Source organism: Prionailurus bengalensis, chromosome A1, assembly GCF_016509475.1.
Source record: "Prionailurus bengalensis isolate Pbe53 chromosome A1, Fcat_Pben_1.1_paternal_pri, whole genome shotgun sequence".
Lineage (NCBI taxonomy): Eukaryota > Metazoa > Chordata > Mammalia > Carnivora > Felidae > Prionailurus > Prionailurus bengalensis.
The window spans coordinates 89565613-89709791 of NC_057343.1; the positions used below are offsets into that span (position 1 = coordinate 89565613).

The 144179-nt window shown below is 40.7% G+C and overlaps 4 protein-coding genes across 7 annotated transcripts; 1 reads left to right on the forward strand and 3 right to left on the reverse strand.

The window, feature by feature from the left end:
• Nucleotides 1-135: 135 nt before the first annotated feature.
• Nucleotides 136-14649, reverse strand: ZFP62 (ZFP62 zinc finger protein). Of its 4 annotated transcripts, XM_043584860.1 has the most exons (4): nucleotides 12514-12528; nucleotides 10902-10931; nucleotides 4923-5209; nucleotides 136-4000 (listed from the first exon to the last, which is right to left on the reverse strand). In XM_043584860.1, coding segments are annotated over exons 3-4 (2784 nt in total). In that variant the 5' UTR covers nucleotides 4924-5209; nucleotides 10902-10931; nucleotides 12514-12528; the 3' UTR covers nucleotides 136-1217. The 4 variants fall into 4 exon arrangements, with proteins under 4 accessions (XP_043440795.1, XP_043440804.1, XP_043440778.1 ...); XM_043584869.1 differs by lacking the exon at nucleotides 4923-5209 and having other exon boundaries at nucleotides 12514-12590; XM_043584843.1 differs by lacking the exons at nucleotides 4923-5209; nucleotides 10902-10931 and having other exon boundaries at nucleotides 12514-14649.
• A 17737-nt stretch (nucleotides 14650-32386) lies between these two features.
• LOC122479339 (vomeronasal type-1 receptor 90-like) lies at nucleotides 32387-65922 on the reverse strand. Its single transcript, XM_043573263.1, is given in 8 exon segments — nucleotides 32387-32802; nucleotides 64530-64565; nucleotides 64568-64683; nucleotides 64685-64975; nucleotides 65227-65320; nucleotides 65554-65650; nucleotides 65652-65723; nucleotides 65725-65922. Coding segments are annotated over 8 exon segments (1320 nt in total).
• A 9154-nt stretch (nucleotides 65923-75076) lies between these two features.
• BTNL9 (butyrophilin like 9) lies at nucleotides 75077-110426 on the forward strand. The gene is made up of 11 exons (XM_043584884.1): nucleotides 75077-75241; nucleotides 79032-79165; nucleotides 80738-81085; nucleotides 83876-84157; nucleotides 88734-88862; nucleotides 89039-89071; nucleotides 89372-89392; nucleotides 104594-104614; nucleotides 104878-104904; nucleotides 107308-107334; nucleotides 108196-110426. The coding sequence occupies exons 2-11, from the start codon at nucleotides 79054-79056 to the stop codon at nucleotides 108816-108818; spliced, it is 1623 nt and encodes a 540-aa protein (XP_043440819.1). The 5' UTR covers nucleotides 75077-75241; nucleotides 79032-79053; the 3' UTR covers nucleotides 108819-110426.
• A 16338-nt stretch (nucleotides 110427-126764) lies between these two features.
• On the reverse strand, nucleotides 126765-127478 carry LOC122479354 (olfactory receptor 2M4-like). The gene has a single exon (XM_043573269.1). It carries the CDS (start codon nucleotides 127476-127478, stop codon nucleotides 126765-126767), a length of 714 nt encoding a protein of 237 aa, XP_043429204.1.
• Nucleotides 127479-144179: the final 16701 nt, after the last annotated feature.

The window sequence follows — 144179 nt, forward strand, 5'->3', positions numbered from 1 at the left end:
AACCTGAGCTACTAGACCCGTGGTATAAGTCTCCTGCTGCCCTCCCTGCATTGGATCTGGTCTGACTTACCCCACAAAGATATGACAAATGGCTTTCTCTGCCATACTGCTCCATCTGAAGTCAGTCACAGTCTGTTTACTTTTGAGGAATTTCTTTATTGGAGTTCCATCTTACCTCACCACAACCATCTGGCTCTTCATGGCCAAGAAAGAGTGAGCCCTGAACATAGTATTCATAACATTTTACAACAGACAACACACATGTAGTGCATGAAATCTTTACAATAACACATTCCAAAACAATCAAACATTTAACAGGATTATTAAGCATGAATTTCCTCTGATCCCTCTATTATCAACAGCTACTCAGCTTTTTAGCTCTTGCAATACAATGACCTTCTCAGCATTCCTACATAGGAATCCCTGAGTCAATGATTTTTGTGCAGGTGCAAATTCATGAAGACCTGTTCCATTAGTTATGTAATGTGCTGAATTTCTCTCTATGGTAGAACCTTTCATTTGTAGCACAATGTGTGAGGTTTTCACTCCTCACACTTCATCATTCATTGAGGGGGCTCATTTGAAATTTTTAAAAAGTTTTGTCCATTCAACTGATGTATCACATTACAACAGTATAATCCAATCAGCTTGCATTTTTAATGACTCTATTTCCTGTTAGATTGATGTCTACATTTTCCACTCTTCCTACAACAAAACCCAATTTTGTTTCAAAATGTCATCACCCCTCACAAATTATTCAGTTATATCAAGCTTATACTTCGCGATCACTCTTCTTAAATATATATTCCCTGAAGCCTATCTCTCCCTGAATTTGCCTGTTGGAGGCCATTCTTGTATTTTTTCCACTGACCAATGTATAATTGGGATTCAAAGCTATAGCTGAATTTCCCCCATTTCTATTCATACAATTTAACCAAATATGAACTTTCTGATGGTGACTATATGACTTCTAAGTGAAGTCCTTTCCTTATCCATGTGCTTTACGTCCAGAAATGTCTGCTTACTTTGAAGGTTTTTCAAATACTCTGTCACTTTGATAGGTTTTATCCCCAGTATCAACTATTTTGTGTTCCATAAAGGCTCAACTACCTTGACATTGCAGGCTTCCTTGCTGGCTATGACTGAAGATCATACTGAAGAGTACTCAGTTTCATTTATACTATGTAAATTATAAGCCATGAACAAATACCTCATATTCATATGATATTCATACATTCATAAGGTTTTTCTTCCATTTGAGTTGAGACTTGGTAAGCTCTGCCTCCTACAGATATGCTCATCTTGGTCCCTTCCAGAGCATTCCCTCCCTCATGAGTTCTCTTCTGTGATGTGTCACTGTGACTTCCCACATTTATCACATTTAAAGATTCCTCTCCAGTATGGGTTCTTTTATGCTTGGTGAGATTTGATCTGATATTAAAAGCCTTCCCACACTCATTACATCGGTATGGCTTCTTTCCAGTGTGGATCCTTTTGTGTTGGTCAAGAACTGATCTGTAATTGAAGGATTTCCCACACTCACAATTATAGGGCTGCTGCCCACGGTGGACACTTTTATGGTTAATAAGACTTGAGTGTGAGATGTATGCCTTCCCACACTCATCACATTCATAGGGTTTCTCGCCCGTATGAATCCTTTTATGCACTGTCAGGCCTGAGCTGTTCCTGAATGCCTTTCCACACCTATCGCATATATAAGGTTTTTCCCCTGTGTGAATCCTCTTGTGTTGAGAAAGGAGTGAACTGTAATTGAAAGACTTCCCACAGTCAACACATTTGAAGGGTTTCTCCCCAAGATGGACTCTTTTATGGCTTAATAGAGTTCTGCTTGAGAAAAAAGCTTTTCCACATTCATCACATGTGTAGGGAGTCTTGCCAGGGTGGGTACTTTTATGGTTAATAAGGCTTGAGTGTGAGATGTAGGCTTTTCCACACACATCACATTCATAGGGCTTCTCCCCCGTGTGGATTCTTTTATGCACTTTAAGGCTTGAGTTGTTTCTGAAGACCTTCTCACACCTGTCACATTCATAAGGTTTCTCTCTAGTGTGGACCCTTTTGTGTTGAGAAAGGAGTGAAGTGTAATTAAAAGATTTCTCACATACATCACATTTGTAGGGCTTCTCCCCAAGATGGATTTTTTTGTGGTTTATAAGGGTTCGGTATGTGATGAAAGCTTTTTCACACTCATCACACTTATAGGGCTTTTCCCCAGGGTGTACACTTTTATGATTTATAAGGCTTGAGAGTGAGATGTAGGCTTTCCCACATTCTTCACATTTGTAAGGTCTCTCCCCAGTGTGGATCCGTTTATGTACTTTAAGGCCTGAATTATTTCTGAAGGCTTTTCCACACTCATCACATCCAAAAGGTTTTTCCCTTGTATGAATCCTTTTATGTTGTTCAAGGGCAGAGCTGTAATTGAAAGACTTCTCACAGTAACTACATTTATAGGGCTTCTCCCCAAGATGGATTCCTTTGTGGTTTTTAAGGCTAGAGCGTGAGATATAGGCTTTCCCACAAACATCACACTTATATGGTTTTTCCCCAGTATGGAGCCTCCTATGGACTTTGAGGCCTGAATTGTTCCTAAATGTTTTCCCACACAAGTCACAAACATAAGGTCTCTCTCCAGTGTGAATGGTTTTATGCTGAAGGAGAAGTGAGTTATAGCTGAAGGATTTTCCACAATCCTTACATTCATGAGCTTTCTTCCCAGGGTGAATGCTTTTATGAACTGCGAGGCCTGAGCTATAGCTGAACGCTTTGCCACAGACCTCACACTTGTAAGGTTTCTCTCCCGTGTGGATCCTTTTGTGCACTATAAGGCCTGAGCTGTTCCTGAAGGCCTTCCCGCATTCATCACATTCATAAGGTTTCTCTCCAGTGTGGATGACTTTATGCTGAATGAGGAGAGAGCTATAATTAAATGATTTCTCACACTCATCACATTTATAAGGTTTATCTCCAAAGTGGATGCTTTTATGGTTTAGAAGTGTTCTGCAAGTAATGAAGGCCTTCCCACACTCATCGCATTCATAAGGTTTCTCGCCTGTGTGTATCCTTTTGTGGACCCTAAGGCCGGAGCTATTACTGAAAGTTTTCCCACAGATGTCACATTCGTAGGGCTTCTCCCCTGTGTGGATCCTTTTGTGGACTCTGAGACCAGAGCTGTTCCTGAAAGCCTTCCCACACTCACCACATTCATAGGGCTTCTCCCCTGTGTGGATCCTCTTATGCTGGTCCAACACAGAGCTGTAATTGAAGGATTTCCCACACTCATCACATTTACAGTTCTTCTCCCCAGAGTGGGTGCTTTTATGGTTTATAAGGCTGGAGTATGACATGTAGGCTTTCCCACATTCCTCACACTTGTACGGTTTCTCCCCAGTATGGATCCGTTTGTGGACTCGAAGGCTTGAGCTACTCCGGAAAGCCCCTCCACAGTCATCACACTCATAGCGTTTTTCCCCAGTATGCATAATTTTATGTTGAACAAGGCGTGAATTGTATTTGAACGATTTCCCACACTCCTCACATCTGTGTGATTTCTTAGCAGCACTGGTTTTCTGCTGTAGACCAGGATGAGAGTTTCCATTAAGGTTCTCCACACATTTGTCTTGTTCACTGCTTATCTGTTCTATAGGGACAGTCTGGTGTGTAATATGTTTTGAGCTTGGATACAAGCTTTTCTCAGATGCCTCATCTTCCTGTTCCATCTTTATATTTGCTGTGTTCTTGGCTTTGCCAATCTTTTCCCTGGTGCCACTTTTGTCTTCCATCCTCCTTTTTCCCTCCGGATTTTCCAATCGACTTTCTACCTTGCTATTCCAATCACAAGTTTCACCAACCTTAGATTCCTGTATATGATCCTTGTGAAAACCTTCCACTTTTGGCCACACAGATTCTGCATTTCCATCATTTCCATACTTTTCAGTTGATTCCTCATTCTCAGTGCCCCTCGTCTTCAAATGTGACACTAAATCAAGAAAACGAAAATGATACCTGTTCACTTTGTTTAGAAGACACTGGAAAAATTACATCCAAATTCACTCATTCACTTAACAAATATTTACTGACTGCATGCTGTGTGATAGGTACCATTTTTAACTGCAGGGAACAAAAAGGGACATGCCAAGATTTCTACCCCTGTGGAGCTGATGTTAAAATGTTAGAGCCTTGGATTTTCAATGGAACAAAGAGTTTTTCTATTCGTGCATGACAGTTTAGTAGGAGGGCAAATGAAATGGGTTGAAATGATGCACAGGACCACAGACGATCATCACCTAGTCATGAAAAAACAGAGGGTAGAACAAATCTCTGAATAAGAGGAAACAGAAAGATTAATAAGACAAAAGGTAAGAAGACATAATCAGCAGAACTAAACAGATAAAGCTAAAAAAAAGAGAAGAAATTAGCACCTAGGTGGAGGTACTGGGGAGACGGTAATGAAAACATGAAGACAGTCATGAGAGACATAAGAAAGCAAACTACAGCTTTGTGGAGTTGGTTTGGCCTGTTGGACTTTCCCTCCAAGGAAAACCTGACCCTGGAAAGTGGGTAGTCAGGGAGGAATTCTACATGGAAGAGCATGCTCCATCCAGCCTGCCAGGCAAAGATGCATCATTTTTACTTTATGAACAGACTAACAGCAGTCAGAGCATATCAAAGATTAGAAGCTAAAATGCAAACCACCAAGCAAAGGAAATACTACTACCTGGATTCAAATACTTAACCGCATGATCTCAAGAAAGTGATTTACCCTCTTTGTGCCAGTTTCCTCATCTGTAAAATGAGGGCAATGGGGCTGACATGAATATTAAGTGAGATAACATATATAAAGTGTTGTGAACAATGCCAACTACTTGGTGAGTGCTATATGCATAATTATTACTACTTACTGAGGTCGGGTTATTTGATTGGAGTTGGAACCTGGGTATAAAGCACAGGACTCAGGAAAGGTAAATTCCTTCCTAGAACAGATTTTAGAGCTCAAGCAGGGCTTCTTTGTTCCTCTTGAAAGTACTCTACTTGTCTCTACTACTTTGGGCAGAGTAGTTCATGTTGCTGAAATGTGAGGACAGGCAGTGGAATCCCATAATCATCAGCTGCAGCACATCTTTTATCAGGGACCATGCTCCATCATTCCCTTTGGCCTTGGCCCATCCACCTCTATTCATCTTCAGCCCTCAGGAAAGAAAGATGTTCAAGTTCCTATAGCCATAAAGCCAAATCCTCTAAAATAAATATAAAAGGGGCACCTGGCTGGTAGAGCATGCAATTCTTGGTCTTGGGGTCATGAGTTCAAGCCCCACATTGGGCTCGGAGCCTACTTAAAGTTAAAAAAATAAATAAACACACAAAACTTGATAGAGAAAAACAAAAAAGGAAGGGCTATAAGGGGGGGACTAGCCATATTAGGTATTAAACTATACCAAAAAGCCTCTATAAATAAAGCAGCATGGTACTGGTGTATGGCCAAATGGAATAGAATAGAAAGTCCAAAAACAGTCCTAATTACACACAGAAATCAAGCATATGATAAAGATGTCAGATCAAATTATTGAGGCAAAGATGGTATTTAGAATAGTGTTGGAACAACTATAAAACCATTGGAAAAAGATAAAATCAGATTCATTCTTTACACCATACTCAAGAATAAACTCCAAGTGCAGCAGATCTCTAATTATAAAAATGTGATGCCATACAAATACTAGAAGGAAACATGAGTGAATGTTTCTATAATCTGATTACAGAAAAAGTTTTCAAACTATGACTCATATGCAATAAGAGAAGATTGATAAATTTGTATAAATACAAATTACATGTCAAAAATGCTATAAGCAAAATTAAGAAATGGCAAAAATGAAAGAAAATATTTACCATGTGCATCATATAGAGGGGCTAATATCTCTCATACAAAAAATTTTCAAAAGTTGAAAAATATAGACTAAAATTCCTACAGAAAAATGTTCAAGAGAAAAATTTGCAAGAATGAACAATTCACAAAAAGAAATATTAAAATGTCCTGCAAACATGTTTTCAATGTCACTCATAAGAGAAATGCAAATGAGAACTACACTAAGATATCATTTCTCATCTGTTGTATTAAAAGCTTGACAATACACTCTGTTGGTGAGGCTGCTGCGGAAACAGGCACTCTCATATGTTAATGGGAATGCAAATTGGCATAAGCCCTGTTGAGGGGCATTTGCCAATATCTAACACAACTGTGTGCATTTACACTTCAATCCAGAAATCCCATTTAGGAATTTATACTGAAGATCCACTTCCAACAATACAAAAAAGCATATGTGCACAAAGCTATTCATGGTAGCATTATTTGTAACTTCAGAATTTGGAAAACTACCTAAACGTCCAAGCATAGAAGATCTATTAAATAAACTATGGCACATAATTGCAATGGAGTACTAAAAAAAATTAGGAACATCTCTATAAATTGATTGAGAGGGAGCTATTTTCAGGATGTAAAGAGGAAAAAAGCATACATGCTACATTTTATATATAAGGAAGAAAAATAAGAAAATGAGCATATATCTGCTTATCTTCATAGTCATGAGAAGCCAGAAATCAGTAAAGCCCCATTACCTGTAAATGGAGGAGTGAGGAGGACAGTGCAAAATGATAGGGAAGACAGACACTCTAAGAACAGCTTTTTGCACAGTTTTTACTTATGGAAGCATGATAATACGCTGCATATTCAAAGAACAAAATTAAATCAGTGAGAATTACAAAAAGGAAAAGCAGCTAAACCAGAAAGCAAACGGAAACAAATGAACTCATTTGTGTTTGACATGAATACTATAACCACAGGAAGGGAACAAAAACAAACTGTAACCTGAGGAAGGGAACAAAAAGAAACAAACAACTAACCCATGTAACTTAGGCACACAATTATTACATAATATGTGACTATCTACTTTCCAGTCTTGGGAAGGAGGGGGTGGTGGGGAAGCACTGAAAACAACTGAACATTTTTTTTTTTTTTTTAATATATGAAATTTATTGTCAACTGAACACTTTTTAAGCAGGTTTGTTTTCTGCAAAGATATGGGCAAAGTAATTTTTTTAAATTATTATAATTTTTTAATGTTTATTTTTGAGAGAGAGCACAAGCACGGGAGGGGCAGAGAGAAAGGGGGACAGAGGATCCAAAGCATGCTCTGTGCTGACAGCAGAGAGCCCAATGCAGGGCTCGAACTCACAAACATGATCTGCACTGAAGTCAGAAGCTTAATTGACTGAGCCACCCAAGGTGCCCTGTTGGCAAAGTAATTTTGAAACAATTTTAGATGTGGTGGGGGATTGAGTAAATATGTTGATTTAGTTGCAAGCCAAGGCTCTCCTGGAGGAAGAGGAGACCTAAAAATATGGAATAGGGGAAGACAAGAAAGAACCTGTAGGGATGAATCAGAGATCAGTGTGAATTCATGATTTCTAAACATATATATGTGTGTGTGCACATGTCTGTGTATTCACAGGTATGCACACATATTCCCTAGCTCTCTGCTGAAAAGCCAAGAAGCAAAAAATATCTTAGTGGTAATAAGCACATCCAGCACCCTGTTCTTAAGTCTCTGCGACCATTACCTACTAAAAGGAACTATAGCTCCTCAGAGAAATGGCAGATTCTAGGCTAGGGCAGGATACACACAAGGTGAGCTGGGGCATCTTGTTATGCCAACAAGTAAGGAGATGCTTAAAAATGACAGGACATGTCATAAGACCACAAGCCAGCCTGGCCACACATTTTAGGCTCCATAATAATTATGTACAGTAATGAACTTCACACCATTGAAAATGGGATTTCATGAGTCCATACATAAACAGGGGAGAAAGAGAAGCTGCTTACTTACAGGAGAATGCCAGGGCCAGTTAGTATACGTGGAGAAAACAGTAGAGTTGAAAATAAATTAGTATTCTGCAACTATCAGAGCAAAGACTGGATCAGGGCAGAATTATCACTGATTCTAAATCTAGGGGAAATTTTGAGAAGGTGCAGTACATATGCACAATCTTAAAATATTCACCCCAGACTGAAAGGGAAAAATAGTAATTATACAGTAGAGAAATTAGACAATGTCTTGGCCAACTGTGGTAAATTAATATCACCAATGGGGGCAGATTGACATTATGTGCTTCCTGAAGTGACATCCTGAGGACACATCACCTACAAGAATGCAGCACCGAGCAGTTTGCCAACCTTTGTTAGATAATACCAAGGAATCAGAATTTAGGATGGTATGATAATGGCACTGTGGCTGTTAGAAGTGTCATTTTTGTTTGTAGACTGAAAGTATGTTAGAATGTAATGGCCTTATGTCTGAAGTTTCCTTTAAAAAACTTTAATAAAGGAAAAATACAAAGGGAAAGGTGAAACAAATGTAGCAGAATTAAAATAATTATTGAAGCTGATCTATGGGTGTATGAAATTCATTGTACTATTTTACTTTCCTGTATGTTTAAATTTTTTCATAATAAAAAATTAAAAGAAAAAAGATCACTCATACTAGTTTCAGTGGGCAAATGAATTAGAGAGAACCGAGTCCTGAAGTCTGGGAGGAGGTTACTAAAGCCAATCAAGAAGACTCATGTGCCCTATCAAAATATAGCATTTTACACAGAGCTAGAACAAACAAACCCAAAATTTGTATGGAACTACAAAAGACCCTGAATAGCCAAAATAACTTTGAAAAAGAAAAGCAAAGCTGGAGGCAGCACAATTCTGGACTTCAAGGAATATTAAAAAGCTCCAGGGAACAGAACAGTTATGGTGCTGGCACAAAAACAGACACACAGATCAGTAGAACAGAATATAAAACCCAGAAATGAACGCACAATTATACGGTCAATTAATCTTTGCCAAAGCAGGAAAGAATATCCAAAGGGGGAAAAGACAATCTTTTCGAAAAATGGTGTTAGAAAACTGGACAGCAACGTGTGAAAGTAGACCACTTTCTTACACCATACACAAAAATAAATTCAAATGGATTTGAAAGGCCTAAATGTGAGACAGGAAACCATAAAAATCCTAAGGAAGAACACAAGTAGTAACTTCTTTGACATTGGCCATAGCAACTTATTTTCAGATATGTCTCCTGAGGCAAGAAAAACAAAAGCAAAAATAAACTATTGGGAATTCATCAAGATAAAAAGCTTCTGCACAGCAAAGGAAACAATCAACAAAACTAAATGGCAACCTACAGAATGGAAGAAAGTATTTGCAAATTACCTATGTATGGATAAAGAGTTAGTATCCAAAACATATACAGAAACTTAACATCCAAAACATGAATAATCAAATTAAAAAATGTGCAGAAGACAGGCATAGACATTTTCCCAAAGACACACAGATGACCAACAGACACATGAAAGGATGCTCAATATCACTCATCATCTAGAATGGCTAAAATTAACAACTCAGGAAACAACAGGTGTTGGGGAGGATGCAGAGTAAGGGGATCACTTTTGTACTGTTGGTGGGAATGCAAACTAGTGCAGCCACTATGGAAAATAGTACTGAGGTTCCTCAAAAAGTTACAAATAGAACTGCCCTATGATCCAGCAATTGCAGTACTAGGTATTTACCCAAAGAATACAAAAATACTAATTCAAAGGGATACATACACCCCCATGTTTACAGCAGCATTATCTACAATAGCCAAATTATGGAAACAGCCCAAGTGTCTGTCCACTGATGAATGGATAAAGAAAATGTGGTATACATATAAAATGGAATACTACTCAGCCATAAAAAAGAATGAAATCTTGCCATTTGCAATGACATGGATGGAGCTAGAGAGTATTACACTAAGTGAAATAAGTCAGTCAGAGAAAGATAAATATCATATGATTTCATTCCTATGTGGAATTTAAGAAACAAAATAAATGGGCAAAGGAGCAGAGAGAGAGAAAGAGAGAGAGGGGGAGATGAAAGAAAAGAAAAGTTCAAGAAACAGACTCTTAATTAAAGAAAACAAACTGGTGGTTACCAGAAGGGAGAGGGATGAGGGATGGGGGCAATGGAGGGATGACGGGGCTTAAAGAGTGCACCTGTCATGATGAGCACAGGGTGATGTATGGAGTGCTGAATCACTAAATTGTATACCTGAAACTAATATTACACTGTACGTTAACTAAATGGAATTTAAATTCCTCTCTAACTCCTCTCTAGTTGTCAGCAGGAAGCATGACCCAACAGTCTGGTAACATCAGTCAAAAGTGCTAGCTTTAGAATGCCATCTGCTCCTTCCAAATTACACATCCTACCACCTCTGAACTCCTTGGTACTTGTCATTCATGTTCTATCAATGCCCAAAAAAGCCTCTGCACATAATAAGAACCTGCCCTTAATTCTTGCTGTCCCTGCACAAAAGAGTCAGACGCCCCTTCTTAAAGATACTGGACAACTCACAAAAGAATCGTGGCTTACTCTGGCCAAAAAGTCCTGCCTATTAACAGGCTGTAATGAGCAATGCATCAGCAGCTACTCTAGATTTCCAGATTACCAAACATTCCACAAGTCTATTTGCCATCAAGTGTCACATCAGGATTCTGTACCTTAAGTTCTTTTTATATATTTGGCTTGGAAATGACCAAAAAAACAAGACATGTGAGCACAGAATTCTTACCAATTCAGAAGAAAGAATACCTAGGAAATTGGAGAATGAGACAGATGAAAGATGGAATCAAGGAATACAGATGAATAGAGAGAATATGTGTGCTTTAGTTATTATTGCATTTAGTTTATGAATATCAGCATTGTAAATGGTTAACACGAGTTGGTTCTATTACTTAAAAGTAGAAATAATGATGAAAGGTGATTTTTCCTTAAAGTAAAAAATAGAACATTCTCATACCTGGTAGTGGTGAAGAGATTTCTAGTCATCCTGAGGAAAAAGGTAAGCAGAGGAGATTCTGAAAGGGAGACTGAGAGATTTTCTGAAGCTAAATGGGCAGAGACTGGCTGGAAGGGAGTCATTAACAGAATTAGATTATTAGGCTAGCATAAAGCTAATAAGCATCATAAACACAAGATCAGGAGAGAAAACCTACTTGGTCTTATTTGTTCTTTAAGCACTCTACACGAACTGTTATAATAATGATTTGGCATGTTTAACAATTTACCAGTAACTGGCTGAGTTAATGTAAAACAAAAATTATTTTGACTGATTTCTTCTTTAAAAACCCTTGCTAAAGTATGTCCTAGTAGAACCTCATTGAGCGCATCATTGAAGTAACAAAAAATTGAAAACCCAAATGGCTCCAAACAGATCTAAAAAAATATGGAATATTAAAAACACTCAAACAATAGTCAATCTGTTACCACAGTGCTGTTTTGTTGTTGTTTTCAAAGCTCTTTGTATTCTGATGATGCCTAAAATACAGTAGAAGGAAAAAAGCAAGGGAACAGAACTTTGGAGCAGACCCTATCACCTCTGTGAAAAAAGGGGAACTAACTACATTCACATTTGCCCAGTATTTGCATAAACAAACTGGATGGTTACACTCTAACAAATGTAACTGTCTAGGAGTTTGGGCATGAGAAGATGACTGAGAGGGAGCAAACCTTGTCACTGATAAATGCTTATATTAAACATCTAAACCATAGGAGTATTAAATATATTACTAAACATATTTAGAAAATTATTAACAAAACAAAACCCTCGGGCTTTCAAATAGAAAACAACCTAGTGGCCACCAGGTCTAAACGTTTTTAGAGCAGCACACCCAGCCCTGGCACTTCCCGTTCATCTTTCACAACCCGGTCGTCCCTGAGTCTAGAAGCCTCTTCCATATTCCCGCTACCTAGTCAACTCCTCAACTTTCAGAGTCCACGGCAAGCCGCCTCCTCTGGTCGTACCCCAGTCGGTACACGGGTGAGCTTCCCCAGAGCAAGTATCTGGAAGCTCCTCCCCGGGGCTGGATCTGCACCTGTGGCTGAAACCTCTCAACTTCCCAACCAAGGGAAGAAGGGGGGGAGGGGAGTACTGAAGCAGCTCACCCCTAGGGGTCCCTCTAACGCTCGTAATCACTCTCACGTCCTAGGGCCAAACTTAACTGCAAGGGGGAGTCACACCAGGGGAATTATTTTAACGGGCTCATGTCCAGGACTCCCCTCCGGCCCGAGAAAGCAGCGAATAGTACAGAAAGACAAGAGCCAGGCCCCAGTCTTTCTCCGGACGCTGGGCAACCCCAACCCGGCCCTGGCCGCTCGGACGGCCGGAGTTGGGGCCCAGAGAGAGACCAGCCTGTTCCAGGGGCACGCCCCACACCCCTCGGCTGGCCTGAGGTCTTCCCTCCGCTCCACTCCCCCCGGAACGTGCCTCCTGAGGTGTGTATAGGAAGGGGGAACGCTTCCCTCCATATCCCGCCCAAGACCCAAGGGGTAGCCAAGACTTGGCCACTAAGGGAAGGGCGTGGCAGGCGAGGGCCCGGGGCGGAAGCGCGGGCAGCCGCGAACTCACGTACTAGCTGTGTGGCGGCTCCGCGGGAGCCCGGCCGCCGGCGGGACAAAAGCGCGGACGGCCCGGCCGGAAGGGCCCGCGGTGGCTCTAGGGCACTTCCGAGTCCTCTCTGGGAGGCTGGAGGACGGACTCGATGATATTTCTCCGTTCGGGCACGTGACCCGTGGTGCGTTCGGAGGGCGTGGGCGCGGGGCGAAGCTAGTTTCTGTACTGCTTTGTAGCCCGTTTGGGGCTGCAGCCGGAAGACAGGAGGAGACGCTTCCAGGTTTTGAGGACTTCATATTCCAGGGTGGGGATGACAGTAAGGCAAATGAGGGGCTAGGTAGAATAAACACCTAACGACTCTACCTGAACACGGAACACTTTACAGAGTGAGGCGCGGGGCCGCCCCCGGGAGGAGGCGGAGCTGAGCGTCGAGTCGGTGGGCTCCGTCCGCCCACTCCGAGAGGTAGGCCGGGGGCGGACGCGGCGGCCCGGAAGAGCGTCCTGCGAAGCGCCTGGGCTGTGGGAACGCTGGGCGCGGCGGAAGCGCCCCAGGACCGGGCTGGAACCCCGGCCTGGAAGGACTTTTGAAAGAGATATATATTTTTTTTAAAGTAACATCTGCATATTTTTCATCTTAGGTTTACGTAATTGCAAAGAAAAATTTTTGGCACACTGTGCTGACATTTAAAAAAACAAAACCTCTTATTTTAGACGAATACAATGGACTCTGAACCCACAATTTAATATCATTCGCTTTTAACGGAAAATTTACATCATTTCAGATTTTTCCTTGAACCTATATTTTATGTCCCTCATGAGATTTTTATTCTCACCTGAAATATTTTCAGTCTCACTGTTAGCCTAATGTAAAAAAGTTAAATGCTTTAAATTGTATTGTTTTCTCTAGCATTCATCTTCATAACGGAATCAGAAGTTTACGTATTTTTCTCACTCAAGTGCTAATTGTTTTCTGGATTATTAGCAAAATTATATGTATTGCTAAATTTCAATGATCAGTTCTTAGACTAAAGATAAAATGTTTTGGAAGCAAACTTTTAATATAAGATCAATCTTTGAAAACAGTTCAAGTTATGCAAAGTACTTGGGTGAATTTCACTTATCGCTGTAGTGAGCCGGTATTCAGCATCAATTCTGTGTCCAGTTTTTATTCTTTATAGATGTAGGTGCAAGGTAAATGGAAGGAATAGAAGGTGCTTCCTTGTAGCAATGGGTTCTTGATCTGCTTTGGCTCCATGCAAGAAGGCACAACTCAGAGTGAGTCTGGGCCAGTGCGAGGTGTGTTCTGTTAAAGAAGGGAGACCATAGGAAGGAGCAGGGCCCCAGGCCCTTCTGAACGCAGCACAGGTTTAGGGAAAAGCACTTGCTGGAGTTAAGAATTGAGAGTTGATTCCCCTACATCTACCCCAATCGGTATAGCCTGGCCAACATACAGAGCATTTGAAATGTGACTAGTGCCGTTGAAGATCTGAATTTTTAATCACATTTAACTTCAATAGCCGCACGTAGCTAATGTCCTCTGTATTGGACAGCATTGCTGTAGAAGTTGCTGCAGGCAGTGCCGCCAGAGGAATTCACATAACCAGATTAAAGGTTGCTGGTGTTAGTTAGCCTGCCACCCATGGCAGGGAAGACTGGATTTTTCTCTTTAGGCAGCAAGGTGCCTAATGTTTATGTCCAGGTTGGGAGGTTTTTCTCAATGAAAGGTAGTGGGGGGTGGAGGTGGGGGTGGGGGGGACCATTGGGAAGCCACATAAATCATCTTAATTAAGGTGATTTTTACTTTAATGGTTTTTCCTCCATGAGTTTTGTCACACTTTAGACACCTTTTGTTTGGCCTTGTGTCTACACACACACACTACCCTTTTCCAGTACCTGTGTTTTATGGATATCTACAAATCAGAGCAGAGTGTGTAGATCTGCACTGATCAATATGGAAGCCATCATTTATATATGACTATTAAGCACATGAAATGTGGCTAATCTAAATTAAGATGTGCTGTAAATATAAAATCCACATCTGATATCTAAGATTTAGTAGAAAAAGAGAATGTAAAATGATATTTTTAATGTTAATTAGATGCTGAAATAATATTTTTGTTTTATTTGGGTTAAGTAAAATAAATATATAATTAAAATGAATTCCACCTGTTTCTTTTTATTTTAAATGTGTATACCAAAAAATTGGAAGTCACAAGACTCACATTACGTTCTATTTGACAACGCGGCTCTAAGAACCCAATAGGTACAGCTATGACCTCCTGAGGTTGCTCTTGGTTTCCAGCTCATCTGTCTCCTTTGAAGTAGTTCAAGTACAGATTAATGTTAAGCTATGCCCACAGGGGCTTACTTCCAACTCCATTTTTAGTCATTGAATTGGGTCACAAATTATTAAAACATTTTAACATATGTACTGAGCTCACTATAATTTGGAAAAGAAAGAAAAATTAGGAAAACTGACTACTTTTAATCTTGCTACCTAGTGACAACCACTATTAATGTCTAACTTCCTTTTCTATTGCCAATTTGCAGATCTTTTTCAGATGGTTGTAATAGCACTATAGATGCAATTTTTATATAGTGTTTTTACAAATATTATACCATACAGTTTTCCATGTAACAACTCTTTGTGATATTCCACTGAACTATGATCTCCTTAACTCTTCTGTTGTTAACCAATCTTTCTGTTGGAAAGAGGTTCTTTCCAACTGAGTCTCTTTAAAAAATATGATTCAGTGCTCTAAAAATAGTGTGCAAAAGCTTTTTGAGAGGGAAACAACAAGAGGCTCTTAACTACAGAGAACAAACTGAGAGTTGATGGGGGAGGTGGATGGGGGGTGGGGTACATGGGTGATTGGTATTAAGGAGGACAGTTGTAATGAACACTGGGTGTTGTATGTAAGTCTTGGAATAGTTGGCAAGAAGAATAAAGAATCAGACAAGGATGTAACCCACCACTATCATTATTTCCTACTGCAGCTGGAAAATGAAAAAAAGCAAAAGATGAACTAAACTTATGGAAAGATTCTTGGATGCACTATTTGCATGAGTGGAAAGATTCGGTATCAGAATGATGTCAGTTCTCTCTAGATCAATATTTAACTATGATCCCAATAAACAACAGTAACAAAATCTTCTTAAGCAACACACAATTGATTTTAAAGTTCATGTGGAAAAATGAAGATTGATTGTTTCTAGCTAGGAAATGCCTAGGAAAAAAAATACAAGTGACCACGAGGAGGGGGGCGGTGGGGTACTATTACAGCATATTAACAAACTGGTGTAATTCTAGGACACAAAGCCTAAAAATAAACCTAAATAAGTGTTTAGTATCTGATAAAGATAGCATTTCAAATCAGTGGGAAAAAGGTGGTATAAGGACAACTATGAAGCATTAAGGAAAAATAAGGTTGGATTTAAAACACAAGTCTTTATACCAGAGTAAGCGCCAGACGTATCCAAGATGTAAAATGTGCTCTCACTAACAATCCATAAAAGTAATAGAAAAAATACTGCTGCTTCCCCACCTCCATAAAAGTATTAGGAAAAACAAAACAAGACCACACTACACACCCATACACAGGAGATTTCTTTGATCATATTGGAGTGGAGAAGGTTTTGTTTTGTATTCTTTTCTACCATAACACAAAATCCAGAAATCATAAAAATAAAGAGTAATTCATATACATAGAAATAAAATATTTTTGTATGGCAAAACCACCATAAGTAAAAAAAAAAAAAAAAAGAATGACTAATGGAAAAAATATTTGTTTTTTATATCAAAAAGGGTAAATTGGAGGAGCTTGGAAAGATGGTGGACTAGGAGGACCCTGAGCTCACCCCATCCCATGCTTATAACCAGATATCATCCACATCCAAGTCAATAAACCAGAGAGCAATCTGAAGACTGGAAGAACAAACTCCACAACCAAATATGGAGAAGAAACTGCAGCTGAAAGGTTAGGAAATTCAGAAAGGTAGAGGGAGGCTGCCCTTAGTGAGGGAGCTATGTGCATGGAAAAGGCAGAGAAATGGACCCTCACAGCAGGAGCTCACATAGGGCACACTAGAGTGTATTATGCTAAGTAAAATAAGTCAGCAGAGAAAGATAAATACCATATGATTTTACTCATATGTGGAATTTAAGAAACAACAGATGAACATAGGAGAAAGGGGGGAAGAGAAGAGAGGGAAACAAACAAGAGGCTCTTAACGACAGAGAACTGAGAGTTGATGGGGGAGGTGTGTGGGGGATGGGCTACACGGGTGATTGGTATTAAGGAGGGCACTTGTGATTAGCACTGGGTGTTGTATGTAAAGTCATGAATCACTGAATTCTACTCTTGAAACCAATACTGCACTGTATGTTAACTAAAATTTAAATAAAAAGTAAAAACAAAAAACAAACAAAAAAACACAGAGGGGCAGAATTGCTTGAGTTTGTAAAAACAGTGGGACTTGGGGCCTGGAACTTTAAGTCAGCTCTCTCAACACTGGGCAGGCTGGGAGGGTGAGTGATAGCTGGGTTGCCACCCTTAAAGAGACAGCAGCCTGTGTGGAGAGGCAACATGAAAACAACAGTTATTGCAACACCAGGGGCAAATGGGAGACAGATATGTTCACACTGCTTTCAGAGTGTGTTAGGAGATTTCTCCAAAAACAGGGGAGCTGGCAGGTGACATTTTTCTTCCCCAGCCCCAACATAAACACAGTCACCTGTGGGAGACAGGGCTGCACAAACACTTGCTACCTAACTTTCCAGCAGTGTGCCAAGCCCACAAGTTCTCCTAAAGACTAGCCCACTCCAAGCCTGCTAGCCTCGGCTCTGGGCTTGGGGTAAATTTTATTAAAGCCATGCCAGCATCCCACCCAGTCACCTGGTGCACAGATGCCACAGCACATCCTGCCCAGCCTCCATGCTACGCCCAGCTGAGCCTCTCCAGCCACTGTCCCACACCATACCTGGCCATTGATATGCGCCATACCCAGCCTTGTGCACATGGCTGCCCTGGCACTTAGCCTCCAGCCACTGCAGCACTTCCAGGGATCTGTCATAGGACTAGTGGCCCAATTCAAATTTTGCTTACATTTCTGCCCCACTCCCAAATTCCACAGCAGACACACCCCCTCAGAGCTGGCCTGCCTGGGTCCTACTAACACTATAGAGACTAAGCATAGCCCACAACAGGAAGACTGTCAGCAAAGAACAACTGCACTGAAGGAAAAGTGACTGAGACCCAGTAGGGCAATAAGCATTACACATAGGATATTCACTTGAAGTGCCAGGTTCTGGTGAATAGAAGACACTATACTACAGGGCAGGCACTCCAGGACCTCTTCGTAAAGTCACTACTTTCAAGAGCAGAAAACATACCTGACTTTCTTAATCTACATAAACAGACACACAAATGAGGAGAAAGAGCAATTTATCCTAAATTAAAGAACAGGACAAGGGCATGGCCAGAGATCTAAGTGAGAGAGATACAAGTAACATGCCTGATAGAGAATTTAAAGCAATGATCATAAGAAAACTCACTGGACTTGAGGAAAAAGTGGAAGACGTGAGTGGGACCCTTTAATACAGAGATAGGAATAACATAGCAGAGATAAAGGGCATAATAAATGAAAACATGCTTGATGGAATGAACAGCAGGCTAAGAAGCAGAGAAACTAATGACTGAGAAGACAGAATAGTGGAAAGTTATGAAGCTGAATGAAAGAAAAAGGAATTGTGCAAAAACAAGAATAGACCTAGGGAACTCAGTGACTGCATCAAACCTAATAATATTCATATTATAGGAGTCCCAGATGAAGAAGAGAAAGGGGGGCAGGAAATTTATTTGAACAAATGATGGCTGAAAACTTCCTTAATCCAGGGAAGGAAATAGATCCAGATATCCAGATCCAGAAGGCACAGAGAACTCCCATCAGAATGAACAAAACCAGACCCACACCAAAATATTTGTAATTAAATTTGCAAAATATGGTGATAAAGAAAAAAATTTAAAAGCCACAGGACAAAAAAAATCAGCAACTACCAACAGAAAACCCATAAACCTACAGGAGATTTTTCAACAGAAACTTGGCAAGCTAGAAGGGAGTGGCATGATATATTAAAAGTGCTATACACAAGGGTTACCTGGGTGGCCCAGTTGGTTAAGCGTCTGATTTCAGCTCAGGTTATGATCTTGCAGTTCGTGGGTTTCAGCCCCTTGTCAAGCTCTGTGCTGACTTCTCAGAGCCTGGAGCCTACTTCAGATTACGTGTGTCTCTCTCTCTCTGCCCCTCCCCCACTCAAGTTCTGTCTCTCTTTATCTCTCAAAAATAAATAAACATTAAAAAAACATTTTAAGGGGCGCCTGGGTGGCGCAGTCGGTTGGGCGTCCGACTTCAGCCAGGTCACGATCTCGCGGTCCGTGAGTTCGAGCCCCGCGTCGGGCTCTGGGCTGATGGCTCAGAGCCTGGAGCCTGTTTCCGATTCTGTGTCTCCCTCTCTCTCTGCCCCTCCCCCGTTCATGCTCTGTCTCTCTCTGTCCCAAAAAATAAATAAACGTTGAAAAAAAAAATTAAAAAAAAAAACATTTTAAAAATGCAAACCCTAAAAACACAGATATACCATTTTTGTCTTATAATAGCAAGTATCAAAAACTTTGATAACAGATTGTGAGCATAAGAACAGGGGGGAAAGCCCTCACTTTGCCCTGCTGTTGGGAGTGCAGACCCTCTCAACCTCCAAAGAGGTACTTGGCAGTGTGGTACTTTGCTGCATCAGTTCTACTCTAGAAATTACACACCCATGAAATGCTGTATGAAAATGTCATTCACTGCAGCATTTTTAAAAGTAAAAGATTGAAAAACAAAAACCTGAAGGCCAAAGTAAGGAAGTTATAAAATAAATTATTGTAGGGGGTGTCTGGATGGCTCAGTTAAGTGTCTGAGTCTTTTTTTTTTTTTAATGTTTATTCATTTTTTGAGAGTGTGAAGCCCATAACCATAAGTACAGAGCTCTTTACACACTTGCCTCCTCAGAATTAGGTTTTAGGAGGTTTGTTTTTTCCTAAATTTGCAGGCAAAACAAAAAATCATATTTGGTGGTTGAATTTGCTTATCCTTTCAGTGATATCCAGAGACCACCTCCCCTCCTTAGATCTAGTGTCATCTTAAAATCTTTTGTGGAATTTTTGCTTACCATAGGAACATATTCTGTATCAAAGAAATTCACCTTTTGAACTTGCCATAAATAATGCTAATGTTTTTAATGTCAGTGAGTTCCTTTCACATATGGAAGATTTAAATGGATGCATAAAATGTGTGTGTGCAGGTACACTACTGAGCTGCCTGAGAGATAGGAATGAACCTGGAGATACCTGAATTATCAAAGGTTCTTAGGGATTACTCACAGTCCCTGAAAAAGATCTAGAAGTAATAGTAGCCCAACTACCATTCTCATTTTTGGGTCCTGTGCAAAAGGGGGTGTGTCTTTGTTCCAGAAGTCCTGACTGAAACTACAATGATAATATTATCTATAATGATAATTAACAATAGTGAGCACTTTTATGGTGCTTATTTTGTGGCAGGTTCTGTTCTAAGTAGTCTGCATATATTGATATTGTAAAGGGCAAACATAGCTAGCCTCCTGTAGCCCAAGAGTAAACTATGACCTATGTAAGCTTAGAGGGACCCCAGAGTATGAGATGCTGAACCAGTGTTTGTTTTGGGCTCTCATAGAAGTGCTGCTCCTGTTCCCTAAATATTAGTTCTGCTTAAAACCACATTTGCTGAGTTACCAAGAGATAAAACTCACTCTTAACTGCTTGTTTGAGCTTCTGTAAACCTGCTTGGCGTAAACACCTTCCCCATTCTCGGGCCCTGCATTCTGTTCAAACTAGATAAAAGACTAATATTGTAAGCAACATGATTCAGCTTTCAACTAGCTAGAGTCAACAAGTTATATTTTACAATTCTTCAGGATTGTGTGATTGGTGCCCGCCCTTTCAAATTGCCACCCTTTGCAACCCGAGTGGTTGATACAGCCTATATAAGACATTCCCAAAGCTTGTTCGGGGCCAGACTTTCAGGACCTGTTGTATTTTCCTGTCTGGCCCGGCCGTAATAAATTTGTTTTGATCCTGTTTTTGCTGTCCAGAGTTCATAAGTGATCACAACCTACAACAATATACTGCTTCTTAACAACTATATATATGGCAGGCACTGTATATATAACACTGTTCTACAGGTAAGGAAACAGAGAAGGTAAGCGATTGCCCAAGGACACACAACTGGGCAGTCTTGAAGCTGGGATCTTTAACATCTTTGAAATGCTCTGTCCTGAGAATGTCTTTGGCACTTTCTGGTCCAAGCCCAACTTCCTGGTCTCCTCTTGGAGATGCCATTCTTCTCCCATTGTCACTCACAGACTGGAGGGCACCAAGACCAAGTAAGAGGTCACTGAGATGCCACCCAGGCCTATGCCAACTTGGTAGGAGGAAGGAAATGTTTTTTAAAAAGAGACAGAATTCAACTCCATGTTGTGCACATGGACTAACTTAGTTATATGAGACCTTGGGGAAGTTGAAAACCAGAGGAACTGTGCTTCGTTTTTCTAATTTGGAGGGTGAGCTCTTGGAAAATGACATCCTGCTCTAAGGTGCTTCTCTTCCAATCAGTATTGGGCTCTGGGTTTCTTATGGAACTAGGTAGCTATGTAAATCTGCACTGGTACTTAACTTCTCAGCTTTCTCATGAGGAAAATAGGTAGTAAGAGTACCTACTTTATAGGGTTATTGTGAAAATTAAATTATTATATGTAAAGCACTTAGAACATACCCTAAGGCCTGCCATACACTAAACACTATATCAGTATTAACTAGCATTGTTACTGTGGTCATACTCCTGCAGACTTTGGGACCTGAAGGGAGTGGATCATCTCCCTTCATTCACTGGGGAAGAGGCAGGACCCGAGGACTTTGGAAGTGAGGCTTTATGCTGGGTCATAGGTTGACTTCTTCCTCTCCCTGGATCTGGCTCTTTTGTAGCCCAGAGAAGCACTCGGGGAGCAGGCCAGGAGCTAGCTGGAGGTACCCGGTAGGGGCCCAGGGTCTGTAGCCAGTGGTAGGTTGTTCTCTCAATACTGAAGTCTTGTGAAATGTGATAGCTTGGTCTTGGCTGGGCCACAGAAAATTGTGGGAAAGGCTCAGGTCCATTTTTGTACCTGTATGTTGGGCATCACAGTCCCTAAAACTCTGGTGATAATCTGTCTATACAAAGCACTGTAACTAAGCTGAAGGGGACAGAAGTGTAGAAATGCACTGCTGGACTGCTCCTGCGAAATATATGGAATACCTCAATGACCCAGAGACAGGAACTAGAAAGAGGCAATGATTTAGTCAGGATGGGCTAGACTAGGTGGCAGTAACACATAAACCCTCCATCTCAGTGACTGAACACAAGAATGTTTATTTGTTGCTCATGTAAAGTTCTATGCAGACCAGACTGTCCTCCATCTTCCAGCCATAACATCTAGAATATGTGGACTTCACTATTGTCAGTATAGGGGAATAGAAAACTTGAAGAAACTATGGGATATTTTTAAGGGGCAGGCCTAGAAGTGCCTTATATCACTGAGGCCCATGTCTCTTTGGCCAGAACCAAGTCACAAAGCTCCATTCTAACTGCAAAGGTGGCTGGGAAGTGGAGGAGCTTGTGGGTATTTGGTGAACACTAGTAATCTTGCCACAGGTAATCCCAAAAAGTGGGAAAGAGAGAGGCCCTATGGCCACACTGTACTCTTGCACCACAAGCTGTCATCACCAAATGGGGTGGCCAGTGAGGCCTCATCTATTACATGGACTGGTGACATTTATATTCAGGTAGCTCAGGAATCTTTCATTAAACTTTAGAGAGTCCTTTCCCCTCCAAGACCCACTTATGTTGTCTTTTAATTTATTTTCTTTATATTTTACTGTTTAATCTTTGTATTAGTTATCTGTTGCTGTTTAACATACTACTTCTCAAAACTTAGTGGCTTAAAACAACAAACATTTATTATCTCACAGTTTCTTTGGGTCAGAATTTGGAAACATCTTTTTTTGAGAGAGAGATAGAGAGAGAGAGGAGTGAGCAAGCACATGCATGCTTGGGGGAAGGGCAGAGGGAGAGAGAGAAAATCCCAAGAGGGCTCCATGTTCAGGGCAGAGCCTGTGATGCAGGGCTGTATCCCACCACACTGGGATCATGACCTGAACTGAAATCAAAAGTTGGATCCTCAACTGACTGAACCACCCAGGCTCCCCAGAATTTGAAAACATCTTAACTGAGTGGCTCTGACTTTAGGTGTCTCATGAGACTGTGGTCAAGATGTTGGCTAGGGCTGCATCAGTTTGAAGGTATGCCTGGGGTTGAAGGATGTTTCCAAGATGGCTCCCCACATGGCTGTTTGCAAGTGACCTCAGTTCCTCACCACGGGTCTCTCTCCACAGCCCTGTTTGAGTGTCCCCCTGGCATGGCAGAAAGTGATCAGAGAGAGAGCCAGGAAGAAGCCATGGTGCTTTTTATGCCCTAGTCTCCGAAGCTGCCCTATGCTATTTGTTAGAAGCAAATTACTAAGTCCAGCCCACACACAAGGAGAGGGGAATTAAGCTCCATATCTTGAAAGGATGAATATAAAATAAGTTATGAACATATTTCAAAACCACAACAGTTTTCCTAGAATTCATTTTAGAACATGAATTTCCCTCCCCTTCAAAGAGTTGATTGCCGGGACGGCGGCAAGATGGCGGCTTAGGAGGACGCTGGGCTCACCGCACGTCCTGTTGATCACTTAGATTCCATCTACACCTGCCTAAATAACCCAGAAAACCGCCAGAGGATTAGCAGAACAGAGTCGCCGGAGCCAAACGCAGACGAGAGGCCCACGGAAGAGGGTAGGAAGGGCGGCGAGGCGGTACGCGCTCCACGGACTGGCGGGAGGGAGCCGGGGCGGAGGGGCGGCTCGCCGGCCAAGCAGAGCCCCCAAGTCGGGCTTGCAAAAGCGGAGGGGCCGGGCGGACTGTGTTCCGACAGCAAGCGCGACTTAGCGTCTGGGAGGTCAGAAATTAACAGCTCTGCTCGGAAAGCGGGAAGGCTGGAGGACAAAGGGAAGGAGAGCTGCTGAGCCCCCTGACAACAGAGCTCAGTTTGGTGGGGAACAAAGGCGCTCGCCAGCGCCATTTCCCCCGCCCATCCCCCAGCCGAAATCCCAAAGGGAACCGGTTCCTGCCAGGGAACTTGCTCGCTCCGCACAAACACCCAACTCTGCGCTTCTGCGGAGCCAAACCTCCGGCAGCGGATCTGACTCCCTCCCGCTGCCACAGGGCCCCTCCTGAAGTGGATCACCTAAGGAGAAGCGATCTAAGCCTGCCCCTCCTGCCCCCGAGCACCTTGCCTACCCACCCCAGCTAATACGCCAGATCCCCAGCATCACAAGCCTGGCAGGGTGCAAGTAGCCCAGACGAGCCACACCACCCCACAGTGAATCCCGCCCCTAGGAGAGGGGAAGAGAAGGCACACACCAGTCTGACTGTGGCCCCAGCGGTGGGCTGGGGGCAGACATCAGGTCTGACTGCGGCCCCGCCCACCAACTCCAGGTATACACCACAGCACAGGGGAAGTGCCCTGCAGGTCCTCACCACGCCAGGGACTATCCAAAATGACCAAGCGGAAGAACTCCCCTCAGAAGAATCTCCAGGAAATAACAACAGCTAATGAGCTGATCAAAAAGGATTTAAATAATATAACAGAAAGTGAATTTAGAATAATAGTCATAAAATTAATCGCTGGGCTTGAAAACAGTATACAGGACAGCAGAGAATCTCTTGCTACAGAGATCAAGGGACTAAGGAACAGTCACGAGGAGCTGAAAAACGCTTTAAACGAAATGCATAACAAAATGGAAACCACCACAGCTCGGCTTGAAGAGGCAGAGGAGAGAATAGGTGAACTAGAAGATAAAGTTATGGAAAAAGAGGAAGCTGAGAAAAAGAGAGATAAAAAAATCCAGGAGTATGAGGGGAAAATTAGAGAATTAAGTGATACACTAAAAAGAAATAATATACGCATAATTGGTATCCCAGAGGAGGAAGAGAGAGGGAAAGGTGCTGAAGGGGTACTTGAAGAAATCATAGCTGAGAACTTCCCTGAACTGGGGAAGGAAAAAGGCATTGAAATCCAAGAGGCACAGAGAACTCCCTTCAGACGTAACTTGAATCGATCTTCTGCACGACATATCATAGTGAAACTGGCAAAATACAAGGATAAAGAGAAAATTCTGAAAGCAGCAAGGGGTAAACGTGCCCTCACATATAAAGGGAGACCTATAAGACTCGTGACTGATCTCTCTTTTGAAACTTGGCAGGCCAGAAAGAATTGGCAAGAGATTTTCAGGGTGCTAGACAGAAAAAATATGCAGCCAAGAATCCTTTATCCAGCAAGTCTGTCATTTAGAATAGAAGGAGAGATAAAGGTCTTCCCAAACAAACAAAAACTGAAGGAATTTGTCACCACTAAACCAGCCCTACAAGAGATCCTAAGGGGGACCCTGTGAGACAAAGTCCCAGAGACATCACTATAAGCATAAAACATACAGACATCACAATGACTCTAAACCCGTATCTTTCTATAATAACACTGAATGTAAATGGATTAAATGCGCCAACCAAAAGACATAGGGTATCAGAATGGATAAAAAAACAAGACCCATCTATTTGCTGTCTACAAGAGACTCATTTTAGACCTGAGGACACCTTTAGATTGAGAGTGAGGGGATGGAGAACTATTTATCATGCGACTGGAAGCCAAAAGAAAGCTGGAGTAGCCATACTTATATCAGACAAACTAGACTTTAAATTAAAGGCTGTAACAAGAGATGAAGAAGGACATTATATAATAGTTACAGGGTCTATCCATCAGGAAGAGCTAACAATTATCAATGTCTATGCACCGAATACCGGAGCCCCCAAATATATAAAACAATTACTCATAAACATAAGCAACCTTATTGATAAGAATGTGGTAATTGCAGGGGACTTTAATACACCACTTACAGAAATGGATAGATCATCTAGACACACGGTCAATAAAGAAACAAGGGCCCTGAATGAGACATTGGATGAGATGGACTTGACAGATATATTTAGAACTCTGCATCCCAAAGCAACAGAATATACTTTCTTCTCGAGTGCACATGGAACATTCTCCAAGATAGATCATATACTGGGTCACAAAACAGCCCTTCATAAGTTTACAAGAATTGAAATTATACCATGCTTACTTTCAGACCACAATGCCATGAAGCTTGAAATCAACCACAGGAAAAAGTCTGGAAAACCTCCAAAAGCATGGAGGTTAAAGAACACCCTACTAACGAATGAGTGGGTCAACCAGGCAATTAGAGAAGAAATTAAAAAATATATGGAAACAAACGAAAATGAAAATACAACAATCCAAACGCTTTGGGACGCAGCAAAGGCAGTCCTGAGAGGAAAATACATTGCAATCCAGGCCTATCTCAAGAAACAAGAAAAATCCCAAATACAAAATCTAACAGCACACCTAAAGGAACTAGAAGCAGAACAGCAAAGGCAGCCTAAGCCCAGCAGAAGAAGAGAAATAATAAAGATCAGAGCAGAAATAAATAATATAGAATCTAAAAAAACTGTAGAGCAGATCAACGAAACCAAGAGTTGGTTTTTTGAAAAAATAAACAAAATTGACAAACCTCTAGCCAGGCTTCTCAAAAAGAAAAGGGAGATGACCCAAATAGATAAAATCATGAATGAAAATGGAATTATTACAACCAATCCCTCAGAGATACAAACAATTATCAGGGAATACTATGAAAATTATATGCCAACAAATTGGACAACCTGGAAGAAATGGACGAATTCCTGAACACCCACACGCTTCCAAAACTCAATCAGGAGGAAATAGAAAGCTTGAACAGACCCATAACCAGCGAAGAAATTGAATCGGTTATCAAAAATCTCCCAACAAATAAGAGTCCAGGACCAGATGGCTTCCCAGGGGAGTTCTACCAGACGTTTAAAGCAGAGATAATACCTATCCTTCTCAAGCTATTCCAAGAAATAGAAAGGGAAGGAAAACTTCCAGACTCATTCTATGAAGCCAGTATTACTTTGATTCCTAAACCAGACAGAGACCCAGTAAAAAAAGAGAACTACAGGCCAATATCCCTGATGAATATGGATGCAAAAATTCTCAATAAGATACTAGCAAATCGAATTCAACGGCATATAAAAAGAATTATTCACCATGATCAAGTGGGATTCATTCCTGGGATGCAGGGCTGGTTCAACATTCGCAAATCAATCAACGTGATACATCACATTAACAAAAAAAGAGAGAAGAACCATATGATCCTGTCAATCGATGCAGAAAAGGCCTTCGACAAAATCCAGCACCCTTTCTTAATAAAAACCCTTGAGAAAGTCGGGATAGAAGGAACATACTTAAAGATCATAAAAGCCATTTATGAAAAGCCCACAGCTAACATCATCCTCAACGGGGAAAAACTGAAAGCTTTTTCCCTGAGATCAGGAACACGACAAGGATGCCCACTCTCACCGCTGCTGTTTAACATAGTGCTGGAAGTTCTAGCATCAGCAATCAGACAACAAAAGGAAATCAAAGGCATCAAAATTGGCAAAGATGAAGTCAAGCTTTCGCTTTTTGCAGATGACATGATATTATACATGGAAAATCCGATAGACTCCACCAAAAGTCTGCTAGAACTGATACAGGAATTCAGCAAAGTTGCAGGATACAAAATCAATGTACAGAAATCAGTTGCATTCTTATACACTAACAATGAAGCAACAGAAAGACAAATAAAGAAACTGATCCCATTCACAATTGCACCAAGAAGCATAAAATACCTAGGAATAAATCTAACCAAAGATGTAAAGGATCTGTATGCTGAAAACTATAGAAAGCTTATGAAGGAAATTGAAGAAGATTTAAAGAAATGGAAAGACATTCCCTGCTCATGGATTGGAAAAATAAATATTGTCAAAATGTCAATACTACCCAAAGCTATCTACACATTCAATGCAATCCCAATCAAAATTGCACCAGCATTCTTCTCGAAACTAGAACAAGCAATCCTAAAATTCATATGGAACCACAAAAGGCCCCGAATAGCCAAAGGAATTTTGAAGAAGAAGACCAAAGCAGGAGGCATCACAATCCCAGACTTTAGCCTCTACTACAAAGCTGTCATCATCAAGACAGCATGGTATTGGCACCAAAACAGACACATAGACCAATGGAATAGAATAGAAACCCCAGAACTAGACCCACAAACGTATGGCCAACTCATCTTTGACAAAGCAGGAAAGAACATCCAATGGAAAAAAGACAGCCTCTTTAACAAATGGTGCTGGGAGAACTGGACAGCAACATGCAGAAGGTTGAAACTAGACCACTTTCTCACACCATTCACAAAAATAAACTCAAAATGGATAAAGGACCTAAATGTGAGACAGGAAACCATCAAAACCTTAGAGGAGAAAGCAGGAAAAGACCTCTCTGACCTCAGCCGTAGCAATCTCTTACTCGACACATCCCCAAAGGCAAGGGAATTAAAAGCAAAAGTGAATTACTGGGACCTTATGAAGATAAAAAGCTTCTGCACAGCAAAGGAAACAACCAACAAAACTAAAAGGCAACCAACGGAATGGGAAAAGATATTCGCAAATGACATATCGGACAAAGGGCTAGTATCCAAAATCTATAAAGAGCTCACCAAACTCCACACCCGAAAAACAAATAACCCAGTGAAGAAATGGGCAGAAAACATGAATAGACACTTCTCTAAAGAAGACATCCGGATGGCCAACAGGCACATGAAAAGATGTTCAGCGTCGCTCCTTATCAGGGAAATACAAATCAAAACCACACTCAGGTATCACCTCACGCCAGTCAGAGTGGCCAAAATGAACAAATCAGGAGACTATAGATGCTGGAGAGGATGTGGAGAAACGGGAACCCTCTTGCACTGTTGGTGGGAATGCAAATTGGTGCAGCCGCTCTGGAAAGCAGTGTGGAGGTTCCTCAGAAAATTAAAAATAGACCTACCCTATGACCCAGCAATAGCACTGCTAGGAATTTATCCAAGGGATACAGGAGCACTGATGCATAGGGCCACTTGTACCCCAATGTTCATAGCAGCACTCTCAACAATAGCCAAATTATGGAAAGAGCCTAAATGTCCATCAACTGATGAATGGATAAAGAAATTGTGGTTTATATACACAATGGAATATTACATGGCAATGAGAAAAAATGAAATATGGCCTTTTGTAGCAACGTGGATGGAACTGGAGAGTGTGATGCTAAGTGAAATAAGCCATACAGAGAAAGACAGATACCATATGGTCTCACTCTTATGTGGATCCTGAGAAACTTAACAGGAACCCATGGGGGAGGGGAAGAAAAAAAAAAAAAAGAGGTTAGAATGGGAGAGAGCCAAAGCATAAGAGACTGTTAAAAACTGAGAACAAACTGAGGGTTGATGGGGGGTGGGAGGGAGGAGAGGGTGGGTGATGGGTATTGAGGAGGGCACCTTTTGGGATGAGCACTGGGTGTTGTATGGAAACCAATTTGTCAATAAATTTCAGAAAAGAAAAAAAAAAAAAACAAAGAGTTGATTGCCCCATTACTACTTACTCATTGTTTATATCCCCTACTGATTTGCAATACTTTATTTTACCATATAAATTATGATTTAGAAAAGGTTCTATTATGGGCATTGTCCTGTCTACCATTCTCATGTCAAAGTAGCATTAATTATTGCAGCAGTCCTACAACTAACCCAGACCATGAATTCTTAGTATTCTAAGATTTAGACATATAAGTGATTGCTTTAGACACAGTATTCAGTGCAAAAGCAAAGTGGTAGCATGGGAAAAGGCGGGAGGTGGATAGGAAAGCATCCCAAAGAGAGAAAGTTAATGCCATCTATCCTTGTGGGAGTAGCAACTAGAGCAGGGCAGGCAGTAATCATGCCCAGGATGACATAAACCAGGTGTGTGTGTATATGTGTGTGTGTTGTGCATGTGCCTGTGTTTTGAAGGAAGAGTTCCACATACAGGACTTAGTGATAGATCAGACTGTGGGGAGGCAGCAGGAAAAATTGCAGTTGGATCCCGTCTTGGTTAAACTTCAGGTCCTGGGACTTCATTCTTCAGGCGTGAGGAATCATAAAACATGTGAATCATGAAAACAGCAACGTCTCATCTGCGTCCCACAGAAATGGCCCTTGGTCCAGTCTAAGACAGGGCACTGCATTGAACACTAGGTCAGAAGATGGGCTGGTAGAGGGCAGGGGGTGGCACAAGCATCATCTGTGAGCACATCCAGGACATTGGCCAGAACCAGTGTAGGAGGGTAAGGTGAGTCCTCTGATTGCAACAGGGAGGGGACCTGCTCTTGAAATGAGTGTTTTCCCCCCAGGATCTGGGCATATCTACATAGCCACCAAGACTGATGTCAGTGCCAGGACCACCATCCCCCACCTTGAGAAGTTTCGATTCAACCATGCAAAGAGTCCATGGCAATGCATCCTCCCCCCAACCCCAAGAGACACAGAAATGGGAGAAGAAAGTCTGTCATCTGGGAATGAAAGTATTAAAGTTCAGGCATAATAAAGAGAATCAAGTTTTAAAAGATAAGCCAATAAATTGTGTACACAAATGTGATTGAGTTTGTAACCATCCCAAACCCCAAAGATGCAAAGGGTGCAGTCTGAGAGAGGCAGGGCTAGATGGGGATTTTGTGAACTATGCCTGATACTGTTGTATCCCTTAGGCATTCCATCTCCCTTCTTGGCTAAAAGAGCCCCCAGATTATTAGCTCAGATCAATTATGATTCATATAAGATAGCCAAGCACAAGGATTCTTATTCTGCTTTTCTTGATATTTAATTTCCCAACCAACCCCCACCACCTCCCCACCTTCTTGCAGCCAAAGGTCAAGGTGAGCATTGTGGGCCATGGAGGTGGTTGGGGGGGAAGTCTGCTGTGGATTCAGGAAAGATTTTTCTTAAAAAAAAAAAAAAAAAAAAAAAAAAAAGGAAACCAGCACAGGAGCTGGTTGATATTGCCTGTTCCCTCTTCTTCCTGCTTCAAGGTCCATATGATGACTAGAGCTCCTCCTGTCTTGCTGTTACCATGAAGCAGCACATAGGAGGATCTAAAGGCAACTGGCTGGTGATGGCAGAGCAAAAAATTGGGGCGTGATGGTTAGTTTTGTGGCAACTTGACTAGGCCATGGGGTGCACAGATATTTGGTCAAACATTACTCACATGTCTGTGAGGGTGTTTCTGGATGAGAGTCACATTTCAATTGGTAGCCCGAGTAAAGCAGATTACCCTTCCTGATTTGGCTGGCACTCATCTAATTAATTGAGGGCCTGAACAGAACAAAAAGGCTGACCCTCCTGCAAATAAGAGAGAATTCTTCCTGCCTGGTGGCCTTCAAACTAGAACATTAGCCTTTTCCTTTATCTTTGGATTGGAACTGAAACAGTGGCTTTTTCTGGGTCTCAAGGGTGCTAACTTGTGCTGCAGATCTTGAGACCTCCTGGCCTCCATAACTGCATGAGCCAATTTCTTATCTGTCTCTCTCTCCTCTTGTTTCTGTTCCTCTGGAGAACTCTACTACGTGGGGTAAGCCTGATTCTCCACTGATGCAAAGATAAAATGTACATAGAAATATTAAAGCTACAGAAATATAAAGTGTTGGGAGAACAGACCCAGGTTTTCCATGGTAACACTACTCAGACTTTGCAGATAGTAGGGGGGTCTCTAGCATTCTAAAAGGGATGGATTTGTGAGCTTAAAAGGACTTTATGATTCACTTTGAATTGGTAACTATGCATCACAGGTGCCAAGGAGAAAAACCTTTCCTCTGTTGTCTATTTAGTGACTAGTAGCCATGTGAAGTTAACTCACAAAAGACAAATTAACAGGAAAAGACGGCATATAATTTTATTCAAATTTCACAGAGGAGTACAGGGAAAAGTTCAATTGCAATGTTAGATTCGGGAGCTTATGTAACTTTCTTACAGGAAAGATGTTTTCGCTTTCAAGGGATATAACTAGGAAATATAAGGAGGAACCGATGAAGATAAGGGCCAGGCTTGCTTATGCACTTATCTGAGGTTCCTACTCCACCTCTGGTAAGAGGCACTCTTCCTGGGGCGCCTGGGTGGCTCGGTCGGTTAAGCGTCCGACTTCGGCTCAGGTCATGATCTCGCGGTCTGTGAGTTCGAGCCCCGCGTCGGGCTCTGTGCTGACAGCTCAGAGCCTGGAGCCTGTTTCAGATTCTGTGTCTCCCTCTCTCTGACCCTCCCCCATTCATGCTCTGTCTCTCTCTGTCTCAAAAATAAATAAACGTTAAAAAAATTTTTTTTTTTAAAAAGAGGCACTCTTCCTGATACAGAGGCACACCTTCATTGGAGGAAATTTATGCCCTGCTCTTAGGTGCAATGTGGGCACAGAACTCTTTCTCCACCTGGTGATTCTCAAGTGACTTCAGTTCAAAACAATCCTTATGGCAAAGTGCCATATTTAAGGGTGGCACATTCTGGTTCCCCTCAGAGGCTGAAATGGCCACATGAAGAATGCGAAATTCAATAATTTTCTTTTTACCTCCTTCTCCCATTTAAACAACCTTCAACTTTCCAAAGGGTAAAATAAAGCAAAATTCCACCCTGCCACCATGGAAAGTTTTCTTCTCCGAAAAGGACGCCGCGGAGCTCACACTGTAGGTTCAACTTCTCGGATCCCAACCAGGGAGCCGCAGAGAGGACAGGGCAGTCAGTCTTCCGGCCAAACTCCCGCCACTTCCCCTCTACTCCACCTTAGGGTTAGGCGGGCCAGCCACCTCGCGTTCTGCGCGTGGGTCCGCAACCTGCAGAACTTGTAGGCGCCCGGGCAGGCATGTGCCCGTCCTTTTCCCCCTGCAGCCACGTAGCCCTTGCCTGCGCCTCGGACGACCCGTGGTCCCTCGGTCTGGCTTTGCGCCCCCGGAACCAAGGCAGAGGGGATGCTAAGGAGCAGCGCTCGCAAGGCCCTCCAGCGCAGTTCCGATTCCGCTCTAGGAGGCCGGGCGGACCGCATCTCACTGGTTCTGGCGGCCCTGCTGCCCTTTGACAGAGAAATTAGGTTCTTGGTTGGAGCTCTTAGTTTAGGATGTCTTAGAGTTAAACCTAAAACGTAGGGCGGCTGTAATACTGTTAGGAATGGTAATGTATTAAATAGAAATGGAGAAATAAAAGGTTTGTAGTTAAGAATGACTATACAAATGCCTTTCTGCACACAAACTGGAGAAATGACTGATTTGGGAGAGAGTGAGCCTCACACGCCTGGCCCAATAAGAGGAATTAGGGTCAACCTGAAGCAACTCTTTTTGGGGGAACTGATTTGAGCTTCGGTGACAATTATAAGTGCAATGGACTGAAATACTGAATCTACCAATTGATAAGGGCACTAAAAAATACGCAAAACTTCATTTGGTGCTAGGGACCCATGTCATTGTTTTGAAAACTGGCAAATAAAGGCAGAGAAAATCAACATATGTTCTGTATATGAGTATACTCAAATACTTAACGAGAAGTTTCCTTTATAATACTTAACTGATAATCAGTGGGGTAAGGATGGGGTTAGGTTTGCCATTGAACACAAAGGATCTGCTGCTTAGGGTGCATCAGCCAATAGACCAGCCCAAGTTTGGGGCAGAAACTTTTTCATTACTTGCAGTAAGTAAGGAGACAGGGAGATAGTTCTCAAAACACTGAAGCTTTTATCCAATGTGCGAGAGTGCAGGGGCAGAGTGTTTGATACATTAGGAAATTAATAACTATTTTGTTGCTTAGCCACTTTGGTTCAACTGTGCATGCTAGCATGTCAACATGCTAGTGCATATATTGTATGTTCAAAAAATGGCAGAAAATCCTACCCATAGGAGGAGACCTTAGTATTATAATGAGTTAAAGGGGCCTTCTATGCAGCTTCTCAGCTCCAATCTGGCTGAAACTATTCTCCAAAAATGTATGGGTTGGAAAACCTGGACAACCTTGGTAGCAGCTATTTGTTCTGCAAAACAGAGATATTCTTTACCTGTTTCTGTATCTTCCCCCTCCTCCCCTCTGCAGATAGCTTACAGCCCTCTGATCTGAGTAACCCCCCATTGTATCCTAGCTAACAGGATGTCATTGCCCTGCTAATAAATGGATGGATGTAGACAAAGTAAAAACAAACAAACAAAAAGAAACCAACAAAAAAACGACTAACCAAACAGAGAAACCCTGAATCTTGTCAAGCCACTAGTCCCAGTTACCAATTTTCAAGAAATATAGAAACAGAGAAGCATGTTAAAAGAGATTCAGCCAGTCTGTGCTGTCAGCACGGAACCCTCTTTGGATCCTCTGTCTCCCTCTTTTCTACACCTCCCCTGCTCACACTCACTCTCTCTCAAAAATAAATAATAAAACGTTAAAAAACAGAGATTCAGCCAGTAACATACAGACTAGGAGACTACCAGAAAAATGTCATTTTCTTTCACAAAAAATTGCAAGGAAAAAATAAAAGGAGAGAGAATGAACAGATTAAAAGATACTCCAGAGATACATCAACTAATTATAATATTTGGAATTTATTTGCCTGCTGATTAAACACATAGACCAAATATATCTATATGTTGTCTGTGTAAGACAGTTGGGAGAAATGAGAATAATAACTGGATTTGTATTTATTTATTTATTTATTTATTTATTTTTCAATATATGAAATTTATTGTCAAATAGGTTTCCATACAACACCCAGTGCTCATCCCAAAACTTGCTCTCCTCAATACCCATCACCCACTCTCCCCTCCCTCCCACCCCCCATCAACCCTCAGTTTATTCTCAGTTTTTAAGAGTGTCTTCTGCTTTGGCTCTCTCCCACTCTAACCTCTTTTTTTTTTCCTTCCCCTCCCCTATGGGTTTCTGTTAAGTTTCTCAGGATCCACATAACAGTGAAAACATATGGTATCTGTTTTTCTCTGTATGGCTTATTTCACTTAGCATCACACTCTCCAGTTCCATCCACGTTGCTACAAAGGGCCATATTTCATTCTTTCTCATTGTCACGTAGTACTCCATTGTGTATATAAACCACAATTTCTTTATCCATTCATCAGTTGATGGACATTTAGGCTCTTTCCATAATTTGGCTATTGTTGAGAGTGCTGCTATAAACATTGGGGTACAAGTGCCCCTGTGCATCAGTACTCCTGTATCCCTTGGGTAAATTCCTAGCAGTGCTACTGCTGGCTCATAGGGTAGGTCTATTTTTAATTTTCTGAGGAACCTCCACACTGTTTTTTCTGATTGGTGCAGGGTGGCTGCACCAATTTGCATTCCCACCAACAGTGCAAGAGGGTTCCCATTTCTCCACATCCTCGCCAGCATCTATACTCTCCTGATTTGTTCATTTTGGCCACTCTGGCGTGAGGTGGTATCTGAGTGTGGTTTTGATTTGTATTTCCCTGATGAGGAGCGACATTGAGCATCTTTTTATGTGCCTGTTGGCCATCCGGATGTCTTCTTTAGAGAAGTGTCTATTCATGTTTTCTGCCCATTTCTTCACTGGGTTATTTGTTTTTTGGGTGTGGAGTTTGGTGAGCTCTTTATAGATTTTGGATACTAGCCCTTTGTCCGATATGTCATTTGCGAATATCTTTCCCCATTCCGTTGGTTGCCTTTTAGTTTTGTCGGTTGTTTCCTTTGCTGTGCAGAAGCTTTTTATCTTCATAAGGTCCCAGTAATTCACTTTTGCTTTTAATTCCCTTGCCTTTGGGGATGTGTCGAGTAAGAAATTGCTATGGCTGAGGTCAGAGGGGTCTTTTCCTGCTTTCTCCTCTGGGTTTTGATGGTTTCCTGTCTCACATTCAGGTCCTTTATCCATTTTGAGTTTTATTTGTGAATGGTGTGAGAAAGTGGTCTAGTTTCAACCTTCTGCATGTTGCTGTCCAGTTCTCCCAGCACCATTTGTTAAAGAGGTTGTCTTTTTTCCATTGGATGTTCTTTCCTGCTTTGTCAAAGATGAGTTGGCCATACTTTTGTGAGTCTAGTTCTGGGGTTTCTATTCTATTCCATTGGTTGATGTGTCTGTTTTTGAGCCAATACCATGCTGTCTTGATGATTACAGCTTTGTAGTAGAGGCTAAAGTCTGGGATTGTGATGCCTCCTGCTTTGGTCTTCTTCTTCAAAATTACTTTGGTTATTCGGGGCCTTTTGTAGTTCCATATGAATTTTAGGATTGCTTGTTCTAGTTTCGAGAAGAATGCTGGTGCAATTTTGATTGGGATTGCATTGAATGTGTAGATAGCTTTGGGTAGTATTGACATTTTGACAATATTTATTCTTCCAATCCATGAGCAGGGAATGTTTTTCCATTTCTTTATATCTTCTTCAATTACCTTCATAAGCTTTCTATAGTTTTCAGCATACACATCTTTTACATCTTTGGTTAGATTTATTCCTAGGTATTTTATACTTCTTGGTGCAATTGTGAATGGGATCAGTTTCTTTATTTGTCCTTCTGGTGCTTCATTGTTAGTGTATAAGAATGCAGTTGATTTCTGTACATTGATTTTGTATCCTGCAACTTTGCTGAATTCATGTATCAGTTCTAGCAGACTTTTGGTGGAGTCTATTGGATTTTCCATGTATAGTATCATGTCACCTGCAAAAAGTGAAAGCTTGACTTCATCTTTGCCAATTTTGATGCCTTTGATTTCCCTTTGTGGTCTTATTGCTGATGCTAGAACTTCCAACACTATGTTAAACAACAGCGGTGAGAGTGGGCATCCCTGTCATCTTCCTGATCTAGGGGGAAAAGCCCTCAGTTTTTCTCCATTGAGGATGATGTTAGCTGTGGGCTTTTCATAAATGGCTTTTATGATGTTTAAGTATGTTCCTTCTGTCCCGACTTTCTCAAGGGTTTTTATTAAGAAAGGGTGCAGGATTTTGTCAAAGGCCTTTTCTGCATCGATTGACAGGACCATATGGTTCTTATCTTTTCTTTTATTAATGTGATGTATCATGTTGATTGATTTGTGACTGTTGAACCAGCCCTGCATCCCAGGAATGAATCCCACTTGATCATGGTGAATAATTCTTTTTATATGCTGTTGAGTTCGATTTGCTAGTATCTTATTGAGAATTTTTGCATCCATATTCATCAGGGATATTGGCCTGTAGTTCTCTTTTTTTACTGGGTCTCTGTCTGGTTTAGGAATCAAAGTAATACTGGCTTCATAGAATGAGTCTGGAAGTTTTCCTTCCCTTTCTGTTTCTTGGAATAGCTTGAGAAGGATAGGTATTATCTCTGCTTTAAACGTCTGGTAGAACTCCCCTGGGAAGCCATTTGGTCCTGGACTCCTATTTTTTGGGAGATTTTTGATGACTGATTCAATTTCTTCACTGGTTATGGGTCTGTTTAAGCTTTCTATTTCCTCCTGATTGAGTTTTGGAAGAGTGTGGGTGGTCAGGAATTTGTCCATTTCTTCCAGGTTGTCCAATTTGTTGGCATATAATTTTCCATAGTATTCCCTGATAATTGTATCTCTGAGGGATTGTTTGTAATAATTCCATTTTCATTCATGATTTTATCTATTTGGGTCATCTCCCTTTTCTTTTTGGGAAGCCTGGCTAGAGGTTTGTCAATTTTGTTTATTTTTTCAAAAAACCAGCTCTTGGTTTCATTGATCTGCTCTACAGATTTTTAGATTCTATATTGTTTATTTCTGCTCTGATCTTTATTATTTCTCTTCTTCTGCTGGGTTTAGGCTGCCTTTGCTGTTCTGCTTCTAGTTCCTTTAGGTGTGCTGTTAGATTTTGTATTTGGGATTTTTCTTGTTTCTGGAGATAGGCCTGGATTGCAATGTATTTTCCTCTCAGGACTGCCTTAGCTGCATCCCAAAGTGTTTGGATTGTTGTATTTTCATTTTCATTTGTTTCCATATATTTTTTAATTTCTTCTCTAATTGCCTGGTTGACCCACTCATTCTTTAGTAGGGTGTCCTTTAACCTCCATGCTTTTGGAGGTTTGCCAGACTTTTTCCTGTGGTTGATTTCAAGCTTCATAGCATTGTGGTCTGAAAGTATGTATGGTATGATTTCAATTCTTGTATACTTATGAAGGGCTGTTTTGTGACCCAGTATATGATCTATCTTGGAGAATGTTCCATGTGCACTCGAGAAGAAAGTATACTCTATTGCTTTGGGATGCAGAGTTCTAAATATATCTGTCAAGTCCATCTGATCCAATGTGTCATTCAGGGCCCTTGTTTCTTTATTGACCGTGTGTCTAGAAGATCTATCCATTGTTGTAAGTGGAGTGTTAAAGTCCCCTGCAATTACCACATTCTTATCAATAAGGTTTCTTATGTTTGTGATTAATTGTTTTATATATTTGGGGGCTTCCGTATTCGGGGCATAGACATTTATAATTGTTAGCTCTTCCTGATGTATAGACCCTGTAATTATTATATAATGCCATTCTTCATCTCTTGTTACAGCTTTTAATTTAAAGTCTAGTTTGTTTGATATAAGTATGGCTAGCTACCCCAGCTTTTTTGTGACTTCCAGTAGCATGATAGATAGTTCTCCATCCCCTCACTCTCAATCTGAAGGTGTCCTCAGGTCTAAAATGAGTCTCTTGTAGGCAGCAAATGAGGGGTCTTGTTTTTTTGTATCCATTCTAATACCCTATGTCTTTTGGTTGGCGCATTTAGTCCATTTACATTCAGTGTTATTATAGAAAGATATGGGTTTAGAGTCATTGTGATGTCTGTATGTTTTATGCTTGTAGCGATGTCTCTGGTACTTTGTCTCACAGGATCCCCCTTCGGATCTCTTGTAAGGCTGGTTTAGTGGTGACAAATTCCTTCAGTTTTTGTTTGTTTGGGAAGACCTTTATCTCTCCTTCTATTCTAAATGACAGACTTGCTGGATAAAGGATTCTCGGCTGCATATTTTTTCTGTTCATCACATTGAAGATATCCTGCCAATCCGTTCTGGCCTGCCAAGTTTCAGAAGAGAGATCAGTCACGAGTCTTATAGGTCTCCCTTTATATGTGAGGGCACGTTTGTCCCTCGCTGCTTTCAGAATTTTCTCTTTATCCTTGTATTTTGCCAGTTTCACTATGATATGTCGTGCAGAAGATCGATTCAAGTTACGTCTGAAGGGACTTCTCTGTGCCTCTTGGATTTCAATGCCTTTTTCCTTCCCCAGTTCAGGGAAGTTCTCAGCTATGATTTCTTCAAGTACCCCTTCACCACCTTTCCTCTCTCTTCCTCCTCTGGGATACCAATTATGTGTATATTATTTCTTTTTAGTGCATCACTTAGTTCTCTAATTTTCCCCTCATACTCCTAGATTTTTTTATCTCTCTTTTTCTCAGCTTCCTCTTTTTCCATAACTTTATCTTCTAGTTCACCTATTCTCTCCTCCGCCTCTTCAATCTGAGCCGTGGTGGTTTCCATTTTGTTATGCATCTCGTTTAAAGCGTTTTTCAGCTCCTCCTGACTATTCCTTAGTCCCTTGATCTCTGTAGCAAGCGATTCTCTGCTGTCCTCTATACTGTTTTCAAGCCCAGCGATTCATTTTATGACTATTATTCTAAATTCACTCTCTGTTATATTATTTAAATCCTTTTTGATCAGTTTGTTAGCTGTTGTTATTTCCTGGAGATTTTTTTGAGGGGAATTCTTCCATTTGGTCATTTTGGATAGTCCCTGGAGTGGTGGGGACTTGCAGGGCACTTCCCCTGTGCTGTGGTGTATAACTGGAGTTGGTGGGCGGGGCCGCAGTCAGACCTGATGTCTGCCTCCTGCCCACCACTGGGGCCACAGTCAGACTGGTGTGTACCTTCTCTTCCCCTCTCCTAGGGGCAGGATTCACTGTGGGGTGGCGTGGCCTGTCTGGGCTACTTGCACACTGCCAGGCTTGTGGTGCTGGGGATCTGGCATAAGCTGGGGTGGATAGGCAAGGTGCACAGGGGCAGGAGGGGCAGGCTTAGCTTGCTTCTCCTTCGATGATCCACTTCAGGTGGGGCCCTGTGGCAGCGGGAGGGAGTCAGACCCGCTGCCAGAGGGGTGGCTCCACAGAAGCACAGCGTTGGGTGTTTGCGCAGAGCAAGTAAGTTCCCTGGCAGGAACTGGCTCCCTTTGGGATTTTGGCTGGGGGATGGGCGAGAGAGATGGCGCTGGCACGAGCCTTTGTTCCCTGCCAAACTGAGCTCTGTTTTCCCGGGGCTCAGCTACTCTCCCTTCCGTTGTCCCTCAGCCCTCCTGTTCTCTGAGCAGAGCTGTTAGCTTATAACCTTCCAGATGTCAAGTCCCTCTTGCTGTAGGAACACACTCCGTCTGGCCCCTCTGCTTTTGCAAGCCAGAGTCGGGGGCTCTGCTTGGCCAGCGGGCTGCCCCTCAGACCCGGCTCCCTCCTGCCAGCCCGTGGAGCGCGTACCGCCTCTCCGCCCTTCTTATCTCTTGCGTGGGCCTCTCGTCTGTACTTGGCTCTGGAGACTCAGTTCTGCTAGTCTTCTGGAGGCTCTCTGGGTTATTCAGGCAAGTGTAGGTGGAATCTAAGTGACCAGCAGGACACGGTGAGCCCAGCGTCTTCCTACGCTGCCATCTTCCCTAGCCACCTGGACTTTTTTTTAAATATATGAAATTTGTTGTCAAATTGGTTTCCATACAACACCCAGTGCTCATCCCAACAAGTGCCCTCCCCAATACCCATCACCCACTCTCCCCTCCCTCCCACCCCCCATCAGCCCTCAGTTTGTTCTCAGTTTTTAAGAGTCTCTTATGCTTTGGCTCTCTCCCACTCTAACCTCTTTTTTTCTTTCTTTCTTCCTTCCCCTCCCCCACAGGTTCCTAATAACTGGATATTTGATGATACAAAGTAGGTATTATAGGGACAACTTGGTGGCTAAATAGGTTAAGCGACTGACTCTTGGTTTTTAGCTCAGGTCATGATCTCACATTTCATGGGTTGGAGACCTGCATCTGGTTCTCTCTCTTCTCTCTCTCTACCCCTCCCCCACTTGCTTTCTCTCTCAAAAAAAAAATAAGTAAGCTTAAAAAAAGTGGGTATTATTAATTTTTCAAGAGATGATAACAGTTATGATTACTATCACATTATATCTCTAAAAGATGATACTCTAAAAGAGTATTATGATAGGAAAAGATAGGCAGAAAGGGAGAGGCTAAGACTTGAAGGTCCCTGGTGGGGAAAAAAACATACTTTAAAACATTTCTTCTGGGAACATCTGACCTCGAGCAGACTCCCTCAGGCGTTAAGGTCCTCTTAACAATGTAACAGACACCACCTACTCCTCTTCAGGTTCCCCTCAAAAATTTGACAATCAAAATATTTAACTGAAATAAGTAAACCATAAAACTTATGTTACATGAGGGACAGTATGACTAGTGTGACTCCTCACACAATGGAATGGAGCCAATCAGGAATGGACAACCCAGCACCTAGAGCTATCCAGTCAATAAGGTTAGACTTGAGAAGGAATAAGGAGGAATGGATTGGGGGGGGAGGGGCAGCGAGAACCTTAAAAACAAGGACCCTTGCCTATAGTTTCCGACATTCACTTTCAAATGTCCCCTCTCTGTAAAGAGAGCTTTCATACTATTCTTTCTTTCTGATCCCATCTTATACTCTAATAAACTTTTGCCTGCTGCTCATTTTATTCTGTGTCCATCTCTTCATTGTTGAGAGTGGAGAGACAATGAACCCTGGGTTTTGAGGTAAAGAATCCTGCAACATTATCATCTTTTAGAGATATGCACTAAAATATTTATAAGTAAAATAATGTCTGAAATTTGCTTCAAATTACATGGAGGGTTGAGGGAAAATAGATGGGAATTTAGATGACAGGAGATGCCCAGGAGTTGGTAATTTTTTGAAGCTAGTGATGGATAAATACACTGGGGTTCATTATACTTTACTTTGCATATGTTCTAACATTTCCAAATTGAAAGTTAAACAGAAGCTGAGGGAAGGTGTGGTTAGGGAAGGAACACACACTTGGACTGTGTCACATAAGCTGAGGGAGGCTGCATAGTTCAGGTCATTCCAATCTGGCAATGATGAAGGAGAAGGCCTTTCTTAAGTGCAGGAGCTTCAGAGGTTGTGTTAAATGAGAAAGGCCTCAATCACATTTTGGAAAGAGGAGAAAGAAATGAAATGAAAGTATTTGGTGGGTTCACAGATGGACCCTGCAGCTTCATCCTCCAGGGTAGGCCTCTGGGCCTCGGCTTTCACAGCCCTTTTCAAGTTCACAGCAAGGGGTACTCTTGCTGATGCAAAATGAACAAACCTTTTAGAATTTCTACAGAAAAAAGAGAGAAAGAAAGAAAGAGAGTGATGCCAGCTGCCGAAGATACATAATCTTTTTTTATGAATATAATTTATTGTCAAATTGGCTTACATACAACACCCAGTGCTCATCCCAACAAGTGCCCTCTGCAATGCCCATCACCCATTTTTCCTCTCCCCCCTCCCATCCACCCTTAGTTTGTTCTTTGTATTTAAGAGTCTCTTGTGGTTTGCCTCCCTCCTTCTCTGTAACTATTTTTTCCCCTTCCCTTCTCCCATGGTCTTCTATTCAGTTTCTCAAGATCCACAAATGAGTGAAAACATATGATAACTGTCCTTCTCTGACTGACTTATTTCACTCAATATAATCTCTTCCAGTTTCATCCACTGCAAATGGCATGATTCTTTCTTCCAGTTGCTGCAAATGACATGATTTCATTATTTCTCATTGCCAAGTAGTATTCCATTAAATGTATAAACCACATCTACTTTATCCATTCATCAGTTGATGGACATTTAGGCTCTTTCCATAATTTGGCTATTGTTGAAAGCACTGCTATAAACATTGGGGTACCTATGCCCCCATGCATCAGCACTCTTGTAGAGGATCCACAATCTTAACAAAGAAGAAAGTGCTCCAGAGAAGTAATGTTTAATACAGGGTTATGTATGTTTTTGTTACATCAAGAATTACAAATCATCATGATGAAGGACATTTTAGAAAAGTACAAACTTTATTTTATGCTTTTAGTATATGCAAGTTGTACGCTTCTGAGGTATGGAACCGAATTTACAAAGATTTTTACTCTTATCTTTAGTTTGAAATGTTTCTTTTAGGTTATTGGCTAATGAAGCAGATGGACAATGTGTGCTCAGGGAAGAAATAGAGCCCATGCTTTGAAGTTTGGTGAATCATTCTGATCTTGTTAAAAGTATAGCTTCCCTGGGAGCCCAGGAGCAGGGCCCACAAACATTAAAATTTGAAAATTTCCTTTATCACTCTCAGGGATTCAGCTGGCAGATGGTGCCACATCTATGCAAGAGGGAAAACACCAAGAGGTGGTGAATGGCTTGAGGTGCCACAGGGGTTCTCAGAGCAGAGTCCCATGTCTCTGGTGCAGAGAGCTTAGAATAACTGATGCAGGCAGGACTGGTCTGAGGACACAGAGTGGATCACACAGGACTAGCAAAGAGGGTCCTTGTTTTCGCTTAGGATGTAAATCAAACTTAAGCCAGGAAGAAGTGAAAGCAGAGTTTACTGAACAGCATAAGTGATAGAGTATAGCTGGCGGAGTGTCTGGAAGACTCAGAAAGGAAAGGAGAATAAGTCTCTCTGTCACTTGGGGTTTATATTGGAAAGGAGTCCAGGGTACGTGTTCCTTCAGGAATCTAGAGTAGGTTCCAATCAAGGGCAAAGAGACAGGTGAACAACAGGTGTTACTTTATAAATCAGCGAAGGTAGGGGGTGCTGATGGCGTTGTCAGCTGAGGTTTGCTGAAAGCTAATGTCCCGGAACATATTTGGGATCCAGTTCTTAGATGTTATCAGGTGCTTGGGGGCTAGGATGAAACTCAAAGAATGTTAGTTTTCTTGCTTTCCCCTTGGAGTAGGAACATAGCTTCTTTGGTTTATTCAGATTCAAGGTAAAATATAGAACACGAGTAAATAGAACCTCACATAGAAACAGCAAAGAGACAGCCTTTCTAAAAATGGAGTTCCTTCAGTTTTCCAACCTCCCAACAACCACATTCTTCAATCTACACTGGTCTTCCTATTCCCAGAAGGGACATACAACCACAGGAGCATGGCCTTTACAGGTTTTGTACCCCCTCTCAGATTCACAGTGTCATTAGACTAGTCATGGCTCTGAGAATCCTGCAGTAATTATAATTTTATTTAACTCTTTTCCAATTTTTCCCCCATGGAAACCTCTTTTGCATGGGGCACTTATTAATATCTCTTTACCTTGGTGGGTTTCTTATCTAAAACCACCTCCTCAATCCCACTGTGCCACAACCCAGACTAGGACTCTGCTTTAGTTTCTCTTTAGCACATATCAACACCTGACATCACATCAGATGTTTGTCTATTGCTTCCTCCAAGGCTTCAGTAAACAGCACTACTGTTGAACCAGTTGCTCAGGCTACAAACATGAACTCCTCTCTTTCTCTCTTACCCCAAATGCAATCCATCAAAACATCCTGTAAAAAGTGTAAGAATACATTTTCAGCCAAGGTCAAGACTCCTATTCCATTTCTGTGAAGTGCAGTGATATTAGTTTCTGAAACAGTTTGTTGCTGTATCCCGAGGCATTCTCAAGACCCTCAACATGATAGTGGAATAAAAAGGTGGAGACATGGTGTTTACATGCGTATGTATTTTTTAAAATTTGTATTAAAAATATTTTTATTTTGAGACAATTGTGGATTCATATGTAGTTGTAAAACATAATGCAGCAATATCTCATATACACTTTATCTGTTTAACCCAATGGTAACATCTTGCAAAACTTGGACTGTGTCACATCAGCTGAGGGAGGCTGCATAGTTCAGGTCATTCCAATCTGGTAATGATGAAGGAGAAGGCCTTTCTTAAGTGCAGGAGCTTCAGAGGGTGTGTTAAATGAGAAAGGCCTCAATCACATTTTGGAGTGATTGTACTCAATCCAAGTACAATATCACAACTGGGTTATTAACACTGATATAGGGAAAGCACAGAATAGTTCTATCATCACAAGGATTCCTCCTGTTGCCCTTTTTAAGCTACACACACCTCCCCACTGACCCTCACACCCCTCGCAACTGGCAACCACTAAAATGTTCTCCATTACTGTAATATTGATATTTCAAGAATGCCAAAACAAATCTTATATAGAAGATAAGGTCTGTACCTGTTTTGAGAGATTTATTTCACAGTATTTCTCTCTTGTTGAGCAGTTGTAAGTGGTGTTGTATTTTAAATTTCATTGCCTACATGTTCATTGAAACATAGCCTAAGAAAGCTTGAGAGGGGTGCCTGGGTGGCTCAGTTGGTTAAGCCGCCGACTTCAGCTCAGGTCATGATCTCGTGGTCCCTGAGTTCGAGCCCCGCGATGGGCTCTGTGCTGACAGCTCAGAGCCTGGAGCCTGTTTCGGATTCTGTGTCTCCCTCTCTCTGAACCTCCCCCGTTCATGCTCTGTCTCTCTCTGTCTCAAAAATAAATAAACGTTACAAAAAAAAAAAGAAAACTTGAGAAAGAAGAACAAAACGAGAGGTTATCACAATCCCAGATTTCAAGATATACTACAAAGCTATAGGAATCAAAACATTATGGCACTGGTATAAAATAGACTCATAGATCAATAAAACAGAATTGAGATCCTAAAAGTAAACCCATGTCTATATGGCCAATTGTTCTACAATAAAGGAGACAAGAATGTACAAACAGGGAAAAGACAGTCTTTTCAATAAATAGTGTTGGGAAAACCGGACAGCAGCATACAAAAAGGATATAACCAGGCCACATTTTTTCTTTCTTTCTTTCTTTTTTTAAACTGGGTCACTTTCTTACATGATACACAAAAATAAACTCAAAAATGGATTAAATACCTAAATATGAGAACTGAAACGACAAAACTCCTTAAAAAACATAGGCAGTAATTTCTTGGACATCAACCTTAGCAATACTTTTCTAGATATGTCTTTTCAGGCAAGGGAAACAAAGCAAAAACAGACTATTGGGACCACACCAAAATAAAAAGCTTTTTCACAGTGAAGGAAACCATCAGCAAAACAAAAAAGTAGCCTAGTTAGTGGGAGAATATATTTGCAAATCATATATCTGATAGGGGGTAATACCCAAAATACATAAAGAACTTGTACAACTTCACACCAAAAAAAAAAAATCAAATAACCTGATTAAAAAATGGGGAGAGGGGCGCCTGGGTGGCGCAGTCGGTTAAACGTCCGACTTCAGCCAGGTCACGATCTCGCGGTCCGGGAGTTCGAGCCCCGCGTCGGGCTCTGGGCTGATGGCTCAGAGCCTGGAGCCTGTTTCCGATTCTGTGTCTCCCTCTCTCTCTGCCCCTCCCCCGTTCAAGCTCTGTCTCTCTCTGTCCCCAAAATAAATAAACGTTGAAAAAAAATTTAAAAAATGGGGAGAGACCTGAATAGACATTTTTTCAAAGAAGAAGTACACATTAAAAGATGCTCAGCATCACTCATCCTCAGGGAAATGCAAATCATAATCACAAAAAAATATTACCTTACACCAGTCGGAATGGCTAGTATCAAAAAGAGAAGAAATAACAAGGGTTGGTGAGGATGTGGAGAAAGGGGATCACTCATGCATTATTAGTGGGAATGTAAATTTGTGCAGCCACTGTGGAAAACAGTATGGAAGTCCCCCCAAAATTAAAAATAGAGCTACATATGATCTAGTAAGTCTACTACTGGGTATTTGCCCAAAGAAAATGAAAACACTAATTCAGAAAGATATATGCACCCCTATGTTCATCACAGCATTATTTACAATAGCTAAGATATGGAAGCAACCTAAATGTCCATACATAGATGAATGGATAAAGAAGATGTCACACACACACACACACACACACACACGAATACTACTCAGCCATAAAAAAGAATTCAATCTCACCATTTGTGACAACATGGATAGATCTAGAAGTTATTATGCTAAATGCAGTATACAGTAATCTCCAGTCACTATGTTGTGCACCTGACTGATTTTTTTGGATTGATTTTTAAAAATTATTTATTTATTTGTTTGTTTATTTTATTTTTTAAATATAATTTATTGTCAAATTGCTTTCTATACAACACCCAATGCTCATCCCAACAAGTGCCCTCCTTCCTGCCCATCACCTACTTTCTCCTCTCCCCCACCCCCATGTACCCTTAGTTTGTTCCCAGTGTTTAAGAGTCTCTTATGTGAATGCAAGCTGGTGCAGCCACTCTGGAAAACAGTATGGAGGCTCCTCAAAAAGCTAAAGATAGAAATACCCTACAACCTAGCAATTGCACTACTAGGTATTTATCCAAGGGATACAGGTGTGCTGTTTCGAAGGGACACATGCACCCCAATGTTAATAGCAGCACTATCAACAATAGCCAAAGTATGGAAAGAGCCCAAATGTCCATCAATGGATGAATAGATGAAGAAGATGTGGTATACACACACACACACACACACACACACACACACACACACACAATGGAGTATTACTCGGCAATCAAAAAGAATGAAATCTTGCCATTTGCAACTATGTGGATGGAACTGGAGGGTATTATGCTGAGTGAAATTAGTCAGAGAAAGACAAATATCATATGACTTCACTCATATGAGGACTTTAAGAGACAAAACAGATGAACAAAAGGGAAAGGAAACAAAATATAAAAACAGGGAGAGGGACAAAACAGAAGAGACTCATAAATATGGAGGACAAACTGAGGGTTACTGGAGGGGTTGTGGGAGGGGGAATGGGCTAAATTGGTAAGGGGCATTAAGGAATCTACTCCTGAAATCATTGTTGCATTATATGCTAATTTGGATATAAATTAAAAAAATTTTTTAAAGTAGAACTATGTTATTATTCAGCAATTGCACTAGTAGGTATTTACCCAATGGATACAAAAATACTGATTCAAAAGGGCACATGCACCCTGATGTTTATAGCAGCATTATCAACAAGAGCCAATTTATGGAAAGAGCACAAATTTCCATTGACTTATAAATAAAAAAGTTACACACACACACACAATGGAAAATTAGTCAGCATAAAAATCAAATTAAATCTTTCGATTTGCAATGACATGGATGGAGCTTAGCTAATGCTAGGCAGAGTAAGTCAGTCAGAGAAAGACAAATACCATATGATTTCACTCATGTGTGGAATTTAAGAAATAAAGCAAATGAACATGGTGGGGGTGCAGAAAGAGAAAGGTAAATCATAAAACAGTCTCTTACCTATAGAGAACAAACTGAAGTTTGCATGAAGGAAGGTGGGTGGGGGGACGGGTTAAATAGGTGATGGGATTAAGGAGTGCACTTGGCTATAATGAGCACCAGGTAATATATAGAATTGTTGAAACACTATATTGTACACCTGAAATTAATGGTACATTGTATGTTAACTATATTGGAATTAAAATTTAAAAAGAGGTCCTCAAAAAAAAAAAAGAGTCTCTTATGGTTTGCCTCCCTCCCTCTCTGTAACTTAATGTTGTGCACCTGAAACTAATAAGATTATATGTCAATTATATTTCAATAATAAAAAATATTTTGTAAACTACTTTTAAGTGGATATATTGTAAAACAATTATTGTTGAAATAAAGTTTTCCAGAATGACTTTTTTTGATTAAAATATAATTTAAATTTTTAGAATCTTATACGTCTAACAAATATATTAGTTAATATGATTAGTAAACTCAACTAGAATAAAAATGTATGTATATATTACATTTAATGCTAATACATACATACAGAAGACATGGCTGTTTCTTTATGAAACTTATAGTATCAACATAATGTTATTTATCAAATCAAATTTACTCAAATCAAGTGAATTTGAAAGACATTTCTATATTTCTTGGAGTTTCAGGAACATGTAATTTACATAAGTACTTATTTTTATCCAAGCCAATCAGAATATAGTTTCTTTAAGGGATTTTATAAATTAATTTGGTAATACCATCTGGAGGTAGGAAAATGTCACATATACATAACATACAAATGAACATACATAAACAAACAGGCAGGCACAAATAGAAATTTTATAGCTTTCATTCTAAAATTTTAGCCATCAGTAAGGTGTAAACACAGAATACAAAACTCAATAGTGTGTATAAGCATTGGTACTCACTTCTGTCCTTTATATTTTTATCAGAAATATGTTTCTGCTAACTAGTCAGTCAGAGAAAGACAAATATCATATGACTTCACTCATATTTGGAATTTAAGATATAAAACAGATGAACAGAAGAGAAGGGATGCAAAAATAATCAAAAAAACAGGCAGGGAGACAAAACATAAAAGACTCTTAAATATAAAGAACAGTGTTGCTGGAGGGGTTGTGGGTGAGCTAAATGGGCAAGGAACATTAAGAAGGACAATCGTTGGCTGGGGCGCCTGGGTGGCACAGTCGGTTAAGCGTCCGACTTCAGCCAGGTCACGATCTCGCTGTCCGGGAGTTCGAGCCCCGCGTCAGGCTCTGGGCTGATGGCTCAGAGCCTGGAGCCTGTTTCCGATTCTGTGTCTCCCTCTCTCTCTGTCCCTCCCCCGTTCATGCTCTGTCTCTCTCTGTCCCAAAAATAAAAAAATAAAAAAAGAAGGACAATTGTTGGGATGAGCATTGGGTGTTATATGTAGGGGATGAATCACTGGAGTCTTACTCCCCAAATCATTATTGCACTATATGCTAATTTGGATGTAAATTAAAAAGTAAATAAAGAAAGAAAGAACTGTGTTTCTGCTAGATGGAAGAAGTTACATTTACCAGATCAATATGGGAGCTTGTTATGGAACCAGGCTGGAACACTGGTGGAAAAACCAAGCGGCACTCTGAGATCTTGGTGGATTGGAGATTTATTTAACACCCGAGGCTCAGAGGAGACTGTTTCTCCAAAGATCTGAGCCCCAAATGTGAGCGGGAAGGGTAATTTATAGTTATCAGCCCCCATATTTGTGTGTGTGGGGGGGTGGTTTTTGCGCACACAGCAAAGGAAGATGAACCTGGAGGAGGGGTCTCTAAGCTAGAGACCAGAGTTTGTTTTAGTCCAATTGGCCATCTTTGGTGTACTTTATCCACTTCTCCAACAAGATAAACTTTTCACCATATTTGTGGGAGGAGACTTTTAAGATTGTCTTTGCCCTGGTATGTAATGTCACAGAGGCTGTAGATTACATCTGGACTGAGGGGTTGACGAGACACTGGACATTTGGGTTTCTCCACAGCCCATATGAGTGGGTAAAATAGCCAGTCTACCTCCAATTAGTTTTTTTTTCCCTTTTCAACTTCAAGTGGTTGCTTTTGGAGCCCCTGCGTCCCTTACAGGGAACCCTTACAGGGGAGCACAGAGTTTGAGTGACTACAAAGAGTTGAGAGGCTAGAATGGGAAAGGAAGATCTTACAGGGGTGAGCAGAAGGATGCAAGAGGTAGGGGTATGAAGGGTGACATATCAAAAGATCTCAGGGAGCCACAGGGAAGGTTGGAGGTAGTAAAAGGATGGAGGTGTGAAGGAGATGGGAGAGGATACATCTTAGATGAGATGGTTTAGGGAGATGTTAAGTTTCTCAAAGAAGCCATTGAAATACCAAATTATCCCTAGTAAAACCACCCCAACAGGAAAGGAAGTAAACAGAATGAATGCCATACTGATAAAGCATTACAGTCAGTGAGGGTTTGGGAAAGAGGGATTTCAGTTGACTGAAAAGCTGCTATGTTCTTAATGGTATCTTGCAAGCAAAGAAACTTGCCTTTAACACAGACTTTATGTCTTATGAACAGGGAAGTCTGAGGCTCCGTTTGTCTACAATTCTAATTTAGCTTGTAGAATATACTTAGAATCTTAAGAGTAAAAAATCTGCCCTTACTGATGTCAACAAACATGTATTTCAGAGCACTGGATCAGGAGTTAGACTCACCAATAGATTCCCAATCAGTAAATCAAGAGTGAAGACAAAGTCTTCAAAGTTGTGCAGCTGGGGTCACTAAGTCACTCACATGTAAAATCTGACTTTACCTTCCAGATCTGGTTGGAGCTAAGAAGCTCTTTTGTATTTTATTTGTATTGAAAAAACTTATTCTAATGAGAGTAATGCAGGGTCATGTTTAAAGAGTGAAATTGGACAAAAGGCATTGTAATAAAAAGCAACTGTCCTCTAACCTCTTTATCTCCTTCATCTCTTCACTACCCTTCCCAGTCTTTTTGCCCAAGAGAACTTTGTGGCTTTTGGTTTTGGTTGTTCTGTAGTTACTTCCTTATGTCTGTTGAACGAGAAAAAAAGGAAGGGCTGAAATAAAACAAAAACATTTATTTGAGGTCTCAAAATTACAATCTGAGTAGCATAGATTTGGGGGAGCAACAGAAATTGTGTCCCTCTAGTGAAAAAAGCCAAGGGTATCAAAAGATGAAGTGTTTGTATGGGTTTTTACCAAAGAATTTTGGTTGGTGTTGGAAGCAGAAAACTAATTTTGACTGAATATAATTGGCTGTCACTAAACAAAATCTCTTACTGTAGCAAGTTGCAGGTGTTTGGACAGAGTTCAAAGTTTCTGGTTTCATCTGATGAGAATGTGCATAAAGCCCAGATCCTTAATGGCCTCCCTGGCTCTCTTTTAAAACCCCTTGATATAAGTGACTCCATTTCATTTTACCTCTCACATGTGTAAACGATGTGTTTATATCACCACACCCTGTCCATTGACTGCTCTGAAGGATTAGGATCATTTCATTTATCCCACCCTGTACCTTCCCACTCCTCTTCCCACTTGACTCTGTTATGATCCTATTTCCTCCCATGGTCACATCTACATTTTTAAACAATCACCTTTCAGTTAAGAAAGTGAAAGGAATACTTCAGAAATGAAGAGAATCAGAGAAATATATTTCTAAAAGAAACTTATTGAAATAAAATGTGTGAGGGATTTTCAAACAAAATAAACCCAAGAAAATACAGATGTTAGGGCGCCTAGGTGGCTCAGTCGGTTAAGAACCCAACTCTTGGTTTCAGCTCAGGTCATGATCTCAAGGTTTTGTAAGTTTGGGCCCCATGTTGGGCTCTGCACTGGCAGTGATGAAGGATTCTCTCTCCCTCCTCTCTCTGCCCAACCCCACCTCCACAACTTGTTCTGTCTCTGTCTCAAAACAAATAAATAGGAAAATCCGATAGACTCCACCAGAAGTCTGCTAGAACTGATACATGAATTCAGCAAAGTTGCAGGATACAAAATCAATGTACAGAAATCAACTGCATTCTTATACACTAATAATGAAGCAAAAGAAAGACAAATAAAGAAACTGATCCCATTCACAATTGCACCAAGAAGTATAAAATACCTAGGAATAAATCTAACCAAAGATGTAAAAGATCTATATGCTGAAAACTATGGAAAGCTTATGAAGGAAATTGAAGAGGATATGAAGAAATGGAAAAACATTCCGTGCTCATGGATTGGAAGAATAAATATTGTCAAAATGTCAATACTACCCAAAGCTATCTACATATTCAATGCAATTCCAATCAAAATTGCACCAGCATTCTTCTCGAAACTAGAACAAGCAATCCTAAAATTCATATGGAACCACAAAAGGCCCCGAATAGCCAAAAGAATTTTGAAGAAGAAGACTAAAGCAGGAGGCATCACAATCCCAGACTTTAGCCTCTACTACAAAGCTGTAATCATCAAGACAGCATGGTATTGGCTCAAAAACAGACACATCGACCAATGGAATAGAATAGAAACCCCAGAACTAGACCCACAAATGTATGGCCAACTCATCTTTGACAAAGCAGGAAAGAATATCCAACGGAAAAAAGACAGTCTCTTTAACAAATGGTGCTGGGAGAACTGGACAACAACATGCAGAAGGTTCAAACTAGACCACTTTCTCACACCATTCACAAAAATAAACTCAAAATGGATAGAGAACCTGAATGTGAGACAGGAAACCATCAAAACCCTAGAGGATAAAGCAGGAAAAAACCTCTCTGACCTCAGCCGTAGCAATTTCTTACTCGACACATCCCCAAAGGCAAGGGAATTAAAAGCAAAAATGAACTACTGGGACCTTATGAAGATAAAAAGCTTCTGCACAGCAAAGGAAACAACCAACAAAACTAAAAGGCAACCAATGGAATGGGAAAAGATGTTTGCAAATGACATATCAGACAAAGGGTTAGTATCCAAAATCTATAAAGTGCTCACCAAACTCCACACCTGAAAAAAAAAATAACCCAGTGAAGAAATGGGCAGAAAACATGAATAGACACTTCTCTAAAGAAGACATCCGGATGGCCAACAGGCACATGAAAAGATGCTCAATGTTGCTCCTCATCAGGGAAATACAAATCAAAACCACACTCAGATATCACCTCACGCCAGTCAGAGTGGCCAAAATGAATAAATCAGGAGACTATAGATGCTGGAGAGGATGTGGAGAAACGGGAACCCTCTTGCACTGTTGGTGGGAATGCAAATTGGTGCAGCTGCTCTGGAAAGCAGTGTGGAGGTTCCTCAGAAAATTAAAAATAGACCTACCCTATGAGCCAGCAGTAGCACTGCTAGGAATTTACCCAAGGGATACAGGAGTACTGATGCATAGGGGCACTTGTACCCCAATGTATATAGTAGCACTCTCAACAATAGCCAAATTATGGAAAGAGCCTAAATGTCCATCAACTGATGAATGGATCAAGAAATTGTGGTTTATATACACAATGGAGTACTACATGGCAATGAGAAAGAATGAAATATGGCCCTTTGTAGCAATGTGGATGGAACTGGAGAGTGTGATGCTAAGTGAAATAAGCCATACAGAGAAAGACAGATACCATATGTTTTCACTGTTATGTGGATCCTGAGAAACTTAACAGAAACCCATGGGGGAGGGGAAGGAAAAAAAAAGAGGTTAGTGTGGAAGACAGCCAAAGCATAAGAGACTCTTAAAAACTGAGAACAAACTGAGGGTTGATGGGGGGTGGGAGGGAGTAGAGGGTGGGTGATGGGTATTGAAGAGGGCACCTTTTGGGATGAGCACTGGGTGTTGTATGGAAACCAATTTGACAATAAATTTCATATATTGGGAAAAAAAACAAATAAATAAACTTAAAAAAAAAGATAGATGAGACATGTAACACAAGAAGCAGAGATGAACAAAATTTACCAAATGGTGATTATTACTATAACTGCTGCTAATGCACCTGTAATTTTTAGTGTAATTTCTAGAAAAAAGTTTCTACAATGGAAGGAAAATTATAAAATCATCTGAAATAAAACTTTTGGATGATTTCAACCAAACCTGGGAGTTTGGAGGAGAAAAAGCAGAAAGGAGGGGAAGCTAAATAAAGGCAAGCTCAATATTTTTTTCTCATTCAGAAGTGACCAGCACTTCTAGACATTGAGAAAAAATATGTATAGATGTACAAATTGTTAAGGGTAATTATAGATAAAAATAGGTTATAGAGCTTTCACACCACTAGAGGGGGCACGAAGGAAGAAAAACTCCATGACCCATCTAGTCAGGAAAGAAAATAGACAAGAAGAAAGTGTGTTTCATAGGGATGTAAGACAGAGGAGAATAAGTCAAAAATCGGTAACCACAGTAAATGTGACAAATTAAGTTCTATTAAAATATGACGACTTTATCTTGTGGCAGAAAAAAATCTTATGTTCTTATAATAGATCATAATAATGATGGAAATAGCAGACACCAATTATATGCCAGACACTGTTCAAAATACACTACAGTGTATGTTAACTAACTTGAATTTAAACAAACAAACAAACAAGGGGTGCCTGGGTGGCTCAGTCGGTTAAGCATCTGATTTCGGCTCAGGTCATGATCTTATGGTCAATGAGTTTGAGCCCCACATCAGGCTCTGTGCTGACAGCTCAGAACTGGAGACTGCTTCAGATTCTTTGCCTCCCTCTCTCTCTCTCCCTGCCCCTTCCCTGATCATGCTCTGTCTATCTTTCTCTTTCAAAAATAAATAAACATTAAACAAATAGTATATTGTAACTTATTTAGAGTAATATCTAAAACAAGACCACAGAGAAAGTTTATAAACAAAGGGGTGGACAATCAAAAAGTATTCTTCCGAATAATTCTTCTATTAAAGAGGAAAACAAAACTACAATTACAGACTACTGATAATAAACAGCAATTAATAAACTATATGTGGGATATGGTCTACAGGATACATAGAGAATAATGACTAGACTTACATTTCATTTTTAGAAAGCAGGAGAAATACAAAATAAATGAGGTCACAGGCATATTAATCAAAATGTCAGAACAAGGATAATAAAATGTCTTCCCCCAAAAGTATGAAAGAAAAAAAATCTTAAAGATAAAAACAGCTATCAAAGAAATAGGAAATAATTTCAATAAAACAATAGATTTTTCTTTAAAAAGGCCAATAAAATAAAATTTTTAAAATGTTTATTTATTTTTGTGAGACAGAGAGAGACAGAGCCAAGTAAGGGAAGGACAGACAGAGAGGGAGACACAGAATCTGAAGCAGGCTCCAGGTTCTGAGCTGTCAGTACAGAGCCTGATGTGGGGCTCGAACCCACAAACAGTGAGATCATGACCTGAGCCAAACTCAGATGCTTACGTGACTGAGCCTCCCAGGTGCCCCCAATAAAATAAACTTTTTAGCAATACTTTGAAAGAGAGAAGGAAGGAAGAAAGGGGGTGGCACATTAATATCAGAGACAAAAGGAACAGTTATAGAGTTTTAAAAATCATGAGATTATCATTTTTGTTGCTTTTAAGCCTGCCCCCCTGATCTGATTATTAAGTGGTTGGTGGAACCCAAGGTAAAGTGAGTGGGGGCACGAAAGTAGATGGCACTGACAGAGGTGGTGCTGAGAGTTGGGACCCATGGCTGCAGAAATGTTTATGGACCATGCACAGCTTTTGGAGCTCAAACTCTGAGGTTTTAGAAGTGCTCAACTTTCTCTGGAGCAAGGCCATGGAGTATGCTCCTGGGGAGGAGGGAACTGGTCTTGGAGTGCATAGCATGGTGTAGACACCTCTGGGGTGCTCTGAGAGACAACAGTCCCCTTCCAGAAGTACTTTTGGAAGAGTTTATTGCCTCCCCAAAGATAAAATACGCTTCAGGTACCAGACAAAGGCCTTTCATCAGCAGGATGGAGAGGCTCTATTCTGGAGGATCACAGTTCAATAAATGCTGAAGTCAACGACAAGGAAAATTTGGACAACACTCAAATACATGGAGGTAAAAGAACATCTTACTAAAGAATGAATTGGTTAACCAGGAAATTAAAGAAGAATTTTAAAAATACATGCAAACCAATGAAAATAAAAACACAACAGTCCAAACCCTTTAGGATGCAGCATAGGCAGTCCTGAGAGAAAAGTATATTGCAATTCAAGCCTGTCTCAAGAAGCAAGAAAGGTCCCAAATACACAGTATAACCTTACACCTAAAGGATCTAGAAAAGGAACAGCAAATAAAGCCTAAAGCCAGCATAAGAAGGCAAATAATAAAGATTAGAGAAGAAAAAAATGATATAGAAATAAAAACAAACAGTACAACAGATCAATAAAACCAAGAGCTGGTTCCTCAAAAGAATAAACAAAACTGAAAAACCCCTAGCCAGACTTATCAAAAAGAAAAGAGAAAGGACCCAAATAGATAAAATCACAAATGAAAGAGGAGAGATCACAGCCAACACTACAGAAATCAAACAATTATAAGAGAATACTATGAAAAATTATATGCCAATAAACTGGGAAATCTGGCAAAAATGCACAAATTCCTAGAAATTCACACTCTACTAAAGCTGAGACAGGAAGAAACAGAAAATTTGAAAAAACCCATAACCAGCAAAAAAATTGAATCAGTTGTCAAAGATCTCCCGACAAACCAGATTCCTGGGCCTGATGGCTTCCCAGGGGAATTCTACCAGATATTTAAAGAACAGTTAATGTCTATTCTTCTCAAAATGTTCCAAAAAATAGAAATGGAAGGAAAACTTCCAAACTCACTCTACAAAGCCAGCATTACCTTGGTTCCAAAACCAAAGACCCAGCTAAATAGGAGAATTACAGGCCAGTATCCCTGATGAACATGGATGCAAAAATTCTCAAGAAGATACTAGCAAATCGAATTCAACAGTACATTATAAGAATTACTCATCATGATCAAGTGGTATTCATTCCTGGGCTGCAGGGCTGGTTCAATATTTGCAAACCAATCAAAGTGATACACCACGTTAATAAAAGAAAAGATAAGAACCATAAGTGGTCCTTTCAATAGATGCAGAAAGAGCATTTGACAAAATACAGCATTCATTCTTGATAAAAACTCTCAACAAAGTAGGGATCGATGGAACATACCTCAGCATCATAAAGGCCATATACGAAAGACCCATAGCTAATGTCATCCTCCATGGGGAAAAACTGAGAGCCTTTCCACTATGGTCAGGAACATGACAAGTGTGTCCATTCTCACCATTCATATTTAACATAGTACTGGAAGTCTAGCCTCAGCAGTCAGATAACATAAAGAAATAAAAGTCATCCAAATCAACGAGGAAGAAGTCAACCCTGACTATTTGCTAATGGCATGATATTCTGTGTATAAAACCCAAAAGATTCCACCAAAACATTGCTAGAACTAATACATGAATTCAGCAATGCCGCAGGATATAAAATCAACATGCAGAAATGTGCTGCATTTCTATACACCAATAATGAAGCAGAAGAAAAAGAAATCATGGAATTGATCCCATCTACAATTGCACCAAACACAATAAGATACCTAGAAATAAACCTAACTAAAACAGTAAAAGATCTGTATGCTGAAAACTATAACTTAATGAAAGAAATTGAAGAGGATGCAAAGAAATAAAAAAGTATTCCATGTTCATGTATTGGAAAAACAAACACAAATAGACATGTGATAGATAGATGATAGATAGATGATAGATAAATAGATGATAGAGAGATAAACAGATAGACAGGTAAATGTTAAATAAATCTGTTAAATACCCAAAACAGCCTATAGCTTTAATGCAATCTCTATCAAAATACCATCAGAATTTCTCACAGAGCTAGAACAAACAATCCTAAATTTTTTTTGGAACCATAAAGACCCCGAATAGCCAAAGCAATCCTGAAAAAGAAAAAATGAAACTGGAGGCATCACAATTCCGAATTTCAAGCTATATTACAAAGGTGTAGTTATCAAGACAGTATGGTAATGGCCCAAAAACAGACACATAGATCAATGGAACAGAATAGAGGATCCAGAAATTGACCTAGAACTATATGGTAAACTCATCTGTAACAAAGCAGGAAGGAATATCCACTGGAAAAATGCCAGTCTCTTCAAAAAATGGTAATGGGAAAACTGGACAGTTACACACAGAAGAATGAAACTGGGCCAATTTATTACACCATGCACAAAACTAAATTCAAAATGGATGAAAGCCATCAAAATCCTAGAGGAGAACACAGGAAGCAACCTCTTTGACCTCAGTGATAGCAGGTTCTTACTAGACATCTCGCTGAAGGCAAGGGAAACAAAAGCAAACACGAACTATTGGTACTTCATCAAAATAAAAAGCTGCGGCACAGCAAATGATACAGTCAACAAAACTAAAAGACAACCTACAGAATAGGAGAAGATAATTGCAAGTGACATATCTGATAAAGGGTTAGTATCCAATATGTATAAAAAACTGATTAAACTCAACACCCAAAACACAAATAATTCAGTTAAGATATAGGCAGAAGTCAAGAATAGACATTTTTCCAAAGAAGACATCTAGATGGCTAACAGACACATGAAAAGATGCTTGACATCATTCATCATCAGGGAAATACAAATCAATACAATGATGAGATACTGACTAACACCTGTCAGAATGGCTAAAACTAACAGCACAAGAAATAACAGGTGTTGGTGAGGATGCAGAAAAAGGGGAGCCCTCTAAAACTGGTGTAGCCACTCTGGGGAACAGTATGGTGGTTCCTCAAAAAATTCAAAATAGAACTATCCTACGACCTAGCAATTGCACTATTAGGTATTTACCCTAAGGATACAAAAATACAGATTCAAAGGGGTACATGCACCCTGATGTTTGTAACAGCATTATCAACAAAGCCAAACAGTGGAGAGAGCCTAAATGTCCATCGACTGATGAATGATAAAGAAGATGTGGCATACATATAAAATGGAATATTATTCGGCCACCAAAAGAAGGAAATCTTGCCATTTGCAATGATGTGGATAGGGCTAGAATGTATTATGCTAAGTGAAATAAGCCACTCACAGACAAATACTATCTGATTTCACTCATGTGGCATTTAAGAAGCAAAACAGGTGAATATATGGGAAGGAGAAAAATAAGAGTGATACAGACCACAAGAGACTCTTAGTGATAGAGAAAAAAATGAGGGTTGATGGAGAGAAGTGGGTGGGAGATGGGCTAGATGGGTGATGGGTATTGAGGAGGGCACTTGTGATGAGCACTGAGTGTTGTATGTAAGTGATGAATCACTAAATTCTACTCTTGAAACCAATATTGCAGTGTATGTTAACTAACTACAATTTAAATAAAAATATATAATTTTGAGATTTTTTATTCTTAGTGTATAATAATTCTACTAATTTTGTATGTTGCTCTTCTATACTCCAATTTGTACAACTAACTTGTTAGTTTTAGTGGGTTTTTCCTGATTAACCTTGCAAATAGTATGTAAAAGATAATGTCATCTGCATAGGTTTCCAATCTGGAAGCCATTTGTTTCTTCATGTTACATGGTATTCTATTCAGTATAATTTTGGATAGAAGTGGTGTAATTGGACATTCTTCTCTTGGTCATAAACTGTAGCATAAAATACATGCACTTGTTATTTTTAATGGTTTTATAGTATCCCATCTGCAAATAGTGACAGTTTGACTTCTTCCTTTCTACTATGGGTGCCTTTCGCTGTGGCCAGGACTTCAGTACTATGTTGAATAAAAGTAGTGAGAGTGGACATCCTTGTCTTCTCCCTTACCTTAGGGGAAAGTTCTCAGTTTTTCCCCATTGAGGATGATTTTCACTGTGGGTAATTTGTATATGGCTTTTATTATGTTGAGGTATGTCCTCTCCAAACCTATTTTGTTTAGAGTATTTATTATAAACTTATTTTGAATTTCGTCAAATGATTTTCCTGCATCTATTTATTTATTTATTTTATTTTTTATATGAAATTTATTGACAAATTGGTTTCCATACAACACCCAGTGCTCATCTCAAAAGGTGCCCTCCTCAATACCCATCACCCACCCTCTCCTCCCTCCCACTCCCCATCAACCCCCAGTTTGTTCTCAGTTTTCAACAGTCTCTTATGCTTTGGCTCTCTCGCACCCTAACCTCTTTTTTTTTTTCCTTCCCCTCCCCCATGGGTTCCTGTTTAAGTTTCTCAGGATCCACATAAGAGTGAAACCATATGGTATCTGTCTTTCTCTGTATGGCTTATTTCACTTAGCATCACACTCTCCAGTTCCATCCACGTTGCTACAAAAGGCCATATTTCATTTTTTCTCATTGCCACGTAATATTCCATTGTGTATATAAACCACAATTTCTTTATCCATTCATCAGTTGATGGACATTTAGGCTCTTTCCATAATTTGGCTATTGTTGAGAGTGCTGCTATGAACATTGGGGTACAAGTGGCCCTATGCATCAGTACTCCTGTATCCCTTGGGTAAATTCCTAGCAGTGCTACTGCTGGCTCATAGGGTAGGTCTATTTTTAATTTTCTGAGGAACCTCCACACTGCTTTCCAGAGCAGCTGCACCAATTTGCATTCCCACCAACAGTGCAAGAGGGTTCCCATTTCTCCACATCCTCTACAGCATCTATAGTCTCCTGATTTGTTCATTTTGGCCACTCTGACTGGCGTGAGGTGATACCTGAGTGTGGTTTCCAACATTCGCAAATCAATCAACGTGATACATCACATTAACAAAAAAAAAGATAAGAACCATATGATCCTGTCAATCGATGCAGAAAAGGCCTTTGACAAAATCCAGCACCCTTTCTTAATAAAAACCCTTGAGAAAGTCGGGATAGAAGGAACATACTTAAAGATCATAAAAGCCATTTATGAAAAGCCCACAGCTAACATCATCCTCAATGGGGAAAAACTGAGAGCTTTTTCCCTGAGATCAGGAACACGACAGGGATGCCCACTCTCACCGCTGTTGTTTAACATAGTGCTGGAAGTTCTAGCATCAGCAATCAGACAACAAAAGGAAATCAAAGGCATCAAAATTGGCAAAGATGAAGTCAAGCTTTCGCTTTTTGCAGATGACATGATATTATACATGGAAAATCCGATAGACTCCACCAAAAGTCTGCTAGAACTGATACATGAATTCAGCAAAGTTGCAGGATACAAAATCAATGTACAGAAATCAGTTGCATTCTTATACACTAACAATGAAGCAACAGAAAGACAAATAAAGAAACTGATCCCATTCACAATTGCACCAAGAAGCATAAAATACCTAGGAATAAATCTAACCAAAGATGTAAAGGATCTGTATGCTGAAAACTATAGAAAGCTTATGAAGGAAATTGAAGAAGATTTAAAGAAATGGAAAGACATTCCCTGCTCATGGATTGGAAAAATAAATATTGTCAAAATGTCAATACTACCCAAAGCTATCTACACATTCAATGCAATCCCAATCAAAATTGCACCAGCATTCTTCTCGAAACTAGAACAAGCAATCCTAAAATTCATATGGAACCACAAAAGGCCCCGAATAGCCAAAGGAATTTTGAAGAAGAAGACCAAAGCAGGAGGCATCACAATCCCAGACTTTAGCCTCTACTACAAAGCTGTCATCATCAAGACAGAATGGTATTGGCACAAAAACAGACACATAGGCCAATGGAATAGAATAGAAACCCCAGAACTAGACCCACAAACGTATGGCCAACTCATCTTTGACAAAGCAGGAAAGAACATCCAATGGAAAAAAGACAACCTCTTTAACAAATGGTGCTGGGAGAACTGGACAACAACATGCAGAAGGTTGAAACTAGACCACTTTCTCACACCATTCACAAAAATAAACTCAAAATGGATAAAGGACCTAAATGTGAGACAGGAAACCATCAAAACCTTAGAGGAGAAAGCAGGAAAAGACCTCTCTGACCTCAGCCGTAGCAATCTCTTACTCGACACATCCCCAAAGGCAAGGGAATTAAAAGCAAAAGTGAATTACTGGGACCTTATGAAGATAAAAAGCTTCTGCACAGCAAAGGAAACAACCAACAAAACTAAAAGGCAACCAATGGAATGGGAAAAGATATTTACAAATGACATATCGGACAAAGGGCTAGTATCTAAAATCTATAAAGAGCTCACCAAACTCCACTCGTGAAAAACAAATAACCCAGTGAAGAAATGGGCAGAAAACATGAATAGACATTTCTCTAAAGAAGACATCCGGATGGCCAACAGGCACATGAAAAGATGTTCAGCGTCGCTCCTTATCAGGGAAATACAAATCAAAACCACACTCAGGTATCTCTTGCATCTATTTAAATGAGCATATGATTTTATCATTTGTTTTTTTTAGTGTGCTCTACCAAATTGATTGATTTGTGACTGTGTGTCATCCTTGCATCTGTGGAATAAATCCCACTTGATTGTGGTGGGCAATCCTTTTAACAGAAACAGCCCAAATGTCCATCAGTAGAAGAATGGATAAGGGAAATGTAATATAGATCTTCATTTCACATGATATACAATGGAATACTACTCAGTCATAATAAAGGATGAAATTTTGCCATTTGTGACAACATGGATGGACCCAGAGGGTATTATGCTAAATGAAATAAGTCACTATATAATTTCACTTATATGTGGAATCTAAAAAGCAAAAGAAATGAATAACCAAACAAAAAGTACAATTACACATATAACTACAGAGAAAAAGTGATGGTTGCCAAGACAGAGATAGTTGGGGCGTGGCAAAATGGGTGAAGGGGAAGTGGGAGAAATAAGCTCCTGGTCACACAATGTCATGAGAATAAAAGTTACAGCAGAAGGAATACAGTCAATTGTATTTTAATAGTGTTGCATGGTCACAGATGGTAACTATACTTGTAGTGAGCACAGCATAATGACATATAGAGTTGTTGAGTCACTATGTTACGCACCTGAAACTAATGTAACATTGTTTATTTACTATATTTAAATAAGCTTTAAAAATAAAAAAATAAAACACCTGTTTATTCATGATTAAATATTACATTAGCTGTACATGATTCTTAGATGTGCTTTGGTAGATATAAACAGTTCCCTTATACAGCTAGTTATCTGAGGGTTTTTAAATGATCAGCTTCGGGTGTTGTATGTAAGTGATGAATCACTAAATTCTATACCTGAAACTAATATTACACTGTATGTTAACTAACTGGAATTTAAATAAAAACTTGGGGAAAAATAAAATAAAATAAAAATAAAATGATCAGGTCTTTGTTTTGTCAAATGTTTTTTATATTTATTGAAATAATTATTTTCAGTCCTATAATTTACCAATATTATGCATTACATTAATTGAGTTTTGGATTTTAAACCAAATTTACATTTTAAAGATAATCCTACTTGTTCATAATGTGTAATTATTTTTATACACTGGTGGATTCAGTTTACACATTATTTTTGGAAAGTGGATGTGCCTATGTTCATGAAATACATGGTCTGTAGGTTACTTGTGATGGTGTTGCTCGTTCTATTATCTGGATAATAACTGGCCTCATAAAATAAACTGGTAAATGAATTGGGAAATTTCCCAGTTCTTCCCCACTTTTGAAGTGTTTATAAAGGGCTGGTAAATATTCCTTATTAAATGTTTGATAACTTTATCAGTGAGCCCATAGGGTCTGGGTTTTTCTTTGTGAAATATTTCCCTAATCTCTTTACTTGCTACAGGTCTATTCATGTGTTCTATCCCCTCCCGAGTTTACTTAGATTATTTGTACCTATGTAGGAATTTAATTCTAATTGGTAGTATTCTTTGTTTCTAAGTTTCCGTGCAAATTGAGATGGAAAAACAAAGAGTAATAATGTAGGAGAATGAGACTTTGGGGGCAATTTATGAGTACCACTGTCACAGATTATAAAATTGTAGGAAGAAGAATATACCTACCACTCCTTTTTCTTTTAAGTTTTTTTTTTTTTTTTTGAGAGAGAGGACGTAGGAGGGGCAGAGAGAGCAGGAGAGAGAGAGAGAGAGAGAGAGAGAGAGAGAGAGAGAGAGAGAGAATCCTAAGCAGGCTTTTCACTATTACCACAGATCCCGATGTGGTGTTCAAACTCATGAACGGTGAGATCATGACCTGATCCGAAACCAAGAGTCAGACGCCTAACCAACTGAGCTACCCAGGCGCCCCATATACCTATCACTTCTGTGATTACTACTCATATTTATTGTTTGGGACAAAGAAAGTACAGAATAAAAACAAATAGGGAAATATCCCATTTCATTTTGGATTTTATCAAGACTGTGGACTAACTCTACCTTCTTTTTTGCATCAATAGTTAGGGCACAAAAATGAGTTTAAATATAATTATATAAAAATGGCATAGTAAATAAAGAATGGCATTGTGAAATTAATAATATTGTGATATTGTGATATGAAAATTTAAAAAGCTAGAGTGTTTAACAATTACACACGAGTTAGGCAATATCTAAACATATACACATAGACAAAATACCAAAGAATTTAGTGTATAAAATAAAAATTTATTAAAGAGAAAATAAGTTTTTGGATAATTATTTCATGAATAAGTTGTTTAAAATTGATTGTAATTTTGCCACATTTTTGCAACATATTTTTATTCTTTTGTGAGAACTAATTAGTACCAAAGGACTGACAGTGGCATAGACATTGCCCCAAATCTTCTGGCAATCTAGGATGATGGTGACACACACCCATAACAGGATTACAGATGATGAAGTCCACCCAATACACAATCACAAAGAAACTCACCAACAACAGGATGGTCTGGTTGGCTCTTTCCTTTGGGGAGACTCTTGAGGAGAGGCTGGTGCTGTGAAGGTCCTGGCACCACTTCTGATGCCTGAACAAGTGAGTCACCATGTATGTACTTGAGAGAAGCATGACTTTTATGAAGTAGACATCCCTATATAATGTCAAAGTGAAAAACAGTGCCTTGATGCTGGAGGTTATAGGGAAAAGTGAACAGTATTTACTGACTTTCAGTAGACTGGTCTGGGTCACATTAGAACATGCAACAGTAGGGGCACCTGGGTGGCTCATCTGGTTAAGGGTCTGACTTTGGCTCAGGTCATGATCTTGCAGTTCATGGGTTCAAGTCCCGCATTGGGCTCTGTGCTGACAGTTCAGAGCCTGGAGCCTGTTTCGGATTCTGTGTCTCCCTCTCTGTCCCTTCCCGACTCGTGCTCAGTCGTCTTCTCTCTCTCTCTCTCTCTCTCTCTCTCTCAAAAATAAAAAAAAATATTTAAAAATTTTAAAGAAGATGCAACTGTAAAAAAGATGGGATTAATACTGAGAGACGAACCGAGAAACCACAAGATGATGAAGGAATGGAAGATGTTATTTGTGCATTTATGTTTAAATTTTTTTTTTCAACGTTTATTTATTTTTGGGACAAAGAGAGACAGAGCATGAACAGGGGAGGGGCAGAGAGAGAGAGGGAGACACAGAATCAGAAACAGGCTCCAGGCTCTGAGCCATCAGCCCAGAGCCCGACGCGGGGCTCGAACTCACAGACCGCGAGATCGTGACCTGGCTGAAGTCGGACGCTCAACCGACTGCGCCACCCAGGCGCCCCTGTGCATTTATGTTTAAATCTACCCAACCAGGAGGTGATAGGGCTGATTGTAATGGCCTGGATTATGCTCAGGAAGTAGGTGATGCAGATGGAGAGAACTCTCATCAAATCTGCTCGTGTAGAATAAAGCCTTACATTTGAAATCATTCAGAAAGTTTGGTAATTCAAACAGCTCTAGACAACAAAAACAGTATAGTGAAGAGTTTCATTATGTGGACAAAGGCCAAGTGACAGATGATCAGGTCAGTGGGCTTAGGTCTGTGATCCAGAAGGAATGTGAAGATGTGGAAGAGGAGGAAGGTGTTGGCTAAGATTCCAATGCCAACTTGTAAAAATTGACATAATTTAATAGTAACATGCATGGAAAGTGCAATCATCATAGTGGAAAAGAAGAAATGAATTTTGTACATCTAGAAAAAAAGACCTCACACCATCCATGTTATTTATGCTATAGTCAAAATCATCACCATTTTTTTTATTTCACCTAGTTAATCAGTAAACCTATGTTGTATAAAGTCTTAGAAATACAGTCTCAACATTATTTCTACATCAAATTGAGTATCTATATCTATCTACAATCTATCATCTATCATCATCTATCATCATCATCATCATCATCAAGAAATCTCACACAACATACTCTCAATCATGCCAGAATAATGTAATAATGTGTACCCATTTCCCATACTCCCGTGATACATGCATTTCCCCTTCTCCTTCTCCTTCTCCTTCTTCCTCCTCTTCTTCTTCTCCTTCTTTTCCTCCTTCCCCTTCTTCCTCTTCCTCTTCTTTTTGCTTTACTGTTCTGTGTTTTGCTTTACTATTCTGTAAATATCATAATTTAGCCTATCTTATATTCAGCACCAATAATAGTAATGGCCATATAAAGGACTCATAGGTGTTTGTATAGTTGAACTGAAGTAAACTTTATGCTACTGGGGAAAAAAATCACCAAAACAGACAATTAAGAAAAAAATAATGTCCAAGAGGGAGGGAAGCAAACCACAAGAGACTCTTAAATACAGAGAATAAACTGAGGGTGAATGGGGGGGGGCAGGGGGAGGGGAAAATGGGTGATGGGCATTGAGGAGGGCACTTGTTGGGATGAGCACTGGATGTTGTATGTAAGTAAATTTGACAATAAATAAATAAATTGACAAAAAAAAAAAGAAAAAGAATGTCCAAATAAGTCTTCCAACACATACTGTGGCACTTTCTCTTCTTCCTCTTTCCTCCTTTCATAATACATGAAAAATTATATGTAAATAAATTGAACAATGTGGAATAAATTGATAAATTATGGGAAACATATAATCTTCCAAACTGAATCAGGAAAAAAATAGAAAACTTCAATTTTTTCATAATGAAATTGAATCAGTAATAAAAAAAATCTCTCAAAAAACAGTCTCCAGGACAATGTAGATTCAGAGGTGAATTCTACCAAACATTAAATTTTTTAAAATGTTTATTTTTAGTTTTGATAGAGAGACAGAGAAAGTGGAGGAGGGGCAGAGAGTGGGAGACAGAGTCCAAAGCAGACTCCAGGCTCTGAGCTGTCAGCACAGAGCCTGAAGCAGGGCTCGAACTCACAAACCTCAAGATTATGACCTGAACTGAAATTGGATGCTTAACCACCTGAGTCACACAGGTGCCCCATCCAACAAGCATTTAAAGACAAGTTAGTACTTATTATTCTCAAATTATCCCAAAAAATAGAAAAGGAAAGAAAACTTACAAATTAATTCTACAAGGCCAAAATTACAGTTACCTACACCAGACAAAAACACTACAAAAACAAAATAAAAGGAAACTATAGCCCCAAATCTCTGATGATTATAGATGCAAAAAAATCCTCAAAAAAATATTAGCAAACAGAATTCAGCACTGCATTAAAAAATAATTTACCACCATCAAATGGGATTTATTTTAGAGATGCAAAAGTGCTTAAATACTCAGAAGTCAATCAGTGTAATATATAACATTAGCAAGAGGAAAAATAAAAATTATATGATCATCTCAATAGATGCAGATAAGGTATTTGACAATATAAAGCCTTTGTTTATAATAAAAACTCTCAACAAAGTGTGTTTAGAGGAAACATACCTTGATATAATAAAGGGCATATATGACAAGCCCATGCTAACACCACACTCAATGGTGAAAAAAGGTAAGTTTTTCCTCTAAGATTAGGATCCAAATAAGGATGTCCACACTCATCACTTTTGTTGAAAATAGTACTGGAAGTCCTAGCGAGAACAATCAGACAAAAAAAAGAATAAAATTAATCCATATTGCTAAGGAAGAAGTAAAACCATCATTATTTGCAGAAGGAACAACAGTATGTATAGAAAACTCTAAAGAATCCGCTAAAAATATTAGAATTGAAAAATTAATAAAGTTATATAATATAAAATTAATGTACAGCAATCCATTGAATATCACTACACTAATAATGAAGTAGCAGAAAGAGAATTTAGGAATGTATTTAATCAAGAACGTAAATGACCTATACTTTGAAAACTATGTGATATTGAAGATGACACAAACAAATAAAAATATATTTGACTCATGTATTGGAAGAACAAAGATTGTTAAAATGTACACACTACCCAAAGCAACCTACAGATTCAGTGCAATCCCTATCAAAACACCAATAACATTTTTCACTGAACTAAAAAAAAATCCTAAAATTCATATGGAATCACAAAAGATCTCCAATAACCAAAGCAATCTTGAAAAAGAAGAAAAAAATATGGAGGCATTACAATTCAAGATTTAAAAGTACACTAGAAAGCTATAGAAATCTGAACAGTATACTACTCGCAAAAAAATAGACACATCGGTGGAACACAGAAAAATTCCACATTTATATTATCATTTAATTTATATAAAAGGAGGAGGCAACAATATACAATGAAAAAACATAGTACTTTCAATAAATTTGGGAGGACAAAACTAGAGCTGCATGCAAAAGCATGAAACTGGACCACTTTCTAAAACCACATACACAAAAATAAACTCAAAATGGATGAAATGCCTAAACTTGGGTAGAAAACAAAGTACCTTTGCGGTAACTGAAAAAAAAAAAAAAAGCTAAATTTGATAACTGAAACCATAAAACTTCTAAAAGAAATAGGCAGTAATCTCTTGGACACTGACTGCAACAACACTTTTCCAGATATGTCTCCTCAGGCAATGAAACAAAAGCAAAACAAACTATTGAAAATACACCAAAATAAAAAGCTCATGCTAAACAAAGAAAACCATTAACAAAACAAGAAGACAACCTACCAAATGGGAGAAGGCATTTGCAAATTATATTTCTGATAAGGGGTTATATACACTATATATATAGAATATACAGGAGAAGGCTTAAGACGCTAAAGTAGGGGGACCCTGGGCTTTCTTCATCCCTCAAACACAGTTCTATTGAACTGGTCTGATTACCGTGGTCTGATTACTTGGAACACCTAGGATATTGATCTAAGGACTGGTAGAATGATCTCCACAGTGGAAGGGAGATAGCTTGGCAGGTGTGAGGTATGTGGAAGTGAATTGGGGGAGAGAAAAATGGCCGTGCCACAAAGGGGAGGGAACCGTTTCTGTAGAGATAGAAGGGCTAGAAAGAGAGAGGGGTTGAGAGAGTGTGGCATTGAGTTAGTACAAGAGGAAAAACCTCTCTGGACCATGGACTGGGGAGGGAGAAGTACTGAGTGTTCCAGTTCTTTTTTTCAAACAGCTTTTGGAGCTCAAACTCTGAGGTTTTGGAAGTGTGTGACTTTCTCAGGAGTGGAGCTGTGGTGTGCACTTCTGGGGAGGAGGGAGCTGGCCCCAGAGTGCATAATGAGGTGTAGACATCTCTGAGGTGCACTGGGAGAGAACAGTCGCCTTTGTGGAGTACTTTTGGAAGAGGGTTTCTTGACTCCACAAGGACAAAAGACCCTGCAGGTGCCAGGCAAAGGCCTTTCATCAGCAAGGTGGAGAGACTCTATGTTGAACAAGGGGAGAAGATCCATGCCATGCTGGGTCCTTTAAGAATTTAGGTTTTGAATCTCAGCCATATGCCAAAGATAAAATACAGGATAGTTGTGGGGCTGAGTGAGCTGACTGCCCTCACTATTCTGTGAGGGCTGCCTGAACAGCAGGTTTGAAAATCCTGGTCTAGGAGTGAAAGATTGGGATGGTGGCATTTTCCCCCCAACACCAACATGGTGGGACCTCAGAGAGCAAAACAACAGCCCCCACTGGAGGCAGGACTCACTTACCTGCCCCTCCTAGCCTGGCAGCTGCTTATTTACTGGGGCAAGACTGACTCTGAGCCAACGCAGCTGGCCTCATCTCCAAACTAGCACAGCCAGCACCCACCTCCCACACCCATGCACAGAAACCAGACAACTCTTTTTTTTTCCCCTATTTTTTCACCTTCTTTTTTTCTTTTGGAATCAGGATCATGTTTCTTTCTTTCTTTTTGTTTTTCCATTTCCTTTTCTCTCTCTCCCTCTCTCTCTCTTTTGACCACACTTTATTCTGTTCTTTTTCCTTTTTTTTTTCCTTTTCTTCTCCTTTCTTCTTCTTAGTTTTTTTCTTTCTTTTTCTTTGGAATAAGCCTTATATTTTTTTATTCTCTTTTTTTCTTAATGTTCCTTTTCCTTTTCTCCTTTTTTGAGATCATGCTCCACCCATTTTTTTCCAAGTTTACTTCAACAAACAGATCAAATCAGACTTAAAGGTCCAAACACTCCACCACTGCAAGCAAGGATGAGCTCTGCAGAGGACTTAAACCAATAATATGAAAATACAGGTAAGGTGAATAATTTTCCAGGAAAATATAAATGACCAAAATTGATTTATCTGTCAATTCTGGTCTATTCAGATACTGAATATATTTTTACAATAGTTACACATCAATTGTCCCCAAAGCTCTTGTCCAGATGGTTCCCTGAGTTAATGCTAGAAAACCAACAGTTCTGTGGTGCATTAAAAAAAATTCTTGGCAAAGAAGGTGGAAAGTTTCATTATTTGTTCTAAGATTGCTGTGCAATCTTTTTTTTTTTTATAATTTTATTTTTAAGAAACACAAGGTGAGGCTTGAACTCACAACCTGGGATCAAGAATCACATGGTCCACCAACTGAGCCAGGTGCCCCAGCCACATAATCTTTACTCCAAATTGATGAGAATAATACTGGGGGTGGTGGTGGGGAGAGAATTAAATGTAGGGAAATTACATACCTACCTCACTAATGAATATAGAAGAAAAGCTGATATTAAATATTAGCATACAGAGAAGAATATTGTAAAAGTACTACACCAGGACTGAGTAGAATTTATTCTAGGAATAAAAGAATTCTTCAGCATTGGTGTATATGACATAATAGAGCTCTCTCTTTACTGCAGAAAGAATCACATGTTTGATGTCCATGAATGTGGAGCACCATCTTTAAGATCAGATCTTTTTTTTTTTCATTACAACCTCCTTATATAATTCAGTCTCTGTCCAACTCTAAGTTTGGACCAACTCTCTGAAAAAGCATAATCAAAGTATAGTAACCAGAGTTCATCTACTTCCTTCCTCCAAGTGGAAAGGATTCATGTGAATGCTGTTCTCAAAGGGCCTGCATTCAGCTGATGGCTTCTTTACAACCAATTCCCATTCTACACAGTTCTGCATATTATGAGAGGATGCTGGCTAACTCTACTGCAAAGAAAGTCTTCTGAGGTGGGAGTGCCCAATGCTGATGCCTTAGGGCAACACTCTTCAAGTTATCCCAGAAATGTCCATTGACCTTGTAGACTTCAGGCTTGTTGGGCAGTGTGTGAAGCCCTTGCTGCTCCAAACCCCTCCCTCCTCCCAGGACCCAGCTAAGGATGTGTGCCTGCAACTCAGAGAGCAGACAGTGTACTTATCCCACTCTCTCACTCTATGTGTGTGTGTGTGTGTGTGTGTGTGTGTGTGCTTTACCATCTGTATGACAAATGTACAGTGGTGAGTATGATGGGGTTCTTGAGCAAAAGGCTAAGAAAAAATTCTTGAAAGTCTTTGGTACAAGAAAGGTGATTTTATTAAAGCACAAGGACAGGATCTGTGGGCAGAAAGAACTGCACTGCGGTTGTGAGGAGTGACTGATTAAGTTAGTGGGGGTTAGGGATAGTGTTAAGTCACTTAGGAATTTGAACACAAGACTTTCAGGACCTTGAGAGGCTAGCTACTGTTAAGATAAAATTACTTTTAGTCTTTGATAAAACAAAAACATTAAGGAGGTAAGGCAGCCATGAGTTGGTCGAGCAAGGTCACACTCTGCATGTTTCAGGTGTCTATTAGTGGGCTGCAAGCTGTAAGGAGATTTAATTCAAGCTACATTTTTGTTGCCTTTGTTTCCCTCATCAGGTTCATGCTGGCTGACAGGCACACGACTTTCAGTCTGAGCTTTTGGAAAACAACAAAGGAAGTTATGTAATGAGGAAAGCTCAGGGGGCCATGCTTTGGGCTGAGAGGGGCAGAGGGAGCAAGCAATGAGAAATTAGCATATCCATTCTTTCTGCCCCTGAAAGTACAGAGCAAAATCCATCTTTGTTAATAATTGTCTCTTCTTTCATATGTCAATCCACACAACTGACTAGCTTCCTTTGTAAGGAGTAATTTGCTGGTGTATGAGAACATGGCAAAGGCCAAGGAGACTTGGTCCCTAAACTCCAGGGACCAAAATTATAGATGAAAATAGAGCCACATAAAGACATACACAAATGTGTCCCTATGAGACATTTATACAAGTTCAAACTATGAGGGGCAACTTGAAGAGTGAGAAGGAAGATATTTGTACACAAAGAGAGGTAGAGTTCACCCATGAAGATACTGGAAGAAGGAGTTATGAGCAGGGTCTTGGGGAAAGAGCATGGATTGGCAGAGAGAAGAGGTGGGTAGAATGCCATGTGAAAAAGCATGATGGCAGCAGGTGCTGACTGGTGAAGATTAGGGGCCAAAAATAAAAGGAGAGAAGTCTGAGAGGTGGAGATAGAGGTGACACACATTTCTGCATGGACTCTGAAGATGAGGGAAAACAGATTTTTTTCAAACTAAGGAGAAGACATGACTCCCCATCCTTCCCAAGCCTGCCTCTGTGCTCATAAATTCATCATAAGCCCCTCTTACTGTCATTTCTTTTGCTGTCTTTCCTGGGAAGAGGAGGATTAATTCATCTCATTGTGAATTCAGCAAGACTTTTTGTTGCATCTCCTCCAGTGCCCCAATGTGGTGTTGGAGAGTGGCCTTTGTGCTGTGGAGGGGATTCTCTGGCCCACCCCCAAGTTCCCTTAGACAACCCCATGGTGAGGGCCAGGGTACACCAAAGAGAACTGATTTAAATGAACTGACGGAGAAGCTTTAAGGAGGTGGGTTCTTCACTGTCTAAGGGCAGGTGGAAGTTCTTTCCTCCCCACTTACAGCCTCCGGGAGTACAGAGGTCATTCTTTTTTTGGATACAGGTCTTTATGTGCTTCCCGAGGACTTCAAATGGAGGTACCCATATGCAGCCGGTGGATGGGGCACGGGGCCCTGTCCTTGCTGGAGATGCACCCTGATGTGCAGGGAGTAGCAGGTGGTGTCTGCCTTCCACATCTCAGCAGGGCTGTATCCAGAGTCACACAAGTGGACTCTGCCTGTGGCCTTGGCATTTCTGCTGTGACAGTTCCTTTTTTCCCCAGGCACTGTGGAGGACCCCAGGGGAAGGGCAATAAAAAGGTCAAGATAAATGTTGCCAAATAGCCTGTCAGTGTGGTCACCATTTTTCTTCTCTAGCCTGAATCAATTCACGTCGTTTCAACTTCAAAATAGCTCTTGGCTGTCCGTAGAACAATGTTCCGTTTCACCAATGTTCCGTTTCACCGTGTGACAGGAAAGATCCTTTGCAACTTGATCCCATCTATTTTTTTTTACTTTAAGTTTTTATTTTAGTTCCAGTTTGTTAACATACAGTGTTACACTAGTTTCAGTTGCACAATATAGCATTTCAACGTTTCCATGCAATACCAGCTGCTCATCATCACAAGTGCACTTTTTTTTAAGGTTTATTCATTTTTCAGAGACAGAGTGTGAGTGGGGGAGGGGCAGAGAGAGAGAGAGGGAGACAGAGAATCTGAAACAGGCTCCAGGCTCCGAGCTGTCAGTACAGAGCCCGATCCGGGGCCGAACTCACATGGACGGGGAGATCATGACCCGAGCCGAAGTCGGAGGCTCAGCTGACTGAGCCACCCAGGCGCCCCTTAGGTGCACCTCTCCTCTGGTAACCATCAGATTGTTCTCTACAGTTAGGAATCTGTTTCTTGCTTTGATTCTCTCTCTCTCACTTTTTCCCTTTGCTTGTTTGTTTTGTTTTTAAATTCCACATGAGCTAAATCATATTACTTTGCTTCATATTTTTTGGTCAGCCTTCCCTTCTGCTGAGTTTCATAAACTGTCAGAGCAAGCCCATAGCCTTTTCCTACCCATACATGCTAACCACCTCTTTCCACTCAGAATGTCTGTCCCCTTCCCCTTGTCTTCATCATTATTTTGCTCCTGCTCCTGATCTTGTTTAATGTTCATTTTATGTTTAATCTATTCCTGAGCTCTCCTCTATTTCTCCAGCTCCAGGGACATGGACCCACCATTTGAGCTTGCTGCACAGCCCCTTTGCCATCCTAGGACATTTTTATGCATGCATAAACCTATGATGCATGCAGCAGCCTGCCTGCACATGGAATGTCACCTTCAGCTCACTTCCACTGTTCTCACTTCCACTTACTCAAAGCCCTGGCTCCTGCACAGGCCCTTCCCCAAACATCAGGCATTTCTGGGAGTCCTTGAGAGCATCCTGCCTGTACTGGAGGTACCCTATGTCCCAGCTCTGACCTGCCCCTTAGGAAAGATATCAGGGAGTCGTACATCCAGGTGGCTGCACTGTGGCCTATGGTAATAGGGTAGAGTGAGGTATGTTTGCTTCTTCTTTGTTGAGCTCCAATCCATTGGAGAAATCCCAGTTCAGTGCCCAGAGAAATCCCAGTTCCAGAAATCCTTGGAAATCTAGTTCCAAGTTGTATGTGAATAGCTCTTGCAGGTTTTACTTATGGCAACTTCTCCAAGTCTATCTTCTTTACTGCCTTGCCATGCAGAGAAGGGTATAGCTGGTTAAGAGTTGGGCACCAGCCATTAGTGCATAGTCCAGTCCAGTCTCTGTATCTTTGTGCCATTGAACAGAGAGGGGCTAGCTGAGGATGGCCATCTTCTCTCCGTGGGGCCCCAAAAATCTCAGGCAACCAACTGGAGTATTTTCTCCCTGCTCTGAGTCTCTGCAATTCACGGTCTCTGCAAAGCTCCCAGCTACCTTTCCCCTCCTTCTAAGACCTTAGGGGGATATTGTCTATGGAAATTCAATTCATGATTTTTCTCACAGAGACAGGATGTGACAGAGACTTCCTCGTTTTGTTCTCTCTATCTTTTTATATAGCAAAGAGAAGAGCAAGCAGCATGTGTATTAAGGTAGGAGGTGGGTGGGTGGGTAATTCTGTCACAGATGAGTTGGTCCCCTGAACTTAGCTACCAGCTCATGTCCAGGGGACCTTAGTATCTGAGACCAAGACATTTTACTACAGTCATGTCTTTTGCAGGGAGCTAAGATCACCAGGAATCATCTGCCATTCCAGACCCCTTGCTGCTTCCTGCCAGGTATGTGGCTCATTCTCAACACCTATCTAAACCCCACCTTCCAGAAATGGAAAGAAGAAAATGATGGCTTTGAATAGAGGACAAGATGAGTTGACACCATCTTATAGACTGAACCTGGATGCAGGATGGGTTGTTTCAAGTGTGGCTAAGAGGAGATATTCATTCAGGCAGGTCCACCTGAGGAGGTAGGATTCTGATGGTCTCCATTCCCCCCTCCAGCCTCCCTAAGGTTCTTTCTTGGGGCAATTCATCTACCTTGGAGACAAGGGGTGGAAATCTTGTGGTTCAATTGAAATCAAACCAGAGTAAGCCAGTGAGCATTAATTGACAGCTTGTGGAGGGCAAAACATTGCAGTGGGTACTGGAGGGGGAGAGGGTGGGAGAATACTCTACCCCTCAAGGTGTACAGACTGAGATGCAGGAATGGGAGAAGGACAAACACACTGCTGTTACACAGCCCAAGCTCATGGGAGTGGTAAAAGTAAAAAAAATAATCTTTAAAGAGATACTTAAGAGCTGAGGGAATGCAAACTAAGAGAACATCAAGTATTGTTTAGGAATTGGAGATGCAGAAAGAGACTGGAATGGGGTTTGGGTGAGGCCAGAGAGAAAATAAGAAGAAAAGAAGGAAGGGGAGAAATGGGCTGCCTCCCTGGGTGGAGAGTGGTGGCATTTCTTTATCTTCAGTGTGTGCAACCCTTACTCCTCCAAGTGTATTCAGGAGACATCCCAGAAGATCCAGGAGAATATAGAGAATATGCCCCACCTGCAAAGATTAGCTCTAGACCAAGACTCTTTCTGGCTGTCTTTCTCTTTCCTGGGTCCTCAATCTTCCTCCGATATCCTATGTCTCCAGACTCTGTCCCAAGCAAAACCTCCTCACCAGAAATAGTCTGCAATCTATACTGTGGTGTGAATAGCTGAGATCCGAAAGTGTCTCCCCTCACAGGGTACTTGCACTCCTGTGAGGATTAGAGCCTTTAAGCTGGACAGTGAGTTCAGAAAAGGCGAACTTCAGGCAGCGGGTGGGAAGAAGTGGGGCCCTTTAGGGCACTAAGTGGCATTCAGCTCCTCTGAAGTTCCTTCAGGAAATCACCAGTCTTCCTCCAATTTAAGGCTTTTCAATGCCTTGTGCATTGGGAGCAAAGTGATCACAGGGCATGTCCCTCCTGTCCAAGAAGATGCTTTTGGCATGGTCTGAGGAAGACTCCAGTTTTGAGTTGTTTTATGAGTAGTGGGAGATTTGGGGTTTTATTCATTAGTTGCTTGGTTGCTCATGCTTGGTTGCTTGGTCTTATGGCTGACACCTGGGGACTCAGTCTGCTTCCTCACTGCATGTGAGATGCTGTGAGTGCTGTAGTCAGGTGGTCCCTAACAGGAGCCATGTTCCGGGGCACAGGAAAACTGAGGGTGCATCCAGCCCTGGCAAACAACACAGCTGGTGAGGAATCTGCATCCAGACAAGTGAGGGCTTGTCTCCCCCCAATTCTACCACCTCCTAGCTGTGTGTGAAGGCAAATTGCCTAGACTTCCTGTGCTTCAGTTAACTTGTCTTTGACTCAGACTTATTAGTGATAATAATAATAATAATAATAATAATAAATACTCCTTGTGTAGGTAAGTGCTTGGTAGATAGTAAGTGTTCAGTTCATATTAGTTTTTATTATGGTGCACATGTATGCCTGTGTGTGTGTGTGTGTGTGTGTGTGTATGACCTCCTTCCCCTGTAGCCTTAGTGATGGAATTCACATGGGTGTATCACAACAGAGAACTGTGGTCACATTAATCATTCCTGCACCTGGAACACTGACTGCCCCCCAAGAGGTAGGGAAAGCAGGGCATGTGCTCCTCCTCTGAGGCCCACCTGCCCATAACTATGAGCCTAACGCTCTGTCTCTGTGTGGTACGAGAACCCGAGTTACCACCTGACACAAGTCTTGACTGATTCCTCAAAATCTGACTCATCTAAATGGATCCATAAATAGTCTATGAGCCCCTCATGTTTTGCAAAGTACTAGCTGGTGCTGATATACCTTCATTGCTTTGCCTTCATGGGGTTCTATCTTGAGAGTCCAGGAAACACTGAGCCATAAAGTACAAGAGAAGGGAACAGGGAGAGGGAGAGAAAATGCAAAGCCAGGGTGATCTTCCTGTTCTGGAATCCTTTGCTGCCAGTTTATTGTCATCACCAAAAGGGGAAGAGGCTGGTCTGGCAAGAGCCTGGACCTCAGCCCACAGCCCCCATTTATGCTGGCTATTCTATAACTAGTGATTCCAATAGCTACTGGCCATGAAAATAGTCCAGCCCTCTCTGGGGGATCTAACATTCCCTGCTGAAGGGTCCCTTTTGAAGCATTAATGGAGCTGTTCCAACTTGCCCTTCTGCCTGCCCACCTGCATGTGAGCTCCAGGAGGGGAGGGCTTCACAGGCCATTGCCCACTCACTGTTGTATTCCCATTGGTTGGGTCCTTCCAGTTCAGGGATTTCCCTCTCCCCCCAACTTACACACACCATTAACTTGCTTATATACCTCCTCTGACCACTCCTCTGCTATAGGATCCAGCAGCTTTTAAAGTCTTTACTTTACACCCTGATGATACTATTGCTGTGTGGGTAGTGTTTTGCAGCCACAGGACACCAAGAACATGTTTTCAGGAGAAGGAGAATAAAGCAAAGGGGTGGGGTGGCAGAAAAAGGAGAAGGGGAGACTGGGGGGCTGAAGAAAGCTTCCTTCCCCTTGCGGGTATTATGATGGAGTGAAAGGAGAAGGGTGCAGTCTCTAAAAGAAGATGGAGAACAAGAAGTTTGGAAAGTGGAGGCAGAGAGAGAGGAGGTGCTGGCTTTTATTTATTAAAGAGCATCTAGCCCTCCCATGGAAGGCTTAATGACCCCTGAGTCAGCATTGGTTTCTTCCATTGTTCAGGCAAAGAAATCAAGGTTCAGCCAGCTATAGAACCTGCCTAAAGTCCTACCACTAAACTGAGGAGAGATGTGGAAAGGCTTGTATGTCTCCCAAGATGTATGGGCTGCCCACACTCACTGGCTATCAGACTGTGAAATGTTACCACAGGTCCCATGGGAGTTTCAGGACTGAAAGGGGACATCCCTTGCCTATGCCAGGGCTGAGTCTATTGGACCCCTAATGGGGGTGTGGCTAGATGGGATGACTCCATTAATGTGGCCTAGAAGACACGTCTTTCAGGGACAGAGACAGTCACCAGCTGACCTCATGGAGGCTTCACTTGAGGTTTTAGGACTGGAGGAAGGTGTCTTAGCTGTGGTTGGAGGTGGCAGGCTGCTGTCAGGCATGCATCCCACTTCTGAACAATCAGAACTCTGTTTGTTCCTCTGTTTGTGGACCTGATGTTCTAGGCCAAAGGGAAGTAGGGCAGGGAGAATGAAAATGCCTCTGAGAGTCCTTATAGATTTCCTTTTGTTTGGGGAAAGTCACTCAGTCCCAGCTGAGCCCACACACAATGTGTGGCTCTATTCCTGACTCTAAACAATGAAAACCTGAGAAGCTGCTTCCTCTGGGACCCTTTGGCCTTGCCTCCTTGCAGCTCCATGAATCCAAGCACGGCCAGGAACACCACTAGCAGTGATACCTGGTAAAATTAGAAACAGCTCTCACATCCGGCTATGGTTTAAAAGAAGCCAAGCACTGGGATTAATAAGAACTATTATAAAAGTAATTATAAAAAATAATTGAGTCAGCAACAGACCTCAGGCCTGCTGGGCTGTGTTCCAGCTCCTCTGCATCCATTCCAGCATCTCTTTGTTCCTCTCCAGGTGGCCCCACTGCCAAGAAGAAATGGTGGATTTCCCAGTCTTGCCAGACTTCTGCCAGCAAGTACCTCTGTCCAACAATCTCTTCTTATTCACACATCTCCTTCTTCTTCTTTGGCCTGGAGAGATGAACTCAGGTAGTGTGTCAAACTTGCAGCCCAGCCAGCCAGGCCATGCGCAACTCCACTTCTGCCCACCCCTCCTGCCAGGTGCTTCCAGAGCTGAAATCCATACCCTACCAGGCCATGCCAAGTGCTCCACTCCCACATATAAGCCATAGCTTTTGAAGGGCAGGAAGAACCTCAGGCTTAACAGCTCTCATGAAAGAAGCAGCCAACAGAGATGATACACTAATTATGCAAACATAATTCTTGAATTCCCTGAGCTGGAAACCAGGGATACCAAAATGATGAGGCACATCCCAGGTCCTTAAGAAGGTCAAGGGAGGGGGACAGATGTGACATAAAATCTGTTCAGGGATGTGAACAAGGCTGCAAGAGAAACATACCCAAAGATTTGTGAGCACAGGTAAGAGACAAACCTGTCTTTTCCAAAAAGCCAAGAAGAACCCTAGAGAGAAGGTACTGTTTGAGTGGACCCTTTAAGGACATATATTTTTCAAGAAGATGACAGATGGAGTGTTAACTGAGGCAGGCCATGCCCCAAGGAGAGGGCCAGGCATCAGGTGTGGGTGAAGAGACAACTTGAGGGAATCTGAAAAGGGAAGCTAGTAGGAAATGTGTTAGGGCTATACCCAGAGGGCAGGAAGGAGTCTCAAATGGGGCGAACAAAAAAAGTCACCACTATATTCTATGAGCAAAGTGAAGGATGGGAAGGATCCATGAAGGGAGAGCTTTGGGATTGGGTTTTAGCTGAGCTTCAAAGGAAGAAAAAGAGGTATGAGAAAAGGTGAAGCCAGAAAGAAGAGTGAGGGCATGCTGAGTGTCAGGAAACAATATGCAAAGGGACTGCTACAGGAATGGCAACTCTCATGGAAATTTCAAAAAACAGGGAGTAAAGGAACCACATGGAGACACCATTTACGAGGGTGATCAAATAAAAAAATTCTAATAAATAAAAATCTTGAAGGCAAGATTTGGCCTTTAGATAGGAAAATCCATGAAGCAAGGAGCCCCCCATAGATTATTTTAATACCTTTTGTTATTAGAGAAGCTGTACATGTGCATTATAAAAAATTAGAAAATCAGAGAAGGAAAAAATAAGAAAACATCTATTCCCATCATGCAGAAATTATCACCATCAACCATTTGGTATATCTCATTTCAGGCCTTTTTTTTCCTGCACATGTTTTTATGCAAACATGTCACTTTCTAATCAAATAAAAGAGTAGTGTACATATGGTTCTGAAACTTGCCTCTTTTTTTTTTGGTCAAAGATTTCTTTTCATGTAATGTCCTGGCTATATTTACATAACTGTCCCCAAAACAACATTTGCAACTGGTTGGTTCAAACAAATTACCACTCCAGCACCACACATTGTATCTGGTTGTAATATCCCTTGTGTATATTTTAACTTGGCATATTTGTGACAATTATTTCTTCAAGAAGCCAAGACCATTGTTCTGTAAAGTGTCTTACTTTTGTCATTTGAGTTTTTTACTATAGATTCCTGAGCTGCAAAGGAATGTGATAAAAATTTATCTTTGATGAGAACTGATTTGGTCTGTTTTTCTGGCTTCTCATCCTAGAGGAGGTCAGTGTGGTAGGCCCTGGGGAATCCATCCTGGCACTTGTGGGGGAAGAAGTGGAGTTCTCATGCCACTTGTCACCATACCTGGATGCTGAGGATATGGAGATCCGCTGGTTCCGGAGTCGGACCTCTGAAGTGGTCCACCTGTACCAGGGGCGGCAGGAGCTCTACAGCCAGCAGATGGTGCAGTTCCAGAACAGGACCAAACTCCTCAAAGATGATATCATGGATGGTAGTGTGAACCTGCAACTCCTTGGCATCATTCCTGCTGATGAGGGCCTGTATGGGTGCCGTTTCCTCTCCAGCAACTTCTCTAGGGAAGCAGTCTGGGAGCTGGAGGTAGCAGGTATGTGACCTAGCCAAGCCCCAGTAGGAGAGACAAAGGGGTCCATTTGGACAGATTTGGTTTGCTCAAGAGTAGACAGAGAAACATGGAGAAAGGGAAAATATATCTAATTTAAAAAAACTATTAAAAATAAAGATTCATTAGCAAATGAACAAAGTAAATGTTCACAAAAAATATATACAAATGGCCCTTAAACATATAAAAAGATGATCACCTTTACTCATCATGAAAGAAAGGTAAATTAAAGCTACCCTGATGTGCAATATTTTACCTCAGAGATTGGCAAAAATTCAACAGTTTGACCATACAGGGGAAGCAGGCCTTCTGCTCTGTACCCTGATGATGAAGTTGAAAGCAAAACTCCAGTGCAGGGGGATTTGGCAATAGTTAACAGGATAGCTTGCACATCTACCGTTTAAACTGCAACCCCATCTCTAGGAGTTTACCCTGAAGGTAAACCTCCTACAACTCCAATATGAAAAAGGCATACATATAAATTTAATCTTTGTAACATCATTTGTAATTGTACAACAGTGGAAACTACCTTAGTATCTAAGCGTAGGTGTTGACTATGTCACACATTGGAATGATCCACAGTATGCAGCTGAAAAAAATGAGAAGGAGCTCTATGAACTGATGTGGAGTGACTTCTAGGTTGTTGGCAAGAGAAAAAAAACAGGTGCAAAAGAGTTCTATAGCATTTAAACTTTTGTGGGAGGAAAAATAAACATTGCACAAAAGGAACACAGGAAGGATACACTAGGAACTAATGAAATTGGTTACCTGAGAGGGGGGAAGGTGCAATGGATGGAAAGGATGTAGAAAGGTTTGGGGCTTTCCTGCTACACATTTTTACAGTATGGCTCTTTAAATATGTTAATGTATTTTTATTTTTTTAATACGAAATTTATTGTCAAATTGGTTTCCATACAACACCCAGTGCTCATCCCAACAGATGCCCTCCTCAATGCCCATCACCCATCCTCCCCTCCATCCCACCTCCCATCAACCCTCAGTTTATTTTCAGTTTTTAAGAGTCTTTTATGGTTTGGCTCCCTCTCTCTCCAACTTTTTTTCCCCTTCCCCTCCCCCATGGTCTTCTGTTAAGGATCCACATAACAGTGAAAATATATGTTGTCTGTCTTTCTCTGTATGACTTATTTCACTTAGCATAACATTCTCCAGTTCCATACATGTTGCTACAAAAGGCCATATTTCATTCTTTCTCATTGCCAAGTAGTATTCCATTGTGTATATAAACCACAATTTCTTTATCCATTCATCAGTCGATGGACATTTAGGCTCTTTCCATAATTTGGCTATTGTTGAAAGTGCTGCTATAAACATTGGGGTACAAGTGCCCCTGTGCATCAGCACTCCTGTATCCTATGGGTAAATTCCTAGCAGTGTTTTTGCTGGTTAATAGGGTAGATCTGTTTTTAATTTTTTGAGGAACCTCCACACTATTTTCCAAAGTGGCTGCACCAGTTTGCATTCCCACCAACAGTGCAAGAGGCTTCCCATTTCTCCACATCCTCTCCAGCATCTATAGTCTCCTGATTTGTTCATTTTAGCCATTCTGACTGGCGTGAGGTGGTATCTGAGTGTGGTTTTGATTTGTATTTCCCTGATGAGGAGCGACATTGAGCATCTTTTCATGTGCCTGTTGGCCATCCGGATGTCTTCTTTAGAGAAGTGTCTATTCATGTTTTCTGCCCATTTCTTCACTGGGTTATTTGTTTTTTGGGTGTGGAGTTTGGTGAGCTCTTTATAGATTTTGGATACTAGCCCTTTGCCGATATGTCATTTGCAAATATCTTTTCCCATTCCGTTGGTTGCCTTTTAGTTTTGTCGGTTGTTTCCTTTGCTGTGCAGAAGCTTTTTATCTTCATAAGGTCCCAGTAATTCACTTTTGCTTTTAATTCCCTTGCCTTTGGGGATGTGTCGAGTAAGAAATTGCTATGGCTGAGGTCAGAGGGGTCTTTTCCTGCTTTCTCCTCTAGGGTTTTGATGGTTTCTTGTGTCACATTCAGGTCCTTTTTCCATTTGGAGTTTATTTTTGTGAATGGTGTAAGAAAGTGGTCTAGTTTCATTCTTCTGCATATTGCTAAACATATTAATGTTTTGCATATTCAAAATATAAAGTTAGCTCCTCAGGATGGAGAAATAAAGGAGTGCATGTGACACAGGCACTTGAGTGCTGGTGGGATTCAAGAGAGACAGAGGACAATATATTGAAATTTGGGGTGGGATTTTTCTTTACTTCAAGGGACTGTCCCTTATGTAATATGACTAAATTCTAGCAGCTCTTCTTGGCCAAATAGCCCCCCATAATATTTCCAAATGTCCTTCATGGGTACTACTGTTCCCATGTCCCGCATGCCACCACAAATTTAAAATATCATTTGTGGGCACCTGGGTGGCTAAGTAGGTTAATAATCCAACTCTTGATTTCGGCTCAGGTCATGATATCATGGTTTGTGGGATCGAGCCCCATGTGGGGCTCTACACTGACAACATGAAGCCTATTTGGAATTCTCTCCCTCTCTGTCTGCCCCTCCCCAACTTGCACATGCAGATACTCTGTCTCTCAAAATAAATAAATAAATAAACTTAAAAATAAACTGTAATTTACATTCCATAGGTGGGGGCTGTGAGCCCACATGTGTGTTAGGAGCAGTCACAGTCATGATTCCTTATAATGACTGCAGATGGTGAGTGGTGGCATGAACATCATGTACAACTTCTGGGAAGGAGCCTGATCTTTCCCACTCTTCTTGCTTTTCCCAGGAATGGGCTCAGACCCTCACATCTCCCTTGAGGGCTTCAAGGAGGGAGGCATTCAGCTGAAGTGCAGTTCCAGTGGCTGGTACCCCAAGCCCCAGGCTCAATGGAAAGATCATAAAGGACAGTGCCTGCCTCCAAAGATGGAAGCCATAGTCCAGGATGCCCAGGGCCTGTTCAATCTGGAAACATCTGTGATTGTTCAAGGGGGTGCCCACAGTAATGTGTCCTGCTCCATCCAAAACTCTCTCCTGATACAGAAGAAAGAGTTCACCATCCAGATAGCAGGTCAGTTGGTGCCAACTAACCCTCATCTTCTTACTCATCATGTCCTCCCTGTACATTGTTCCAAAGGCCATCTAAAAGGGTACAGTGGTACTGGGGCCTGGCTGTCTATGGGGTGGGCTGGTCTTGACACCTGAAAAGTTAGTGATTTGGATATCAGGAACCTACTAAAAGTACAACAGCTCCCACTCACCCAAACAGTATGCAGGGGAGGCCCCAGGGAACCAACTTATGCACTAAAGTCCATGCCCTAAAATCCAGAAACTAATTAGAGGTCATAATGAGATCCCATGTGTTCCTAATTTCATCCCTTAAATGATATTTATTGAGAGCCCTCAATAAATACCGAACTCTTGCACTCAGGTTCACATTCCTGTGGAGAAAATACAAATAAAAGAGTGAATTATATTGTAAGGTTAGAGGATGTTAGGTACTAAAAAAAGTATTTTAGGTGCTGTACAGAAAATGAAGCAGGGAAGTGTGCTAGGGCATGGTAGGGTGTGTATGTGGATTTAAAAGTGGTAGGTCAGGGAAGAAGATGGTTAGGCAATGAGCTTAAGGGTGAGGCTGTTATCTAGGGCCAAAATTTTATTATAAAGCACACACTGAAGGTTTTAATTTTCATGACCAATTGTTTTAAGTCTTGAGGATAAACCTAACCTATGGAGCATTTTTCACATTGGCATAAATAAAGTTATATTACAGTTGACCTTAAACAATTCAGTGCGTTAAGAGTGCTGACCACTTTTGACTCCCCAAAACTTAACTATTAATAATCTACTGTTGACTGGCAGCCTTACTTATAACACAAATAGGAGCTTAACATACATTTTGTATGTTATATGTATTATATGCTGTATTCTGACAATCAAGTAAGCTAGAAAAAAGAAAATGTTATTAAGAAACCCATAAGGAAGAGAGGAACTTGGGAAAATGACAGAGTTGGAAGACCCTGAACTCATCCCATCCCACATTTACAACTAAATATCATCCACATCCAAGTCAACAAACCAGAAAGTGATCTGAAGACTTGCAGAACAAACTCCACAATTAAATATAGAGAAGAAGCTGCAGCTGAAAGGTTAGGAAGGTCAAAAATGCAAAGGGAGGTTACCCACATAGAGAGGGCAGAGAAACAAGCCCTCACACCAGGGATTTCACATGGGGAAGACTATTCCCCATAATGTTTGTCATTAAAAAACTGGAGAGGCTGAATTCTGTGAGTTTGTAAAAACAGTGGGATTTGGAGCCTGGAGCTTTAAAAGTCAGCTGATTTGGCATTGGGTGAGCTGGGAGTGTGACAGCTGGGTCACTTAAAAAGACAGCAGCCTGCACACACAGGCAACATAAAAAAAGGCAGTTGACACAAAGTTGGGGTAAACAGAGGTCAGATCTGTTCATAGTGATTTCAGAGAGTGTTGGGGGAATTCTCCAAAAGTGAGGGAACTAACAGGCACATTTTTCTCCACCACCTCCCAGCATAAACACAGAGCCATCTGTGGGAGGTGAGGCTGCACAGACACTTGTAGTCTTGACCCAGAGTTCAGGGCAAATATTGTTAAAGCTGCATATGCATCCCACCCAGCTGACAGGTGCACAGCTCCACAGCCTACCCTGCCCAGCTGCAGTGCAGTGCCCAGCCCTGCACCACAAGCCATCATCATGGGCCATACTCAGTCACACTCAGCCATCATTGAGTGCTGTGACCAACCTCATTTCCCTACCAGCCTGGTGAAAGCCCCCAGCTGTCACAGTGCTCCAGGGGATCTGGCATAGGAGAAGTGGTCCAATGCAAATATTGCTAACACCTCCACCACACTCGCAAGTGTCCATCACAGCTATCATGCCTAGGTCCCACTAATGTCACAGAGAGCAAGCATAGCCCACAACAAGGGAAGAGTGAGGGAAGACAACTACATTGAAAAGAAAACTGACTCAAACTCAACAGTAAGGCATAAGCAAAACACATAGGATGTTTTCCTGAAGTGCCTGTTCCTTGTAAACAGGGACACTGTACTGCAGGGCACTCCAGGATCGATTCTTCATAAAGTAAATTTCAAAAGCAGAAAACATAGCTAACTTTCTTAACACGGAGAAACAGACACAGAGGGGCAGACAAAATGACAGAGAAAATTATCACAAAGAGATCTAAGTGAAACAGAAATAAGTAACATACCTGATAGATAAATTAAAGCAATAACCATAAGGATAATCACTGGACTTGAGAAAAGACTGAAGGACATTAGTGATCAAGACGGGTCATGAGCTCATAGTCTATGGGTTCAAACCCCGCATTGGGCTCTGTGCTGACAGCTCAGAGCCTGAAGCCTGCTTCAGATTCTGTCTCTGTCTCTGTCTCTGTCTCTCTCTCTCTGCCCCTCCCCTGCTCATGCTCTGTCTCTCTCTCTCTCAAAAATAAATAAAAATTAAAAAACTTTTTTAGAAATAAAAAATAAATTTGCAAAATATAGTGATAAAAAGTCTTAAAAGCACCAAGACAAAAGAAGTCAATAACTTACAAGGGAAAGCCCATAAGGTTAGCAGATTTTTTAATAGAAACAGTGCAAGCCAAAAGGAAATGATGATTATTCAAAGTGCTGAATGGGAAAAATCTGCAGCCAAGAATACACTATCTAGCAAGGCTATCATTAAGAATAGAAGGAAAGATAAAGAGTTTCCCAGACAAACAAAAACTTAAGGAGTTAATGACCTACTAAACCAGCCCTGGGAGATATATTAAAAGGGACTCTTTGTGTGGAAAGAAGAGATCAAAAATGACAGTATAAAGGTAGGAAACACAAAAGCAGTAAAAATGAATATTGCACACTAATGCAAATGATTATACAAAATCAACTTTTTTGAATATCATACATAGTATATTAATAAGGCTATAACTTTTTAAAGTTTTTACTTTAATTCCAGTTAGTTAACATACAGTGTTATATTAGTTTCAAGTGTACAACATAGTGATTCAACAATTCCAAACATCACCCAGTGATGATGTACTTATCATGACAAGTGCACTCCTTAATCCCCATCACCTATTTAACCATCCTTCACCCAACCTCCCCTCTGGTAACCATTAGTTTGTTCTCTATAGTTAAGAGTTTGTTTCTTGGTTTGCCTCTCTCTCTCTTCTTTTCCCTTTGTTCCTTTGTTTTGTTTTTTAATTTCCACACATGAGTGAAATCATATGGTATTTTTTTCACTAATTTATTTTGCCTAGCGTAAAACTCTCTAGCTCCATCTATGTCTTTGCAAATAGCAAGATTTCATCCTTTTTATAGCAGAGTAATATTCCATTGTATATGTATACATGTTTTCTCTATCCATTCATCAGACAATGGACACTTGGGCTGCTTCCATATCTTGGCTATTGTTGATAATACTGCAATAAACATACAGGTGCATGTAATCCCTTTGAATTCTGTTTTTGTATCCTTGGGTAAATATCTAATTATGAGTTGCTGGATCATAAGGTAGTTCTATTTTTAACTCTTGAGGAAACTCCATGCTGTGAAATAAGCCAGACACCAAGGGACAAATATTGTTTGATTCACTTACAGTGAGGTGACTAGAGTCATCAAATTCATTTAGAGATGGAAGGTAGAATAGGAGTTGCCATAGACTGGGTTGGGGTGGCTGGTAAATGGGGAGTTAGTATTTAATGAGTAGAATTTCAGTTTGGGAATTTGAAAAGAGTTGTGGAGATGGATGATGATGATGATCCACAACAATGTGAAAGTAACTTAATGCCACTGAATTGTACTCTCAAAAATGGTTAAGATGGTAAATTTTATGTTATACATTTTACCACAATAAAAAAGAAAAATGTATTTTTAAAAAGACCACTGAACTAAAATCATCACTTGAAAAATAATTATCTTTAACAGACACCAAATTATTCCATTAAATTGCCACAAGAATTTTGAAAGAGTTACCTTCCATTTTCCATGTATCTCTTTGCCATCTAGCCCCTGTCTGAGTGGGCCTGGGCCACATCTTGCTTCAGGGCAGAGCCTCCTCAGTGAGCCTGGGGAGGACAAGGGGGAACTAGTAGTCAACCCTTAAGCAATTTTGCTAACATTTCTTCCAAAGGTGTGATGAGAAGTAAAAGCAAGTGTTTATAAGAAGTTGGCAAAATGAAATGACTTGCGGAGTTGACCCTAGCAGTAGAGAGCAATAATTCACCGTTCTTTGGATACCAACACCTTGGATTTTCAAGTTCTTCAGATATAGGACAATTGCGGAGAGTAGAGGGAGGACAGAGCCATGGTCACAGAAGTTCTAAGCTGGGAGAGTAGGTGGGGTCCATCACTACCTCCCTTCCACATCCTTCAATTTCCCTTTTCCACTAAGCAAGTTCGAGCTGGCCACTATTCCTCAGGGTCCTACCTGGGGAGAGCGTGGTGCGGCCGCTGTCATGATGCCCGTTTTCACAGATTGCTATGGTGCTGCCCAGAAGGTCTAACGCCTGCCAACTTGGAAGGATTTCCGGCACGCTGGGTCCAGAATAGTCTTCTCACTTAGTGTTTAGTGGTGCCTAAAGCGAAACAACTCTTTGTGGGGTGTTTTCCAGATGCATTTTTACCCGGAACCTCACCCTGGAAGAGAGCTTTCCTTGGGTCTCTGATGGGACTGCCATTCCTCCTGGCTTTTCTCTTGACGCTGGCGCTGTACTTCTTTCAGAAGCAACGTAGGTCCCAAGGTACGGGGCAGGCCGGGGGCCTCCCGCCAGGCTCAGGCTTTGCTGGGAGGAAAGTGGAGGAGGAGGCCCGCGGAGAGGGCAGTGCGGTCCTGCGAAAACGCGGGGCTGGGGTGGGCCTTGGAAACAGCAGGCGAGTGTGTACCGTCACTTGCACTCCCCTTGTTTCCTCTTTTCAGAAAAGTTGAAGAAGCAGGCTGAGAAGGACAAAGGTAAGCAGGGAAAGAGGCGCGCTCTTTGCCCGCACCCTTAACTAGCTGAAGGTGGTGGGGAGAGGGGGAATTTGCTGGTTCAGGAAGGCGAGTACTTCAGACCCGTGGCGCTTGGAAGTGAGAAACGCGGTGGCGGAGGTTTGCTTTGCCACTTCCCCTGCCACGGAGCCCGCTCCTCCCTCGCGTGTAGCCCATCCTGGTTCCTCAGAACTCACTGGGGCCGAGTCTGTGCACTTTAGAGAAGTGAAGCCTCAGTGTACATCAATTGAGATTTTCCTCTTTTCTTCGTTTTTTCTCTAGGGAGACTCACCGAAGAGCTGGGTAAGTTCTGGATACCACGCCCACAGTGAGGCTACCGACTAGTGGGGTAACCAGATGCGTGCGGGGTGGAAGGTGTTCAGTAGTTTAGGCTCCCTGTGGAGAGTGATGGACCGCAACAATCTAATTCTAAACCCATCCTTCTGCTCCGCCCACCTCTCCACCCCCAAATAACTCGCGTGCAGCAGTGAAGTATGTCTGACTTCAGACCCGCCCCCAGACAAACCCTGCCAGCCCCTCTCCTGCAAATTATAGGATTCGGTTACAATTCCACCATTAAACGTTCATCTTCCTAGGATATCTTTCTTTTTAATGCAAATGACACTGAGAAGGGAGGCACGTTTAATTTGCAGGGAAGTGTGAGTAATTTATCAGATTCGCTTTTCTCCCCAAGAACTCAGCAACATGGGCTGTGTGCCTGAACAGAGGAGGGTAGAGTGAATCCAAAGGAAGGGGGAGATGGAGGAGAAGGCCACAATAGGTGTGGGATTGGGTGGGGGGGGTGGGGGGGGTGGGGGGGGAAGACATCAGGAACCACCTTGCATGCTGCAATAAAACTCCAGGCAAAATTATGAGGTTCCAGAATCTTGTGTTGCAGTCCACCTAGTCCTGTGGAAGGGCAACTATAGTAAGTAATTAACACGCTGGTCTAAATTAGTGTATAGTGTTGCCTTTCCTAGGAGGATTTACTTTTTAATTTTTTAATTTTACATTTATTTATTTTTGAGAGACAGAGAGCACGAGCAAGGGAGGGGCAGAAAGAGAAGGAGACACAGAATCTGAAGCAGGCTCCAGGCTCTGAGCAAGAGTTCAGCACAGAGCCCGATGTGGGGCTTGAACCCATGAACTGGGTGATAATGAGTTGAGTTGAAGTCAGATGCTCAACTGACTGAGCTACCCAGGCGCCCCTAGGAGGATTTACTTTTTTAAAAAGTTTTTAATTCCAGTTAGTTAACATACAGTGTTATATTCGTTTCAGGTGTACAATATAGTGATTCAACACATCCATGCATCACCCAATGCTCATACAGACAAGTGCACTCCTTAATCCCCATCACCTATTTAACCCACCCCCACCGACCTCCCCTCTGTTTGTTCCAGTCTATTTATTGATTTGTCTTTATCTCTTTCTCTCTTATATTTACCTTTTGCTTGTTTGTTTTGTTTCTTAAATTCCACATATGAGTGAAATAACACAGTATTTCTCTTTCTCTGTCTTATTTTGCTTGGCATCATACTCTGCAGCTTCATCTATGTCTTGCAAATGGCAAGATTTCATTCTTTTTATGGCTAAATAATATTACATTACACACACACACACACACACACACACACCACTTCTTCTTTATCCATTCATCAATTGATGGGCATTTGGGCTGCTTCCATGTCTATAGTAAATAATGCTGCAATAATGAGCATTGTATTCTTTGTATTCATTGTATTCATTGTATTCTTTTGAGAACTACCTAGCAGTGCAATTGCTGGATCATAATTGGTCTATACTTTTAACTTTCTGATAAACTTCCATACTGTTTTCCAGAGTGGCTGCACCAGTTTGCTTTCCCATCAACAGTGCAAGAGGGTTCCCCTTTCTCCATATCCTTGCAACACCTGTTGTTTCCTAAGTTGTTGATTTTAGCCATTCTGATAGGTGTGATAGCTCATTGTGGTTTTTTTTTTTTTTTTTTTTTTTTTTTTTTTCTGAAATTTATTGACAAATTGGTTTCCATACAACACCCAGTGCTCATCCCAAAAGGTGCCCTCCTCAATACCCATCACCCACCCTCTCCTCCCTCCCACCCCCCATCAACCCTCAGCTTGTTCTCAGTTTTTAACAGTCTCTTATGCTTTGGCTCTCTCCCATTCTAACCTCTTTTTTTTTTTTTTTTTTTTCCTTCCCCTCCCCCATGGGTTCCTGTTAAGTTTCTCAGGATCCACATAAGAGTGAGACCATATGGTATCTGTCTTTCTCTATATGGCTTATTTCACTTAGCATCACACTCTCCAGTTCCATCCACGTTGCTACAAAAGGCCATATTTCATTTTTTCTCATTGCCATGTAATACTCCATTGTGTATATAAACCACAATTTCTTTATCCATTCATCAGTTGATGGACATTTAGGCTCTTTCCATAATTTGGCTATTGTTGAGAGTGCTGCTATGAACATTGGGGTACAAGTGGCCCTATGCATCAGTGCTCCTGTATCCCTTGGATAAATTCCTAGCAATGCTATTGCTGGGTCATAGGGTAGGTCTATTTTTAATTTTCTGAGGAACCTCCACACTGCTTTCCAGAGCGGCTGCACCAATTTGCATTCCCACCAACAGTGCAAGAGGGTTCCCGTTTCTCCACATCCTCTCCACATCTATAGTCTCCTGATTTGTTCATTTTGGCCACTCTGACTGGCGTGAGGTGATACCTGAGTGTGGTTTTGATTTGTATTTCCCTGATAAGGAGCGACGCTGAACATCTTTTCATGTGCCTGTTGGCCATCCGGATGTCTTCTTTAGAGAAGTGTCTATTCATGTTTTCTGCCCATTTCTTCACTGGGTTATTTGTTTTTCGGGTGTGGAGTTTGGTGAGTTCTTTATAGATTTTGGATACTAGCCCTTTGTCCGATATGTCATTTGCGAATATCTTTTCCCATTCCGTTGGTTGCCTTTTAGTTTTGTTGGTTGTTTCCTTTGCTGTGCAGAAGCTTTTTATCTTCATAAGGTCCCAGTAATTCACTTTTGCTTTTAATTCCCTTGCCTTTGGGGATGTGTCGAGTAAGAGATTGCTACGGCTGAGGTCAGAGAGGTCTTTTCCTGCTTTCTCCTCTAAGGTTTTGATGGTTTCCTGTCTCACATTGAGGTCCTTTATCCATTTTGAGTTTATTTTTGTGAATGGTGTGAGAAAGTGGTCTAGTTTCAACCTTCTGCATGTTGCTGTCCAGTTCTCCCAGCACCATTTGTTAAAGAGGCTGTCTTTTTTCCATTGGATGTTCTTTCCTGCTTTGTCAAAGATGAGTTGGCCATACGTTTGTGGGTCTAGTTCTGGGGTTTCTATTCTATTCCATTGGTCTATGTGTCTGTGTTTGTGCCAATACCATGCTGTCTTGATGATGACAGCTTTGTAGTAGAGGCTAAAGTCTGGGATTGTGATGCCTCCTGCTTTGGTCTTCTTCTTCAAAATTCCTTTGGCTATTCGGGGCCTTTTGTGGTTCCATATGAATTTTAGGATTGCTTGTTCTAGTTTCGAGAAGAATGCTGGTGCAATTTTGATTGGGATTGCATTGAATGTGTAGATAGCTTTGGGTAGTATTGACATTTTGACAATATTTATTTTTCCAATCCATGAGCAGGGAATGTCTTTCCATTTCTTTAAATCTTCTTCAATTTCCTTCATAAGCTTTCTATAGTTTTCAGCATACAGATCCTTTACATCTTTGGTTAGATTTATTCCTAGGTATTTTATGCTTCTTGGTGCAATTGTGAATGGGATCAGTTTCTTTATTTGTCTTTCTGTTGCTTCATTGTTAGTGTATAAGAATGCAACTGATTTCTGTACATTGATTTTGTATCCTGCAACTTTGCTGAATTCCTGTATCAGTTCTAGCAGACTTTTGGTGGAGTCTATCGGATTTTCCATGTATAATATCATGTCATCTGCAAAAAGCGAAAGCTTGACTTCATCTTTGCCAATTTTGATGCCTTTGATTTCCTTTTGTTGTCTGATTGCTGATGCTAGAACTTCCAGCACTATGTTAAACAGCAGCGGTGAGAGTGGGCATCCTTGTCGTGTTCCTGATCTCAGGGAAAAAGCTTTCAGTTTTTCCCCATTGAGGATGATGTTAGCTGTGGGCTTTTCATAAATGGCTTTTATGATCTTTAAGTATGTTCCTTCTATCCCGACTTTCTCAAGGGTTTTTATTAAGAAAGGGTGCTGGATTTTGTCGAAGGCCTTTTCTGCATCGATTGACAGGATCATATGGTTCTTCTCTCTTTTTTTGTTAATGTGATGTATCACGTTGATTGATTTGCGAATGTTGAACCAGCCCTGCATCCCAGGAATGAATCCCACTTGATCATGGTGAATAATTCTTTTTATATGCTGTTGAATTCGATTTGCTAGTATCTTATTGAGAATTTTTGCATCCATATTCATCAGGGATATTGGCCTGTAGTTCTCTTTTTTTACTGGGTCTCTGTCTGGTTTAGGAATCAAAGTAATACTGGCTTCATAGAATGAGTCTGGAAGTTTTCCTTCCCTTTCTATTTCTTGGAATAGCTTGAGAAGGATAGGTATTATCTCTGCTTTAAACGTCTGGTAGAACTCCCCTGGGAAGCCATCTGGTCCTGGACTCTTATTTGTTGGGAGATTTTTGATAACCGATTCAATTTCTTCGCTGGTTATGGGTCTGTTCAAGCTTTCTATTTCCTCCTGATTGAGTTTTGGAAGCGTGTGGGTGTTCAGGAATTCGTCCATTTCTTCCAGGTTGTCCAATTTGTTGGCATATAATTTTTCATAGTATTCCCTGATAATTGTTTGTATCTCTGAGGGATTGGTTGTAATAATTCCATTTTCATTCATGATTGTATCTATTTGGGTCATCTCCCTTTTCTTTTTGAGAAGCCTGGCTAGAGGTTTGTCAATTTTGTTTATTTTTTCAAAAAACCAACTCTTGGTTTCGTTGATCTGCTCTACAGTTTTTTTAGTTTCTATATTGTTTATTTCTGCTCTGATCTTTATTATTTCTCTTCTTCTGCTGGGCTTAGGCTGCCTTTGCTGTTCTGCTTCTAGTTCCTTTAGGTGTGCTGTTAGAGTTTGTATTTGGGATTTTTCTTGTTTCTTGAGATAGGCCTGGATTGCAATGTATTTTCCTCTCAGGACTGCCTTCGCTGCGTCCCAAAGCGTTTGGATTGTTGTATTTTCATTTTCGTTTGTTTCCATATATTTTTTAATTTCTTCTCTAATTGCCTGGTTGACCCACTCATTCGTTAGTAGGGTGTTCTTTAACCTCCATGCTTTTGGAGGTTTTCCAGACTTTTTTCTGTGGTTGATTTCAAGCTTCATGGCATTGTGGTCTGAAAGTAAGCATGGTATAATTTCAATTCTTGTAAACTTATGAAGGGCTGTTTTGTGACCCAGTATATGATCTATCTTGGAGAATGTTCCATGTGCACTCGAGAAGAAAGTATATTCTGTTGTTTTGGGATGCAGAGTTCTAAATATATCTGTCAAGTCCATCTCATCCAATGTCTCATTCAGGGCCCTTGTTTCTTTATTGACCGTGTGTCTAGATGATCTATCCATTTCTGTAAGTGGTGTATTAAAGTCCCCTGCAATTACCACATTCTTGTCAATAAGGTTGCTTATGTTTATGAGTAATTGTTTTATATATTTGGGGGCTCCGGTATTCGGTGCATAGACATTGATAATTGTTAGCTCTTCCTGATGGATAGACCCTGTAACTATTATATAATGTCCTTCTTCATCTCTTGTTACAGCCTTTAATTTAAAGTCTAGTTTGTCTGATATAAGTATGGCTACTCCAGCTTTCTTTTGGCTTCCAGTCGCATGATAAATAGTTCTCCATCCCCTCACTCTCAATCTAAAGGTGTCCTCAGGTCTAAAATGAGTCTCTTGTAGACAGCAAATAGATGGGTCTTGTTTTTTTATCCATTCTGATACCCTATGTCTTTTGATTGGCGCATTTAATCCATTTACATTCAGTGTTATTATAGAAAGATACGGGTTTAGAGTCATTGTGATGTCTGTATGTTTTATGCTTATAGTGATGTCTCTGGGACTTTGTCTCACAGGGTCCCCCTTAGGATCTCTTGTAGGGCTGGTTTAGTGGTGACAAATTCCTTCAGTTTTTGTTTGTTTGGGAAGACCTTTATCTCTCCTTCTATTCTAAATGACAGACTTGCTGGATAAAGGATTCTCGGCTGCATATTTTTCCTGTCTAGCACCCTGAAGATCTCTTGCCAATTCTTTCTGGCCTGCCAAGTTTCAAAAGAGAGATCAGTCACGAGTCTTATAGGTCTCCCTTTATATGTGAGGGCACGTTTACCCCTTGCTGCTTTCAGAATTTTCTCTTTATCCTTGTATTTTGCCAGTTTCACTATGATATGTCGTGCAGAAGATCGATTCAAGTTACGTCTGAAGGGAGTTCTCTGTGCCTCTTGGATTTCAATGCCTTTTTCCTTCCCCAGTTCAGGGAAGTTCTCAGCTATGATTTCTTCAAGTACCCCTTCAGCACCTTTCCCTCTCTCTTCCTCCTCTGGGATACCAATTATGCGTATATTATTTCTTTTTAGTGTATCACTTAATTCTCTAATTTTCCCCTCATACTCCTGGATTTTTTTATCTCTCTTTTTCTCAGCTTCCTCTTTTTCCATAACTTTATCTTCTAGTTCACCTATTCTCTCCTCTGCCTCTTCAAGCCGAGCTGTGGTGGTTTCCATTTTGTTATGCATTTCGTTTAAAGCGTTTTTCAGCTCCTCGTGACTGTTCCTTAGTCCCTTGATCTCTGTAGCAAGAGATTCTCTGCTGTCCTGTATACTGTTTTCAAGCCCAGCGATTAATTTTATGACTATTATTCTAAATTCACTTTCTGTTATATTATTTAAATCCTTTTTGATCAGCTCATTAGCTGTTGTTATTTCCTGGAGATTCTTCTGAGGGGAGTTCTTCCGCTTGGTCATTTTGGATAGTCCCTGGCGTGGTGAGGACCTGCAGGGCACTTCCCCTGTGCTGTGGTGTATACCTGGAGTTGGTGGGCGGGGCCGCAGTCAGACCTGATGTCTGCCCCCAGCCCACCGCTGGGGCCACAGTCAGACTGGTGTGTGCCTTCTCTTCCCCTCTCCTAGGGGCGGGATTCACTGTGGGGTGGCGTGGCCCGTCTGGGCTACTTGCACCCTGCCAGGCTTGTGATGCTGGGGATCTGGCGTATTAGCTGGGGTGGGTAGGCAAGGTGCTCGGGGGCAGGAGGGGCAGGCTTAGATCGCTTCTCCTTAGGTGATCCACTTCAGGAGGGGCCCTGTGGCAGCGGGAGGGAGTCAGATCCGCTGCCGGAGGTTTGGCTCCGCAGAAGCGCAGAGTTGGGTGTTTGCGCGGAGCAAGGAAGTTCCCTGGCAGGAACCGGTTCCCTTTGGGATTTCGGCTGGGGGATGGGCGGGGGAAATGGCGCTGGCGAGCGCCTTTGTTCCCCACCAAACTGAGCTCTGTTGTCAGGGGGCTCAGCAGCTCTCCCTCCCTTTGTCCTCCAGCCTTCCCGCTTTCCGAGCAGAGCTGTTAATTTCTGACCTCCCAGACGCTAAGTCGCGCTTGCTGTTGGAACACAGTCCGCCCGGCCCCTCCACTTTTGCAAGCCCGACTCGGGGGCTCTGCTTGGCCGGCGAGCCGCCCCTCCGCCCCGGCTCCCTCCCGCCAGTCCGTGGAGCGCGCACCGCCTCGCCGCCCTTCCTACCCTCTTCCGTGGGCCTCTCGTCTGCGTTTGGCTCCGGCGACTCTGTTCTGCTAATCCTCTGGCGGTTTTCTGGGTTATTTAGGCAGGTGTAGATGGAATCTAAGTGATCAGCAGGACGTGCGGTGAGCCCAGCGTCCTCCTAAGCCGCCATCTTGCCGCCGCGCTCTCAAGTCTTCATTGTGGTTTTGATTTGTATTTCCCTGATGATGAGTGATATTGAGAATATTTTCATGTGTCTGTTGGCCATGTCTTCGTCTTCTTTGGAAAAAATGTCTATTCATGTTTATTTGGTTTTGGGTTGTTGAGTTTTATAAGTTCTTTATAGATTTTGGATACTAATTTGCAAGGAAGTGTGAGTAATTTATCAGATTCACGAAACAATCAGTTTTGTTGATTGTTTCCTTCATTGTGAAGATGTTTTTTTTATTTTGCTGAAGTCCCAATAGTTTATTTTTGCTTTTGTTTTCCTTGCCTTGGGAGATGTATCTAGAAAGAAATTGCCGTGGCCAATGTAAAAAATGTTACTACCTGTGTTCTCCTAGGAATTTAATAGTTTCCTGTCTCACATTTAAGTGTTTCAATCATTTTGAATTTACTTTTGTGTATCGTGTAAGAAAGTGGTCCATTTCATTCTTTTGCATGTTGCTGCCTGGTTTTCCCAACACCATTTGTTGAAGACACTGTCTTTTTCCCATTGGATATTCTTTCCTGCTTTGTTGAAGATTAACTGACCATATAGTTGTAGGTTCATTTATGAGTTTTCTGTTCTGTTCTATTGATCTATGTGTGTCTATTTTTGTGCCAATACCATACTGTTTTGATTACTACAGCTTCGTAATATAACGTGAAGTCCAGAATTGTGATTCACCTAGCTTTGCTTTTCCTTTTCAAGATATCTTTGGCTATTCTTCATGGTTTCGCACAAAATTTAGTATTGTTTGTACTATATATGTGAAAAATGCTGTTGATATTTTGACATGGATTGCATCAAATGTGTAGATTGCTTTGGGTAGTATAGACATTTTAACAATATTTGTTCTTCCAATCCATGAGTATGAAATGTGTATCCATTTCTTTGTGTCATCTTAAATTTCTTTCATCAGTGTTTTATAGTTTTCAGAATACAGTTCTTTTATCTCTTTGGGTAGGTTTATTTCTAAGTATCTTATTAAAAATTTTTTTATGTTTATTTATTTTTGAGAGAGAGAGAGAGAGACAGAGCATGAGCCGAGGAGGGGCAGAGAGAGACACACACAGAATCGGAAGCAGGCTCCAGGCTCTGGGCTGTCAGCACAGGGCCCGATGTGGGGCTCGAACCCACAAACTGTGAGGTCATGACCTGAGCCAAAGTCGGACACTCAACTGACTGAGCCACCCAGATGCCCCTCTAAGTATCTTATTGATGTTGGCACAATTATAAGTGGAACTGATTCCTTAATTTATTTCTGGTGCTTCATTATTGGGGTATAGAAATGCAACAGGTTTCTATGTGTTGATTTGTTACACTGTGAATTTACTGAATTCTTTTATCAGTTCTAGCAGTTTTTTAGTGGAGTCTTTTGGGTTTTCTATATAGAGTACCATGTCATCTGCAAATAGTAAAGTCTTACTACTTCCTTACCAGTTTGGATTCCTTTTATTTCTTTTTGTCGTCTGATTACTGAGGCTAGGACTTCCACGATTATGTTAAATAATAGTGCTGAGAGTGGACATCCCTGTCTTGTTCCTGACCGTAGAAGAAAAGTTCTCAATTTTTCCCCATTAAGGATGATATTAGCTATGGATTTTTCATAGATGGCCTTTATTATGTGGAAGCATGTTATCTCTAAACCTATTTTGTTGAGGGTTTTTGTCTTGCGTGGATGTTGTACTTTTTCAAATGCTTTTTATGAATCTATTGAAAGGATCATATGGTTCTTATCTTTTTTTTCTTATTGATATGATGTATCACATTGATTGCTTTGTGAATATGGCGCCCTTGCAGCCCAGGAATAAATCTCACTTGATCATGGTGAATGATTTTTTAAAAGTACTATTGGATTTGGTTTGCTAGGATTTTGTTGAGGATTTTTGCATCTATGTTCATCAGAGATATTGGCCTGTAGTTCTCCGTCTGTCTCTGTCTCTCTCTTTTTTTCCTTGGTGTCTTTATCTGGTTTTGGCATCAAGGTAATACTGCCCTCATGGAATGAATTTGGAAGTTTTCTTTTATATTTTTTGGAACAGTTTGAAAAGAATAGGTATTAACTCTTCTTTTTTTTTACTTTTTTTAAAATATAATTTATTGTCAAGTTAGCTAACATACGGAATATACAGTGTACTCTTGGCTTCAGAAATAGATTCCCATGATTCATCACCTACATACAACACCCAGTGCTCATCCCAACAAGGGCCTTTCTCAATACCTATCACCCATTTTACCCTCCACCTTACCCTCTTCCATCAACCCTCAGTTTATTCTCTATATTTAAGAGTTTCTTATGGTTTGGCCCTGTCTCAGTTTGTGGCTATTTTTTTCCTTCCCTTCCCCCATGGTTTTCTGTTAAGTTTCTCAAATTCCACATATGAGTGAAAACATATGATATCTGTCTTTCTCTGACTGACTTATTTCACTTAGCATAATACCCTCCAGTTCCATCCATGTTGTTGCAAAAGGTAAGATTTCATTATTTTTTATTGCCAAGTAGTACTCCATTGTATGTATGTATATACCACATCTTCATTATCCATTCATCAGTTGATGAACATTTGGTCTCTTTCCATAATTTGACTGTTGTTGATAGCACATGATCAGGTGAGATTCATTACTAGGCTGCAGGGCTGGTTCAATATCTGCAAATCAATCAATGTGATACATCACATTAATAGAAGGATATGAACCATATGATCTTATCAATAGATGCAGAAAAAGCATTTGACAAAATACAGTATCCTTTCTTAATGAAAACCTTCAAGAAAGTTGTGATAGAAGGAACATACGTTAACATCATAAAAGCCATATATGAAAGGCCCACAGCTAATATCATCCTCAATGGGGAAAAACTGAGAGCTTTCCCCCTAAGATCAGGAACATGACAGGGATGTCCACTGTCATAACTTTTGTTTAACATAGTGTTGGAAGTCTTAGACTAAGCAATCAGGCAACAAAATGAAATAAAAAGCATCCAAATTGGCAAAGAAGAAGACAAACTTTTACTCTTCACAGGTTACATGATACTCTACATTTCAGGAAAACCTGAAAGACTGTACACAAAAACTGCTAGAACTGATACATGAATTCAACAAAGTCTCAAGATGTAAAATCAGTGTACAGAAATCAGTTGCATTTCTGTACACTAATAATGGAGTGACAGAAACAGATATCAAGGGGGGGGGGGCACCTGGGTGGCCCAGTCAGTTAAGCGTTTGACTTCAGCTCAGGTCATGATCTTATGGTTTGTGGGCTCTATCCCCACATCAGGCATGTGCTGATGACTCAGAGTCTGGAGCCTGATTCAGATTCTGTATCTCCCTCTCTCTCTGTCCCTCCCCTGCTTGCTCTCTGTCTCTCTCTTTCTCAAAAATAAATAAACATTAAAAAAGAAAGAGATATCAAGGAACCAATTCCATTTACAAATGCATCAAGAACCATAAAATACCTAGGAATAAACATAGCCAAAGATGTAAAAGATCTGTATCCTGGAAACTATAGAAAACTTATGAAAGAAATTGAAGAAGACACAAAGAAAAGGAAAAGCATTCCATGCTCATGAACAGGAAAACCAAATATTGTTAAAATGTCCATACTACCCAATGCAATCTACACGTTCAGTGCAATCCCAATCAAAATAGCACCAGCATTCTTCTCAGAGCTAGAACAAGCAATCCTAAAATTTGTATGGAATCACAAAAGACCCTGAATAGCCAAAGTAATGTGGAAAAAGAAAACCAAAGCTGGAAGCATCACAATTCCAGATTTTAGCCTGTACTACAAAGCTGTAATCATCAAGACAGTATGGTATTGGCACAAAAAGAGACACATAGACCAATGGAATGGAATAGAGAACCCAAAATTGGACACACAAAAGTATGGCCAAATCAACCCTTCTTTATATGTTTGGTAGAATTCTCCTGTGAAGCCATCTGGTTCTGGACTTCTATTTGTTGGGAGTTTTTTTTGATTACTGATTCAATTTCTTTGCTGGTTATTAGTCTGTTCAAATTTTCTATTTCCTTCAGTTTCAGTTTTGGTAGTTTATATATTTCTAGAAATTTATCCATTTCTTCTACGATGTCCAATTTGTTGTTTGTCCAATTTTTCATTATATTCTCTTATGACTTATTTCTGTGGTGTTGGTTGTTCTTTCTCTTCTCTCAATTGTGATTTTATTTATTTGAGTCCTTTCTCTTTTTTTCTTGATAAGTCTGGATAAAGAGCTATAAATTTTATGGATTTTTTTCAAAGAACAAGCTTATGGTTTCATTAATCTGCTCTATGGTTTTTGTAGTTTCTATATCACCTAATTATTTTCTAATCTTTATTATTTATTTCCTTCTTTTGGTTTTAGGTTTTGTTTGTTGTTCTTTCTCTAACCTCTTTGGTACAGGGTTAGGCTGTTTGAGCTTTTTCTTGCTTCATGAGGTAGATCTCTATTGCTCTCAACTTCCCTCTTAGAACCAGTTTTGCAGTATCCAAGAAGTTTTGGCCCATTGTGGTTTCATTTTCATCTGTTTCCATGTACTTTTTAAATTTCTTCTTTGATTTCTGGTTGACCAGAAATTCATTGTTTAGTATCATGCTGTTTAACCTCCATGTATTTGTAGTCTTTCCATATTTTTTTCTTGTGGTTGTTTTCTAGTTTCATAGCATTATGGTCATAAAAGTTGCACGGTATGATTTCAATCTTGAATTTGTTGAGGGTTGTGTTGTGGGCTAATATGTGATCTATTCTGGAGAATATCCTGTGCGGACTTGAAAAGAATGTGTATTACAAAAATAAACTCAAAATGGATGAAAGACCTAAATGTAAGACAGGAAGCCATCAAAATCCTTGAAGAGAAAGCAGGCAAAAACCTCTTTGATCTTGGCCTCAGCAACTTCCTACTCAGCACGTCTATGGAGGCAAGGGAAACAAAGCAAAAATGAACTACTGGGAACTCATCAAAATAAAAAGCTTCTGCACAGCAAAGCATAAATAGCAAAATAGAAATAAAAGGAAAAGTTGCAAACTCATTGTATGAAGCCAGCATTAACTTGATTGCAAAACCAAAGACCCCACTAAAAAGGAGAACTACAGACCAAATTCCCTAATGAACATGGATGCTGAGATGTCAGCACAGAGCCCAACATGGGGCTTGAACCCATGAACCATGAGATCATGACCTGAGCTGAAGTCAGATGCTTAACTGACTGAGCCACCTAGATGCCCCTAGATGGGTCTTCCTTTTTAACCATTCTGTCCTCTTATGTCTTTTTTGTTTTTGTGTTTGTTTAGGTTCAGTTAGTAAACATACGTTGTAATATTAGTTTCAGCTGAAGAATATAGTGATTCAACAGATTCAACACTTCCATACAACACCTGGTGGTCATCATATTAAGTACATTCCCTATTCCCCATCACCTCCTCCATCCATTTCCCCTTGGTAGCCATCAGTTTATTCTCTATAATTAAGATCTGTTTCTTGGTTTGCCTTTATCTCTCTTATTTTTTTCCCTTTCCTTCTTTGTTTTGTTTCTTAAATTCCACACAGGAGTGACATCATATGGTATACCCTCCACCTCCATCCATGTCATTGCAAATGATTTCACTCTTTTTATGCCTGAGTAATATTCCATTTTATATATACCACATCTTCAAAGATTCATTTTTAATATTTCTTGCAGAACTTGTTTAGTGGTCATAAGTCCTTTAGTTTTTGTGTGTCTGAGAGATTCTTTATCTCTCCTTCTATTCAAGAAATTCAACTGTGTCTTCTGAATTTGGAAGTAGTGACTTTATGAAGAAGGGTTCCTGGAGTGTCCTGCAGTACATTGTCCCCTCTTCACCACACCTGGCAGTTCATGAGAGTATCCAATATGTGTTGTTTATGTCCTGCTGTTGTGTCATGAGTCACTTTTCCTTTCAGTGTAGTTGTCTTCTCTAATTAGCTGCCTATTGTGGGCTGTGCTTGCTCTCTGTGATGTTAGTAGGACCCAGGCAGGTCAACTCTAAGGGGGCATGACTGCTGGGGAACTTGGGAGCCGGGTGACAATGCTAGCAAAGTTTGTGCTGGATCACTAATCCTATGCCAGATGCCCTGAAACACTCTAGGGGCTGGTGGCTGTGTTATGGGGTTTCTAGGGGCAAAAGCCTGGGCAAGAGAGTGAGGATGGCTGGGCATGGCTGGTACTTGTGCTCAACAGTGGTTGGGGATGCATGACTGGAGGTGACATGGCTTAACAAAATTTTCCCTGAGCCCAGGATCAAAGCTAGTAAGTTGGTTGGTGTGTGCTAGTCCCCAGGAGAACTTGTGGACACGGCATACTGCTAGTGGGTTTTATAGAAAGTGTCTGTGCAGCCCTGTCTCCCATAGGTGGCTCTGTGTTTATGCTGGGGTTTGGGGAAGGAAAATGGCATCTTCCAGCTCTCTCATTTTTGAAGTCCCCTAACATGCTCTGAAATCAGTATGAACAACTCTATCTCCTGCTGGTCTCCAGTGTTGTGTAAACTGTGATTTTTATGTTGCCTCTCTGTGTGGGCTGCTGTCTCCTTAAGGGCAGTGACCCAACTATCACTCACCCTTGGACTTGCCCAGAACTGAGTCAGCTGACTTTTAAAACTCCAGACTCCAAGTCCCACTGGTTTTACAGACTCAAGGAATTCAGTCCCTCTGGTTTTTAAAACCAAATATTATGGTTTTAAAATATTTAAAATATTTTAATTTAAAATAAAATATTTTAAAAATTAAAAATAAATAAAATATTTAAAATATGGTTCACTCTTCCACGTGTGAACACCCTGGTGTGAGGGCCCATTTCTCTGCTCTTTCCATGTGTGCAGCTCCTTCTCTCCTACAGACAGCCTCCCTTACCTTTCTGACCTTTCTAACCTTTCAGATGCAGCTTCATCTCTGTGTTTAGTTGTGGAGTTTGTTCTGCTAGTCTTCAGATTGCTGTACGGTTTATTAACTTGGATGTAGATGATATCTAGTTGAAAATATGGGATGGGGTAAACTCAGGGTCCTCCACCTCTGCCATCTTCCCAAGCTTTTTGCTAGAATAATTTACTTTTAAAATGAGACATAAGGTGGAGAAGTCAAAGGAATGCATTTCTAGTGGTAAAATATCAAGGTCTTAATATCTGGCCAGGGGAAATAATTGAGTGTGATGTCTTCCCAGTCTTTTAAATAGTGTACCTAGTAAGTGAACCTGAGGCTTACACAGGCTGTGTTCAATGCCTGGACTTATGAAGGACCTCCTCCCTAGGAAAAGTTTCTGATTTCAGGGCAAAAGAGCAGTAGTCTCTCAAACCAGACATGAGCCCTGGAAAGAAGCCCCTTAGTATCAGGACCTGTTTTTCTTTTCCAGCCTTGTGCAGATTTTTGCCTTAGAGCAAAGAATAGGATGAAGCATAAGAATCCCGTAGATTGGTGGTACAGAGACTAAGATGAGATGTGGTGAGCAGTGGTTTAAGACTAAGAAACCTCTTCCCAGTGGCCTAACTACCTTGGGAAGGTAGTTCCCCTTACCCAAAGACTGATGTTTTCTCTGTGTGTTTTGCTTACAGGGAAGGTTCAGACAGAGCTTGGTAAGTGACCCCTTTAGGGATTATTTCTTCTGGTCTATCTTTTAGCATCTGATTTTCCATGTATGTTCTTTTCATATCCCAACCAACTATGATGCCCAGTATGGAATGCTGATAACAATGTGGGTGGCGGGAGAAAATGCTGATAGCAATATGGGTGTCAGGAGAAAGGGGAGAAGGGCAGGGGTGGGTGCAAAATGCAGTGTGTGAGCAGGGAAGCAGCACTGACCTGATGTTCTGATTCCATTTTTCCATGACTGCTTCAGACTGGAGAAGGGCTGAAGGCCAGGCTGGTGAGTGAAATCTGTCTCCCTCCCACTGTCCACTTTACATCTCAACATCCCAGTCACTCACTCTGACTAACCACCCATGCTTCATTCTGGTTTATTCCACAGGCACATGGCATGCATTAATGTATGTCACTTAATAGAAGTCATATTCTAGTTTTGCTCTCATATTTACTTTCATATCATCCTGAGGTGTAAGCATATTGTAAGCCATTGGTGAAAATTATGGTTGCACATCAGAATTATCTAGATCCTGGTACCGACCCTCAAAGACTGTGACTTGTGGGTCTAGAATGGGCATGTTGACCTATATGTAAATATTTTCCCCTATACCTTCTTCCATTCCCTACATAAAGCAGTCTAATGTGTAGCTTTATTTTGTATGTATTCTTGCAAAAGGTGAATTTCTTCTTTGTGCACAAGCATTTTAGTTTCTGTAAATGACATTTACAGTCTTGTGCTGTTCTTTGCTTTTTTCACTCATCACTGTGTTTTAATACCCGTCCCTGCCACCACATCTGGTCTGTGTCTCCTTGCTGTGGAGTACTCCATTTTAGCCGGCCACCTTCTTGGAACAGACATCCAGCCTGCCTCTAACTCCATACCACCACACACATTGCTGACTGAATAGCTTCAAATGTGTTGCCTTCTGGCTTTATGTGGATATTTCTCTGGGATGTGTACCCAGGAAGGGAATTGCTGGTCCATGGGGGAGGGGATATGTCACTAAGTGGGATAGAAGGATCCCCCAAAGGCAGTATCATCATCCTGCCATTGGCAGTACATGGAGGTTCCACATGCTACATCCCATATGAGCCAGCTTTCTAAGTTAGCTTGTCAATGGAGATGAATGATTGCTCATTGTTCTTTCAGTCTGTCCTCCTCTGGACACTAAGAAGTTTGGGCATCTCTTCATATGCTAGATGACTTTCGGGGCTTCCTTTTTTGAATATTGCCAGTTCGTGTCCTTTGGCTATTTTTAGTATGAGGTTACTATCTTTCTTTTATTGATTCAAGGAGACATGTGTACATACATACACATATCACCAACAAAGTTTCAAAAACTCAAGTCATAAGATAAAAATTTGATGAATTAGATTTTATCAAAATTAATGATTTCTTTTCAGTAGGAAACCATGGACATAGCTGATAGCAGGTGACAGATTAAAGAAGGAATTTACAATGTTTAATACCAGTGAGGGATTAATATTCTTATGCAGATATATCTTCATCAAGTTTTTACCTTATGTCAGGTGTTTTTGAAATTCTACTGAAGAAAAACTTCCTCACACTTAGGTCACAAAGATACTCTCTTCCACTTTCTTCTGTTCACTTTATATGTATTATGTGTATGTCTTTAATCCATCTGAAGGTTGCCATCTACTACATCATCTGTGATTTCCCCATTGATGTGGGTATTTCTCTTAGTTCATATTTGATTCCCATGTGTAGATAGGACTATATTTTGACCACCTATTACTTCATTGTTTTCACTGCTATGGCTTTCGTACCCAAAAGTACAAGTTATTCTCCTTTTCTGGGAGTGAATGGACATTTTTAAAAGTGAACGGACATTTTTAGGTCCATTTTAAATTTTAGAATAAATTTACAAAATCTTTTTAAAAAATCCAAAAGTGCCTAAGTGGCCCAGTCAAACATCTGACTTTGGCTCAGGTCATGATGTCCCACATCATGGGAGTTCGAGCCCCACATCAGGCTCTGCACTGACAGTGTCAAGCCTTCTTGGGATTCTCTCTCTCCCTCTCTCTCTGCTCCTCCCCCATTATCTTGCTCTCTCAAAATAAATAAACTTAAAAAAAATAAATTTCTACTAGTTATTCTGATGTAAAAACAGGTTTGAAAGGCCCTGCTATAAATTTATGAATCTCTGAAAACTTCTATTACTTTTGCTATTTTGTGATTTGTTGATTTATCTGTTGTAAAGCAAAATAAGATAAAACAAAACAGAAATCAACTCAGAATGGTTCATATTAAGAAAGGATGCAAGACAGAATGTCTAAAGGACATGTTAGGACAGGAGCCATGTTCAACCAGACCCCCTTGGACTGAGCTTGCTGGTCAGATTGAAACTTCATGTGCAACTTTCAGGGCATCTCAGCCACCTGTATTGGTTCTCTTTGCCTACATCCTTGTTCTCCTGCCTTTCTCAGTACAAGGTTAGACTGCATACAGATTTGGTATAACCCAGCACTGACACCACCCACCTACCCAATTCTAAATTCCCAGAGAAATGCCATGGTGAACCCAGACCAGTCTGGACTCTACCTGTCATGGTAGGAAGGAGATCATTGGGTTTGTGTCATTCCTCATGCATCTTGAGTCTCCCTCAACGTTCTAGAGTTACTGGCTCAGATCTCTAAACCTGTTTTCCTTTCTGCTTGGTTTCAGAGTGGAGAGCAGCCCAACAATATGCAGGTAACTGAAGTCAAGGGACTGTAACTTGTGATTGGGTTGGCTGGATTTTAAACACAAAGGAGGTGGAGAGATCTGAGATTAGAGGAAGGGTCTGTCCAAGAGCCAAGTATGGAGCCTGCATGCACACACACACATACAGCATAATCCTACCTTTGCACATATACGACATGACACATATGCCTGCATGTGCACATCTGATTATACTCACACATGCACATTTTTGTGCATGCACATTATACTCACACATGCGCATATCTTCTTTAAAAGCACATCATTTTCTGTGTTTTACCAGATTTGTTTTCATCTGGCAGGAAGGCTGCTAGGGCCTGTTTGTAGGAACCTCTTATCTGAAAGAAGAGATCCTTAAGGTTCTCATCTATCAAATGGGTGTGCTTTGAGGGGTGAGGTGTTGAAGTGCAGGGCACTGGACCAGATGATCTCAGAGGTCCCTTTCCATTTTAAAATCCTAACATTGCTATAAAACTGAGGCTCAGAGTTCACATGATGATCTCAAGGTCACACAGAGTGGTGGCATCCAGGAATTGGACCAGCCAGGAGCCTCTTCACCTTGACCAGGAGTTGGGAGAAGTGAGCCTGCCTCCATCTCCCACGAATCTATCTTGTTTTCTATCTCTGCTCTCCGTGGTACCTAGTATGGCATTCAGGAAACTTTAGGAAAGAAATATGATTCCTCCTGCGGCTTTCAGGTGCTCAGGAGTGACTTGCAAGCTGCTTCAGTAAACAGGGATGGTTTTAGGGTGGGAATGACCACCAGGAGCACTACGGTTTACTTGTCAGGGAAGGGGACAGGCAGGGCCCAGAACCGTCCTCCACAAACCTTAAACCCGTGCCTCTGCACAGTGCATGTAACCCTTGATCCGGCCTCGGCGCACCGCAGCCTGGAGGTCTCCGAGGATGGCAAGAGCGTGTCCTCTTGCGCAGCAGTGTCCGGCTCTGTGGCGGGGGACCAGCAGCGGTTCTCTGAGCAGACGTGCGTGCTGAGCTGTGAGCGCTTCTCAGCTGGCCGACACTACTGGGAAGTATATGTGGGACGGCGCAGCCGCTGGTTCCTGGGTGTGTGTCTGGCTGCAGTTCCCCGCTTGGGGCCAGTGCGCCTAAGCCCGGCCAGCGGTTACTGGGTGATGGGGCTGTGGAACCACTGTGAGTACTTCGTCCTGGACCCACACCGCATCCCGCTCACCCTGCGCGTGCCGCCCCGGCGTGTGGGCATCTTCCTGGACTGGGAGGCAGGAAAACTGTCCTTCTTCAACGTGTCTGACGGCTCCCACATCTTCACCTTTACCGACACCTTCTCAGGCACGCTCTGTGCGTATTTCAGGCCCAGAGCTCACGACGGTGGTGAACACCCGGATCCCCTAACCATCTGTCCATTGCCTATTAGGGGGACACAAGACCTAGAAGAGGATGACCGTGACACTTGGTTACAGCCCTATGAACCCACAGATCCCACCCTGGGCCTATAGTGAGGCAATCTTTTGCCTGCGGGTCTGGGTCTTTGGCGGCTTCCTGGATACTTTTTGCTCTCCCGCTTCTACGGAGGAAGCATCACAAAAAGGTCAGCAAAGGCTAAAGACTCAGCACAGCAGAAAGGGAACAAAAAGAGGAACCTTTGCTTATATGTGTGTGTATACACATATATACATATAAATACACAAACACACACACACACACACACACACGATTTTCTTTAAGAAAAAGAGGCAATTCCAAAGCTTGTTTGTGTGGATGGTAAGAAAAAGCAAATGAATAACAATAAATTCATGCTGTCAGTAGCCACAGTATGCACTGTGGAAGACCAGAAAGAAACTGGAATGGAGGAAAGATGGAGGGAAATCTTACTGGACTGGATAAGAAGAATCGGTTAGCTTGTATATTTTTTATACTTTTTGTATATGTTTTCTAAAATGTCTAGAAGCAATGACACTTCATAAGCAATGAGTTCACTTAGGGCTTAGATCCCAGTGTTAAATGGCATTTCTCACTGAAATGAACTTGGAGAAATGGCTGATTCCAGGGTTGGAGCAGAGAAAGTACAGGTGAATCTGGAACATTGTGTATTCAAATGTGCTCAGAAACTGATGGGGACATAGGAACTAGGATGAACAGGCTCCACTAGCCAGTTATGAGACAGCTTGAACATTATAATGAATAATGACAAGAATTGATCAACAAGGAATTGAGCAAATAAGAAAATTCCCTAAGTGTGCCGAGAGGTTTCTCAGAAAATAAATACAAAAATGCAGAAAAAGGAAAGAAGAAAATGAAAGGTAACTCTATGAACTCACGTTTTTTTTAAAATATGTACAGATATGTGGAGCACACACACATGTGATAGGTATAGGTAGGTAGGTATGTAGGTAGGTAGATAGATGTGTGTCTGCATGCATATGGTTCCTAGCTCTGTCAGTTTTGATAGCTTAGAAACAATAACACACCTAGCACCCAGAATTTAGCTTTTTTGTTTTCCACAAAAGGAATGAAGGTTCCTTTGAGAAATGGTGGACTCCAGGGCTGAGGCGGGGAAAACACAAAATAGGTGTGATATTATGATTAATAAGTATATATTTCCACCTAGACTCTCACACAGAGCTCTTGAAACCCTTAGAATTTCCTAAATGGTAAGAACTATTAGGGTGGCTTTTGGTATTCATAACAAGCACCTTTCAACCATACCTTATTTATGTTAATGATATGTCTTTTGGAAAGCCCCCTAAGGATGGGGCTGGTTATCAGAGGAACCAAGTATGTGATTAAAAGGTTAAAACTTAGACCCATCTCCCAACCTCCACCTCCAAACTCAGTGAAGAGAGGCTGGAGATTAAGTGCAATCACCAGTATTGCCAATGACTTAATCAACAGAATATATGTAATAAAACCTACAAAAAACTCAAAAGGACCAGGTTCAAAGAGCTTCCAGGTTGGTGAACTCTTGAAGAGGGAGAGAGAGTGGTGCACCCAGAAAGCATGGAAGCCTCACACTTTACCCCATTCCTTGCTTTTTGCATCTCTTCCATTTGGCTGTTCCTGGGTTATAATAAACCAGTAATCTAGTAAATAAACTGTTTTCCTGAGCTCTGTGAGGTGCTCTAGCAAATTACTAAACTTCTGAAGGTTGTGGGGACCTCCAATTTATAGCTGTCAGAAGCACAGGTAACAACCTGGACTTGTAAGGGTGTGTGAAATGAGGGGCAGTCTTATAGGACTGAGTCCTTAACTTTTGGAATATGACACTATCTCTAGGTAAATAGTGTCAGAATTAACAGCTTGGTGTTTAAAAAATATACAAGAATGGGTCTAAAAGATCTTGTATTAGGGGGTGCCTGGGTGGCTCAGTAGTTGAACATCTGACTTTGGCTTAGGTCATGATCTTGTGGTTCTTGAGTTCGAGCCCCAAGTCAGGCTCTGTGCTGACAGCTCAGAGCCTGGAGCCTGCTAAGGATTCCATGTCTCCTTCTCTCTCTCTGTCCTTCCCCTGCTCACTCTCTGTCTCTCTCTTTCAAAAATAAATAGACATTAAAAATATAAATAAATAAATAAATAAATAAATAAAAGATCTTCTACTAGAAAGTAAGGAAGTACTCAAAGAATGAAGAGGATTTATTGTCAAATTGGGTGTTGTATGGAAACCAATTTGACAATAAATTTCATATTAAAAAAATAAAGTTTACTGATAAAAAAAAAAGCAGCTCAGAATGATCTGCATGCCAAAGGGGCATATTTTGGGGTGGCATATTTGGCTACCCTTCAGCCCAAAAAAAATTTTTTGAACAACACTGAAGGGGATTATAATATGCCACCCCAATAACTGCCACTTTGGAATGAAAATTATTTTGAGCTGAAGGCAATTGAGAATTAACAGATGTATAAAGAATCTTTCACAGAGCTTCTGTTAAAAAAAAAAAGAATGAAGGGGAGATGTCAATTTGACATAAAAGCTTAAAGGAACTCTACTAGCCAAATTTGATCACAGTAATTAATGGAACTTACAAATAAGTAAAAATAGGAATCCAAGCATATGTATATCTACACTGATATACATAAATAAATGAATACCCAAATAGGGGAGAAGAGAAAATTCAACTCTACAACAGAAGTTTCAAAGTATTTCCCACAAAATAGCAATTATTTATTAATTTAGAATCACAATACACTTACCGATTTTACAGAGGAGGAGACTGGCAGACATCACAATAACAGAGTGACAAGAGTTAACATCACCAGGTATGACATAAATTTATACCATGTGTTTCCTGATGCAAAACAGTGAAGAGAAAACAACAGCATCACTTTTGAGGTATTCCTGCCCCTAAAATTCATAAATCATGAAGAAATAGACAAGCTGGCTGATACTCCTAAAAACTGTCAAGGTCATTAAAAACAAGGCAAGACTAAAGAATTATTTCAGATTGAAGGAAACTAAAGAGAGGATGACTAATGCAATAGAGTAATATATAGAGAGAATGATAAATGAATGCATATAAGTGCTAAATAACTGGCTTTCTGGGAAGAAAAAACTGTAGCACTTGTTCATTTCCATGGTGTAAATACTACTATGGCTGATTTCAAGCCATTGATGTGACATCAGTGATGGATTTGGGAAGAAATGCCCACAACTGGCTCTCAAGTCACCAGCTCCAGCATACCACTGATTTTATGTGATTCTACATAGAGCATTTGGTCATCTATGTGACTGTCTCTCTAAAAAATCAAATAAGTTCATTTTTGAGTTTATGAAAATGCTTGGCTACCTGTTATTATAAAATTATAGCCTTGTTCAGAAGAAATGAATAGACACTTTTCCAAAGAAGACATCCAGATGACTTGTCATGCTTCTTGAGCATGACAAGATGTTCAACATCACTCATCATCAGGGAAATGCAAATCAAAACTGCAGTGAGATATCACCTCACACCTGTCAGAATGGCTAAAATCAATGCAAGAAACAACAGGTGTCAGCGACAATGTGGGAATGCTTTTGCACTGTTGGTCGGAATGAAAACTGGTGCCGTTACTCTGGAAAACAGTATGGAGGGTCCTCAAAAATTAAAAATAGAACTACCTTATGATCCAGCAGTCACACTACTGGGTATTTATCCAAAGATTACCAGAACACTAATTCAAAGGGATACATGCACCCTGATGTTTATAGCAGCGTTATTACAATAACTAAGATATGGAAGCAGCCCAGGGCCCACTGAGTGATGAATGGATAAGGAAGAGAGAGAGAGTGAGACGATGATGATAGATAGATAGATGATAGACAAATAGATAGATGATATATAGATAATGGAACATTTATCATCCATAAAAAAGGATGAAATCTGGCCATTTGCAATGACATGGATGTGCTAGAGAGTATTATGCTAAGTGAAATAAGTCAGAGAAAGACAAACACCATATGATTTCACTCATATGTGGAATTTAAGAAACCAAAGGAGCAATGGTAAAAAAGAGATTGAGAGACAAACCAAGAAACGGACTCTTAATTATAGAAAACAAACTGATGGTTACCAGAGGGGAGGTGGGGGGGATGGGTAAAATAAATGATAAGGATTAAAGAAGGCACTTGTGATGAGTACAGAGTGTTGTAGGTAAGTTTTGAATTACTAAGTTGTACACCTGAAACTAATGTTACACTGTATGTTACCTAACTGGATTTAAATAAAAACTTAAAAATAAACTTAAAAATAAAATAAAAACTTAAAAAAATGCTAAGAGAAATAATGGGGAAACAGGGAAAAACAGAGAGAGAGAGAAGCAAATCAAGAAATAGACTCCTGGGGTGCCTGGGTAGTTCAGTTAATTAAGAAGTGTCTGACTTTGGCTCAAGTCATGATCTCAGGGCTCATGAGTTTGAGCCCTGCATCTGGCTTTCTGCTGTCAGCACAGACCCCATTCTGGATCCTCTGCCCACATCTCTCTTTATGCCCCTTCCCCTCCAAAAAATTAAATAAACATAACTAAAAAAGAGAAATAGACTCTTAACTGTAGAGAACAAACTGATGGTTACCAGAGGGGAGGTCAGTCAGGGCATAGATTAAATAGGTGATGGGAATTAGGGAATGCTTTTGTCATGATAAACACTGGGTGATGTATGGAATTGTTGAATCACTATATTGTACACTTGAAACTAATATAACTATGTTAACTAACCAGAATTAAAGTTTCTAAAAGTCTAAAACTATGTTAACTAACCAGAATTAAAGTTTCTAAAAGTCTAAAAAGTCTAAAAGTTATAGCCTTATTAACATACTATGTATGATATTCAGAAAAAATTGGTTATGTATAATCATTTGTATTAGTGTGCAAATATTTTGGTGTCCTACTCACAAATGTTGTATGACAACATTAGAAGTATGTTCCTTGACTGTATACAATGATTATCCATTACTTTAATATTGTTTTTATGCATTAAATAATAAAAAAACAGCTGATACAAAAGGCAAGTTAAATTATTTTTAAATAACTTACAGCTCTACCAGTGCATTTTCAGTAATGGGGAAGCCTAGCTTTAAAGTTGAAAGGGATCTTAGACAGTCAGCTACATGTTTTGTGAACCATAGAACCCATGCTGGAGGCCACCTGAGAGGCTGGAATATTCAGAGTAGAAACCCAAGTCTCCTTCCAGTCAAACACCATGACCCTCTTGAAAGTTTCTAAAAATAGGACATGATATATTCAGTTCTGTCCACTGTTTACATTTTTCATGTAGCTATTCCTCAAAACTGGGAAATAGTAAACACAGAACTTCTGTGTGTATCCCAATGCTGTGTAAAAATACAACTGTGAAGTGAGGCTTCCCTTGCTTGAGGCAGCCCAGGCCTGGCTAACTCACAAGTGCGGGCAGAGCTGAGAGAGGGCCTTAACCTTAACAGAGGAAGGGAATAAAGTTATTATTGGCACCGTGGGAATCTTACAGGGGAAACACATATCCCCATGGATTGAGCACTTCAACACATTTTGGTGGGCTTATAAATTGGAAAGTTTTGAGGTCAATTTTCCTAATGTTTACCAATTTCTAAATGTGAGCATCCTCTGACTGAAAAGTTCCATTTCAAGAATCTGATCTACATAAATATTCATACCAGCACCTAAATATATAAGAGGATGTTCACTGCAGCAGTGAAAGCAAGGGTGGAATACCACATACTTGCTACTAGGAGAACAGATAAAAATGGTCTGTATATGCTATGGGTACTGTTGCACCATAAATTTTACAGGGGGTGTGTATTATTACTTTTATAATTAAAAAAGTAAGCCAATGTTTTTTTTCCATCTGCTTCATGCAAATGGAAACAATTTCAAGAAAACATTTTTTAAATTTTTTTCATTTATTTATTTTTGAGAGACAGAGAGAGCACAAGTGGGGAGGGGCAGAGAGAGAAGGAGACAGAATCCAAAGCAGGCTTCAGGCTCTGAGCTGTCAGCACAGAGGCTGACACGGGGCTCAAACTCACGAACTGTGAGATCATGACCTGAGCCGAAGTCAGACGCTTAACTGACTGAGCCACCCAGGTTCCCCTACAAGAAAATATTTTTAAAATATATAATTGTAAGTCAAAACCATCTGCTTGGATAGTCTTAACACTACAAGGTAGTGACATGACATGTTTTCGTGTCTGTCATAGTTTTCAAATCACTGCCTTTGATTGCCTCTGTAGATAGAGCCCTTCTTTCTTGTTCCTCAATGGCAGAGCCCACAATGTTCATATAACTTTATTAAGTGATGTGTCCAGTTTGCAAACTCTGGTCTCCTATCCAACTCTGACATCTGACAGGTTGTGTGCCTGCTGTGGGGGGGGGGGGGCTGTTCTGCTTCTAGAGACCTTCTCTTCCTCCCTCTGACAACTTTTGCTGTTCTCTCAATAATGAGGCAAGAAGGAGAGATGAAGGAAACAGTGCAGCCATACCTCCCCTGGGTCCTCCTCATTCCTCAGTTGCCCCAGCTTGGGCTGAACCCCTAACCTCTGCTCCATTTGTTCATGCCAGGATATACCAATGCTCCTGTGATATTGGGTCCGCTCACTTGGAGACTACATTCTTGGGATGGATAGTGCATCAAAGTGGCTCAATTTAGATAGCTTTCCAGATATTTTTTTTTGACAGAGGAAACACACACCTTGTGTGTGTGCTGTGTTAAAGCAGGAGTTGGGCAGGCTGTCTCCAAGGACCACGCCCTTCAGTTTTCTCTTTCTCTGGGCAGACCAACAATCCCATCACGTAAGATGCAAAACATTGGGTGGTACACACCACAAAATTATATATAATTTTTGTAGGGCTGGTCTAGGGGAGTGGCAAGTACCCCCACCCTCCTCTCCATGGAGGATAGGGAATTGCATCTCACCATGAACATTCCACTCCTAAGGCTTTGGTGACTCCCCCTTTCCAGTATCTTTCCCATTCTCTGCCCCACAAAAAACAAATGAGCTCCTCTTTTAGCCACGTATTTATGTCACAACTTTTAAATTAGTTTATGGTCAATGCAAATCAATTCTATAATGAGTAATCAAAGCATAAATATGAAAATTCAAAATAAGTATTCAACACAAAAATACAAGCATAAAAGCGGGTTCATTCATACACACACAGCAACATAAGATCCAGTAGATGCTGTTTCAGAGGATAGTAATGCTTGTTCTTCCCCTTAAAGACTATGGCCACATCAGAGGTAGAAAGCCTAAGCTTATCATTATGTGTTCACACATGAGCCAAAATTTGTTTTTAAAAATGCTTTTTATATTGAAACTATTGTAAAAGATATATTTTCCAGAATTAAGCCTCCTCTCTGGCTGCAGTACTAGTTTCTAACATCTAAAATCTGACTGTTACAGAAAGTATTCCAAATGTAACCATCTGGCTCTTAAGTGTTAAAAAAAAAGGTTTTTTTTTTCCAAAAATAATTTAAAGGGATTATTGCAAACTTAACAATGCTGGCATTCTCCCAACCTTACTCCAGCATGGGGGTCTTTGGTTTGGTATCCACAACCTTGGGTCTGACCTTCACCCCATTCCCATCATTCCATGTGCTTCCTTCCCAGGCTCTTCCACTGGCTCCTCCACCCTGTATCCAGGCAGCATTGTGTCTGGTGACTGTGCCTGCTTCCAAAGTCTTGGCTTGGGACTTGTTCCCACACACACCAAGATTCATGGCCTCTCCACACACTGAGGAGACTTGGGAGGCTCTTCCTCCAGCCAGCAGACCCCTGTGTCCTGGCTGCCACAATTGGCATCAGGCTGAGGAACTCTCATTGTCTTCCTCTCTTCCAGCAACAATTTGGAAATGATTTTGTAGACCAAGGCCCAAAGCCATGCCATTGTGGGGCTGTGTGTATCTGTCATGGCTGCTTGCCTCCCTGATATGTTCTCCAAACCTCTCCTGGAAAGTGATCTTGGCAAAGAGTTGGTCAGCAAGAGATTTGGGAGAGACCTAGAACTGGGAAACAGAAGTAGTGGGTGGAGTTGGTTAGCATGGGGGCACTGATGAGAGTTTTTTTTGGCCTGAAGTTGGTTTTGGAAGGGTGAACCCCACACGGATGGGGCCCATCTGTCAACTGACATCTACTAACCTGGGAGCTCACAACCTCATTGTAGGATCAGGTACTGACCACATTTTTAAACTGTCACTTTCCTGATGGACAAGTTGCTCTCAGTATGTCAAAGAAGAAAGAAAAGGGACCAACTGTATTAAGCTAAACAAGGTCAATACAAGAAAATGGGTTATTTAAGTTAAATTAAGTCCCTCTGCTGGCAACCTTGGGAGGGAACCTCAGGTACAAAAAACATAGCCTATTATTTTTGTTCCTTTTCCCTTATGTTCATCTGTTTTGTCTCTTAAGTCCTCATATGAGTGAAGTCATATGATTTTTGTCTTTCTCTGACTAATTTCACTTAGCATAATACCCTCCAGTTCGATCCATGTAGTTGCAAATGGCAAGATTTCATTCCTTTTGATTGCCGAGTAATACTCCATTGTATATATATACCACTTCTTCTTTATCCATTCGTCCATCAATGGAAAAATAATATAAAAACAGGGAGGGGGACAAAACAGAAAAGAATCATAAATATGGAGAAAAAACTGAGGGTTACTGGAGGGGGTGTGGAGGGGGGGTGGACTAAAGGGGTAAGGAGCATTAAGGAATCTACTCTTGAAATCATTGTTAGACTATACACTAACTAAATTGGATGTAAATTTAAAAAAATTAAAAAATAGATGGAGGAAGGGAAGATGATGGCATAGGAGGACACTGGGCTCACCACGTCTTGCTGGTCACTTAGATTCCATCCACATCTGCCTAAATAACTCAGAAAACTGCCAGAAGACCAGCAGAATGGACTCTCCAGAGCAAAGACAAGAGGCCCATGGAAGAGGGTAGGAAGGGCAGAGAAGCCATGTGCGCTACACGGACTGGTGGGAGGGAGCCAGGGCGGTGGAGGGGCAGCCCACCTGACAAGGCAGAGCCCATGAAGTCTGGCACAAAAGCAGGGGCTGGACAGTGTGAGTTCTGACAGCCAGCTGGACTTAATATCTGGAATGTTAAAAGTCAACAGCTTTGCTTTTGGAGAGCGGGGAGGGCAAGAGGACACTGGGAGGGAGAGTTGTTGAGCCCTGGGAGACAGAGCTCAGCTTGGCAGGGGAACAAAGGTGCTGACCAGCACCATTTCCCTCTCCCACCCCCCAGCTGAAACCACAAAGTGAACTAGTTCCCGTCACCAAATGTGCGTGCACTGTGCAAACACCCAGTGCTGTGCTTCTCTGGATCCATCCATCTGATGGGTCTGCCTCCCTCATGGTGCTGCATGGCCCCTCTCAAAGGGGACCACCCATGGCAAAACGAGCTAAGCCTGCCCATCCTGCCCCTTTGCACCTTGCGGATCCACCCTGGCTAATACGCCAGATCCCACTGAAGCAGCACCACAAGCCCGTCAGTGTGCAAATAGCCCAGAGAGGGGCCACACCACTCCAGTGAGCCATGCCCCTGGGAGAGGGGAAGATAAGGTACACACCAGTCTGACTGTGGCCCCGCCCACCAACACAACTTACTCCAGACAGCACAGGGGAAGTGCCCTGCAGTTTGGAGCCACCTGAGGTAATACCCAAAAATGATTAAACAGAAGAACTCTCCTCAAAAGAAACTATAGGAAGTAGCAACAGCTAACATATTGATCAAAAACGATTTAAGCATTATAATGGAACAAGAATTTAGAATAATAGTCATAAAATTAATCACTGGGCTTGAAAAAAGCATAGAGGAGAGCAGAGAATCTATTGCTACAGAGATCAAGGGACTAAGAAATAGGAGGAGCTAAAGAATGCTACAAATGAGGTGCAAAATAAAATGGAGGCGACCACAGCACAGACGCAGAGGAGAGAATGGGTGAATTCGAAGATAAAATTATGGAAAAAGAGGAAGCTGAGAAAAAGAGAGAGAAAAAAATCAGGACTATGAGGGGAGAATTAGAGAACTAAGTGATGCAATCAAAGGGAACAATAATCATATCATAATAATTCCAGAAGAAGAAGAAGAGAGAGCAAGGGGCTGAAGGTGTACCAGAACAAATCATAGCTGAGAACTCCCTGATCTGGGGAAGGAAAAAGACATTGAAATCCAAGAGGCACAGAGAACTCCCTTCAGACATAACTTGAATTGATCTTCTGCATGACATATCATAGTGAAACTGGCAAAATACAAGGATAAAGAGAAAATTCTGAAAGCAGCTAGGGATAAACATGCTCTAATATACAGAGGTAGACCCATAAGAGTAGTCACAGACCGATCTATTGAAAGTTGGCAGCCCAGAAAGGAATGGCAGGAAATCTTCAATGTGATGAACAGAAAAAAATATGCAGCCAACATCCTTTATCCAGCAAGCCTGTCATTCAGAATAGAAGGAGAGATAAAGGTCTTCCCAAACAAATACTGAAAGAATTCATCACCACTAAACCAGCCCTACAAGAGATCTTAAGGAGGACTCTGTGAGTGAAATGTTGCAAGGACCACAAAGTACCAGACATCGCTACAAGCATGAAACCTACGGACATCACAATGACTCTAAACCCATATCTTTCTATAATAACACTGAATGTAAATGGACTAAATGCTCCAACCAAAAGACATAGGGTATCAGAATGGATAAAAAAAACAAGACCCATCTATTTGCTGTCTACAAGAGACTCATTTGAGACCTGAAGACACCTTCAGATTGAAAGTGAGGGGATGGAGAACTATCTATCATGCTACTGGAAGTCACAAGAAAGCTGGGGTAGCTAGCCATACTTATATCAGACAAACTAGACTTTAAATTAAAGGCTGTAACAAGAGATGAAGAAGGGCATTATATAATAATTACAGAGTCTATCCATCAGGAAGAGCTAACAATTATAAATGTCTATGCGCCGAATACAGGAGCCCCCAAATATATAAAACAATTAATCACAAAAATAAGCAACCTTATTGATAAGAATGTGGTAATTGCAGGGGACTTTAACACTCTACTTACAACAATGGATAGATCTTCTAGACACACGGTCAATAAAGAAACAAGGGCCCTGAATGATACATTGGATCAGATGGACTTGACAGATCTATTTAGAACTCTGCATCCCAAAGCAACAGAATATACTTTCTTCTCGAATGCACATGGAACATTCTCCAAGATAGATCACATACTGGGTCACAAAACAGCCCTTCATAAGTATAAAATAATTGGGATCACACCATGCATACTTTCAGACCACAATGCTATGAAACTTGAAATCAACCACAGGAAAAAGTCTGGCAAATCTCCAAAAGCATGGATGTTAAAGAACACCCTACTAAAGAATGAGTGGGTCAACCAGGCAATTAGAGAAGAAATTTTAAAAAACATGGAAACAAATGAAAATGAAACTACAACAATTCAAACCTTTGGGATGCAGTGAAGGCAGTCCTGAGAGGAAAATACATTGCAATCCAGGCCTATCTCAAGAAACAAGAAAAATCCCAAACACAAAATCTAACAGCACACCTAAAGGAAATAGAAGCAGAGCAGCAAAGACACCCCAAACCCAGCAGAAGAAGAGAAATAATAAAGATCAGAGCAGAAATAAACAATATGGAATCTAAAAAAAATTGTAGAGCAGATCAATGAAACCAAGAGTTAGTTTTTTTGAAAAAATAAACAAAACTGATAAACCTCTAGTCAGGCTTCTCAAAAAGAAAAGAGAGAGGACCCAAATAGATAAAATCACAAATGAAAATGGAATTATTACAACCAATCCCTCAGAAATACAAGCAATTATCAGGGAATACTATAAAAAATTATATGCCAACAAACTGGACCTGGAAGAAATGGACAAATTCTTAAGCACCCATGCACTTCCCAAACTCAAACAGGAATAAATAGAAAACTTGAACAGACCCATAACCAGTGAAGAAGTTGAATCAGTCATCAAAAATCTCCCAAGGAAAGAGTCCAGGACGAGATGGCTTCCCAGGGGAATTCTACCAGATATTTAAAGCAGAGATAATACCTATCCTTCTCAAGGTGTTCCAAAAAATACAAAGAGAAGGAAGACTTCCAGACTCATTCTATGAAGCCAGTATTACTTTGATTCCTAAACCAGACAGAAACCCAGCAAAAAAAAAGAGAACTACAGGCCAATATCCCTGATGAATACAGATGCAAAAATTCTCAATAAGATACTAACAAATCAAATTCAACAACATTTACAAAGAATTATTCACCATGATCAAGTGGGGTTCACTCCTTGGCTGCAGGGCTAGTTCAATATTTGCAAATCAGTCAATGTGATACATCACATTAATAAAAGGAAAGAAAAGAACCATATGATCCTGTCAATCTCTGCAGAAAAAGTATTTGACAAAATACAGCATCCATGCTTAATAAAAGCCCTCGAGAAAGTTGGGATAGAAGGAACATACTTAAAGATCATAAAAGCCATTTATGAAAAGCCCACACCTACTATCATCATCAATAGAGAAAAACTGAGAGCTTTCCCCCTGAGATCAGGAACACCGCAGGGATATCCACTCTCACCGCTGTTTTCTAACACAGTGTTGGAAGTTTTAGCGTCAGCAATCAGACAACAAAAGGAAATCAAAGGCATCAAATTTGGCAAAGATGAAGCCAAAGTTTCACTTTTCGCAGATGACATGATACTCTACATGGAAAACCCAACAGACTCCACCAAAAGTCTGCTAGAACTGATAAATGAATTCAGCAAAGTTGAAGGATACAAAATCAATGTACAGAAATCAGTTGCATTCTTAAACACTAATAATGAAGCAACAAGAAAGACAAATAAAGAAACTGATCCCATTCACAATTGCACCAAGAAGCATAAAATACCTAGGAATAAACCTAACCAAAGATGTAAAAGATCTGTATGCTGAAAACTATAGAAAGCTTATGAAGGAAATTGAAGAAGATGCAAAGAAACGGAAAAACATTCTGTGCTCGTGATTGGAAGAGTAAATATTGTTAAAATGTCAATGCTACCCAAAGCTATCTACACATTCAATGCAATCCCAATCAAAATTGCACCAGCATTCTTCTCGAAGCTAGAACAAGCAATCTTAAAATTTATCTGGAACCACAAAAGACCCCGAATAGCCAAAGGAATTTTGAAGAAGAAGACCAAAGCAGGAGGCATCACAATCCCAGACTTTAGCCTCCACTGAAAAGCTGTAATCATCAAGACAGAATGGTATTGGCTCAAAAAAAGACACATAGACCAATGGAATAGAATAGAAACCCCAGAACTAGACCCACAAAAGTATGGCCAACTCATCTTTGACAAAGCAGGAAAGAATATCCAATGGAAAAAAGACAGTCTCTTTAACAAATGGTGCTGGGAGAACTGGACAGCAACATGCAGAAGGATGAAACTAGACCACTTTCTTACACCATTCACAAAAATAAACTCAAAATAGGTAAAGAACCTGAATGTGAGACAGGAAACCATCAAAACCCTAGAGAAGAAAGCAGGAAAAGACCTCTCTGACCTCAGCCGCAGCAATTTCTTACTTGACACATCCCCAAAGGCAAGGGAATTAAAAGCAAAAATGAACTATTGGGACCTCATGAAGATAAAAAGCTTCTGCACAGCAAAGGAAACAATCAACAAAACTAAAAGGCAACCAACGGAATGGGAAAAGATATATGCAAATGACATATCAGACAAAGGGCTAGTATCCAAAATCTATAAAGAACTCACGAAACTCCACACAGGAAAAACAAATAATCCAGTGAAGAAATGGGAAGTTAACATGAATAGACACTTTTCCAAAGAAGACATCCAGCTGGCCAACAACAGGCACATGAAAAGATGTTCAACGTCGCTCCTCATCAGGGAAATACAAATCAAAACCACACTCAGATACCACCTCTCATCAGTCAGGGTGGCTAAAATGAACAAATCAGGAGACTATAGATGCTGGAGGGGATGTGGAGAAACGGGAACCCTCTTGCACTGTTGGTGGGAACACTAACTGGTGCAGCCACTCTGGAAAACAGTGTGGAGTTTCCTCAAAAATTAAAAATAGACCTACCCTATGACCCAGCAGTAGCACTGCTAGGAATTTACCCATAGGATACAGGAGTGCTGAGGCACAGGGGCACTTGTAACCCAGTGTTTATAGCAGCACTTCCAACAATAACCAAATTATGGAAAGAGTCTAAATGTCCATCAAGTGATGAATGGATAAAGAAATTGTGGTTTATATACACAATGGAATACTACTTGGCAATGAGAAAGAATGAAATATGGCCTTTTGTAGCAATGTGGATGGAACTGGAGACTGTTATGCTAATTGAAAAAAGTCATACAGACTTTTCACTCTTATGTGGATCTGTTTACACTTTTTTGTGGATCCTGAGAAACTTAACAGAAGGCCATGGGGGAGAGGAAGGAAAAAAAAGGTTAGAGAGGGCGGGAGCCAAAACATAAGAGACTCTTAAAAACTGAGAAGAAAATTTTGGGTGGGTGATGGGTACTGAGGAGGCACCTGTTGGGATGAGCACTGGGTGTTGTATGGAAACCAATTTGACAATAAATTTCATATTCAAAAAAAAGAAATCAAGTAGTAAACAATAATCTCCCAAAAAACCAGAGTCCAGGGTCATATGGCTTTCCAGAGACATTCTACCAAACATCTAAGGAAGAGTTAGCACCTATTCTTTTGAAGTTGTTCCAAAAAAATAGAAATGGAAGAAAAGTTGCAAACTCATTGTGTGAAGCCAGCATTAACTTGATTGCAAAACCAAAGACCCCGCTAAAAAGGAGAACTACAGACCAAATTCCCTAATGGACATGGATGCAAAAATACTCAAGACACTTGCCAACCGGATCCAACAGTACATTAAAAGAATTATTCACCACCACCAAGTGGGATTTATATCTGGGTTGCAGGGCCAGTTCAATATCTGCAAAACAAGCAACATGATACATCATATCAATAAAAGAAGGACAAGAACGACATGATCCTCTCAATAGCTGCAGAGAAAGCATTTGACAAAATACGCATCCTTTCTTGATAAAAACCCTCAAGAAAGTAGGGATACAAGGATCATACCTCGAGATCATAAAAGCCATAAGTGAAAGAACCGCCACTAATATCCTCAATGGGGAAAAAAACCGAGAGCTTTCCCCCTAGGGTCAGGAACAAGACAGGGTTGTCCACTCTCACCACTGTTATTCAACATAGTATTGGAAATCTTAGCCTTAGCAGTCAGACAATCAGCAAGATACTCTTTGCAGGCGACATGATACTCTATATGGAAAACCCAAACATTCCACCAAAAACCTTCTGGAACTGATCCATGAATTCAGCAAAATAACAATATAAAATCAGTTCACAGAAATGGGTGAATTCCTATACACCAATAATGAAACAACAGAAAGAGAAACCAGGGAATTGATCCTATTTACAATTGCACCATAAACCATAAAATACCTAGGAATAAACCCAACCAAAGAGGTGAAAAATCAATACACTGAAAACTATATTAAACTTCTGAAAGAAATTGAAGACACACAAAAAAGGGGAAAATATTCCATGCTCCTGGATTGGAAGAATAAATATCAATACTACCCATAGCAATTTACATATTCAATGTAATCCCTATAAAGGTAACACCAGCATTCTTCACAGAGCTAGAACAAACAATCCTACAATTTGTATGGAACCACGAAAGACCCCAAATACCCAAAGAAATCCTGAAATAGAAAACCAAAGCTGGAGGCATCACAATCCTGGACTTCAAGATGTATTACAAAGCTGTAATCATTGAGACAGTATAGTACTGGTACAAAAACAGACACTCAGATCAATGGAACAGAACAGAGAACCGAGAAATGGACCCACAAACGTATGGCCAACTAATATTTGACAAAGCAGGAAAGAATATCCAGCGGAATAAAGACAGTCTCTTCAGCAACTGGCGCTGGGAAAACTGGACAGCGACATGCAGAAGAATGAACCTGGGCCACTTTCTTACACCATACACAAAAATAAACTCAAAATGGATGGCAGACCCAAACATAAGGCAGGAAGCCATCAAAATCCTAGACAGGAAAGCAGGCAAAACCCCCTTTGACCTCAGCCACATAAATTTCTTACTCAACATGTCTCCAACGGCAAGGGCAACAAAAGCAAAAATGAACTATTGGGACCTATTCAAAATGAAAAGCTTCTGCACAGCAAAGGAAATAGTTAGCAAAACTAAAAGGCAACCGACAGAATGGGAGAAGATATCTGCAAAGGACATATCAGATAAAGGGTTAGTATCCAAAATCTATAAAGAACTTATCAAACTCAATGCCCAAAAAACCAATAATCCAGTGAAGAAATGGGCAAAAGACATGAATACACACTTCTCCAAAGAAGACATCCAGATGGCTAATAGACACATGAAAAAATGCTCAATATCACTCATCATCAGGGAAAGACAAATTAAAAGCTCAATGAGATATCACCTCACATCTGTCAGAATGGCTAAAATTAACAACTCAGGCAACAACAGATGTTGGCAACGATGCCAGAGAAAGAGGATCTCTTTTGCACTGCTGGTGGGAATGCAACCTGGTGCCACCACTCTGGAAAGCAGTGTGGAGGTTTCTCAAAAAATTAAAAATATAACTACCCTATGATCCAACAGTTGCACTAACAGGTATTTATCCAAGGGATATAGGTGTGCTGTTTCAAAAGAGCACATGCACCCCAATGTTTATAGCGGTGCTATCAACAATAGCCAAAGTATGGAAACATCCCAAATGTCCATCAATGGATGAATGGGTAAATAAGATGTGACATATATATATCACATATACATATTGTATATACATATACAATAGAGTATTACTCGGCAATCAAAAAGAATGAAATCTTGCCATTTGCAACCACGTGGATGGAACTAGAGGGTATTATGCTAAGCGAAATTAGTCAGTCAGAGAAAGACAAATATCATATGATTTCACTCATATGAAGACTTTGAGAGACAAAACAGATGAACACAAAGGAAGGAAAGCAAAAATAATAGAAAAAAACAGGGAGGGGGACAAAACATAAGAGGCTCTTAAATATGGAGAACAAACAGAGGGTTACTGGAGGGGTTGTGGGGGGGATGGGCTAAATTGGTAAGGGGCATTAAGGAATCTGCCCCTGAAGTCATTGTTTCACTATATGCTAACTAACTTGGATATAAATTTAAAAAAAAAAAAACGAAAGAAAGAAACAGTAGAGACCCACGTGGTAGCGAAAGACCTCTGTAAAAGTCAGGCAGGGCAGACATGGAGTGGTGCTGAACTGCATAGACCTCAGACAGAGCAGAAGCTCAGGTGGACTGGGACTGGGACCATTGTGGTCCCTTTTTCATAGAACAAGAAGCTTCACCTGGCATCAGGTGCTTGGTAAAGTCATCCATTGTGGATGTGGCCAATGTGCTTAAAGCCTAGAAGGTGTCATGCCTTGCACCAGGGGCTGTATTTTATGGCCTAGCAGGGAGTAAAGGCATCGACCACTTACATGTAGCAGGAGCATGAGGGCTGGGAACTGAGAAACTGTGGAGTGAAGTGGGTGTATGATGGGGTCCCTGCCTGAGCAGGGGATAAGGTGGGGACAAGGAAGGTCTCTGGGAGGAAAGAGGCCTGAAAGATGAGGAGTTAGCTCGATCCCCAGAAGAAAGCACCACAGAGTGGGAAAAGGCACAGTTCATGCAACAAAAGCAAGAAATCCTTTGAAAACCTGAAAACTGCAGCAGGGCTGGGGTACAATACGTGACTGGAGGTGGCTTGGAGGCCAGACTGGGAGGCCCTGCGAACCACAAAAAGGGAGCCAGGTATTCCTTAAAGGGCAAGAGACCATGGGTGATTCGTCATGCCAAAATTCAAATCAGAGTTTTTACTTTTAAAAGTAAAACAGTCCCTGTTTAAAACAGTCCCAGTTCCTCAGACTGTAAATGAGTGGGTTGAGCATTGGAGTGAGGATGGTGTAGAAGATGGAGGTGGCTTGGTCTCTCACTGGTGTTTTAGTGGAGGCCCACTGCATGTAGCTGAACATGGCTCCTCCATAGTACAGACCCACCGCAGCCAGGTGGGAGGAACAAGTGGTCAGAGCCTTCTGTTTACCCTCAGTGGAGGGAATCCTAATGACAGCTTCAAGGACCTGGGCATAGGAAACCACAATGACACCAAGGGGCGGCAGCAGCAGCATGACCACACAGCAAGCATAGATGAGATCCTCAAAGAGCGAGGTGTCAGCACATGAGAGGTGCAGCAAGGCAGGGACCTCACAGAAGAAGTGATCCACCTCCAGAGAGTGACAGCAGGGGAAACTTAAGACCATGCCCACATCCATAACACTGTCAGCCACCCCACCCATCCAGGATGCCAGGGCCAGGAGGGAGCAAACCTGCCAGTTCATAAGCACAGGATACTGCAGGGGGTGGCAGACTGCCACATACCGGTCATAGGCCATGATTGCCAAGAGGAAGCACTCTGCTCCTCCTACCCTGACCACTAGGAAGACCTGAGTAGAACAGCCACCCCAACAGATGAACTTATGGCCCAAGAGATTAGCTGCCATCTTGGGCACCACTGTGTTCATCATGATCAGATCCATGATGGAGAGTTGGGTGAGGAAAAAGTACATTGGAGTGTGCAGGTGCCTATTAGCCTGGATGAGCAGGAGAAAGATGTTGCCATCCAGGGAAGCAACAAAGGCCAGAAGGATAAGGGAAAAAAAAAAGAGGAAATCATATGTTGAGTAGCTGAACAGTCCCAAAACGATGAAGTCTGATAGGGAGGTGTGGCTCCAGAGCTCTATGGCTGAGATCCTGAGAACAAACAAAGGAGCAAACAAATGAAACTACTAATCTGGCATCTCCAAATAACCATATTTCTCCTGTTTCTTCTAAAAGACAGAGCCTGACCCTCTGACATGGCCCCACCCTTTCCTCCTGCAGTGAAAATCCATTTTTTCTTCAGCTTCCCTCAGATCCTTATCTACCAAGATTTGATCCTTACTTCTCTCAAAACACAAGGAGCAGAACCCCAGAGGAAGGGAGCCAGTGAATGCAAGGGATAGAGATAAGGGGCTTAAATGACAGGTGAATAGCTGTAGACTTAAGACATAGGTTTAAGAGGGGAAGTGAGGTATTGGGAGACGAGAAAGAGAAACGAGGAGAGAAAAGGGATGACAGGTGTAAGGATAAATGCAAACTAAAAATTAGGAGCACCTGGGTGGCTCAGTCAGTTATGCTCCCAACTCTTGATTTTGGCTCAAGTCATGATCTACTGTTTGTGGGATTGAGCCTCGCATTGGGGGCTCTGCGCTGACACTGAAGAGCCTGGTTAGGATTCTTATTATGCCCCATCTCCCCATTAAAAGAAACAAGTAAATAAACATTTATAAAAAAAATAAAAGAAGTGATTACCCCCTCTTAGAGCATTTACTTTAGAAAACTTCTCATTGTAACCTCGTTTCTGCCTTTTATTTAAAACTTTTAAAAACTAAGTAAGCTTCTTGCCAGCTTTCTGATCCAGGAATGTCTTTCTCAAGGACCTAGAATCCATCTCTTTGAAATGTAATCGTCAAGGAAGGTAGTGCCCCTATCTCCCAGGCTCTGTGGGAGAGTAGGACCCTAATTCAGCAGGCACCATGCTCTAAGTGGCAAAACCACCTCTTGTCATAAAGTGTGAGAAGTTTATTTTTCCTTTGGATAAAGCCAATTAGATAACACAGATTGCAACCCCCTTTACCAGGTGAATCTAAGATGAGCTACGTGTCACAAATGGTACTGTCAAATCCTCTTACTTGAAGACCAGTTCTTGTTTATCTCAAAAGCATATTTGTAATGGGGTGTTACTGCCTGTCTATAAAAAGGTGATATTTCTTCTGTTTTGCATTCTCTCAGCAGATTACCTCAGTAATGGGCATCACATTCTGGTTTAATGCTTGTTCAAAAATAAAAATGTTTTCTATGTTGGATGAAGATTTTCATTTTATTTGTTTGTTTGTTTCCTTATTTATTAATGTGATTTACTTATTGTGTTTATCCAATACAGGTACTGAAACAGAGATAAATATTGATGTCAAATGTATCATGAGAATCTCATGATGCCTCTCTGGACATATCCACCACTCTCTTCCTTGGAAAGGAGAGAAGAGACTGGACTATGCCTATCTCCCGGTTGTACACCAGTCACTTCACATAGTTCCAAACCTAGGTTAGGTACTAAGCTAATTAGAACCACTGAATATAAGACACTCTCACTGAATTTACTAAGGAAGGAACAGCCAGTGCTCACTCCAGAAGTGGTGGAACTCCAGGGGATATCCTTTTTAAAAATTTATTTATTAAGTAAAGATGCCTTGATACCACCCCTAGGTCTCTGGGTCACTGAGTATGAAAAATGTCCCTTATATGTGGATTTTTAAAAGCCCTCCAGGTGATTATGATGGGGAAATAGGTTTACATGCACTGGAATAGGGCCATCTGTGTGCATAACTCTGGCTTTATTTTGGAAGTGGTGAGTCAGATCATGGCAGTAGATAGGAAAGTCATAAGACATAGCAAGTTACAGAGACATTCTAGTAAATGGAGCCAGAACACAGCTCAGGGATGTAGATTCCAAGATCAGCACAGGCAGGAATGGAACACAGCCACAGTCACCAGAGTGGCATGGAAATATGTGTGGGAAGGGTCAACAGGTCTGCCTGCTGACTGTGGAGCTCAGTCCAGAGACTAGAGAATGGATAAACAAGGACACAATTTTGCCCAGTTAAACTAGATTACCATCTATCTGGTCTCTGATGCCAACAACTTTTGTCACCTGACATCAAGGAGGTATCTGTGTCCAGTGTAAGTCTCTAGGCTGAAGACTGAAGTCAGAAGAACTTCTCCCACTTCTTGGTCACTTTTAGTATCTCATCTGTCAGGTCTTCCCTCACACCCTTCAGCACCCCCCAACCCCATTCAGTTCACCACAGTTCACCTTCTGCTCCACCTTGTGAATCTCAGCTGAGATGTGCCAGACACAAGAACCATGCAAATATCTAATCCTTAGGGCAATGTGTGACCAAATGGTGGCTTGGGAAAGGTTTTACACACACTTTCCTCCAAACTCTAAGGCCCCAAAATAAAAACTTATGGAACTAAACATCCAAGATGCTCTTCTGTTTCTCATAAAACTGACAATGAGCTCATGTCCCAGGTTTACATCTCTAGTTGCATATCAGATGTTTCAGGACACCTAATCCAGCTCATAATGAGCTCAGGGAATAGACAGAATCTCCACACTAAGGAAGAAGCCAAAATTAATGAATTGACTTCAGGAAAAAGTTCATTCCCCATAGCCATAACTCTGAAAAACACCCCAGATTGCATCTAAACAAAGGAAGAAGGCACCTACGGGACATCCCCTGACATATTCACTCACACTTCTCTCAGAGGTCTTCACCCTTACCTCACCCATGGGTGCTGGAAGAGAACATGATCATCACTGAGGGTCAGAGTGAATACCTAAATCTACAATCTGGGAGTTTTTTCATGCATAACAGGAGCCTGGTCAGTTATTCTGCAAAACTTGTACTCAGTTGATGTTCTATTTTATTTGGTCATTCAACAAATACTTACTGAGCACTGTGGACATAAATGAAGACCAGCCAAATGAGAAAAGAAAAGGCTATTTATTCAGAGCCTTCATATCAAGGCAGTCAGCCACTTCCACTTGTATTTTGGCAGAGACTCAAGGGTAGAGGAGTGGTTAAACTTTAGAGTGGAAAAAAAGAGAAGCTTCAGGTTTGCTCCAACTGGGAATTGTTGGCATAGGAAAGAAGGAGATAAGTTAACTAAAAGCAGGGTGGTTAGGGACATGTTGGGATTTCTCTGGTTTGTCTTAAGTTGGAAGTGGAGAATTAGGGAAGCTGGAAGTTATTAACCAAAAATATTAATTTGAGTACTATTGTTACAGAAATTACCGTTTATCGTCCTAGATTTTACTAAAGTTAGAAGTCCGATTTCTTCCAAGTTGGACTTATGGCAGGCTTACTTCCTAGGCTGTTTATTATACATAAGGGGGTTGATTCCTGGACAAATTGCTATAGTTTGTGGGTCAGAGTTCTATTTTTGTGCCATGATCCAGCCATTGTTGGTTTGTATGTTGTATCACAGCAATGTGATGACTTATACCTGGAAGTAGGAACCTGGAATCTGCATTATTGAGGAATATCTACCAGGTGGTTATTTCTCCCTGAAAAAGCTTGAGAAGCAAAGCATTGAGAAGAGGATGGGATGACACTGCCTATTATCTCAATTAAGGCTATGTTAGAGGGGTTCCCATGGCTATCTCACAATTCTCATCTATGTCAGCTGAGAGAGGAATCAAAGGAAAGAGCTCAGAACTCATGCTTAAGATGGATCTCCCTGATGTGCTATAATGGCTTCTCAACTACCTTGCTCTGCTCTGAGGTCTCACATTAGGATAGGGTTGTGTTGCTTATTTGATGTTCATTCCTACTTCCAGTGGATGATGCTCCAGCTCAGAAGAGGTTGCCTCGTTTAACATCAAGTTCATCTGATGGATCGACTCATAGGTGAAATCTAAAACAAAGAAGATGGGGAGGAATTCCAGGCTCACCTGCAGTAGGACTAGACATCTGTGGCCTTTCAATGTACTTTGGGGAAATTGACAACATTTTATTAAGGATGAGTTTTGCAGCATTCGCCAATTTTCTCTTTCCTTCTCAACCTTGTTATCACTTGTATATCCCAAGAAAGTGTTCAGATTCATGTAATATAATGCATCTCTCTGTGCTTTTCTTTCCTTTGGCTGTGAAAAAGGCCTCCGTCTTTTCAAAATTATTTTTTTCTTCATTTTTAGTTTTTCTCATCTTTCTACTTTTCTGCCCCAATTCTTTTAATATCTACTAGGTTATTAAGATCAGTAGAAGAGAAAATAGTCCTTCACATGTTAACCATAACCATTTGTCTTATGTTGGCATACCTGGGACTAGGAATCTAGGCAAGTATTGTATTTGGAAGGTGACCACAGAAAGTAAGTAGAGAAAAGTGGAAGGAAAGGGCCAACACAGGGTCACAAATATGGATGAGTGGGGTTAAGTCCTGTCATGACTTCAGGGAGTGTGCAATACATTCTTGCAAGTTGTTCACAGAACCCAACTCAAAGGGCAAGGAAGCTAGGTCATTTTTCCACCGTCCTATGAATGGGCTGTAGGCTGCTCTCAGGGGTATGAATTCCTCAGCACCACTGGTCTCCCCTGCAGGTGGCTAACCCCACACCCCATCCAGAGAAGACACAGGCAGAGTGGCAGAGTGTTTGCAAGATTTGCTGTTGTGCAATGGTACCTTGAATGCCTAGAGACTATGGATGGGGTACTGAGAACATCTACATTTCTGGACTTAAATAAACATTTTTAAAAGTTTTAAAATTTCCAGCTAGCTACCATAGTGTGTAATATTATTTTCAGGTGTACAATATAGTGATTAAAAACTTTTACACAATACCCAGTGTGCATCACAAGTGTGCTCCTTACTCCTCATCCCATATGTAACCCATTCCCCCAACCACTTCCCTTCTGATAACCATCGGTTTGTTCTCTATAGTTAAGAGTCCACTTCCTGGTTTGCCTCTCTCCCTCTTTTTTTCCTATGATTGTTTTGTTTCTTAAATTCCACATATGCGTGAAATCATATGGTATCTGTCTTTCTCTGACTGACTTATTTTCTTTGCATGATACTCTCTAGCTCCATCCCTGTTGTTGTAAATGGCAAGATTTCAATCTTCTTTATGGCTGAGTACTTCTTTATCCATGAATCAATTTTATGGACACTTGAGCTGTTTCCATAATTTGGCTATTGTAAATGTTACTGCTATAAATTTTGAAGTGCACAGATTCCTTTCAATTACTGTTTTTGTATTCTTTAGATGAAAACCTAGAAGTGCAATTGCTGGATTATAGGGTAGTTCTATTTCTAACTTTTTGAGAACCTCCATACTGTTTTCCAGAGTGGCTGCACCAGTTTGCATTCTGACCAACAGTGCAAGAGGGTTCCCCTTTCTCTACATCCTCACCAAAACCTTTTGATTCTTGTGTTATTTATTTTAGCCATTCTGATAGGTTTGAGGTGATATCTCATTACAGTTTTGATTTGCATTTCCCTCATGATGAATGATGTTGAAATTTTCATGCCTCTGTTGACCATCTGTATGTCTTCTTTGGAAAAAATGTCTATTCACATATTATGCCCATTTTATATGATTATTTGCTTTTTGGGGTGCTGAGTTTTATAACTATTTTATATATTTTGGATATTATCAGATCCATTTGTAAATATCTTCCCCCATTCTATAGGCTGCTTTTTAGTTTTTTTGTTTCCTTTTCTGTACAGAAACTTGTATTTTGATGTAGTCCCAGTAGTTTATTTTTGCTCTGGTTTTTCTTACCTCAGGAGACATCTAGTAAGAAGTTGCTATGGCCAATATCAAAGAGGATACTACACGTGTTCTTCTAGGATTTTAATATTTTCCTATCTCACATATAGGTCTTTAATCCATTTTAAATTTATTTTTCTGTATGGTATAAGAAAGTGGTCCACATTCATTCTTTTGCATGTTGCTGTCCAGTTTCCCCAACACCATTTGTTGAAGGTACATTTCCCCCCCCCCCCCACTGGATATTCTTTGCTGCTTGGTTGAAGATTAATTGACCATACAGTTTTTGGTTCCCTTCTGACTTTTATATTCTGTTCCATTGTCTATTTTTGATCCAAGTCCATGCTGTTTTGCTTACTACAGCTTTATAGTATAAATTGAAGTCTGGAATTGTGACGCCTCCAGCTTTCCTTTTGTTTCTCAAGATTACTTTGGCTATTTGGGGTCTTTTGTGGTTCCATACAAATTTTAGGATTGTTTGTTCTAGGTCTGTGAAAAATGCTGGTGGTATTTTGATAGCGATTGCCTTAAATGTGTGGATTGTTTTGGGTAGTATGGACAGTTTAACCATATTTGTTCTTCTAATCCATGAACATGGAACATCTCCATTTCTTTGTGTCAGCTTCAATTTCTTTCATTAGTGTTTTATACTTTCAGAATACAGGCCTTTCATCTCTTTGGTTAGGTTTATTCCTAGGTATCTTATGGTTTTTGGTAAAGCTGTATATGGGATAGATTCCTTGATTTCTCTTTAAGCTGCTTAATTATTGATATATAGATGTGCAACAGATTTCTATACGTTGATTTGTATCCTGTGAATTTACTGAATTTATGTAACAGTTCTAGCAGCTTTCCGTGGATTCTTTAAGGTTTTCCATATACAGTATCATGTCATCTGCAAATAGTGAAAGTTTTACTTCTTCATTACCAAAGTGGATGCCTTTTATTTCTTTTAGTTGTCTGGTTTTTGTGACTAGGACTTCCAGTACTATGTTGAGTAATTATGGAGATTGTGGATATCCCTGTTTTCTTTGTGGCAATAGAGGAAAGGCTCTTAGTTTTTTCCCCAGTGAGGATGATAGTGGCTGTGGATTTTCAAAGATGGACTTTGGTTTATTTTATTTTATTTTTTATTTTTATTTTTTTCCTTTTTTAATATATGAAATTTATTGTCAAATTGGTTTCCATACAACACCCAGTGCTCATCCCAAAAGATGCCCTCCTCAATACCCATCACCCACCCTCCCATCCCTCCCACCCCCCGTCAACCCTCAGTTTGTTCTCAGTTTTTAAGAGTCTCTTATGCTTTGGCTCTCTCCCACTCTAACCTCTTCTTTTTTCCCTTCCCCTCCCCCATGGGTTCCTGTTAAGTTTCTCAGGATCCACATAAGAGTGAAACCATATGGTATCTGTTTTTCTCTGTATGGCTTATTTCACTTAGCATCACACTCTCCAGTTCCATCCACGTTGCCACAAAGGGCCATATTTCATTCTTTCTCATTGTCATGTAGTACTCCATTGTGTATATAAACCACAATTTCTTTATCCGTTCATCAGTTGATGGACATTTATGCTCTTTCCATAATTTGGCTATTGTTGAGAGTGCCGCTATAAACATCGGGGTACAAGTGCCCCTATGCATCAGTATTCCTGTATCCCTTGGGTAAATTCCTAGCAGTGCTACTGCTGGGTCATAGGGTAGGTCTATTTTTAATTTTCTGAGGAAACTCCACACTGTTTTCCAGAGTGGCTGCACCAGTTTGCATTCCCACCAACAGTGCAAGAGGGTTCCCGTTTCTCCACATCCTCTCCAGCATCTATAGTCTCCTGATTTGTTCATTTTGGCCACTCTGACTGGCGTGAGGTGATATCTGAGTGTGGTTTTGATTTGTATTTCTCTGATGAGGTGCGATGTTGAGCATCTTTTCATGTGCCTGTTGGCCATCCGGATGTCTTCTTTAGAAAAGTGTCTATTCATGTTTTCTGCCCATTTCGTCACTGGGTTATTTGGTTTTTGGGTGGGGAGTTTGGTGAACTCTTTATAGATTTTGGATACTAGCCCTTTTTCCGATATGTCATTTGCAAACATCTTTTCCCAATCCGTTGTTTGCCTTTTAGTTTTCTTGATTGTTTCCTTTGCTGTGCAGAAAGCTTTCACGTTTTGCAAATGACATGATATTATACATGGAAAATCTGACAGACTCCACCAAAAGTCTGCTAGAACTGATAAATGAATTCAGCAAAGTTGAAGGATACAGAATCAATGTACAGAAATCAGTTGCATTCTTATACACTAATAATGAAGCAAAAGAAAGACAAATAAAGAAACTGATCCCATTCACAATTGCACCAAGAAGCATAAAATACCTAGGAATAAACCTAACCAAAGATGTAAAAGATTTGTATGCTGAAAACTATAGAAAGCTTATGAAGGAAATTGAAGAAGATATAAAGAAATGGAAAAACATTCCGTGCTCATGGGTTGAAAGAATAATTTGTCAAAAGGTCAATACTACTCAAAGCTATCTACACATTCAATACAACCCAAATAAAAATTGCACCAGCATTCTTCTCGAAGCTAGAACAAGCAATCCTAAAATTCATATGGAACCACAAAAGGGCCCGAATAGTCAAAGCAATTTTGAAGAAGACCAAAGCGTGAGGCATCACAATCCCAGACTTTAACCTCTACTACAAAGCTGTAATCATCAAGACAGCATGGTATTGACACAAAAAGAGACACATAGACCAATGGAATAGAATAGAAACCCCAGAACTAGACCCACAAATGTATGGCCAACTAATGTTTGACAAAGCAGGAAAGAATATCCAATGGAAAAAAGACAGTCTCTTTAACAAATGGTGCTGGGAGAACTGGACAGCAACATGCAGAAGGATGAAACTAGACCACTTTCTTACACCATACACAAAAATAAACTCAAAATGGATAAAGGACCTGAATGTGAGACAGGAAACCATCAAAACCCTAGAGGAGAATACAGGAAAAGACCTCTCTGACCTCACCGCAGCAATTTCTTACTTGACACATCCCCAAAGGCAAGGGAATTAAAAGCAAAAATGAACTATTGGGACCTCATGAAGATAAAAAGCTTCTGCACAGCAAAGGAAACAATCAACAAAACTAAAAGGCAAACAACGGAATGGGAAAAGATATATGCAAATGACATATCGGACAAATGGCTAGTATCCAAAATCTATAAAGAGCTCACCAAACTCCCCACCCAAAAACCAAATAACCCAGTGACGAAATGGGCAGAAAAAATGAATAGACACTTTTCTAAAGAAGACATCCGGATGGCCAACAGGCACATGAAAAGATGCTCAACATCGCACCTCATCAGAGAAATACAAATCAAAACCACACTCAGATATCACCTCACGCCAGTCAGAGTGGCCAAAATGAACAAATCAGGAGACTATAGATGCTGGAGAGGATGTGGAGAAACGGGAACCCTCTTGCACTGTTGGTGGGAATGCAAATTGGTGCAGCCACTCTGGAAAACAGTGTGGAGGTTCCTTAAAAGATTAAAAATAGACCTACCCTATGACCCAGCAGTAGCACTGCTAGGAATTTACCCAAGGGATACAGGAATACTGATGCATAGGGGCACTTGTACCCCGATGTTTATAGCGGCACTCTCAACAATAGCCAAATTATGGAAAGAGCATAAATGTCCATCAACTGATGAGTGGATAAAGAAATTGTGGTTTATATACACAATGGAGTACTACGTGACAATGAGAAAGAATGAAATATGGCCCTTTGTGGCAACGTGGATGGAACTGGAGAGTGTGATGCTAAGTGAAATAAGCCATACAGAGAAAAACAGATACCATATGGTTTCACTCTTATGTGGATCCTGAGAAACTTAACAGGAACCCATGGGGGAGGGGAAGGGAAAAAAGAAGAGGTTAGAGTGGGAGAGAGCCAAAGCATAAGAGACTCTTAAAAACTGAGAACAAACTGAGGGTTGACGGGGGGTGGGAGGGATGGGAGGGTGGGTGATGGGTATTGAGGAGGGCATCTTTTGGGATGAGCACTGGGTGTTCTATGGAAACCAATTTGACAATAAATTTCATATATTAAAAAAAATTAAACTAAATTAAAAAAAATGAAAGCTTAACTTCATCTTTGCCAATTTTGATGCCTTTGATTTCCTTTTGTTGTCTGATTACTGATGCTAGAACTTCCAACACTATGTTAAACAACAGTGGTGAGAGTGGACATCCCTGTCGTGTTCCTGATCTCAGGGAGAAAGATCTCAGTTTTTCCCCTTTGAGGATGATGTTAGCTGTGGGCCTTTCATAAATGACCTTTATGATGTTTAAGTATGTTCCGTCTATCCCAACATTCTCGAGGGTTTTTTATTAAGAAAGGATGCTGAATTTTGTCAAATGCTTTTTCTGCAATGATTGACATGATCATATGTTTCTTCTCTTTTATTAATGTGATGTATCACGTTGATTGATTTGCAAATGTTGAACCAGCCCTGCATCCCAGGAATGAATCCCACTTGATCATGGTGAATAATTCTTTTTATATGCTGTTGAGTTTGATTTGCTAGTATCTTATTGAGAATTTTTGCTTCCATATTCATCAGGGATATTGGCCTGTAGTTCTCTTTTTTACTGGGTATCTGTCTGGTTTAGGAATCAAAGTAATACTGGATTCATAGAGTGAGTCTGGAAGTTTTCCTTCCCTTTTATTTTTTTGGAATAGCTTGAGATGGGTAGGTATTATCTCTGCTTTAAACGTCTGGTAGAATTCCCCAGGGAAGCCATCTAGTTCTGGACTCTTATTTTTTGGGAGATTTTTGATGACTGATTCAATTTCTTCGCTGGTTATGGGTCTGTTCAAGCTTTCTACTTCCTCCTGTTTGAGTTTTGGAAATGTGTGGGTGTTTAGGAATTTGTCCATTTCTTCCAGGTTGTCCACTAGGTTGGCATATAATTTTTCATAGTATTCCTTGATAATTGCTTGTATTTCTGAGGGATTGGTTGTAATAATTCCATTTTCATTCATGATTTTATCTATTTGGGTCCTCTCCCTTTTCTTTTTGAGAAGCCTGGCTAGAGGTTTATCAATTTTGTTTATTTTTTCAAAAAGCCAACTCTTGGTTTCGTTGATCTGCTCTACAGTTTTTTTTTTTAGATTCTATATTGTTTATTTCTGCTCTGATCTTTATTATTTCTCTTCTTCTGCTGGGTTTGGGGTGTCTTTGCTGCTCTGCTTCTATTTCCTTTAGGTGTGCTGTTAGATTTTGTATTTGGGATTTTTCTTGTTTCTTGAGATAGGCCTGGATTGCAATGTATTTTCCTCTCAAGACTGCCTTCGCTGCATCCCAAAGTGTTTGGATTGTTGTATTTTCATTTTCATTTGTTTCCATATATTTTTTTAATTTCTTCTCTAATTGCCTGGTTGACCCACTCATTCTTTAGTAGGGTGTCCTTTAACCTCCATGCTTTTGGAGGTTTGCCAGACTTTTTCCTGTGGTTGATTTCAAGCTTCATAGCATTGTGGTCTGAAAGTATGCATGGTATGATTTCAATTCTTGTATACTTATGAAGGGCTGTTTTGTGACCCAGTATGTGATCTATCTTGGAGAATGTTCCATGTGCATTTGAGAGGAAAGTATATTCTGTTGCTTTAGGATGCAGAGTTCTAAATATATCTGTCAAGTCCATCGGATCCAATATATCATTCAGGGCCCTTGTTTCTTTATTGGCCGTGTGTCCAGATGAACTATCCATTTCTGTAAGTAGGGTGTTAAAGTCCCCTGCAATTACCACATTCTTATCAATAAGGTTGCTTATGTTTGTCAGTAATTGTTTTATATATTTGGGGGCTCCCATATTTGTCACATAGACATTGGTAATTGTTAGCTCTTCCTGATGGATAGACCCTGTAATTATAATATAATGCCCTTATTCATCTCTTGTTACAGCCTTTAATTTAAAGTCTAGTTTGTCTGATATAAGTATGGCTACTCCAGCTCTCTTTTGACTTCCAGCAGCATGATAAATAATTCTACATCCCCTCAGTTTCAATCTGAAGATGTCCTCAAGTCTAAAATGAGTCTCTTGTAGACAGCAAATAGATGGGTCTTGTTTTTTTATCCATTCTGATACCCTATGTCTTTTGGTTGGCGCATTTAATCCATTTACATTCAGTGTTATTATAGAAAGATATGGGTTTAGAGTCATTGTGATGTCCGTAGGTTTCATGCTTGTAGCGCTGTCTCTGGTACTTTGTCTCACAGGATCCCCCTTCAGATCTCTTGTAGGGATGGTTTAGTGTTGATTAATTCCTTCAGTTTTTGTTTGTTTGGGAAGACCTTTATCTCTCCTTCTATTCTAAATTACAGACTTGCTGGATAAAGGATTCTCGGCTGTTTATTTTTTCTGTTTAGCACACTGAAGATCTCGTGCCAATCCTTTCTGGCCTGCCAAGTTTCAAAAGAGAGATCAGTCACGAGTCTTATAGGTCTCCCCTTATATGTGAGGGCACGTTTATCCCTTGCTGCTTTCAGAATTTTCTCTTTATCCTTGTATTTTGCCAGTTTCACTATGATATGTCGTGCAGAAGATCGATTCAAGTTACGTCTGAAGGGAGTTCTCTGTGCCTCTTGGATTACAATGCCTTTTTCCTTCCCCAGATCAGGGAAGTTCTCACCTATTATTTCTTCAAGTACACCTTCAGCACCTTTCCTTCCTCCTTGGAATACCAATTATGCGTAGATTATTTCTCTTTAGTGCATAACTTAGTTCTCTAATTTTCCCCTCATACTCCTGGATTTTTTTTATCTCTCTTTTTCTCAGCTTCCTCTGTTTCCATAATTTTATCTTCTAGTTCACCTAATCTCTCCTCTGCTTCTTCAATCCAAGCTGTGGTCGCCTCCATTTTATTTTGCACCTCATTTATAGCATTTTTTAGCTCATCCTGACTGTTTCTTAGTCCACAGTCAGAGTGGTGTGTAACTTATCTTCCCCTCTTCCAGGGGCAGGACCCACTGTGGAGTGGTGTGTCCCCTGTCTGGGCTCCTTGCACACTGCCAGGCTTGTGGTGCTGCTTCAATGGGATCTGGTGTATTAGCGGGGGTGGGTCTGCAATTGCACAGAGGCTGGAGGGGCAGGCTTAGCTTGCTTTGCTGTGGGCAGTCCCCCTGTGGGAGGGGCTTTGCAGCACTGGGAGGGAGGCAGACCCATTGGAGGGATGGATCCACAGAAGCACAGCGTTGGGCCTTTGCCCGGTGCAAACAAGTTAGATGGTGATGGGAACTGGTTCCCTTTGGAATTTCAGTGGGGATGGGAGAGGGATATGGTGCTTGCCAGTGCCTTTGTTCCCCCAGGAAGCTGAGCTCTGTCTTCTGGGGCTCAACAACTCTCCCTCCCAGTGTCCTCTGGCCCTCATCACTCTGAGAGAGCAGAGCTGTTGACTTTTAACATTCTAGATGTTATGTCCTGCTGGCTGTCAGAACTCACAGAGTCTGGCCTCTCTGATTTTGCAAGCCAGATGTCTGGGGGCTCTGCCTTGCCAGGAATGCTGCCTCTCTGCCCTGGCTCCCTCCTACCAGTCCGTGTAGCGTCCACCGCCTCTCTGCCCTTCCTACCCTCTTCTGTGGGCCTCTTGTCTACGCTTGGCTCCAGAGAATCTGTTCTGCTAGTCTTCTGGTGGTTTTCTGGGTTATTTAGGCAGGTGTGGGTGGAATCTATGTGATCAGCAGGACGCGGTGAGCCCAGCATCCTCCATGCCATCATATTCCTAGAGTCCAAAGATGGCCTTTGTTATGTTGAGGTATGTTCCCTATAAACCTACTTTGTTTTTTATCATGAATGGGTGTGGTATTTTGTCAAATTCTCTCCCTGGATTTTTTGAAATGGTCATATTGTTTTTATTAATGTGATGTATCACATTGATTTGCAAAAATGAACCATCCTTGCAACACAGGAATAAATCCAACCTCATTGTAGTGAATTATTTTTTTAATGTATTGTTAGATTTGGTTCTCTAGTATTTAATTGATAAATTTTCAGTTTGCTATTATTTTATGAGATATTGGCCCATAGTTCTCTTTTTTAGTGGATCTTTATCTGGTTTTGGTATCAGAGTAATTCTGGCCTTGTAGAATGAATTTGGAAGTTTTGCTTCCTTTTTGATTTTTTGGAATTGTTTGAGAAGAAAGTATAAACTCTTCTTTAAAGGTTTCGTAGAATTCATCTGTGAAGCCATCTGATACTAAACGTTTTCTTTTTGGAAATTTTTAGATTACTTATTCAATTTCTTTTTCTGGCTATCAGTTGTTCAAGTTTTCTATTTTTTCCTGTTTCAATTTGGGTAGTTTATATGTTTCTAGGGATCCATTTATTTCAGGTTGTCCAATTTGTTTACATATAGTTTTTCACAATATTCTCTTATAATTGTATTTCTATGTTTTGGTTGTTATTTCTCTTCTCTCATTTATGATTTTGTTCAGGTCTTTCCTCTTTTCCTTCTTTTCTCTTTTTTTTCTAAGATACAATTTTTATTTATAACATTTCAATTAAACAAGTATGTCATAACCTTAAAATAGTTTTGTAACAGTGTTTATCTTTAAAGATTAAATTAATTTCAAAAAATCATTTTTATTTCTTCTATGTTATTTTGCACATGGCTTTTGAATCATGTATAGAAGTTTTTTGTTCCAGTGACATAAAATGGTAGTTGGTTAGATTATTCTTTTTTTTTTTAATACAATTTATTGTCAATTGGTTTCCATACAACACCCAGTGCTCATCCCAACAAGTGCCCTCCTCCCTGCCCACCACCCATTTTTGCCTCTCCAAAACCCCCCATCTACCCTTAGTTTGTTCTCAGTACTTAAGAGTCTCTAATGGTTTGCCTCCTTCCATCTCTGTAACTTTTTTTTTCTCCTTCCCCTCCCCCATGATCTTCTGTTAAGTTTCTCAAGATCCACATTAGTGAAAACATATGGTATCTGTCTTTCTCTGCCTGGCCTCTTTCACTTGGTATAATACCCTCCAGTTCCATCCACGTTGCTACGAATGGCCAAATTTCATTCTTTCTCATTGGCAAGTAGTACTTCACTGTACCATATCTTCTTTATCTACTCATCAGTTGGACATTTAGGCTCTTTCCATAATTTGGCTATTGTTGAAAGTGCTGATATAAATTTGGGGTACAAGTCCCCCTATGCATCAGCATTCCTATATCCACTGGGTAGATTCTTAGCAATAGCATTTTCCATTTCTTTGTATTTTCATAGGGTAGTTGTATTTTTAATTTTTTGAGGAACCCCCACACTCTTTTCCAGAGAAGCTGCACCAGTTTGCATTCCCACCAACAGTGCAAGAGGGTTCCTGTTTCTCCACATCCTCACCAGCATCTATAGTCTCCTGATTTGTTCATTTTAGCCACTCTGACTGGAGTGAGGTGGTATCTTAGTGTGGTTTTGATTTGTATTTCCCTGATGAGGAGCAACGTTGAGCATCATTATATGTGTCTGTTGGCCATCTGGATGTCTTCTTTGGAAAAGTGTCTATTCACGTTTTCTGCCCATTTCTTCACTGGACTATTTGTTTTTCAGGGGTGGAGTTTGGTGAGTTCTTTATAGATTTTGGATACTAGCCCTTTGTACAATATGTCATTTGCAAATAACTTTTCCCATTCCGTTGGTTGCCTTTTAGTTTTGTTGATTTTTTCCTTTGCTGTGCAGAAGCTTTTTATCTTCATGAGGTGCCAATAGTTCATCTTTGCTTTTAATTCCCTTGCCTTTGGGGATGTGTCAAGTAAGAAATTGCTGCGGTGAGGTCAGAGAGGTTTTTCCAGCTTTCTCCTCTAGGGTTTTGATGGTTTCCTGTCTCACATTCAGGTCCTTCATCCATTTTGAGTTTATTTTTGTGAATGGTGTAAGAAAGTTGTCTAGTTTCATTCTTCTGCATGTTGCTGTCCAGTTCTCCCAGCACCATTTGTGAAAGAGACTTTTTTCCATCGGATATTCTTTCCTGCTTTGTCAAAGATTAGTTGGCCATACTTTTGTGGGTGCAATTCTAGAGTCTCTATTCCATTGGTCTATGTGTCTGTTTTTGTGTCAATACCATGCTGTCTTGATGATTACAGCTTTGTAGTAGAGGCTACAGTCTGGGACTGTGATGCCTCCTGCTTTGGTCTTCCTCAAAATTACTTTGGCTATTTGGGGTCTTTGTGGTTCCATACAGATTTTAGGATTGCTTGTTCTAGCTTCGAGAAGAATGCTGGTGCAATTCTGATTGGGATTGCATTGAATGTGTAGATAGCTTTGGGTAGCATTGATATTTTAATAATATTTATTCTTCCAATCCATGAGCACAGAATGTTTTTCCATTTCTTTATATCTTCTTCAATTTCCTTCATAAGCTTTCTATAGTTTTCAGCATAGAGATCTTTCACATCTTTGGTTAGATTTATTCTTACGTATTTTATGATTCTTGGTGAGATTGTGAATGGAATCAGTTTCTTTATTTCTGTTTCTATTGTTTCATTATTGGTGTATAAGAATGCAACTGATTTCTGTACATTAATTTTGTATCCTGCGACTGCTGAATTCATGTAGCAGTTCTAGCAGACTTTTGGTGGAGTCTGTCGGGTTTTCCATGTAGAGTATCATGTCATCTGCAAAAAGTGAAACTTTGACTTCATCTTTGCCAATTTTGATGCCTTTGATTTCATTTTGTTGTCTTATTTCTGATGCTAGAACTTCCAACACTATGTTAAAGAACAGTGGCAAGAGTGGACATCCCTGTCGTGCTCCACGTCTCAGGGGGAAAGCTCTCAGTTTTTCCCCATTGAGGATGATATTAGCTGTGGGCT

Bases quoted from the DNA above. Each gene is read 5' to 3' on its own strand.
- ZFP62 (XM_043584843.1), bottom strand. From the start codon at position 12,790: ATGAAGTCCTCAAAACCTGGAAGCGTCTCCTCCTGTCTTCCGGCTGCA. The intron at 4,001-12,513 runs GTACGTGAGTTC...TTCTTGATTTAG, and splicing joins GCGGAGCCGCCACACAGCTA to TGTCACATTTGAAGACGAGG.
- BTNL9 (XM_043584884.1), top strand. From the start codon at position 79,054: ATGGTGGATTTCCCAGTCTTGCCAGACTTCTGCCAGCAAGTACCTCTG. The intron at 84,158-88,733 runs GTCAGTTGGTGC...GGTGTTTTCCAG, and splicing joins GTTCACCATCCAGATAGCAG to ATGCATTTTTACCCGGAACC. The intron at 104,905-107,307 runs GTGAGTGAAATC...GCTTGGTTTCAG, and splicing joins AAGGGCTGAAGGCCAGGCTG to AGTGGAGAGCAGCCCAACAA.
- LOC122479354 (XM_043573269.1), bottom strand. From the start codon at position 127,478: ATGGATCTGATCATGATGAACACAGTGGTGCCCAAGATGGCAGCTAAT.